The 120,617-nt window shown below is 31.9% G+C and overlaps 2 protein-coding genes and 5 long non-coding RNA genes across 12 annotated transcripts; 3 read left to right on the top strand and 4 right to left on the bottom strand.

The window, feature by feature from the left end:
- Positions 1 to 14,207: 14,207 nt before the first annotated feature.
- Positions 14,208 to 14,815, bottom strand: LOC115877963. Its single transcript, XR_004049450.1, has 2 exons — positions 14,579 to 14,815; positions 14,208 to 14,524 (listed from the first exon to the last, which is right to left on the bottom strand). It is a non-coding gene; the product is annotated as an uncharacterized LOC115877963 (long non-coding RNA).
- Positions 14,816 to 17,590: 2,775 nt separating this feature from the next.
- LOC115877944 (putative sodium-dependent multivitamin transporter) lies at positions 17,591 to 85,952 on the bottom strand. Of its 4 annotated transcripts, none has more exons than XM_030894301.1 (10): positions 85,772 to 85,952; positions 56,782 to 56,962; positions 47,342 to 47,563; positions 43,882 to 44,038; positions 39,291 to 39,474; positions 36,018 to 36,288; positions 34,173 to 34,319; positions 31,456 to 31,680; positions 29,593 to 29,744; positions 17,591 to 18,868 (listed from the first exon to the last, which is right to left on the bottom strand). In XM_030894301.1, the coding sequence occupies exons 2-10, from the start codon at positions 56,899 to 56,901 to the stop codon at positions 18,637 to 18,639; spliced, it is 1,710 nt and encodes a 569-aa protein (XP_030750161.1). In that variant the 5' UTR covers positions 56,902 to 56,962; positions 85,772 to 85,952; the 3' UTR covers positions 17,591 to 18,636. The 4 variants fall into 4 exon arrangements, with proteins under 4 accessions (XP_030750161.1, XP_030750156.1, XP_030750170.1 ...); XM_030894296.1 differs by lacking the exon at positions 85,772 to 85,952 and adding an exon at positions 69,826 to 69,924; XM_030894310.1 differs by lacking the exon at positions 85,772 to 85,952 and adding an exon at positions 63,333 to 63,454.
- A 4,545-nt stretch (positions 85,953 to 90,497) lies between these two features.
- Positions 90,498 to 100,743, bottom strand: LOC115877900. Its single transcript, XM_030894253.1, has 6 exons — positions 99,703 to 100,743; positions 99,069 to 99,603; positions 97,869 to 97,993; positions 96,978 to 97,102; positions 95,159 to 95,365; positions 90,498 to 95,040 (listed from the first exon to the last, which is right to left on the bottom strand). Exons 1-6 carry the CDS (start codon positions 100,078 to 100,080, stop codon positions 94,935 to 94,937), a joined length of 1,476 nt encoding a protein of 491 aa, XP_030750113.1. The 5' UTR covers positions 100,081 to 100,743; the 3' UTR covers positions 90,498 to 94,934.
- Positions 100,744 to 101,158: 415 nt separating this feature from the next.
- LOC115877927 lies at positions 101,159 to 102,647 on the top strand. Its single transcript, XR_004049446.1, has 2 exons — positions 101,159 to 101,399; positions 102,548 to 102,647. It is a non-coding gene; the product is annotated as an uncharacterized LOC115877927 (long non-coding RNA).
- Positions 102,648 to 102,661: 14 nt separating this feature from the next.
- Positions 102,662 to 105,991, top strand: LOC115877909. Of its 3 annotated transcripts, none has more exons than XR_004049442.1 (6): positions 102,662 to 102,748; positions 102,819 to 102,945; positions 103,008 to 103,107; positions 104,292 to 104,375; positions 105,188 to 105,391; positions 105,910 to 105,991. It is a non-coding gene; the product is annotated as an uncharacterized LOC115877909 (long non-coding RNA). The 3 variants fall into 3 exon arrangements; XR_004049429.1 differs by having other exon boundaries at positions 103,008 to 103,120; XR_004049439.1 differs by having other exon boundaries at positions 103,008 to 103,120; positions 105,188 to 105,403.
- A 32-nt stretch (positions 105,992 to 106,023) lies between these two features.
- Positions 106,024 to 106,878, top strand: LOC115877920. Its single transcript, XR_004049443.1, has 2 exons — positions 106,024 to 106,507; positions 106,587 to 106,878. It is a non-coding gene; the product is annotated as an uncharacterized LOC115877920 (long non-coding RNA).
- Positions 106,879 to 107,119: 241 nt separating this feature from the next.
- LOC115877892 lies at positions 107,120 to 108,593 on the bottom strand. Its single transcript, XR_004049424.1, has 5 exons — positions 108,161 to 108,593; positions 107,945 to 108,031; positions 107,754 to 107,862; positions 107,505 to 107,694; positions 107,120 to 107,314 (listed from the first exon to the last, which is right to left on the bottom strand). It is a non-coding gene; the product is annotated as an uncharacterized LOC115877892 (long non-coding RNA).
- Between the last annotated feature and the right edge of the window lie 12,024 nt (positions 108,594 to 120,617).

Genomic DNA, 120,617 nt, shown 5'->3' with positions numbered 1-120,617 from the left:
GGCAGTCTTACGACAGTCACCTATAATAATTAAATGGCAGTCATAGGCAGTCTTCTTCGTAGTCACTGGCAGTCGTTTAGCAGTAAAATGGTATTTTTGATATTTAAATGGTACCCTCGGTGTTTTGTTGCTTTATTCTTTGTTGCTTATTTATATAAATATTTTTTTAAATTTTAATTCTCTAAAATAAGTGTGTTAAGAGGTATTTTTGGTATTGAAATTTGAGCCGGATGACTATAATAAATTTTAATTTTCGATAAACTATGTAGTTCATCAAAACCAGGGTTGTTTTGTTTCAAAAAATTTGTTTAAAAACAAGTATTTTCAAACGTAGATATTCAAAACGCCATTATTGGAATTACATACCTATACATTTTCTTGGCAATCGTTCATTGGCAGTCTTTCGACAGTCACCTATAATAATTAAATGGCAGTCATAGGCAGTCTTCTTCGTAATCACTGGCAGTCGTTTAGCAGTAAAATGGTATTTTTGATATTTAAATGGCACCCTCGGTGTTTTGTTGCTTTATTCGATAGAAAATGACTCTCTGATTGACATTGTAAACATTTATAAAGGTTTATTTTAAACAATAAGACTGACAATATTATTTGCATAATGTTTCGTACTATCTTTTGTTTGTTTGTTTGTGTACCTTGTTTTTTTACTTTGTTTGTTAGTTTACCTTTCTCTTTTTTCTCTTTCTCTTTTGTTTATTTTGGCAGTACATATACATTTTTTACCTAAATGAGACACCCTGGATTTTAAACGTCTTTTAAATAATGATTTTTTAAAACTCTCTTTTAAACATGTTGTTAACCTGACGTTATTATTTAGTAAAAAAAAGTGCGAGTCACACCGAAGGTTCCGTTAGCCACATATTATAAATAGACTTTAAATGAAGACTACAGTAACATATGTCGCCAGATTGTCTTTACAGACGAAAAAACTTTCTTATTATTGACATTATGAGAAATATCCATTCTTTATTAAATAAATTATGTACATATAAGATTCTTGCCTTGGAACTGCTAATATAGAAACAGACATTTAATTCCACACTGTGTGACACTGTGTTCGTCTGCGCTGGGTTTGTAATTTTGTGGAATCAACCAAAACTCACCTGATGATGGGGCTCCGAAACTGGTAGTGAGAGCAGGTTGTTCCCCATTATGACGAGCACAGTGTGGAATTAAATTTCCATATTAGCAGTTCAAGGCAAGAATTTTATATAATAATAATAATAGCTCCCGTACATAGCGTTTAACGCTTCAACCGTCTATTATTATCTCAGGATTGTAAATCCCAAGAACTCATTTAAGGCTGAGTCGGCCTAGGTACCCAAACTATTTTTATTTATTAAAAATAGTCGGCAAATGAAATGCCGGCTATGGGATTCGAACCAACAACCTCTGAATTGGTAGACGAGAGCTGTATCTCTACGCCACCGGACACCTGCTACGGGCACCTACCTATACCTGCAAGAAATTTGTTTTTCCATTCTTTATTAAAATGTTTCCTCGTTCTAAAAGGATTAATCCCGGTTATGCTTTTCCAAATTTCCATACCGTTTTAGAGAAAATTAAAAAAAATAAATAAAAATATGTAATAAATATTAATTTTTTTATAAATCCTAAAAAATCAAAAGACGTTTCTATGGTAATATAATTTTAATTATTTCATTCTTTGATAGATAATTATTATTAAGTTTGATTAACGTCATATTTTTTACTGTTGCTAAAGTATCACATTTTTCGATAACCATTATATGAACCTTTCCAAAACAGCAAACAATATGATATTAATTAAAATTCTATCCATAACATTCTACCAAAGAACAAAATTGAAATTATATTACCACAGAAACGCATTTTGATTTTTAAGACGTCTAAATATGCCTCTTTTTGCGGAATAAACGGCCGTATCTTTTTTTTACGTTACCTTAGAAGTTTAATTTTCTCGCAGCTTCTGTAGACTAATGTAGATAGTATATGGTTTTAGGTAGGAGTATATTGTTTTAATTTCAACTCGATACCTTCACGCGTAAAAGACGTTCTTGACAGACAGAACAGAAAACAAAGTGATTCTATAAGTATTCCGTTTTTTCCTCTTGAGGTATGGAACCCTAAAAACAACTCTAATACAAGAAAAGTAATCCTCCCAATCTAATATCCCCTATTGAAAGAAAAGGATTTAACTCTGGTAACAAAATTATAATTTAGTTTATTAGAAAACATGGTCATACTTAATCACTTAAATTTATTATTCTGTTCATTGAAAAGACTTTTTTTATGTTTTTTAGTCACTAGAAGAAAATCTAGAAAAAAATTGTGTGGACATTTTTTCTTACTTTTGTCTGTCAGTCCGTCTGCCCGTCTGTGCGTTAATCCATCTGAGGACTCTATTCGGGTACCTATATCCACGTGCCGAGTTTGTTTTCAATCGACCCATAATTAAGAGAAAAATCCTGACGATTTTATCCATTTAGAGGCATCGGTTCGAAATATCGAGGGCGTCACATGTAGCCCGTCCCCAATTATGCCGAAACTGACTCACATTTTTCTTCAGTATCAAATTATTAGCCCCACCCTGATGAAGATGTAAACAAAACGTCGTATCCAACTTTGCAGGGTGGGACCGTGTGCCTCGTCGGGCACATAGCCTACCAACCAAATAAATATGGTCGCGATCAGACGACATCAACTTTTGACGTTTCTTACGTCAAAACGAACTGCCACAGTGACATGCTTCGTACACGGTCAATTTGGCATTGGTCAAATTTATCGACATACCAAATGTCATTTAAATCGGACGATCTTTTAATTTGGTTCATGAATGATGGGATTTTGTAGTGCACGAAACGTCGCCGCGTCGTCAAAATATCATGAAAATATTTTTGGTTAAAGGTTGATTCTCACTATACCTTCATATCAGCTCCCTTCCGTTTCGTTTACATAAAATATTATATCATGTGAATAGGACAATGCACACTATCCGTTCCGTTCCTCTTCCGTTCCATATCCTTTCCTTCCATACATTTTTTTGGCGGACGGACTGAAGCGTATCGCAAACAGCGTTGTCAAGTTCTTACATTTGTACCAGCTCTGTTAACATTTTGTGGATATTTATTTATTCTTTTACCCCTTAATTAAATTTATTATTCTTTTCAAAAGATACAAATTTTTAAAATAAAACTTTCGAACGATATAAATTATACAATAAAAAGTATGGAACTGATACGGAACGGAAGCTGACGTATAACGTCAATACAATAAAAAATACGGAACGGATATGGAATGGAAACGGAAGGTATAGTGAGAATCAACCTTTAACCGGATGTTATAAGTGATATACGGAGTGTCCCAATATTCAGTGGACATAGAACTACTATGTATTTTTGGAATCAAAAAAGTTAATAATATAATATAAATAATAAGTAATGTTTGGAGGTATGGTAACAATTTGGTCTTGAGTGTTATTGGTCCTTGTATTCTTTAGTCATTGGTAACTTCATTATTCCGCCATATTCATTTAGAATAAAACCACTCTCCGCCGCCATTTTAAAAATTAATACTAACTTTACCCTAGAATTTCAATAAATGATATTTTATGACCGCAAAACAATCTTTTTTGAAATAAATGAGTGGTGCATTAACTCAATATATTCCAGTTAAACTTGTTTAATTTAATTAATGATTAAATTCTTATGGGGAATTGCAACAAAAAAGTTAACTATCAATGTCAAAGTTCACTGAACATAGACTAGATAAATTAAAAAAAATATTAATTTGCGATTTTACACTTTTGGCCGAGATTTAAATGCGCAGAAAATTTTATATAAAAATTGTCATATTATTTCAAAAAGTACTGATTGTACTGAAAACTATGTAACTTATGATTGAAATTATTATGAAAAAATACGTACGAAGATATTTTTAAAGTGTGCAATACGAATATCCATATTTTCTAGGAAAAGCTACAATATAAAACTGGAAACATAATATTTTTATTTTAGTTAGGTATAAAATTATTAATTTTCCACTGTACAGGGTGGCGCCTTATATACGCCGAGGAAGCTCCAAGAAGAACGGTAGTTTATATCGGAATGAAATTTTGGGAGCATATGTAGGTTAACTAAAAGCATTTTATAAAAATATATAGAATTATGCAGGGTGTCCCCAAAAAAGTTACACATCAAAGTTGTGTTTTTTCTAAGGGAACACCCTATATATTAATTGATTTTTAGATTTTAGGAAAAAAATAAAGGTGACTTTTATTAAGAAGCCTATACCTAAAATCTAAGGATTTTGACATACATATTTCACATTTTGTGAAAATAAAAAGTAAATTTTAAATTTTGATAATATACCTAGCTACCTAAATTTTAGTTGACCTTGTATAGCCTGATATTTAATTACAGTAACCATTGTATGTTAAATCAAATTGAAATTTGACCCGAAAAGTTATACAGGGTGAGACAAAATTAATATGGAACATTAGTCACCGTTAAAAGCAAGTTACTCCTTTTTTTAAATAGAACACCCAGTATATTTTCCGGTATTCAATGGGGAATTTATATATCTTCAAAATATTATTAAGGTAGCCTACCCCTCAGACAAAGATTTTCCTAAATATTTTAATTTTTATGATTTTGCGTCAGTAGATCTTTATTATTTGATAAAATCTAGGTGGCTGTGTGTGATATACCTTTTGTTAATTTAACAAAAATTAAAGATTGTAGAGTAAAATACTCAACGGTAATAAAAAGATACACCTTTAAAACATATTTTAATTATTACAGAATTAAAACTAGATATAAACCTATAATTATGTGACATAAAAAGATACACCTTTAAAACATATTTTAATTATTACAGAATTAAAACTAGATATAAACCTATAATTATGTGACATAAAATTAGATTAGATGAAATCAAATGCTCAAAATGCTTCCTTTCCTGTTAACTGCAAAAAATTATTGTCTTTTCAAAAGAATCTTTTCATTTTAAAAGGCATATGTGGAGTTCTATCTCGAAAAGCAGCTACAATAATTTCTTTCATGTTGCTGACAATAGTTGGTCGAGTTTTGTAAACACTTTCTTTAACATATCCCCATAAAAAAACCCAGACTAGATAAAATCAGGAGCATTTAAGTATTCTATTAATTGGTGAATGCACAATGCATTCACCAACTAATAGAATCTTATCAATTCTCTCTGATGTAGGATCGTAGGAAAGTTTGCATTTTCGGCAAATTTCTGAGAATTTATTTTAACTGACACAAAATTATAACTAGTTGTTAAAGTTGGACTAATTAGATAGCTATCAGCTATGTTGAACTAACGTCAGACATATCACAGCCACCTAGATTTTATCAAATAATAGAGATCTACTCAGATCAAATCATGTAAATGAAAATATCTAGGAAAGTTTTTGTTTGAGGGGTAGGCAACCTTTATTGTATTTTGATGAGACATGAATTCTCCATTGAATACGGAATAATATATTGGGTGTTCTATTTAAAATAAAAGAGTAATATGCTTTCGAAGGTGACCAATGTCCAATATTAATTTTGTCTCACCCTGTATAACTTTTTGGATCAAGTTTTAATTTGATTTAAAGTACAATAGTTAACTTAACTACATATTAGACTATACCGGGTAAATTCCAATTTAGGTAGCTTTTATTGTAATTTAAAAATTGTTCTTTATTTCCAGAAAATTAAAATTCCCCATTTAAATATGTCAAAAACCTTACATTTTAGTCATATACTTTTCTTATAAAACTCACCTTTATTTTTCTCCCAGAATCCGAGAATCAATTAATATATAGGGTGTCCCATTACAAAAAACACAACTTTGATACGTAACTTTTTTTGGGGAAACCCAAATCTCTATATTTTTGAAAAGTGCTCTGAATTAACCTACATTTGCTCACAAAATTTCATTTCAGTACAAACTGTCATTCTCCTTGGAGCCTCTGCGGCATATGAGAGCAGGCGCTACCCTGTATGTTTACGAATTTATTTTTAGTTGATTGAATGGTTATATGCATATAAATAAAATAAATAAATGATAGATTGCATAATATTACATGCTATTTAGCATAGCGGTTGTCGGTTATTTAACCGCACTCATAATTGATTTATTTTTTAATGAAACTTTGTTTTGTTTATTTTGACATATCTTTAAAAATATAATATTTGTAGCCGACCATACCAACAGGTATGGTAGGCTATTAAGATCGGCAAAAAAAAGTTTTTTTAATTTCACTCAAAATGAGTTATTTGGGTCATAAATGACCTAAATACAAAATATTTTCATAGTGTCTGTCTGTCTGTCTGTCCGTCTGTCCGTCTGTAACACGATAAACCAACAATTCAAAAACCGCTAAACCGATTTTAACCAAATTTGGCATAAAAATACTGTGGCACCCGAGAATCTGGCCATTAGTTTTTGGTGGAGTTGGGGGGTTGATAAGGGGGTATGAGAGGGGGTTAATAATTTAAAAAAAAATCCAAAATTACAGTAGCTAGCGAAACGGGGTTTTCAATTTAAGATTAGGAATAATATTTGCAACAAAATTTGTAATAATATCAAAATCAGTCAAATCGCAGTTTTTGAGATATTCCGTGTTTCCGTAGTCCGTTTTTGAGAAAAACCCTTAATATCTTATGACCTCTTTAGATATGACCTAAATAGGTTACACATCTTTATTTCAGCGTCATTGGTTTACTACATGTAACGTATATTTTATAGTCATTTACCAGTAAAAATTTATTCCAATTATTTCTCTCCATATTTGACCGAGATCTACCACACGCTGTACAACTCACTATTTTACAGTGTGTTTCAGTAAATCGCAATATCGTCACTGTTAATTTGTAGAATGTAGAAATTTTAGGAGGGGAGTTAATCACCGCGACCTTACAGATCTCTATTGTGTGTTCCCCTTTCTTCAGTTATCGAGTTATAACTCATCATACAGTCTCAGGGCTTTAACGAAATCCAGTATCTGAGACGGCCCCATATAGGCCAGCTCTCCATCCTCGACATCAGCCGTACCAAACTTCACGGCACGAATGGTCGTCGTCTCGGCGCACTCAGTGATAAGGTGTTCTGGCGTTTCCATATTTTCCCCACAGAATCTGCTTTCGCCGTTGTTTCTCAGCTTCAGCCTACTAAGGTGTTCGTTGAGGAGACAGTGTCCTGTTAGAAACCCCGTGATAATCCGAAGATAGTTTTTACTTAAATCAATGAAAACCTTTGATTTTTCTCTGTCGTCAGTTCTGAGGAACTTTTTCGAGTGTCTTAGACCGTTGGAGGACACCAATTCCAAGTCTTCCAGATTCTTCAGTTCCGCTTTCAGTTGGTTCCCGTTTGGAAAACAGAACGGTTCTGGTCCAGTTAATGGAGTGTTCGCTCTTTTCTAGCTAGATTATTTGCTTTTTCATTGCCTTCTATCCCTTGGTGAGCAGGCACCCAGAGTAGGAGGACTTTATTTTCTTTGCCTAATTTGTTGAGCTTCTCTAGGCATCCTTTGATCAACTTTGAATTGATGGTTACTGAGGTGATCACGTTTAGTGCTGCTTGACTATCGGTTAGGATGGCAATTTTCTGTTTTCGATAGTTCCTATCTAAGATAAATTGTACGCATCTTTCGATAGCGCAAATTTCTGCCTGAAGGATACTGGGGTAGGTGCCCATTGATTCGGAGTATTTAGTTTTCGGCCCAAATACTCCTATTCCTGTCCCTGCTTTGGTTTTGGAAGCATCAGTATATCACGTTATGGTATGGTCTTTTACATGCTGAGTAAGCGTTTCTTCCTTCCAATCCTTTTTATTACTCAATACTACAGTGAGGTGTTTCTCAAAGTTGTAAATTCTTGGTATGTCATCCACTGGGAGTTGGAGAAGAGGAATTTTCTTTTTTAGGGTGTTACTAGCCCCTGACTTGAAAATTCTCCTAGTACTGTTTCCGTCAATGACCTTTGTCGCATTGGCATAACTAGCGACGACAATGTGCAGTGGTGTTAGCACCGTACATAAAGTAGAAGAGTTTTATGTACGGTGGTGTTAGGTCTAGAATTACCTTCATTGCTGCTGTTGGACATGTTCTCATGGCACTTGTGATGCTTGTGATGCAGATACATGCCAGTCTCTGTTAACTTTGCACAGGTTTTGCCTTGCTGTACGTTGCTCTAGTTTTGTATATGTTACGGTTAAAGTCCGATGTCCGGTTAATATCGACATTAACACGTTAATGTTTGAGTTAGGTTATGTTTTTGGTTGTTTTGTTGTGTGTTATTCTCGAGATTAACCGGGTAATGTCGACATTAACTGGACATCGGACTTTAACCGTAACATATACAATGCAACTGCTCCATAGGTCACTGTTAATTTAAGTTCTAACACAATTTTTTTTCTAGATTTCCTACCTCTAAACAAAACCGATTGCAGAATAAATAACAAATAACATAAAATATAAGCTCAATAAAGACAAACAAATCCACAACATTTCCACTGAAATTCTAATGTTTCAATTGAAACGTCAAACAGGACTGTCAAAATAGAGGCGATGGACACCTGGACACCTACCTTTATTCTCTTTATTCATAGATTTTTAAATGATTTACCTTTTTAGTTTATTTCAAAAAATAAGTTTTTGGCAGGAAAAAGTTTACAAAATCTGTCAAGTTTTTGAAAGTAAAATTCTATGTTTCTTATTATATTATAACTGGCCATGTCTACCGGTGACACCAAGGTGATACACATATTTAACCGAGTAGTTGTTACTAAAAGAACCAAGTTAGTGGCTACTTCCAGTTAAATAAAAATAAAGCATTTCTGCCACCATTGGAATTGGAATGGAAAAAAACTCCATTAATAGAAAAATTGTAACCTGCAAATATTTTGAGAACCCTATTGTGTATTCAGGCGTAAAAATTTTTATACAAAACTGTTTTATAACTGTTTATATAAAACTTATAAAAACCCTTATTTTTGATAACTAATAAACCAAAGAGGAGAAAAACGGATATTTCTCTTTAACGAGTATTTTTTTGAAGTTTTGTTCATGTAATATTTGTAAATTTTGTAGGTACTACTTAAAGGCCAAAATTAAAAAAATATCAAAATAAATAAAAGTAAAATACTTAATAAGCTAAAAAAATCCTAAATGCTACACAATTTTTTTGACAGGCAGTTTTTTCCTCCAAAAATTTTAATTCTTTTTTTTCTTAAAAACGGTTAGATATAGAGAGTTTGATATCAAAATTCATAAAATTTTACAGAGAATTTAAATATGTACTAAAGAATGGGAAGACTCATTTAAAATAAGAAAATAGCTGTAAACTTCCGGTATTTTCGGAAATGCCACCATATTGAAAATATTTTAGTCGATAGATCTCATTGTGAAATAATGATTTGCAAAAAATATTCTATCTAGATATTGCGTAGCTCTCTCTAGAAAGTTCTAATGCACGTTCAGCCTAGGACACCCTGTATATCACCCCTAAATATATTTGCATTTATCTCTTATTATTGCACTCATCCTGTATAATTCATAATTTATTTTTGTTTTTTTTTCGTACTCTATTTTATGATTTTATTTATTTTACCAAAAATAAAAGATTGTTTCTAAAAGGTGCACGATAGTCTCTGATCAACTAAAGGTGGGACACCGGGTGACACCTCATTGCATCACGGATTAGGTATACTATATGTATACAGATAAAAATCTTGTCCCTCATTCGTAGTACGAAAATTGTTTTTTATGACGAGGAGCAAACGAGTAAAATTTCTGGCGCAACAAACAGTCTGGCGCATCTCCACCAAAGGACAAGAGAGGGAGCGAGAACCTCTCACCTCTGCTCCGGCAAGGGAAGGAAAACGCTTGGATGGAAAGTAGAAAGTAGTCCAACACTGATAGCACAGAATATCTAGTTACGCTGAGTAGCTAGATATTCTGTGCTGATAGGCAAGCAGGGACGTATCACCAGCTTTGTCACTATTGCTGGACAAGTGAAATTGGCGGTGCTGCTAAAGGATTACCCAAACGTTGCACTGACCACCGACCATCAAACAGCTCTAAAAAAGGCAATACTGGACAAAGTAGTAGCGAGCGGATTGCAAGGCAACAGTCCAAAAAATGTGACTCAGCTGCATTTTGCAGGGATACACTTTCGGGTGGGCATGCTCCTCACAGATTGTATATCTCAAGAATCGGCGGATTGGTTGGTGGAAACGGCACCTAAGCTTAAAAATAGGCAAGGGCCCGGACTGGTTGCAGGGAAGAAAGAAAAAAAAAATCCAAAAGGGGCGATCATCACGGTCTTGCTGCCGAGGAGCAGGGGGAAGACACCACCTACGTGTTGAGCCTTTATCCAGGCTCAGAACTCCAATGTAAAGACATCGAGTTGGCGAATCATCAACTCAACGGAGGAGGGTTAGGTTCAGGTCCTCACAATAGGAATTGACCTCAAATCCAAGGAGGCCAATAGAGAACGAGCAATATATCCTCTATTACACATTCGGGACAACGCAACACCGGTATCAGGTCTAAGGAGAGACCAAATTAAAAGAGATGGAGAAAATGGAGACAGATCCTCCAACTTTCACCTCACGGGTACCTCAACTAGAGACAAGCTCCTGGACTGTGAAGGGCACGGAGGGTGAAACCCCAACCGTGGGAGGTGGGAGTATGTATATCCTGGGAGGAAGAAAATCTGTTGCCTGAGGAGGATGGGAAATACCCTGTCCCAGCTACAACAGGAAACTCCTCAAGTATGATGGGTTATAGACTATATGATGAGTTATAACTCAAGGAAGGGGGAACCAATAAATCTTTAAGGTAGCAGTGATTAATGCCACTCATTCTACAATCTACAAATTACCCACATAGATAAAGGAAATAAATTTAGATTGGAAAGCCCGTCAAAATTTAGGTTCGCGACCGGTCGCGACCGTTGTACGCGATCTGCCACTGCTATAGCCGTTGCTAAGAACAACCGCCAAACAATAACAGAAATAATTTTCTCTTGTCAAAGTAAGAATCTTCAAAAATTATAAAATCTTTTAAAATTTAAACCGCCCTTATCGAAAAAATACCGAAAAGTATTTAAAGCGTCTATTCTCAAGGTAATTATTGCTATCTTGTGAGTTTAATTTAAATTTTATTTACTCAAACCCGTGATAAATGTGAAAAAGTGGCATTAAAAACTTAAAAAGTGAGTGTTGTAAAAAGAGAGTGTTGTGAAAAGAGAGTGTTCTGAAAAAGAGAGTGTTGTAAAAACTGCAAAAACCATCATGGATCGTGGCATAACGTTGGTTTCCAATGTTTCATAGGTATTTCATACATGCCTTTATATAAAATAAAGTTTCTGCTATGCACCACACTGTATTTTATTTATAAAATTAAAAGAAAATAATAATAAATTTGAATAAACAATTCGACATACTTCCGGAAAAAGTTTCGGATCATAATTTCGGATCGGTTCGGATCCGAAATTATCAAGCTTTGGGTCGCGACCCTGGCAAAAATAGCACCAAATAGTATTTACATTGTCATTATGGGCACTTTCCAATCTAATGATTACCCAGTGAGAGTTCTGTCTGTCATTTTACTTCACAGGTAAATTGTATTTTCTGTCATTTTTTGGAGACTTTTCTTTCGAAATCTTTCCTGACTTTGAACAGACTTTAACAATTATAATAATAAGATTAGGATGATTTTAAACAACAATAAAAACACTTAATGAAAAAAATACAAATTTTTATATTTATTCAACAAGTTTAAATAAAATATTCACTCAAAAGAATGTTTGTTCAAAATTAGTCAGAAAATAAATATTTTTTTAGGCATTCTTAAGCATTAGTTTCTTTTTAATGATTCACATTCCCATAATATTCCATTATAATTCCCATATGTAATTTTAGCTTATATTTATCATTTAATTTCAATTCGGTGGAACTTGTTAAATGTAAACAGTAATTGGAAAACATGCAACGAAGGAAAACAAAAAAACACTAGCCGTCGCTGCTAAAAAATCTGGATAAAACTTAACAAATTGGTGATAACCGGATTACACCAAACCACCATTAAATTGCCTCATGGAATTGTTTTGCCACCAAAGCTGAACATGAACCTTAATTAAAATCAATTAAAGAAGCATCAACTAAACTATGAATACATTGTGTGTTCATATAGAGGTTGTCATGGGAAACCAATTTTTTAAAGAAACCGTTGTAAAAATAAGACAAAAACACATTTTGTACGTGCAACATACTTTATATTTTATATAAAGATTTTATAATTTCTGATTTATACATAAAATACATATATAAAAAGAATATGGCAACAAGTTGGGATATTTTCTCTTAATGATATACATTTAATATCTATCAGGTACTAATTTAATACATCTGTTTTTTCAAAATTATCAGTTAAAACTTTGTAATTATTTTTAGAAAGGTGTACTTCTTAAACGATCAATGAAGTAATTAATTTTGTATGTTTATTACGGATTTAAATAATTTAGGGACCTATTAGTTAAGATTAATATACAGGGTTGTTCACGCTATTCTGCACGGAGTATTGTAGCCAAATGATTAGATTTTTGAAAATTGTGGGTAATGAGATCGTTGAGAGGACTACTAAAGCTACAATTTAAAATTATTGGCAAAAGGTACAGAGTGTCTTAAATAAAAAAAAAATATGAAAGTTGTAGTAACAATGTTTAATGCTTCATCTTTATCTCTTCACGTTTTCGTAGACAATTCATTCTCTTATAATTTAGACTTCTTTATCAATATACACATGGAATATTGACATTTTAGAATTTTTTTAAATGTAACAAATTGTACAGATGCTAAAAAAGCTTATATTGCTGGCCCATTTGTTTTCAGAAAGAAAACTATTTAAATCTTTGTAAAAGAGTACACCAATTAAATATACCACCATTATTTCCGCGCAAATATTAATTAATTATATATTTATTTGTATTAGTTAATAAATAATTATTCTAAATAATTGTTTTTGTTTGATAATGTGAAATCCGTACTTGAATCAGAAATCAGAAAATATATTAATAAGTTATGAATGTGAACGTCTCTATTGTTATAAATAAGCATTCGGCAAAAAATTAAATAAAATTTAGAATGAGTTACTGCAACCACACTGTCTATTAGGTACACATACAAAACTCAGTTTTTTTAGTATTTGGAGCTATTATATTAATCAACGCAAATATTTCATGTAGTTCGAATACTGGGGGAGGAGATATTAATTGGTCCTCTTTTACAAATATTTAAATATATTTTTATTTTTTAAAGACAAAAGCGAACTATATCGGCAATATTAGTATCTGAACTCTTCCAAAAATTTGTCACACCTTTAAAAATAATCTAAAATGTCAAGATTCCATGTGCATATTGATAGATATCTAGTAATAAAGTTAAAAAAGCATTTTAAGTTCAAAATATGCATTTTCTACGAAAACCCAAAAAGATAGCTAAAAATATCTTAATAATATTTGACAGTTACATTGTGCGTCTCATTCACGTAAAATATACAGGGTGTTCCATTTAAATTAAACAATGTATTGCCGTTTAAATATATCTACTAATTTTTTAGAATATTTTTGGACTCATTGTATAAAGTAGTATTGGATTTGTTTTGATTGTAAATAATAAATTTGGATTTATTATTTACTAAATAGAAAAACTTCAGTGAAATATTTGGTTTTAAAAACTTAAATACGCCTAGAGAAATGAAAAATTAAAATTGTTACTGCATTTTCACAAAATCGTAATCACCTATTTCAAAGACGGTTCAGACAAAGATTAAAATGTGATAAATCTTAATCAAATCTACAAATCTATCTTTATATTAATCGTATAAACTAACACTGTATTAATATACCGGGTGTTCGATTTATAAAAATACAACTTTGATATTTCTTATTTATTTGGGACACCCTGCACCTTTTAAAAATAATTGTAAATTATAACTTTAGTAGTGCTCCAACGATACCATCATTCACAATTTCCAATTTCACCAAATATACCAAATTCTCCCTGTCAAATAATCAAAAATTTAAGCTCTCCACTATTTCAGAACTTAATCATAAGAATTTATATAATTTTTAAGTATAAAAGTCCCTAAATTATTCTACAAGGTACGATCCCATCGTTTTGTTATTCATGACTTGTATATAATGATTATTGTCACATTGCGCATATCTAACAATTTTTTCATTCATATAAAATATACACACACACACACAGTTATATTTTTATATTTTATCTACTCACACTCACAACACCGTTTAAATTACTGGGTATATAACTAAATATTTTATAATATACATTTCCTGAGATAATCTATTGCAAACTATAGTAAAATTATAACAATAAATAGCCCTAATTATTCAAATTTTGCTTGAAATTATGAAATCTTGCATATCTATTGCTTGAAATTTGTTGGAAAATCGTGCACAATTCTTCCCGGGTGAAATATAAAGTCCTACTTTACATGCTGCTATATTATATGTTATTCGAAACTTTGTGAGCTTAAACTTACTTACTGTGGTGCATTGCAAACAAAGTATTATCTCGTTATTCGAGCAATAACATACGTTTCTGATTATATTATGGCTTTCTGTTGTTAAATTCCGAGAAATTCCAAAGCATCTATGAAACTGTACACTAAAATTTACTAATTTATACAGGGTGTCCCAAAAATAAGTGCAAATATTTTAAGGGGTGGTAGATCTCGATAAAAGAAACATATATTCTCTTTATCGTTTTTATTTTAGTCATTTTTATTAGTTTATTATCGAGTTATTTTACTTTGAAAATTTCCAAAAAAAAAATATTTTTTGCTAAAATTTTGAGAACCACTGGATCTTTTCTGGATTTTCTTTCCTGTAAATTTAATCTAATACCTATGTTGCCATATTTTTAAGAAATTATGTTTTTCAACTAAAAACTAAAAAAATTTTCAAAAAATTTCGAATTTTCAATTTTTTTTTTCGTGAAAAAAACCTCATAGGCGTGTTTCTGGGGTTAAACTATACTACCAGTTAAAATATTTGCACTTATTTCTGGGACACCCTGTATAAATAGAATCGCTATAGATTCCTAATATAAGATATGTTTTCGATAAATGTATGCAATATCAAGTAATTATTCCTATTTTCCCAGTTTATTATATTTATAGAATTACTAAATTATGTTAAATACTACTAATGAGTTTACAAATCAAAATGTTATAATACAGGATGTTCCTTAATGACATGCTAACATTTAGAGAAGTGATTTTTGGACCTATTCTAAGCAAAAAAAATCATATGAATGTATGTCTTAAATATCTTAAATTTTGAGACATAAGGTGGTAAAATTTAAAAAAAAACGTCCCCCAAACGCCACAAAAGTATTATTTTTTGCGAGATGATTGACAATCTAAAGAAGTCAATTTAAGAAAAATTATTATCTATAATAATATGAGAATTATTATAAAAAAATATTTTTTAGAAAATTTTACCACCCGGTATCTCAAAAGTTAAGATGCTTAGGACATTTATATGATTTTTTTCTTAAAATATGGTCAAGAATTGCCCCGTTAAGTGTTATTATGTTATTAAGGAATACCCTGTATATTATGTCCAATTTCCCAACCGGTCTTGTTAGAACACTCTGTTCTACTGTTCACACTTGTTCTACTGTTCATATCTATTTTGTTAGATTTTATAGTTACTTTATTAAAATGAATTCACCTCAAAATGTAATAACGTACCATTGCGATCAAAAAAAAAGTAGTCAACAAAATATGATTTAATCCGCTGGTCTATAATAAAATAAAATAAAAACTTGAAAAATTGCCCATTTTTAAAAGGTAGGTAAATTTTTTATACTTATATTTCGCCACGTATACCCAAGGTTATTAAAAGGTAAGGTTGTCTCGTAACTCGATCCGCCATTATCGAAAACGTCATCTACTACGTCATAGGAATGATACCACTCATAGATAAGGGGATAAAAACTGCCCACTGTCCGACAGTACATTTCCGAATCGAATAGTTTTCAGTTGTTTGATGTGTGTTTTCTTTATTGTATTGTCCATTTATCTCTCTTTGTCGGTTGCATTTTACTTTTATTCCTTTTATCTATGATTTTATACGTTCTGTCTACGTCAGAAGAATGCTATTCCGCTTCGCTCCTATTGGTCCAAAAGTTACGAGACAACCTTACCTTTTAATAACCTTGACGTATACCTACCAATTATTACCAAATTCAAGGTAACGCCTAAAAAGTTAGGTGGCATAATTGTATTGTTCGACGATATCCACTTCTCGATATCCTTATAGACCAGGAGTTCTATCTGGGACTACTAATTCTTGTACTACTTTTTTTATCGCAATAGTACAAGTGTATACAGGGTGTCCCAATATTCCGTAGACTTAGAACTACTACGTATTTTTGCAATCAAAATAAGTTCATTGGACAAAATTTATCTCTATACAAAAGTGCTTCGTTTGTCCGCTAGAGGGCATCAAACCTTAAAAAAATAAACATATTTTTTAAGATATTTTAAGAACCGTTATTTCGTTAGAATGAGATTTAGGGTGTATATATTTTGCTAAGTGCTCTAACATTGCGTTTAGTTACAGGACACTATCTTGCACTTTTGCTAAGTGCTCTAACATTTGACTTTCACAAAAATCAAGAAAAAATACGGAAAGGGTGAAAACGACTCCCACTCCTACAAAAATTTTAGTATAAATATTTCCCAACTCTGCCGACGGTCGATTTTCTTTTCGTAAAATGGTCTTACTAATATATTTACTACATTTTTTTTCTCTTATAAAAAAACGCCACCGTGACTACTTTTTGAGGAAAAAAAATATTTTTCCAAAGCTGCTCCAAAAAAGATTTTTTATCACATCAAGCTATGTAGGCGCATAAAATCTATAATGCTCTAATAATCTAGTTGACAATAATATGGAATTTTATGTTAGTATCACAAATTATATTTGACAATACGCTTCATAAAAAGCTTAAAAAATAATAAATTTTAAATTAATTAACGTTCAGGGCTATTTTTGATTGATAGCCCTCTAACCACATGTTATCTGTGCTCTAACGGACAACCGAAGCAGTTTTGTATAAGGTAAATTATGTGCAATTAACTTATTTTAATCCAAAAATACGTAGTTGTTCTATGTCCACGGAAGACTGGAACTCCCTATATATTTTGTAGGCCTGCTTTGGAAAAATAAACTTTCCAAAAATTTTTTTCACAAAATCTATGCGATTTAACGTTTTTTTACAAGAGACAAAAAATGTAGTAAATACTAGAAGGACTATTTTACGGAAAGAAAATCTGTTGACGGTGGGGTTGGAAAATATTTATACTAAAATTTATGTAGAGGTAAGGGTAGTTTTTACCATTCTCATACATTTTCTTGATTTTTGTGAAAGCCAAATGTTAAAGCACTTAGCAAAACATAGACATCCAAAATCTCATTCAAATCGGAATAACAGTTCTTAAAATATCTAAAAAATGAGTTTATTTTTTTAAAGCTTGATACCCCCTAGCGGACAAACAAAGCACTTTTGTACAAAGGTAAATTGTGTCCAATGGACTTATTTTGGTTCGAAAAATACGTAGTAGTTCTATGTCTACGAAATATTGGGACACCCTCTATAATGACCAACGGACAGTGTCCTGTAACTACCTTTAGCTCAGAAATGTATATTATTCTACTTAAGAAATTCGAGGGAAAGTATAAACAGTTTCCGACCTCACTATATTTAGTTAACTCCGAAGTCATGAAATTTGCATGCGAATTTTTTGAGAAGCGACCACTAAAATTTGAGACCAAACCATTAAAGGAAAATACGGTGCAATAATACTGGAAAAACTGTATGTTGGAAATACGGCAAATCTGTTACGTTTGCACGTAAAGAACACAGTTGTCTCGCACACAGTTATGGGTACGACATGCGACAGTTCCATAAGTTACAGTTTCACCTGCTAGGTTACACACCGTATTCGCCAGACTTGGCGCCTAGTGACTTTTTTGCATTTTCACAGCTGAAAGTTAAGCTTGGGGGAAAAACAATTTGACAAACGAAGAGGTGGTAACTTTTAGAAACAACTGTTTTGCTAACAAAGAAGCTAACTAGTCCTACTACTGTTTAAAGAAAGATGAATGTTTAAAGAGTCAGATGAGGTAGGAGAAGTGTACAATACTTCAAGCAAAGGAAAAAAAAATTCCCAAAAAAACCTTTTGCATCATTGTGAGACAAAAACTATTTGCACTATCCTCGTATCCTTATTAAAAGTTGTTAATACAATCACAATCTACTCATGCTATAAATAAACTAGGTGTAAATTAAGCCAACAGATATAACCAAATACAAAAAGTCTAATTAGTTTTGTTTAACTCACAGTTACTTATAACTTATTTTAACTTGTTAATTCAAAAAAAAAATACTAAAAAACAAACCACGATTTTTTAATTCGATTTAACAAACATAAACATAATTTTTCTTTTCTCTTCTTTTTAACGCCAATTTCTATACCAATAAATATTTAGTTTTAAATTCATCAAAACTGTACCCACAATCTTTGTATTACGCTTTAACTTCGGCCTTTTCATGTAATTCTATAAATTGTTTCTTATTCTTTAATAAACTTCTTGACAGTATTGGTATAAACAAATTCGGATCATAGTCTTCATCTTCAACACGTTTTCCTGTGATTTTTCGTACGATATAACTGACGATATATCCAACAAATAGTGTAATAATCAGTCCTGCTACTCCATTGTACAAATAGGATACTCTATTTATCCATAAATACTCGCTAAAAAGAAAAAAATTATAATAATGATTAATGTTCGGCAGAATGTAAAAGAAACATGCAAATTATTTAAAAATATATACAGGGTGTTTCAAAAAACATGTGCCATCTCTCGTGGAGAGATTCCATTAGCGTAACTAGCAATTCATCCTGGAGGGCCCTGAGGTTGAGCCCAAGAGCCCAAATTTAAATTAAAAAAGTATCTAAATACTCATTAGTCCCAGTATTTGGATAAAGTATATAATTTGTCCAAAATTGGTAAAGTATTGGATAAAGTATTGGATAAAGTATATTTAATTGCTGCCAATCATGGACATACATTCATGCCGGGCTGACTAACTAGAATTTAAATTTCCCGCTGGGGATTCAGGTGGTAGCTCTGCTGTAAAAAATGTCAAGTTGCCACATTTATTTATTTCCTGACATTGCCAATCATTTTGACACTTTAGTTTTGTATTACGAGTTTTTGGTTTAAATGAATTGCTATACTAATGTAATAATACACTAATAAAATAATAATATTAAATGAATGATACTTTAACCTTAAATTTTTTTACTAGCAAACCTTGCAGTCGAACATTGTTCTTTTTATAACCTCTTTTAGTGCGAAGTGTATAAGATAGTTTAATAGCAGTTATAAAAAAACTCATCGCAACCTTATTAGAATATTTTGAACGGGAAAGTGATAGTAATGACCCTTTATGCCCCTTAAGTGCTGTTAAGGAGGTGAGTTTTGTTGATAATAAAGGTTTATACAGAGTGGCGCACCTCATTCGCCTCGGTTGATTATATGAAAACGGAAAGATGTAGAAACAAAATATTTTATGGATATATGTGGGGACGCAATGTGCACAATTTAAAATTATTTTGAAATATACAGAGTGTTTCAGAACAAAGATTCATACCAAAGTTATATTTTTTTTATGGAACACCCGATATTTTATTTCACTTTTGGATTTTTGGGCCCAAAAAAAGGTATTTATTATAAGGGTTAAATACGTTTAAAATCTTTGGTTATTGAGATATTTAAAGATATTTAAATATGCATGCTACAATAGAATTGGTTTTGACACCCTGTACATGTACTCTTTAGAATTAATTCTTGGGCTGAGTTTAAAGGTAAAGAAATAAACTTTATTAAAAAATTTATTGCTTCCTTAAATTTATACAGGGGTACCAAAAATTGCTGGTCTATTTTAAATATTTATTTTACATAAAACTTCGTTATTTCAAATACAACACCCTGTACAAACAAATCGAAGCAGATTCAAATGCTCTTTCAAACTGTATTAGGGTTTCCTATACTAGCTCAGATTTTGAATAAAAAGCGATTTTTCAATAAAATGGCAATCAAGATGGCTGGTATCGCCATGGCAATTTTCTAGTGACAGTTCGTAACTATTTTTCAAAATCGACATTAGTTTATGGACTTTATTATTTAGGTTTATAACAGTTTACTTAAATTTACCCATAATAGTTTTATAAGTAATAAATAATTCATTATTTTATAAAGAAAAATAAAGCAGTGCCTGCTGGCGGAACGAATGGATATGTTACTAATTATTTTATTTTGTGAGAAAAATTGCTTCTTCGCCTCAAGAGCTTATGCTTAAAGACATCCTTCCTTTGAAAAACTACTTGTCCTATTTCGCAGAGTTGGTAATGTAGTTTATAAAAAACCTATTAGCACAGAATATCTAGCTACGCAACAGAAGCCTCGTTACATGTATAAAATTGTAGGTAGCAAAAGGAGACAGGCTTTAAAAGTCTGTCTCCAAATCAGATATTTTGATGTGGTAGTTTCGCTACTACATAATAGAGGGCAATAAATTTAAAAGAAAACAGTTTTCTACAAACAAAATTTAAAAGAATTTTGTGCAGTGTTGCCATTGTGTAATTCATATCGTAATACTTCCTGATAAAGCCTACCTTCAAATTTGCTACATCATTTAAACATATTAAAATAGATCACAGCTGTTTTTTTCAGTTTGCCATGTTAGTTGGAATGAAATCTTATGAGCTAAATTACAATCACTTCCTGACGTTTGATTGTATAATTGAATCCTGAATTTTCATTGTAATTCGGCGACAATATAATAAGTATTGTTCTACTATTATGATACTACTTCCTGACGTTCGATTGTGTTCATACCAAGTTCATATTCTATAATTGGGAAAAAACGGCGTTAGCGATAGCTATGAAATGAATATCACTGTCATTTTATATTTAAATTTATATGGGAAATGTCATCGATCGTCCTTTTCCAGCCAACTGGACGCCGTTTTTTTTCAGAAGCATATCAAGTGATACCATAATATAGTACTATATTACGATACATGGCGTTCGATTGGACTTAAACTTGGTATACTATATCTTCAGTGACATTGTAATATCATGGTGCCATGGAGCATATAAAGTGGTACCTTCTATAGTACCATATTTGATAACATAGCAATATTAGGTACATGGCGGCAATAGGGCTTAAACTTGTTATACTACGTATTTTCGGTGACATTGTAATATGATGGTACTATGATGCATATCATCTGGTACCATAATATAGTACCATATTATGTACATGGCGTTCGATTGGGCTTAAATTTGGGATACTACGTATCTTCGGTGATATTGTAATATTATGGTACCATGGAGCATAATAAGAGGTACCATAATATAGTACCATATTACGATACCATTTCCTGGCGTTCGATTGGACTTAAACTTGTTATACTACGTATCTTCGGTTACATTGTAATATGATGGTACTATAATGCATATAAAGTAGTACCTTAATATAGTACCATATTTTAATACCATTTCCTGGCGTTCGATTGAGCTCATATTTGATATATACTTGCGTATTTTTGATGACATTGCATTATTATGGTACCATGAAGCATATCAACTGGTACCATAATATAGTACTATATTACGTACATGGCGTTCGATTGGGCTTAAACTTGGAATACTACGTATTTTCGGTGACATTGTAATATGATGGTACTATGATGCATATAAAGTGGTAACTTAATATAGTACCATATTACGATACCATTTCCTGGCGTTCGATTGGGCTCAAACTTGGTATACTACGTATCTTCGGTTACATTGTAATATGATTGAACTATGATGTATATAAAGTGGTACCTTAATATAGTACCATATTACGATACCATTTCATGGCGTTCGATTGTTCTTAAATTTGGTATACTACGGATCTTCGGTGACATTGCAATATTATGGTACCTTAAAGTATATCGAGTGGTACCATAATATAGTACACTATTTTTGATATCATTTCCTGGAGTTCGATTGGGCCCAAATTTGGTATACTTGCGTTTCTTTATAAAGATTTGTTTAATTAATAATTTTAATTTATTTTATGAATTTTAATTTATTGTTCGATGTCGTGACAGCAACTTTTATGCCGAACTAATATATTATTAATTGTACCTGTGTCACTTTTAAAAATCTACCGAGGTCTATAATATATAAATAACGTGGCAAACGGAAGAAATTTGTTATTATAGTATTTTTTTAGTCAGTTAACATTTTTTGTACTGCATTTTAATAAATTATTTCCATATTTCATTACTAACGTTCCAGCATTAATAAATATCACTATCAATCGCCCTGTATATTATTAATTCTAAAGGTAATTAAAGGTATTTTCTTAGTTAACATTATAAGGTATAGTGTATATTAAAAATGTATATGTTTTGTAATAATATACTTAAAACTATTTTAATAGCCAAAGGAATAATTAATATAAGTGTATCTGACAAGAAAAGAAGAATAGAAAGAAACACATACTGCATTATACACAATAAAAAGAATGGGATGCCAATTCAAGTCTTTTTGAATCTGGCAACTGTGCAAACTTAGCCGAGCTATAAGGCCGTCGAAGAGCCGTCGATCCAAAACCGAAAGTTCAAAATTTCTAATTATATTCTGATTATGCTATTGTCGCGCCATCTAGTATTCTATTTGTGCAATTTTAGATCTTTCATTTCGAGTATTTTTCTGTTGCGTAGCTAGATATTCTGTGCTATTAGGCAGAAACCTGTGGTTGGAAGTGAAGAAAATGAATTGGCGGTAATTGGCTCTTTTATAGAAAATCCATATATATCTACAAGTCATCATATAATAAATCTAATTAATATTTATTAAACTATTGTAGGGGTAAATTAAATAAAAGTCAACTGGTATAAATTTAAATAAAGTCCATAATCTAATTTCGATTTTGAAAATAGCTACTAACTGTCACTAGAAACTTGCCATGACGACACTAGCCCTCGTGGTTTTCATTTTATTGAAAACATGCTCTTTATTCAAAATCTGAGCTAGATAGGTATAAAAAACCCTAATATAGTTTGAAAGAGAATTTGAATCTGCTTCGATTTATTTTAAAAAATACAGGGTGTTGTATTTGAAATAACGAAGTTTTTATGTAAAATAAATATTTAAAATAGACCAGCAATTTTTGGTACTCTTGTATAAATTTAAGAAAGCAATAATGTTTTTAGTAAAGTTTATTTCCTTACCTTTAAACTCAGCACAAGAATTGATTCTGAAAATTAATGTACAGGGTGTTCATAATCAATTCTATTGTAGCATGCATATTTAGATATTCTTAAATATCTCAAGAACCAAAAATTTAGCATATTTAACCATTATAATAAATGCCTTTTTTTGGGCCCAAGAATCCAAAAATGCAATAAAATACTGGGTGTGTTCCATAAGAAAAAATATAACTTTGGTATGGACCTTAGTTCTGAAACACCCTGTATATTTCAAAATAATTTAAATTGTGCATATTGCCTCCTCACATATACCCATAAAATATTTTGTTTCTACATCTTTTCGTATTCGTATAATCCTTGTCTAATCAAGGGTATAATCAACCGAGGCGAATGAGGTGCGCCACCCTGTATATTTATAAAAGATGTCTTTACCTATGTGGCGGATATATCTCTATAAAAAAATCCTTTATGAGTATTTCGCCACTGCACTGCAAGAAAATCTACAAAATAAAATAGTTATTCTTTGTAAACACATAACCTAAACGGACACTGCTTGCCAGAAGTTATGTTTACAGTTATACAAATTTGTCTAACAAAGAAAAAAATGCTTAACGTTTCGGAAAGTTTATCTATTTCCGTCGTCGGAAGCAAAAAAAATTACAAAGAATAAAGAAAAAAAATATTTAAAATATTTAAATTGAACTACGTCTGCAAAAAACCGTTGACGGTCTGTTAAAATTCACTTATTAATAAACATTACTCCTAGAAAAATCACATACGAAAATTACATACGCCAGCATTGTTTACAAAAAATAACTATTTTATTTTGTAGATTTTCTTGCAGTGTAGTGGCGAAATACCCATAAAGGATTTTTTGGAGAGACCTATATATTTATATTTAATTTATTTTTGTTTCCTAAAATATTTTCTTTAAAAGAAAATATATAAAAGTAGGCAACGCTGTACCGATCAAGATTTATCACGTGACTAAAAGTTTAGTTGGTATCGCTTATACAAAACAATGAAAATCATAATTTATTGGAGGAAGTGTAATATAGTAATATGTTTTATATATTGCAATGAAATGATATTCTTTGATTGCATTTTTTTAGAGAGATTTCAAATCATTAAAGAAGTTTGTAAACTAAGATATTCCTTCCTTTATTTAATGTCTATTATTGTTGTTATTTACTATCTTAATACATTTCATATGACACTCCAACATATTCCTGAAGCTTTATAAATTCAAAAATTCACTTATTAAACATTACTCCTAGAACAATCATATACTAACTGGTCAGATATCTGAAAAATTGCATATTAATTGATCAAAATAATATGCACTTACATAGAAATCGTAATATATTATCACCGTCTAAGATATTGTTAGAAGTTTCTAATTTTTAACGGAATAACGTTATTCTTACCAGCTCAAAATGTGTTTAAACAGTTGGCTATATGCCATGTAAAAATTACAATTTTTTGAGTTCCTGTTTATTTCTATAGAGGGTTGTTGACCAGATAGGACATGGAGTATTGTAGCTAAACGATTAGATTTTTACAAATTGTAAGTTTTGGGTTCGTTGAAAGACTATTAGAGCTACAATTTAAAAATATTTTTACAAGATACAGAGTGTCCCAAATAAATAAAAAATATCAAAGTTGTATTTTTTTAAATGGAACACCCTGTATATTATTACATTTTTAGTTTCTACGATTAAAATTAAGGTAAATTTGATAAAGGTTTATTACACTTAAACCTTACCGTTTTTGAAATATTTTCAATTTTGTGAAATTGCAGTCAAAATTTTAAGGCTTTATTTCTCCAAGGGTATCAAAGTTTTTAATACTAAATATTTACTGAAGTTTATTTATTGATCAGTTATTGTGTTGCAATAATAAAAATTATACTACCTTATACAGAGTGTAAGTGTTAAATAATTACTAGCTTTAAACGGAAATAACTTGTTTAATTTAAATAGAACACCCTGTATATTTTATGAGAATCAGATGCACAATTTAATTGTCTATCAAATTACATTATATCATTTTTTACCTATCTCTTCAAGTTTCCGTAGAAAATGCATTTTCTTGTAATTTAAAACTCATTTATCAATATACCCATGGAATACTAACATTTTAGATTATTTTTAAAGATGTACCAAATTCTTAAAGAGCACAGATACTAATATTGTCGATATAGTTTTTTATTTCATTAAAAAATAAAAAAAAACTGTTTAAATATTTGTTAAAGAGGACTAATTAATATGATTCCAGTATTCAAACTACATTAATTGACTGTTTGCGTTGGTTAATATTAATTGCTCCAAATACTAAAAAACTGAATTTTGCATGTGTATATGTATAGAGAGTGTGGTAAAAAGTTACACCTTAAATATGATATTTCATTTTTTGACAAATGCTTACTTAAAGCAACAGAGACATTCGTTTTCATAATTTATTATTCTGATTATTATTATATTCTGATTCAAATCCACATTTATTTAGAATAATTTATTAACGAACATAATTAAGTATGTAATTAATTAGTATTTGGGCGGAAATAATGGTGGTATATTTAATTAATGGTATACTCTTTTATAAGGATTTAAATAGTTTTCTTTTTGCATACAAATGGGCTGGTAATATTATTATTTTGCTAAAAACGATAATATTACTAGGCTGTATATTTTGTACATTTGTTGCTTTAAAAACAATCTAAAATGTTAATATTCCATGGGTATATGATAAATGAGGTCTAAATTATTAGAAAATGCATTTTCTACGAAAACTTGAAGGGATAGGTAAAAAGTGGTATAATACAATTTGATAGACAATTAAATTGTGCATCTGATTTTCCTAAAATATACAGGGTGTTCTATTTAAATTAACCAAGTTATTGCCGTTTAGAGCTAGAAACAATTTAAAATAAATTTTTAGACACTCTGTATGAGTATTATTTTTATTATTGCCAAACCAAACACAATAACTGATCAATAAATATACTTCAGTAAATATTTAATATTAAAAACTTTGATACCCTTGGAGAAATGAAGCCTTAAAATTTTGACTGCAATTTCATAAAATTGAAAATATTTCAAAAACGGTAAGGTTTAAGTGTAATAAACCTTAATCAAATTTACCTTTATTTTAATCGTAGAAACTAAAAATGTAATAATGTACAGGGAGTTTCATTTAAAAAAATACAACTTTGATATTTTTTATTTATTTGGGACACCCTGTATCTTGTAAAAATATTTTTAATTGTAGCTCTAATAGTCCTTCAACGAATACAAAACTTACAATTTGTAAAAATCTAATCATTTAGCTACAATACTCCGTATCGTATGTCGTGAACAACCCTGTATATTCAATGAATGAATATTCAAACCGATATAACATTTTTTAAAGTTCCTTTATTAATATTGACTAAATGCAATCTAAATTACATATTGCATATTGCAACAACGCATAATGTTAACTTACTTTACTTAATAAAAAATTATTACACATATAATATTGTAAACGGTTTATTATGGTGCGTTTAGACTTGAGCACGCACAAGCTGAGCGTGCGCGCACGGCATTCGTTCGCGCTCTCGGCTCCGTTCAAATTAAAAACTTATTTTTCGACGAATGAAGTGATCCATTTGTACGCGCACAGCAGAGTTGTGTTGGCGAAAATAATGGACGACCTAGTCGAGGCTGCAGTCATTGTTATGCACAGCTTAATTATTAAAAAGAAGAAAAATTGAAAACATCGTCGCTGGTGGCAAACCCAAATTTTTTGAAATCGATATAATTTACTGCAACAACTTAGTATCTGAGGAGGGCTATGATCAGTTCAAAAACTTTACAAGAATGACAAGGCCCGACTTTGAATATTTACAAAATTTAATAACACCAAAAATTACGAACATAAGATACAAATTTTAGAATAACAATTTCATTAATATCGACATATGCAATATTAATTTTATTTACAAGGTTTTGCCATGCGTTATTTTTTTGATTTTTTAATAATACAAAGAATGTTTAACATCCCATAATGTAGGCAACTTTTCATATTTTTCAATTAATAATAACGAAGATTCATTGATCCACTCCATAATTTTAATAAAGAAAACGAAAAAAAATCACACACGCACGCACGAACGCAGACAATACAAATTGCCGGTGCAAATTGAGCGTTCGCGCATACATAAAATCTCTTTGAGCACGGACCAAAAACCGACACCAGACGGCTCACGTTCGCGGCTGCTCGCGCACAGACAGATTCAGAGTGAGCGTGCGCGCACAGCTGTTTACACTTGAGCATTCGCGGAGGATCAGTGCATGCGTGCTCAAGTCTAAACGGACCATTATGTTATTCGTAGTTTTTAAGTTGTTAATTTACTGCAATAATTGTAGACTAAATGAATGAATGAATGTGTTAAATGAGTAAAATAATTTAAGTGGGCGCGTTGCCTTTCATAAGTTCAATAAGATACAAAACGTTCTATATCAAATGATAAATACATATCCAAATTTGATTTATTCGTGACAATCAATAATAATTTTTTTCTTCTTTTTTTCTTTCTAATATATTTTTCTAAATAAACATTTTTTATTAGAAACACATTTAAAAAAATAGATACAACAATAGATTTAATTAAATCATATTTTCACATAAATTCAAATGGTAATTTTTATAGTCCAAGTAAGCATTTTAATACGCATTATCAGAGGAGGCAGTAAGCATTATAATCCCCCCTAAAATAAATTCCTGAATCCAAACCCAACCCAAATACTTTACTAAATTTTTATGTGTCTTTTCGGAATCCTTGAAAATTTTACCTCTTATACAGGGTGTCCCAGAAATAAGTACAAGTATTTTAAGGGGTGGTAGATTTCGATAAAAGAAACATATTTTCTCTTTATTACATATTACATATTTAAAAAAAAATGATTTTTTGCTAAAATTTTGAAAACCACTGGATCTTTTCTGGGTTTTCTTTCTTGTAAATTTAATCTACTACCTATGTTGCCATATTATCAAGAAATTATTTTATTTAAATAAAAACTAAAAAAATTCCAAAAAATTTTTGAAAAAATTCTGAAATTTCAATTTTTTTTCGAGAAAAAAAACCTCATAGGCGTGTTTCTGGGGTTGAACTATACTACCAGTTAAAATACTTGCACTTATTTCTGAGACACCCTATATAATAATCAGTGTGTCAACCCCATGTAGAATGTTAGGGAGAGGGGTTAATCACAGCGACCTTATAGATCTATTGTGTGTCCCCCTTTCTTGAGTTATAATGAGTTATAACTCAAGACAGTCTCAGGGCTCTGACAATAGCCAGTATCTGAGACGGTTGCACAGACGTTAGTTCTCAATCTTCGATGTTTATGGCACGAATGGTTGTCGTCTCGGCGCACTCAGTGATGAGGTGTTCTGGTGTTTGCCCATTTTTTCCACAGAATCTGCATTCACTGTTGCTTCTTACTTTAAATCAACTGAGGTATTACTTGTGGGACCAGTGTCCTGTTAAAAAACCCGTGACAATCATGAAAATTATTCTTACTTAAATCAAGGAAAATCTTTGATTTTTCTAGGTCGTAAGTTCAGATAATTTTCTTTCGATTGTCTTAGACCGTTGAAGGATTACCATTCCAGGTTCCGGATAAAGTCTTCCAGATGACTGACTTCCGCTTTAAGTTGATACTACTTGGGAAGCAGAACGGTTCTGGTCCAGTTAGTTAGATCGTTTGCTTTTTCATTGCCTTCTCTCCCTTTGTAGATCGGCACCCAAAGTAGAAAGATTTAATTATCTTTGCCTAATTTATTCAGCTTCTCTAGGCATTCTTTGCCGCAACCGCACATGCGGCATTTAGCGAACTCCGAGCGCTCGTCAACTACCGAGCGCTCGTGATGGGACTTCGCCTTTCCATCCACACATGCGGGCTCTGATAGCAACAACATAGAGACGAGCGCTCGTTCTCGTCGCCGATCGAGTCGCCGAACTCCGACTTCTCCATCCACATACATAGGAAATCGGCGAAGCCCTGATCGGAGATCGCCAAATGCCGCATGTGCGGTTCCGGCATTAGAACACGTTCTTAAGCGATTCACCCGTTGCTGAGAAGTATTTTCTCTTCTGCGCATTTTTACTTATTTTTATAAACATAAAATTTGCAAAGCTTTTCAAAAAGAATACTAACCTGTCATCTTTTTGAACACTTTCGGTTTGAGTAATATTTACAAACGTCTCACAACCATCGATTGAGGTAGGAAGTGCTGTGGGCGCTGGCTTTGGACCAAATGCCATCCATGCGGCGATGGCAATGCCAGATACCAATCCAGTTACAGAACCCTAAAATAAAATATAATTGAAATTGAAATATTAAAGCATTATTTATATTAGATCCGCCAATAAAAATATATTTTTTCTACAATCGTGCAAAAAGTAGCTATTTTTACACTACTAGTAATCTACTGTATTAAAAGTCATTTTTTTACACTAGTGGAAAAAACACTTTGATATTATTAATGACGAGTTAACTAAAGAGAAAAAATTTGTAATTTTTTTTTTAAATTTTTGTATTGCTGTATTACCCATGATAATGGACTTCGGCTCGAGCTGCAATACGCATGCGTCATGCAGGAAATATATCCTTTTTGCAATAGTTACACAAATAACTAATTTTTAACAAATTTCTAAGTACGCCGTCGCATACAACATTCAAATAATTCCACTTTTTGAAATATCTTAAATTTAAGTGTAAAACCACGTGGTATATTTATATTTTGGATCTAGTATGGATTCCTAGCCATAAGGTATAAGAGGTAATGGAGATGCTGATAAGATTGCTAAGACTGCGGCAAATGATGGAGATATTATACCACTTGCATTTTCTATCTCTGAACTTAAATTTCTACATAATATGTCCACAATAAAAAGTGGTATCCAGGCAGAGTGGAAAGTGACCGGAGATTCAAATAAGCTATATGAATGTAAACCTCAATTCTTTCAAGTTTCTGTAGCTCGGTCACTGTCCAGAAGTGAGGAAGTCATTTGGAATCGGCTCAGGTTGGGTCACTGCTATTTCACCCATTCTTTCCTTTTAAAAGGCGACCTCCCGCCTAACTGCTCTCATTGTCGCAACCAATTAACAGTGTACCACCTTCTAATAGAATGTCCCTCCTTCAATAACTTAAGACAATCATTTGGTCTGAATGGCGATCTGGCTTCCGTTCTTGATGCTAATAACGTTCCGTTCTTGATGCTTGATAACAAATAATTCTTTGTTCCAATTTATTAGGGCATCGAGTTTGGGTTCATTAATATAGTTTAATTTAACTTTAATTTGATCAATGCCGCTAAATGGCCCAGCAGCTGATGCGGCTTATATAAAATCTTTCTTCTTCTTCTTCTTCTTCTTCTTCTTCTTCTATATTCATATTTTCTTATATTTATAACGCTTTCCAAATATCCGAGGTTATCATTTCTCTAATCTTTCAAAAATGTTATAAATATAAAAAGTTATGAATATACCTACCAAGTAATTTTACCCTTAAATTTAGGATTTTTCAAAAGTGTTGAATGGTGTAGGCGCAAATACAGAATCTTTATTATTACAAATTTGCCGAATTTTTGATGATTTGATTTTTTTTAAATGTAAAAAACCAAAAATGTTAGTTTTCAAATTACAGACTATGTTGCGATGTTATAGCGAAAATCAAAATCTTGACATATTCAAAAAATTTTAAAATCCTTTGAAATAATCTGAATGATTTATTATTTTCCAGGAAAAGCAACATGTTAGAGATGCTCTACACTGTAGGCCATTGCAAGAAGTTCAGTGTTCTAAAAGTTGTACATTTTTATTTTTCACCTACGAAAATTATATAAAACTGACAAAAACATACTAGGAACATTTGCCAAAATATCTTAATTTAACAATAAGCAAATTAAATTGATTACGATTTTATTATAATAAAAAGCATCCATTTTATGCAAATTTTCCGCTATCATGATTCACTAGATTTAAAGTTATTGATAACAATTTATTAGTATATCTCACCGATTCATTGGCAGTAAGGGTAAACATTCCCAAAGAAAACAGTCCTAAAAGTGGACCTCCAACAAGTCCAAAAATAGTTAGTGCCGATTGAAGAAGTCCTCCAAGAAACTGAGCAAGGAACGCTACACCAACGCATATCAATCCGTAAATAAATGCAATCAATTTTGTTTGCCAGGAACTACTATCAGATGGAAGATCTTGTTTAAAGGCATATCGGTATAAGGGCTAAAATAAAAAAGAACTATTAAATTAGTGACAGATCAATGTCCAGAGATCTTTTCCTCGTTTATTAAAAGTTTTCGTTTCATTAAATAAATAAAAGGTTTATACAGAGTGACCTATTAGTCCGAGGAAGTCGAATATTATCGTTGTTGACAAAGATATGAAGAAAGTTTAATTTAAAAATGGGACAACATGTTTCGGGAATCAGTTACTTCCCATCATCAGGCCCAAAATGATAAAGTCACGCCAAAAAGCCACACAAACTCCGAAAAAATAAGATAATTAGATTGTAGATTTTCATTAGAAAAATGTACTCGTTGTAATTGCTATTAATTTAATCCACTTTTTAAAAAAAATCTTCTTTGTTGTATTTATCAATAAAAACTTATACATAGTTTATAATCTTTTATTGATAAATACAACGAAGAATGTTTTTTTTTTTAAGTGGATTAATAGCAATAATTACGAGTACATTTGTGTAATGAATATCAACAAACTATTTATCTTATTTTTTCGTAGTTGATGTGTGATGATTTTTTGCGTGACTTTTGTCTTTTTGGGTCTGCTGATAAGAAGTAACTGATTCCCGAAGCAAGTTGACCCATTATTTTTTTAAAAATTGAGATAAACATTTCAAAAGATTGTGAGGTTTTGAGTCCTCTACCCCTCGTTAGAGGTTTTGCAATTGAGATGTACTCACACTGGGTTGAAGAACGTTTAAGTAGGATTTATAAACTCACAGTTGGATTTGGCTTTGGCTTTGGCGCCGCCGCCCAATTCTTAAAACTTTATATTACCATAAGAGCATTTATAAACACGGTTGGCTTTGGCTTTGGCGCCCGGTTGCCGTCGGACTTGAATTATGTTTAACTTTTTACCGTTCGAAGCGGTTTACAAAAGAATAGTAAACGAGCGATCACGTGTTGCTTTGTTTACATCTAGTTTTGAAGTATGGGAATTCCAAATTTATGGTCACTCCCAATAACCCTAATAGGGTAATTTCATCAAGACCATTACTTTCCAAATCCATAATTAAAAATCTCGAACAAAAAACCAAAACTTTAAACACTTTCGTCTCTAAAAACGCACTATAGACTCTGCTACTCTCAAGTAAAAAGTAAACAAAAATGTAAGGTTAGATCTGCCCAAAACGGCCAAAGCCAACTGTCAACCGTCGAGTTTATAAATGCGATTTTGCGGCGCTACGAACGGTCGACGGCAAATCCAAAGCCAACTGTAGAGTTTATAAATCGACCTTTAGACAACGAAATTAGACTGCATCGGCTTAATGTGCCCCCCGGTACAGAAACATTTAAAATATTTTCCAATTTCTGGCACTTTCAGCTTAAACAAAGTGGCAGCCAATAGGTATGCTTACTTTATAAAGGCTTAGTCTTAAATAAGTGCAAATATTTTCGGGGCTGGCAAATCTCGATAAAAAAATAAATGTTCTTTATGGCGTTTTAAAATAAATCCAAAATAGCCGAATTTATTTATTATTTTATTTAATTTTCTTTTCTCTGTAATTTTCAGAACAACGGGATTTTTTCCGTTTTTTTTTTTGTTTATATTTAATATACTACGCGTGTTGTCATATAAAAGTTGATTCTCACTATACCTTGGATATCAGCTCCCTTCCGTTTACATAAAATATATATTATATCATGTAAATGAATAGGACAATGCACACTATCCGTTCCGTTTCCCTTCCGTTCCATAATATCCTCTCCTTCCATACATTTTTTTGGCGGACGGACTGAAGCGTATCGGAAACAGCGTTGTGTTACAAAGTTCTTACATTTGTACCAGCTCTGTTAAAATTTTGCTGCTAAATTCTTTCACCTCTAAATTAAATCTATTACCTTTTTCAAAAGAAACAAATTTTTAAAATAAAACTTTCGTAATGATATAAATTGTATAATAAAAAGTATGGAACTGATGCGGAACGGAAGCTTACGTATAGCGTCAATACAATAAAAAATACGGAACGGATATGGAATGGAAACGGAAGGTATAGTGAGAATCAACCTTTAGCAAGATATTATTCAGGACGAGTCTTAAATAAATGCAAATGCGTTTAGGGGTGGTATATTTCGTATTTGGTAGAAATACGTCTATAGTTTTTTTGTCGCCAAAAAAAAATTGAAAATTTGGTATTTTTCGAACTTTTTTGAATTTCTTTTCAATTTTATTTTTAGTTAAAAAATATAATAGCATAGATAGCAGACTAAATTTACAAAAAAGAAAACCGAAAAAAAACATTGGTTCTCAAAATATAAGTCAAAAATAAAGTAAAATAACTCGTGTTTTATTTGGACTTATTTGAGATAAAGAGAAAAATGTTTCTTTTATCGAGATCTGATCCAGCCCTGAAAAAAATGCACTTATTATATAAGAATCACCTTGTATATTTTAAGTAAACATTTTTAAAATTTAAAACAGTTATAAGTGAAAAATATAAATTATTTAAAATTTAAAAGTAAATTTAAAAATACCTTATAATAATCCTCTACAGTCACAGCAGCTAAGCTGTTTAGAGCAGCTGACACTGTTGACAATGCAGCACTGAAAATTCCAGCAACAAATAATCCGGATAACCCTGGTATAAATCCCATCGTATCAACTACGTAATAAGGCATCAGCTGCAAAACATTAAGTTAATTTCCTGAAAAAGTCTTGGATATTTCGTCACTGAAATAGAAAACTACAGAACTTATTTTCTGTAAAATTCGACTGCATAGAATCCAACCGGAAACAAACTTGGCAGTGATTTTTTACTCATAAAACAAATTTGCTGCACCTACAAAAAATGCTTAAAGTTTCTGGAAGTATGTGTATAGTCTACAGTTCCCAGTCGTCAGAAACAAAAAATATACGGGGTGGTCCGAATTGTATTCTGAAAACTTCGGGAGCGCATTATGCAATGTATTATGCCGAAAAAAAAATCGTATAAATGTATGTCTTGAAATGGTTCGTTTCGAAGATACAGGGTGTAGAAGTTTCGATTTTGTCCAAATAATTTCGGAACTAATGTTGATATTTGGATGAAAATTGGTGTCTGAAAGTTTTGTGACATGATAAAATTTTCGATGTCAATATAACTTCTACTTGTAGCAGGTGACACCTACATATTTTTCACTGAATCAATACATGTCATCACTGACAAAAATTGAACATGTTGACTATAGACACTTTTTTATTAGACTCAAATCATCAATTTAAAATATTTTTGTGCGAAAGATTTAACAGAAACGAGAAAAAAGTTTTATAATATTGTTTCCTAGAAAAAATTATGATTAATTTAACAAAATAAAAAGTTACCAGATTTATAATTTCAGTTAAATAACTATTTAGTCAAATCATTATTTTTCTCAATAATGACATGTATATACAGGGTGGCGCACCTCATTCGCCTCGGTTGATTATACAAAAACGGAAAGATGTAGAAACAAAATATTTTTTGGGTATATGTGGGGAGTCAGTGTGCACAATTTAAAATTATTTTGAAATATACGGGGTGTCTCAGAACTAAGATCCATATCAAAGTTATATTTTTTCTTATGGAACACCCGGTATTTCATTTCATTTTTGGATTCTTGGGCCCAAAAAAAGGCATTTATTATAAGGGTTAAATATGCTTAAAATCTTTGGTTTTTACGCACCCGGTATATGACGTTTTCCATTCTTTCGGTATATTTTCACTATTAACGCACTTTGTGAAAAGCTGCGAGCTAGCGAGCTGCTTATTTAATTTATCCGTGCCGTATTAAAGTAATTCTAGAGGAATCTTGCCTAGGCCTGACGTTTTTCTATTCTTCAGGGTTTGACAGATTTGTTTTATTTCTTTGGTATTGATCCTAAGTGGAGGAGCTGCGGTTCGTATTAGCAAAGTTTTCCGAATACAATTCGGGCCATCCTGTATAATATTTTCTTGCCGAATAATTATATTTAGACATTTTCAACAGTTTTAAACAAATGTTTTTTTTTGTTTCTGGGAAGAAGATTCTACCCCTAAAACATTAGTCATTTTTTTAGTCAGTTTTTTCTGATTAAAAAACACTGATAATAAGCGGGTTACCATTTAGCTTCTATACAGTTTCATTTCACAAAAAATAATAAACTGTATTACGTTAGATTTTTTCTTCTGTTGCAAAATACTCATTTTTAACATACTATGTTATCTATGCATATGATCGAAAAAAGGCGTCTATTGACTTAGAAATGACGATCGATGACCATCCCCATATAATTTTCAAGCTATCATTTTCAAGCTATTCCTGGCGCCATTTTATCTATCGTATAATTCTTTGGAATAACAGTATGCATAAAAATAGACTTACTTGATCGGCGTTGCTTATGATATTTGCTTTGACAGGATCACAGTCATAATATCTCGAATATATACAAAGACCAGCGAAAGACGTGCTGAGACTTAATAGAGATAAAATAGGCCAATTCAACCATAGCGCTTTTTGAGCGTCTTTTAAATTGCTAATTGTTAGGTACCTTTGAACCTGTGTTTGGTTCACACCATAGAGAGTGAGAAATGTTATTCCACCGCCGATGATCAAGGTGAACCACGAGTGCCGTACGGTTGGATCAGGATCAAAGCTGGAAGATAACACAAAATAAAACACTGGGTCACGATAACGCACCAAAATTCTTTACTGCTAACACTTGACGCGCATTTCGCTAACCATGTCAGCATAATCAGCAGATGATTAAAACTCCCGTTTAAATGCTAAAGGTCAGTTGTTTTGTGTATTGTGGTAAACTAATGTATTTTGCTGTTTTCTACAGTACCTATGTATACAGACCGGACCACCGTAGTAGTAACATAGGCAGAACCGGACGAATTAGCGTATACCCGTCCGCCGGATAAAAAGCAGGCGAAAAAATGCGATAAAATAAAAATAGGTAGATATGCGATAATAATGTTTCATAATTTGTATTTATTCGTGTTTTAATAGCCAAAACGAATACATAGATTCTCGCGACAGTTCTCGCGTAAAATTTATTTTTTAAGTAAAATAATGGATGTTTACGAAGTTCGTGAGAAAATTCAAATTGTAAAATGGTATTTCCAAAATAGGTTTTATCGGGATATACAAACAATTTTTCCACAAACTTTTGTAAACAGAGCAATTCTATCTTTACCTACTATATCAAGAGTTATTAATAATTTTGAAATACATGGGTGCGTGTCCCCACAAAAACACAAGAAGCCCGATGTGTTGATTAATGAAGAACAGGAGTTAAAGCAAGTGTTTAACCGTTTAATTAGTGGATATTTTGTGGCCCGCTAGATCACCAGATCTTTCTCCCAATGATTTCTTTTTGTGGAGTTATGTAAAACCCAAAGTGTATGGTCATAATAGGGCTAATAATCTGGATGAGCTTCAAGTAAAAATACGAGAGGCTTTCCAAACTATTAGCCCTAATATGTTAGCCAATGTCAGACAGGGATTTTACGACCGCCTAGGCTTCTGTCTAGCACAAGAAGGTGGTCTTTTTCAACACTTGTTACTATTTAGAGTAATATTTTAGTTTTTTTTGGGTTTAGAGAATTTATTTATTTTTAGTTTTGGCTTGTAAACACACCCAAATAATAAATATTTAAGTATATTTATTTTAAATGTTACCTTAAGTGAAGGTAAACACTTAAAATGAAAATAATAAATACTCGGCACTCCCCGCGTCGTATTCCTAGTCTGTCACGACCGACCCGTCCAAGCACAACTGTAACTGCGTACTGCCTGACTAGCCGACTAGCCGGCAGCACAGCCGGCAGTGAATCTCGAATACGCACGCAAATTGGGTAAACGTAAATTCGTCCGGCATCTTGCTATGTTACTAGTGTGCTAGTAGCCTGGTCTTCTCTGTATATTTAATATATATATATATATATATATATATATATATATATATATATATATATATATATATATATATATATATATATATATATATATATATATATATATATATATATATATATATATATATATATGTGTTATATATCAAATTAATTTTCGCCATATATATTGTGTGTTGGCTTCAAATTAATTTTCGCCAACTTTTAATTTTTAAGGCTATATTTGGTATGTTATTACATTGTTAACTGCTTTAATACATTCCATTCAAATTCCTAATAACGTACAAGTCTTAGCCTTTTATATGATTTCTTGAAATTACTGTACTCATTAGGATAAAAAAGTACCTCCGGTACGCATTTATACATTCCGTACATGTATACATATGTTATACATTCCTGTACACCTAGCAATCCCATTGGTCAGATTTGAATTTTAAACCAATTAAACTCCGAGTGCCATGCCATACGCGAGTATGGAATGTAAGACAGCGCCATTATGCACTTACGGAATGTACTTTAGACATTATTATTAAGGCTTTGTATAGAGCATTCCAACCAAAACTAAACCAACCCCACCAAATAGCTAACTAACCAACGCAATCAACCCCACCAAATAACCATCTTAACAAACGCAACTAATTCCACCAAATAATCAATCTAACCTCACCAAAAAGAGTGAAACCAACGCAATCCGTATTTTGATTGCTATTAAATATTTACAACTTTTTTAAAAAAATAAAAACAAAAAAAATAATAAAGTTATGGTCCGGCGCCACGTGAGATTTGAACCACGGACCTCTCGTTCACGAAGCAATAGCGTCAGTCACGGAGCCACAGCTACTCTTGCAAGGTTAGCTATAGCCAGGCGTTACTTTCTGCTGCAAGCATAATTACCAGGTACATTCCGTAAGTGCGCATGGCACTGTTTTACGTTCCATACTCGCGTATGGCACTCGTAGTTTAATTGATTTAAAATTCAAATCTGACCAATGGGATTGTGCTAAGTGCCATATACATGTACGGAATGTATAAATGCCGCCGGTACTATCCTCTACCCTAATAGAAAGTACTTTTTCAGAACTGTTGCGGATTTGTACCCTATCGCCAGTTGCTTTAGCAGTAAAATAAGTGTAAAAATTCCAAATTTAAAAAAGACGGTTTACCAATGTTGTTAAAAATTTACAAAATACAGGGAGAGTCTTAAATAAGTACTTAATAAGTGAACTAAAGGGGTGGCATATTTCGAGCCCAGAAACACATATGTACATATAACAGGGTTTCTTACGCCAAAAAAGTGTTGAAAATCGTGCTGAAATTTTTCTTTTAAATTTTGCTGTATATTTTTAAAAAAATATTAGAACTGCTTGTTCACAGAAAATTTTCCCTTGTTATAATTTATTAATCTCTGATATTACCATGATTACAGAACTAAAAGGGATGCAAATACAGAAAAAATCTGGTGGCACTCATTTTTTTTAAATAAATATTTTTTAATTTTCAAACTTGAATAACTCGGTTATTTTAAACTTTTAAAAAAACGGTAAAAAAATTGTTTCTTTTATCGAGATCTACCAGCCTTGAAATTATTTGCACTTATCTTACTTCTGTAAAACATGAGGAATTTCCTCACGACAGATGGCAAATGTTTTTTGAGGCACTGTGTATGAACGAGTATTATATCTTCAAATATAGAACGATAATAATAGATGCTACAATAGCATTTTTCACTTAATCTTACTTTAATAATTCTGTCCTTCTACCAGCTTCAGCAATTCTCCAAATCTCAGCAAAGCTGCCTTTATTAACAACAGCGCTTCCGATTACGCTAAATACCGCCGCAAACATGAGAAGTGACTGAAAGACGTCAGTCATCAATACCGCCTTCATTCCTCCAAGAGTTGAGTAAAATGTACATACAACACCTATAAAAAAACATGTTCAATACCAATGTCAGATATTTATGATTTTAAAAATTGTTTCTAAAAAATGTATGATTTTTTAATATTTTGCAAAAATGAATCATTTAGGCAAAACTAGTTAAAGAAATATGTTCGTTTTCTAAAATTAAGTTTTCCTCCACTATCTCAAATCTAGATCAGAGTCAGACTGTTCAATCCAAAAAGTAAGTTTTCCAGTAGAGCAGTTTTAGTGAATTAATTTTAGATATTTTTAAATTGTAAAAATCCCTTTACTTTAAACCGAGAAGTAATTGATATTTGAGAATTATTTTTAATTATATTATAATAAGGAACATAATGTAATTTTAGCCAATGGCGTCTTATTTTTGACTTTTGTGAGTTAAAATGGTTTTGCCTACCACAAAAATGATTTAGAGTGATTTGACATACATGTTAAATCCATAAGACTAAATAGTCTATTACGCCGTACTGTTCGGGTCGCTCTCAAGGGTCGGGTAAGCGGGTGTGTGGCCGAAGGAAATATACAGGGTGGTCCGAACTGTATTCCGGAAACTTCGGCAGCATATTCTGTACATAAAAATAAGTAAAAAAGTCCGTATAAATGTATGTCCTGAAATGCTTAATTTCGGAGATACAGGGTGTAGAAGTTTCATTTTTATTTCGATTTTTTCCAAATAATTTCTGGAGTAACATCAACATTTGGTTAAAAATTGCTGTCTGAGAGTTTTTTAACATGATAAATGCATTTGTGAACTTTTTTTACTTATTTTTATCTGCATAATATGCTGCCAAAGTTTCCGGAATACAGTTCGGACCACCCTGTATATTAAATTTCAGAAATCTGCCTAAAGTTTAGCCCGATCCTGTCGTGTTAAGCCTCACCCAAAATTCCAAACACACGTGCTATGATTAAGACTTGATTAAGGTTTGCAGAGCTTCAGCGTTTGCCATAAAATAGCGAACAATTTGTTACAAAACCATATAAATTATATATCACTGTAATCACAAAACTTCAATCTATTGCGATATTGTAACAAATTTTTAAATTACGTCTTTATTTTCGAGAAAATTTAGTCCAAGCATAAGAAATATTTTGTTAATGTTTGACAATCAAAATCTTAAAAATAAAGAAGTTGTCTAAAACTGTGCTACAATACGGATAGAGTATAATCTTTTTTCTTTAATTTCCTTCCTCATTTATGTAAAAATACCTAGCCAGTTTTACATAAAACGTTAAATCCCGAACGCTTATTTTGCTACTTTCCGGACTAGTGAAATGGACTCTTAACATATTTCTGAGATATATTATGTATAGTAAATCCAAAAAGAAAATTCCAGATGAAAATGTTTTTTTTTATTATTTTGTTATAAAAATTTATTTAAAAAAAATATATATTTTTGTAGATTTATAGCATAGAAAAATATAAATACCTTTCTCTTACTCATTTTCGTCTTTTCATTTTAAGAGTTTGTGTAAATGCTTATACTTTTTCTATTCTTTTGTGCAAACTTAAAGATTACATTTTAGTCGTCCTAGAGAACCACGGCATAGATGAAGACAACATGTATTATATTTAAATAAGTTTAACACAAAATGATTTTAACCACATTCAAGATATATGTTTATATACAGGGTGAGATTCCTAAGATGTTCTCTATAGGTATCTCGGAAACTACTGGAGATAGAGAGTCGGTTAAATGGGGAAAGAATTGCAGTTTCGGGGTAATAAATATGCGCCTTTCAGATTTTTGAAAAAGTTCATGGCTTACTAGATATTTCGAAAAAAACAAATTTTGGCTATTTTAAAAATTGTCCCTAATTCCATTATAAGCTATTTTAGACAAAAAATTTTCATTCAATTTTCAAAGTTGTAGATAATCACATCCTTAATGAGACTGTGTCCTCCGTTTTTTTCTAAAGCCAGTCATTTTTGACATATGACACAAACATATGTTTTTTTTTAAATAGAAACCATGGTTGGCCATGACTTCATAAAAAGCGCCATTTTTAAGCTTTTTAGCGATATAAGCTATAATATGTTTTTTTTTTCGAAAAATTACTGAGTTATTGCCAATTGCCATTGCAATTTTTAAACAATTTCACTTAGTTAGCCATGGAAACAAGTTCAATCGCCGTTGCTCTCAGAAATGTGAAGCTGTCACATCTAAACTTTGTCAATTAAAATAAACAAAAATTGTAAATATGAATTTTTTCAAGCGAAGAAAAGTATGTAGATACTCGCGCATCAATAGAATGGTTCCAATATGACTTTCATTATGACCCACCCGCCATAATGAAAGAAATGTTAAAAATTATTTATATCATATTATGCAAACTCAGGGATAGAAAGAGGTGGACCAATTGCATGGGCCTTCTCGATCACCTGACCTATCCATTTTAGATTTTTTTATGTGGTATGGTTATAAGGTTTACAAACTTATATGAACTTACTAATGAATTAAGAGAGGCACTCGAAGTGGGGGTACGAGAGAAGTTTAATTAAGTCGACCGGTCCTTCTGTGAGAATAGGTAGTAATTCAGTTTTAAAAAGATGCAACTCAAAACAATGGCGGACTTTTTGAATATTTTCTAAAATAACTTAAAGTGTATGTAGTGATTATTTTTTTAAGTTTTAATTTGTGTAATGTAAATTTTAAAGAATAATTGTTTAATAATATATTCTAACTTTTTATAAGTTATAAATCATAGAAGAATAAGAATATCATGTAATCTAAGTGCAATTAGTCAAGAAAAATAAAAATTGGCTATAACTAAATTTAACTTTTCTAACATGTCTTGAAAACCGTTCCCTAAAAAACGTAACATTCCCCGGTCAACATATCCTCGAAAATGTATGGCTAAGAAAAGTGCCAATAATAACACGCTTTTCTTCATTTGAAAAATTCATATTTACAATTTTTGTTTATTTTATTTACAAAGTTTGGATGTGACAGCTTCACATTTCTGAGAGCAAAGACGATTAAACTTGTTTCCATGGCTAACTAAGTGAAATTGTTTAAAAATTATAAGAATTGGCTATAACTCAGTAATTTTTGGAAGAAAACATATTATAGCTTATATCGCTGAAAAATGGCGCTTTTTATGAAGTCATGGCCAACTATGGTTTCCATTTAAAAAAACATATATTTGTGTCATATGTCAAAAATGACAGGCTTTAGAAAAAAACGGAGGACACAGTCTCATTAAGGATGTGATTATCTACAACTTTTATATGAAAACTTTTTGTCTAAAATAGCTTATAATGGAATTAGGGACAATTTTTAAAATAGCCAAAATTTGTTTTTTTTCGAAATATCTAGTAAGCCATGAACTTTTTAAAAAATCTAAAAGGCGCATATTTATGACCCCATAAAACTGCAATTCTTTCCCCATTTGACCGACTCTCTATCTTCAGTAGTTTCCAAGATACCCATAGAAAACATCGTAGGAAACTCACCCTGTATGTAGAGATTTAACATATCAAACTGAACGTAAATAATTAACTTTGTTTGCCTTGGAGGGAAAGGTTGGAGTTAATGTAGTATAAAATGCGCTATTTCCTTTAAATTTAAATATAATCAAAAACATAAAATACGAAACAATGAAACTTAATATTTTTAGTCAAAATATTGCTAATTTGGACTTAACATAGTCTGGCTCTGAGACTCAGAAACGAAAATCCCTTAATGCACAGCTAACTTATCCAAATTTCTATTTTTCAATCTTTAGTATTAAGGAAATAAAATTCATGATTTGTTTTGATTTTGGTACTTTTTGCAAAACCTGATTACCCTGTACTAACCTATCCTACAATAAATATAAATAAGATAAATATAATCTTTAATTAGAGCTGGTAACAATTTTGTAATTAACAATTTAAATGTAGTAAGTAATATTGATTATTTAATATATAAAATGATATTCTATTTTATATTATCTGCTGTAATAATTATAATGACTTTTTTTGATAAAATTGCACGATATAACTATTCTAATTAAAAAACTTTATTTTTAAAGGTACTGTTTAGATTTACTTAGTAATCGAGATTGTAGATTATTCTTCTATAATTATGGTGCTGTGCAATTGCCAAGTCATTAAAAGAATTGTTACAGAAATAAAGATGACTAATATTGATACTAACAATTTAGAACAAAATTGTTGAATAGGTGCTTAAAGAGAGAATAAATAAAGTACACTTACTTGGTTTTACATGAGATCTCACAAATTTTTATAGTGGTAGAATTGTGTTGCGAGACTTGGCATTTTTTTACATTATATGTTTTTTGATGGGATTTTTATTAAAACAAGAAACAAATACTATAAAATACTATTTTATAATAGTACACTATACTAATAATCTCATACAATTTTGACAGTTGCTAACCAATTTGACGATGGAAAAACTTACCTATAGATAAAATTGCCACCTCTTTACTAATTCCCGTTAAAGCTTCCAGAGCTAAAGCAGGAGCATAAACAACAATTCCCATATAAAGTGTCATTTGTAACGTGTAGGATAATGACGCAGCTAATCTTGAAATTTTTCCAAATCTAAGTTCCAGATACTAAAAATTTGTGTTATAAGTATACAGAGACTATACTTTTTTTGAAAGATTTTCGAAACAAAAATAATTGTCTTTGCAAGAATTACATAAAACAAAACAAATCCATCAAAAACAATTCCTAATATATTTCCATTTTACTGACGTGTAATCGTAAAAAGATACGAATTAAATTTTTGGGATTATTAAAGCGGAGAAAAAAAAATGTATCATAGAAATATGTAAAAATCTGACTTAAGCCTTTTATCGAAAGACTTAAATCTTATTAAACCTTTTAGACCAGAGCCTATACACTATACAGGCCGAGGTTCAACAAATTAGAGACAAGCTGCAATTTTGCATGGACCTTCATTTTGTAGATCTTTAAACATTCTAAAACCCCAGCGATGAACCGTTGAGCCCGTCACCCCAAAACCACCCCTACAAGGGGAAAAAATGGCCCTTTTTTTACTTTTTCTTCAATAACTCTAAAACTACGAATTTTAGGAAAAAAGTGACGAGTGAAAAATTGAAGAGAGAAGAAAATTTCCTAAAATAAAGGTAAAGAATCAAAATTTTTAGAATTTCAGTGGCACAGGTGCGAATTTTTTAATTTAGGAGGATTGTTTTAATAACCCACCATTCTGTTAACTTCAAATGAAAGCATTTTTGAGGTAAATCTCGAGACCGAAAAATGTATTAGGATACAAGTTCCTATAAAAACGATCTTTTTAATAAAGGTAAGTTACCAGTGGCGGAGATAATTTTTTTAAATGTGCGTTTTTTACATTTTAAAAACATTGAATAAGAAAAATTGCAGTTTTACCAATAATTTCCCATGAAATAGGTATATTGAAAAATGTACACGTTTAATAACAAAATAAGAAAAACCTTAGCTCAAAAATAGGATAACTTATCTTAAGGATAGTCCTCATTCACTTCCACATTTGTTGGGTTGATACGTGTAATGCCATTGAATTGGCTACATGCCATAGTGCAGGTTTGTCACAACCAGATATAGCGTGGACAAGAAGAAGTAAGTAAGAATCACATTCTTCAGATCCCCCAATTTTTGTTGTAAGGCCGATATGTCGATTATTTTATTTGGTTTTGACACCTTTTCCGGACGAATCATAGACAGTCTCTTGTGGCGATAAAGAATCAGTAGGTAACACTATAATGTCCGTATCTTCGCCTTCAATCTTCGCCTTCAAATCTGCCTTCGCGAACTACTGCTACGGTCCCTTCTGGTAAATTGTCACTTATTGCGACCGCTGTAGTTACATAAGAGTATCAACATCACCATCAGCGAATTTAACATTGATTTTATTTTCAAAGTTGCTTTTGTTGGTGTTGTTTGACAAAAAATCTGCCTTTGGTAACTTCACTGCAGATAAATTCGAGAAAGATACAATAATTGGTACCATTTTTTTACCTGCAGATCTGCAATTCTGCTCCACAATGTTGGTCTGTATCTCTTCATAGCCATCAAAAACAACAGTGACATTTTTACCATAGTGATATGTTATATAATTATAGTATTGAGAAAACAGATCTGAAAATATCGCAGGGTACAGGCTTGCTTAAATAACAATTTACCACCGCTTATAAAAACCGCAAGATTGGGGTTGGAATCTGAAAAATCGAGAGATGAATCCAATACATTCAGACCAGCCCATTGATCTACATGGGTTTTAGAAAAAAAAATTGCAATTGCTCTTCGGGAGGCTGTAAAAAAGCACGGCACTATGGCATGTGGTCAATGCAATGGCATTACATGTATGAACCCAACAAATATGGAAGTGAATGAGGACTATCATTAAGATAAGTTATCCTATTTTTGAGCTAAAGTTTTTATTATTTTGTTATTAAAGGTGTAAATTTTTCAATATACCTATTTCATGGGAAATTGTTGGTAAAACTGCAATTTTTCTTATTCAATATGTTTTTAAAAAGTAAAAAACGCACATTTAAAAAAATTATCTCCGCCACTGGTAACTTACCTTTATTAAAAAGATCGTTTTTATAGGAACTTGTATCCTAATAAATTCTTTGGTCTCGAGATTTATCTCAAAAATACTTTCATTTGAAGTTAAACACAGAATAGTGGGTTATTATAACAATCCTCCTAAATTAAAAAATTTGCACCTGCGCCACTGAAATTCTAAAAATTTTGGTTCTTTACCTATGTGGTAGGAAATTTTCTTCTCTTCAATTTTTTACTCGTCACTTTTTTCCTAAAATTCGTCGTTTTAGAGTTATTGAAGAAAAAGTAAAAAAAGGGCCATTTTTACCCCTTGTAGGGGTGGTTTTGGGGTGACGGGCTCAACATCGCTGGGATTTCAGAATGCTTAAAGATCTGTTTTGGATGTTTAAAGAACTGATTTAAATAAAAAAAAGACGTTTTCTGTGAGCTTGCAGCTCTGTACCGGATGCGCCTCAAAATTGGCTCATCCCTGTAACTTTTTTTAGATAAAAAACGAGATTTGGCATGTTAGTACATGACATAAATTAGGATTGATTGACGCATTCAATTCTTTTCGGCCACTTCCTGTTTCATCGGAAAGTACTACAACTTTAGATTTTTAAATGGCACCCTCGGTATTTTTTTACTTTATTAGATAGAAAATGCCACTCTGAATAGAATGACATATCATATGTCAACTTTTGACATTTTTGCTTTAAAAAAAATCGTATTTTAAATTGCAATCTAGAGTGCCACGGCTGTGCTAAAAACACTAATTTTTAATCAAGGATCCTTGGAAAAATAGTTTTGATCGTCTAAAGTTTTTCGTGTCTTGTCCTGACCGTTTAAAATATGCCCAAATCGTATTTTTAATCATATCTCAATTTCTTCAAATGGAACGAGGGTGGCTCATTAGTATATTTTGAAAACGCAATTTTTTACGAATAATTCAATTTTTACAAATAACCACACACTTGGTATTTCGAGTCAAGTTGACGTTATGAACCCTCATGTTACAATTTTAAAATGCACCATATGAAAATTTAAAAATTGACATATGAAATCTCATTCTATTCAGAGTGTCATTTTCTATCGAATAAAATAGATATATATTGAAAGTGCCCTTTAAAAACCAAAAGTTGTAGTCATTTTCGGTGAAACAGAAAGTAGCCAAAAACAATTGAATACGTCAATCAATCCTAATTTATGTCATATACTGACATATCAAATTTCGTTTTTTATCTGAAAAAAATAAAAAAGTTATAAGGGTGAGCCACTTTTGAGACGCATCCAGTATAACATTTACAGAAACAAAATAAATCATTTACTACTGATTTACCGGCACAATAATACATACATACCTCATAAGCACTGGTCGCTTGCAGTTTAAAAAATATTGGTAAAAATAAATATGCAGCTACAGGTGTAAAAAAACCATATGTAAGGTTAATGACAATAAACTGAAATCCATAAGTATAATTCTCACTGGACACGCCCAGCAATGTGATAGCCGACATAAAAGAAGCCATCAGGGAAAAGGCTACTGGAGTTATAGACATGTTCTTATCCGCTAATAGATATTCCTGAAAACACCAAGTATATAAGTTCCAAAAATAATTGGATATTAGACGAGAGTAATCTTTAACCCTTTTTTAATGGTGCGTCCAGACCTGACGAGCCGAGCGCGAGATGAGAACAAGACAAGAGCGAGACATTTTCTATCCATTTTATGACGCAAGCCTGCCACGAGATACGCCCCGAGTAGGACCATAGTGAAAGGAAGCCAAACACATATTAAATTGTAATTGAATATAACAAACGATGGCCAAATAATAACGCATACAGTAATAAATGTTTGTATCTTTAACATGGTATTTGGTTCGTCGTATTTTATTAATGGTCGTTTTTTTTTCCCTTTTGGCTGTTTTCCCCTTTATCCCTTCATTTGTTTTAAGACACGACGTTTTTTACATGATACGTTTTTAACGTTTTTTTAGAACAAAACATTAAATAAAAAAATTATTGGGAAGGTTAGGAAGCACATTTTAACATTACTGTAGAGTATACACGGTACTTCAAAAAAGTGTTGCAGATATAACATAATATTTTCTAATAGGTATAGGTATTTTTTATTTTATTATTAGATTCTACCACAGATAACACATTATGTGTTATCTGTGATTCTACGTACAACTTTTTTTGCATATGATATTATATATCTAAAATTAATAGATTTTGTAATAATTCAATTTGTTTAAAGAAATGTTATATTTCGGTACGGAAAAAATTACCAGTGACGCAAAATTTTCAATTCTATCAGAAAAAATGATAATACATACGGTGTACCATTTAAAAACTTGAGATTATATAATTATAAATAGTCGAAATTCATAAATCAGAGCTAATATCTCGCAGTCGAGTGAGCCTACCAAAAACACGTGCAGACTTAGCTGAGAACTTTCTTTGATCTCGGCCCTCAAAAAACCAACAGGGGACGGATAGCAACGAGGCTCCGTGGGTTGTTTCGTGAGGCTCTCGCGAGACCCGTCCACACTTGGAATGTCTCGTGCTCGTCTCGCTCTCGTCTCGTCAGGTCTGGACGCACCATAACGTGGTGGTCTGACATACCGCCTCTGAAACACATTCACTGCAGTTTTTTTAGTTTGGTTTGGTTTGGATACATTCTGCCCTTCTGTAGGATTATAAAGGAGGCATAAGGCAATAAAGAAAGAGGGATATATCCTCTCTATTATACATTCGGGTCAACACCGGTATGATAAAATATCTAAAAAAATGTGTCTATTTTTTAAAGTTTGATGCCTTCTAACGAACAAACGAAGCACTTTTGTATAGAGATAAATTGTGTCCAATGAACTTATTTTGATCCCAAATATGCGTATCCCCAATGTACCACAAATTTTTAGTAAACACTAGGGTAGCATTGAAAAAAACGTGTCTTTTAATGAGTTTGAATAAGTCATCCTTCGTTTTTACTCATGTCATGCTATCTGATTTTTACTATCATAACAAAATATTTCACTGATTGAAAGTGTTGAAATTTGCTATTAAGCCCGGCACTAGCAAGATTACTTAAATAAAACCGACTCAAGTAATTTAATATAATACAAAAATTCAACAGTAAATAATACCCTTGTATATATAAAGGATAATACATAATATATTATATTATTAATAAACGATTTAATAACTATTACTGCTGATATCTTTTAATTCGCAAATTGCAAATTTTATGATTCGACCTACTAAAAGATACTGGATAAATTACTAGATATATCTAGAACTCTCTTGTTCAACAATTCTTCTCAATTTGGAAGTAGATAATTTTTACGCAATCTGAAGCTGTTGGTGGTATAGTATATATAAAATGGACTCACTTAAGAGGGTAAAACAGTAGTGGTAGGCACCATACCAAATTAATAAATAGAAGTGTTTTAAGCTCCACGTTCAAAAAATTAATCAATAAGTGAAGAACTTCTTCATATAATAATATTAGTAAAAATAATTTAAAAAAGTGAAATGTGAAGTGTTAAATTTCCAAGAGATTTATATAGGATTTTTGTGCGTATCTATGTGTGCTGTGTGTGACGTTGGCAAAGACTGTGATTTCAAGAAAATATTTTTAGTTAAAACTGACAACAATTGGATTAGTTTACCGCAAAATACCAAAAATAAATACCTATACACCTCTAGACGGGGACGTTAAAATTTTCATGTATTTTAAATTTTTATACCGGGTGCGTCTCAAAAGTGGCTCACCACTATAACTTGTTTATTTTTTTTAGATAAAAAAAAACGATCGGTCACTTTCCTGTTTCACCGGAAATGACTACAACTTTTGGTTTTTAAAGGGCACCCTCGGTATTTTTTTTACTTCATTCGCTAGAAAATGACACTCTGAATAGAATGGTATATCATATGTCAACTTTTGACATTCTCGCTTAAAAAAAATTGTACTTTTAAATTTTAATCTAGAGTGCTATGGTTGTGTTAGGAACACTAATTTTTGAATCAAGAAGCGTTGGAAAAATAGATGTCATCGTCTAATGTTTTTAGTGTCTTGTCCTGGCCGGTTAAAAGATGCCCAAATCATATTTTAATCATATCTCAACTTTTTCAAATGAAACAAAGGTAGTTCATTAGTATATTTGGGAAAACACGCTTGCACACACTTGGTATTTCGAGTCAAATTTTCGTTATGAACCAAATTGTCGTTACAATTTCAAATAAACCAAAATACCAAAAGTTGACATATATATTATGTCAATCTAATCAAAGTATCATTTACTATTGAATAAAGTAAAAAAATATCGAGGGTGCCATTTAAAAATCAAAAGTTGTATTCATTTCCGGTGAAACAGGAAGTGACCGAAAATAATTGAATACGTCAATTAATCCTAATTTATCATAAACTAACGTACCAAAGCTCGTTTTTTTATCTGAAAAAATAAAAAAGATATAGGGGTTGAGTCACTTTTGAGACGCACCCGGTATATTGTGTTCTAGTACACCAATTTTGCTGATTTTTTAAGCAATTTGTAGGTAAATTATTTGACTTTTTAGTACCTCTTTTTAAATTAAAAATAAAAGTTGCCTGTCTGTCATTATACGAGGGAAAACCAATTATTGATATTTTGGTGAAAGTTTGAAACACTCTATGGAGTGCGTTAACACAGCAAAGAATTTAAAAATTATTTTATCATCTAGGTGTTCATCTTTCTTATCGATAGTTTGTTTTTTTAGTTCATCTCAATAGTTTTTTTTTAGATATTTGCTTTTCAAGAGGACACTAGCATTTTTTAGTAGATATTTTTACATTCAAACCATACCTTTGTTTTTGGTCTGAGAATTTAAAAATCATTTTTGAAATCCTCTTTGAAAAATCATATTATTATTGTCTGTTGGGCAGTTACTCTCTAGCAGAGAAGTTAATCTCTACCATGATCAATTAAAGTCGATACTTCAGAACTTAAAACCATCTCTAAATCTCTACTAAAGTAAACGTCAATAAACAATAATATGAGTTTTCAGTGACACTGATATTACACAAATAATAAACACTTTTTAGAAGGGTGTTGGGTGTTGACGAAGAAAAGCAAAGGCATGCTTTCAATGCTAAAATTGCTGTAAATCGTTACTGTCTTATTGAAAAGGTAATATCTCCAATAAAAATAAAGCTATTGATATGAATCAAAAAAACAGACTATCGAGAAAAGACGTACCGTACGTAGATGATAAAATGATTTTTAAATTACTTCTTTTGCTAATATATTCCAGAGGATGTTTCAAACTTTCACTAAAATATCAACATTTTGTTTTCCTTCGTATTATTGACAGATGGGAACTTTATATTAAACTTGAAAATACATCAAAATTTTAAGAGGCCCGTTTTTCGTGCCGGTAAGTGTATTTTAATTCTGAGTTGAATTTTAGTCAGAACAGTTTATATAAATTGAGGATAATTTCTCATGGTTTATGGTTAGTAGGTTTGGTAATATGGTTAGGAGGACGTGGCGTGGGTACAGAATGTTTAATTTCTTTTTGTATTGTGGTAAATTCATCTAAATTTTTGTAGTTAGAAACTCAGTGTCTCTGTTGTTAGAAATCGTTATGCGCATACATTAAGAGGGTTGTACTACCTACAACATATTTTTATTTTATTTTCTGAATATCGATGATTAAAATGTCCGTGATTTCAACATCTATATCATTTTAAAACTGCATTTTATTTTGATTAGATTATTTAATTGAGAATACAACATAAATTACAAATTCTTAATTTAGAATAAATTAATTTAAAATTAAAGATTAGTTCTTTGGCAATTTTTATTTCTGGCTATAGTTTTTATTTTTCTAGTCAATTCGCGTAGACAGAGTAACTAAAAATATTTTTTAAATCAAAAAACAGTTATTTTTTACGACAAATATCTTGAGAAATTTACTTCCTTTGTTGCGAAACTATTATTTCTTTTGTAAGTTTGCATATATGCCAATTTTTAGCTATCTAGATGAAACAATATTTTTGTTATTTTTAACCAATAGCAGCCGAGTTTAATGATAGAAGTAAAAATATTTGATAGGAGCCCGTTTCTCATTCAAATACTTATCTAGTACTCACATAGTTCAATGTTTTGAAAAAATTAATAGTTTTTTATGAACAGTAAATTTTTGTTGTATAAAATATTAATTTGAAATATTGAGGTGACATCATTAGGTACTAGAGTTTTTTTCTCTTTGATTATCCAATTTAATTTCAATTTTTTTTTTAAATATTTGGCCGATGCATAGTATTATGTTATTTAAACAATTTTTTATAATACTTCAATTTAATTTGATCAGATAGGGGCAATATCTAACCAAACCATTCTATAAGTATACTATGAAAAATACATTTTTAATTTAGTATTATGCCAATAAGTTCCCAGCCTGTATAAATATGAATTTTATGATGCTATCTGAAAAATTTATTCATACTTTGCATCACTTTTTGGCTAATTTTACAACTCTATTTTTAATTAAACTGAACATATGACCTTTAGGTAAATGTTTAAACAAACAGACAAACTAACATTAGTTATTTTTGCTTCTACCACTAGAATCGGTTGCTATTGGTTAAAAATCACAAAATTTTATTTTTCATCTTGATGGCTGAAAATTGGTACACTCTAGGTTGGTTTCTCAAGTTCGGTAATAGTGCCTCGGGCACCTGTAGCTCCTAGAATAAGAAACTGTGGAAATTTTGTTTAAATGCAAACCTAAGTACCTACCCAAGTATGTACGAGGATGTATTTCAGGAAAATATTTTAACTTCTATTAGGTGGCTCAAAAAAGTGTGAGTGGATCGGGATGACTTTTTTTAAATCAATTCCATATGTCTCATCGATTCCAAGTGGGTTTTAGCTCAAAGGTGGCAGACCTCCCAGAAGGCAACAGACTCTAATTCGAGAGTACAAGAAAATTATGACGCATACTGACCTTCCTATACACGAGGATATAACTGCGGCATCGTCGAGTAGACTTAAATCTAGACTTCCTACTGTCAAGACCGCCAAAAAGCTGTGTGATGACGACTTTAGTATCAGCGAGACATGGAAACATTCGTGATGTCAAGTAGTTACCCCAGAAGTGAGTTCTCGCCTAAACCCTGATAACAAACCTGCTGGTTTCGATCTACCACGTCGTGTCTGGAAAACCGCTAATAGGACACGTTCAAACCACGGAATATGTAGAGACTCGCTCCATAAATGGAAAAAGATCGCTGATCCATTGGGCAGCTGCGGCAGGGGGAACCAGACCATCCGCCACATAGTGCAGGATTGCGAGATGACGGCTTATCGCACTGGCACACTAAATGACTTCCTTGATCTTCCTCAGACAGCAGTCGGCTGGATTGGTTCTATGAGTGTAAATATTTGATATACATACTTTTTTACACTCTGTTCGTCCTTACATTGTTGTATTTGTACTTTTCTGATGTTTTGTTTTATATTTATAGATATTGTATTATTTTTACTCCATGTGTACGAGCCATACGATAAATAAATAAATTTTTAAATAAAACACCCTGTCTATTATTGCATTTTTGACTTCCTTTCAGATCACTTTACATAATCCAAAGATATGAGTAAATATATTTTGGTAGTTTCAGAGATAGTTATAAATAAATAAAAAATATATAATATATTTTCCAGCCTTTATTAAAAAAAATATTAAAAATACAAGAACTGTCCTGCAGTCAAAACTAAATTAGGTATTTACTTTAGGTGGTCTGTACTTCTCTCTCTTCAGTCCTTTACCCTACGTGAGAGGATGGTGACATCGTGTGTCGGCCCAAGTTGTTCGACACTGCGCCATATGTGAGGCTTCGGGGAGGTCGTAGCCCACTAGAGTTTTGACTTGGTCTACCCACCTCTTAATTGACCTTCCACGTGATCGTCTTCCTTCTACCTTTCTCTCCACCATCAGTCTCTCAATTGAGATGCCACTCCTGACAATATGGCCAAAATATCGGAGAATTGACTGATTTAATTTGGTAACCAGACGTGTCTCAATTTTTAGTTCTTCGATAATGGAGATATTTGTTCGATGAACCGTTAATGATATTCGCAGCAACCGTCGATATACCCACATCTCCAAGGCGTTTATTCTTTGCTTATCACTTTCCTTTAGTGTCCATGTTTCAGAGCCATACTATAGGGAAAATGAGAGAGTTCGCAATGCGCAATTTAGTTTTTCGGGTGATTGCTGAACTTATCCATATCTTAGTCAGCTTTGTTGTTGCATTGCTCGCCATTGCCAATCTGCGCCTGATTTCAGCCTCGCATCCTCCAGAGTTTGCTATCATGGAACCTAAATAGTTGAACTGGCTAACAACCTCGTATCCAGCCACGGTTCGGGCATCAGGTTGGTTGTTGCAGAGGCGGTCAACAATCATTGTCTTGGTTTTCCGTTTGTTTAGTTCCAAGCCATCTTCACTAATAGAGCACAGTGCGGCCATAACTTCCTGCAGCTCTACTTTGCTGGCGGCTATAATCACGGTATCGCCATCCACGTATCTCAGGTTATTTATCCTCCTGCCCCTCACAGATATTCTACCGTTCCATTCTTCTATTATTCGACGCATGATATATTCACTGTAGATATTAAACAGGATTGGCGAGAGTATACATCCCTGTCTTTACACACCTGCGTTACTCTTGAAACAACTCGATAATGTGTTATTAGCTTTGATTTTAGCATTGTTTTTCCCATAGAGCTGTTTGACCAAATAAATGAAGTGAGGTTTTTTTCTAATAAAATAGTCCCATTTCTAGTAAAATAGTCCAGAGTTTATTCCATTTTACCTTATCAAATGCCTTGGATTAGTCCACGAAGCACATGTACATCTCAATGTTGTATTCTCTGGCTTTTTCTATGATCTGCCGAAGATTTAAGATCTGTTCTCTAGTGTCTTTTCCGGGGATAAAACCTGTTTGTTCATCTGATATCTGCGGGAGGAGAAAGGATTTAAGACGCTCGTTGATAATGGTTAAGGATATTTTACTAGCATGGGGAATCAGGGCAATAATTGTTCTGTAATTACTACAGTCTAGTGGTGATCCTTTCTTAAAGATAGGTACGATTGCCGGTATCCCAAATTTGTTTGCATAGTAAATGTAAAAGGTCTATTCCGACTTCTCACATTGCCTGAAGTACCGCAGCGGTAATACTGTCAACTCCCGGAGCCTTGTTGTTCCTAAGTCCAGTTATAGCTCTTTGGACTTCTGATCTTAGTATGGCGGGTTCTGTGATTACATTTCCAAGGTCAACACTATTGTCGGAAGTGCTGGCGTTTTCGCCAGACAGCTCTAAGCAGTATTTCTTCCAGACTTGTAGTGTTTCCAAATTTATCTTGAATATATCTCATCGCATACGTCTTTTATTTGTTTGTTCTTGTCGTGCCGACATGCAGGTTTTATTTTTCGATTTAATTAGCGTAACTGTTGGTCTTCTCCGTACTTAGTAGGGGTCTGTTAGTAGGTCTGTGTGTTAGTAGGTCTGTACTTAGTTTGCTATAAATATCGTAATCTTAAATCATACAGGGTGTTCAAAATTCTACGGAAAGCTTTCTAAAATATAAAATAATTTTACTTGATTTTTTAAATGGAACACCCTGTACATGATTTGTCTAATAGATGGATAATTAAAAAATGATCATTTTTTGTATTTAGACTATTTCAATATTTTTAACCGTTTCGCAGATATTCGCGGCTTTATATTTCATATGGCATTCTCCACAGTAAATTTTTATCAAAGCCACTCAATGAACTTTCTCTCGTATTTTACCGTTGAAAGAGGCATATGAAATAGCGCTGCTATTATCTGCGAAACCGTTAAATATTTTGATTTATACTCAAAATACAAAAAATGTTCATTTTTTAATTCTCCATCTAATAGAAAAAAAAAATAATCTACAGGGTGTTCCATTTAAAATAACGAAGAAAAATTATTTTATATTTTAGAAAGTTTGCCATAGAATTTTGAACACCCTGTATGATCTAAGATTACGATATTTATAGCAAACTAAATATAGACAATTTAAAGTAAATACCTAATATAGTTTTTACTTCAGGACATTCTTTGTATTTTTAATAATTTTTTTAAGCAAGGCTGAAAAATATATATTTTTTTATTTATTTATTAATATCTCTGAAACTACAGAAATATATTTACTCATATCTTAGGATTGTGTAAAGTGATCCAGGAAACAAAAATGCAATAATATACAGTGTGTTCGATTTAAAAAAAAATCATCCCGATCCACTCACACTTTTTGAGCCGCCCTGTAGAAGGTAAAATATTTTCCTGAAATACATCCTGGTACATACTTTAAGTTTGCACTTTAACAAAATTCCCAAGATTTTTATTCTAGCAGCTACAGATGCCCGACGCACTATTGCCGGACCCTATAAAGAATAAATAACTTTTTCAAATAAAGTTTTTCGAAATTCGGCCAGAAACTCCATTTTTAACCATTTCTTATTTGAAATGTCAAATTTGACATATACCGGGGGGAAAAAATTGGTTATCTCTTAAGACAATAAAAAAACAAAAATTTCCATGCGGACTTTATCTGTGACAGTGTACGGCTTTTTATAATTTTGATGCTAAATTATTATTAAGTTTTAAGGGAATCTTCCAGACAATAAAATATTTGAAAAAATGTTGAAACAAAAAAGTCATTTTTATAAGTTAACTTTGTAAATAGGCCTTAAGAATAAAATTTTCTTTAAAAAAATCTTACCTGTACAGTTTTCTGTTTTCCTCCAGTAAACCTGTAGTAAATACCGATCATAGATGAAATCAATAAAACTACTGCAACCACCACATAATCCCACACACCAAAAAGGGGTGACACAGCCATATTTAGTGTACGCTTCGTTATCTTAATCGGTTATTTCAATTATCTAGAATCTAATTCATCCCTAAAAAGAACGTAATATATCAATTAAAAATAACTTGTCTTGTCATTACATATTGTCGCAAACTACTAAGCCTTATCAACGAAGTTGTATTTTCATCTAAACATTATTCATTTAGAAAAAATAGGTTTATTTTAATAGGTGTTATAATTGCGTTATAAAATCTCTGATAAATTTTGTAATTAGAAGCATTAAGTAATGCTTAGGTAAATAGAGTTATTTAAGTAAGCCAATCGACATGTGGTACGAAATTCCTTAGACTTTTAATTTATCTAATACTTTAATATATCCATTATTATATCCCAACTATATATTAACACATAAAACAGAGATACTCTGTTTAAAAATTTCGAATCAATATCAGACAATACCGTTGCATCGCCGACATTACCTTAGATAATCCAACATAAATTTTAAATATTATAAACCAAACAAAAATATATGATTTTACTCTACAGTTTATTAAAATAAAGCAAGTAGTCTCAATGAAGTACCTTATGATAAGTTGTCTTAGAAATGACGATTTCCAAGACAATTGACATTTCCAATGACGACATTCGCCATATAATTTTACTTATAAAATGACAAGAAAGTTTCATTTTCTGGCCAATTTTGACACCATTTTTTTTCGATCTTCTGATACTTTTTTTGTTATGCCCTTGAGTAATATATAAACTAGTCCGGATCTACAGTTGAAACTTTTGATGTTAAAGCAGCAAAATAAAACACTAGTTCATTACAATACTGATGATTAAAAATCACAATATTAATTATCTGCTGATAATGCTAACATGGTCAGCGAAACGCGCATCCGGTGCAAAAGTAAAGTGTTTTGATGTATAGTGGCGAATTAGAGTTTTAATTTTCCGGCATATCTCTATTTTTAAAGTATTTTAAGACAGTAATTTATCATGTTGTAAACGGCATCTACCTAGGTATTTTTTGCGAAACGAAAATATTAGTATTTCTACAATTGATAAAGTATAGGTAGTAATATCATATAAGTGTCTATTAACACTTTGAGGTAATATTTTATATAATTAGGTATCTTCAAAAAAGTCCAATATCCAATAGGTATTTCGCCACTTGTACTGTAAGAAAAACTACAAAATAAACAGTCCCTCCTACAACAGGAAAATTCTCATAATGTATGATGAGTTATAGACTGTACGATGATGAATTATAACTTAAGAAAGTAAGACACAATAGATCTTTTAGTTCGCCGTGATTACCCCACCTACTCATTCTACATTCTACATGATAACATTAATCACTTTTGAAATTTATTTCATGAAGTACGGTTAATATTGATTGCAGACTGGTGTAATATCGGACAGTTATTTATTAAATAGTGGAAATAACCAAGAGGGATCGTAAAAGAATAGAGTGGATACTACAAAAGATCTAGGTAATAGATGTCATCCACAGAGTCAAATCCTTCAAATGGACCCTGGCAATAAGAACGGACAACACATAGACCACAAAAGAATTACAGAATGGTACTCACGAGGAGTTAAGGAGTTAAAAAAGATTAGAGTGGATACTACAAAAGACCTAGGTAATAGATGTCATGCACAGTGTCATATCCCTTAAATGGACACCTAACTAGAAGAACGTATAACAGATGAACCACAGAAGAATTACAGCATAGTACCTAAGAGGAATTAAGAAAGAATAGAGTGGATACTACAAAAGACCTAGGTAATAGATGTCATCTACATAGTCAAATCTCTCAAATGGACACCTGGCAAGAAGAACGGACAACAAATGGACCACAAAAGAATTACAGCATGAGGGTAGAATGAGTAGGCATGGTACCCACGAAAAAGTAAGAAAGATTAGAGTGGATACTACATGGTATCCACAAAGAATTTAGAAATAATAGAGTGTTATTTAAATCTTCAAAAAGTGCAAGATTAAAACATATATTTTTAATTGATAAATGGGCTACTATGTACTAACTAGAATTATTAAAAAAAGTGTCTTTGAGGGCTTGCTCGCCCGCCGACAAAAAACAATTATTCAGCATTCAGCACCTTTTATAACGCTGCCGCCCGTCCGGGAAATGCCGATAAAAAATGTACCGAAAAAAAAAGAGAATATTAGACCAAATTATTTGTGATTTGGAAAAAAAGAGGACAGGCTTATGAAACTGCAATAAAGCTATTCCTATTTCTTTTTTTCATTAAAATATCTAGAGGATGAAAACATATTAAATGCTGCCAACGACTTAGCTTTAGTTTATCAATCTGACCAAGATCAACAATATTTTGGTAAGGAATGTGTCCTGTTAAAAAAAAAATATAATTTTTCTTGACAAAGAATGTTCCGTGTCAAATGCGAAATATTTGATGCATTGATTGCATTTCAATAATATGGTTTCAACGTTTCCAAACGTCGGAATTATTTTAAGAATTTTCTTGACCCTTATGGTGACAAATACACACGATAACTCAAAAACGGCTAAACCGATTTTAACCAAATTTGGCACAAAAATTCTGTGGCACCCGAGAATCTGGCCATTAGTTTTTGGTGGGTGTGGGGGTGGGGGGTTGATAAGGGGGTATGGGGGGGGGTTAAAAATTTTAAAAAATCGTAACTCCAAAATTACAGTAGCTAGCGAAACGCGGTTTTCAATTTAAGATTAGGAATAATATTTGCAACAAAATTTGTAATAACATCAAAATCAGCCAAAGTTGCAGTTTTTGAGATAACAAAAAATTGGAAAAATTCCTTTACCTTGAAACTAAAAGAAAACTGCCTACCAACTTTTTATTAACATATTTTAGTATGGGCGGCTATAAGTGCCTCCCGGCGCCAATTTTTTTTTTGTATGCTATTGGTGTGTATAGTAATAATGCAAAATTATAACGATTAGGGCGTGGCATCTCAAAAAATTGTTTACGTCACTATTTTAAGTCACTAAACGAGACGTTGTTTAAAATTAGCACCCGGCGGTAGCTAAGGTAAAACCGGCACTGGCTTCCTATGGTGATGGTACCCGTCGGATGTTGAGACGACTTTGATCTGTTATCACGTGCATCTAACAAACATCTTAGAGTCCATGGGACTCCGCGACGCCGTTAGTGTAATGATATCAATTTAGTGACTATGTCTAAAAAATTAAAGGTGGCTAAAGCCACAGATCCTAACTTTGAGGGAACTATGTTAAGATGGTTTGATGAAAGTGAGGAAGAGTTTTCTGACCAAGATGGAGAATCTGAGAGCCATGTTACAACAGAAAATGTTATCACAAGTGTTCACGACATGGCGAGTGACATGTCTGCCAATGAATCTGATGATTAAGATGGGATGGAGGTTACTGAAACTTTAGAGGACAGTGACACAACTGATACAACTAAAAAATATTTAAAAATATTTATGTTCAATCAAATATTCAAGAAAAGTGTATGTTCAATGCATAGAAAATACCGAAGATTCCTAAATAAAAGCTATACTGTATTTGTTTTTAAACCCTTGTCAATTTTTTGCAATTTTACATTAGGGGTGGTTGCATTCTCTTTTTTTGTAGTTCTCACCTTGGTGATCGCGTTTTTTAATGAGTAATGGTTTTTGTTTTTATTTTCCTTTTTGTAAAATACGATGATGCTCATAATGCTCATAATGATACGTAAAATGCTCATTTTGTACAAACTGTATTACTTTTGGTTTGTTTGCTTTTTTTACTCTATTTTGTAAATAATATGGCTGTAAAAATAAAAATATATTTCCTTGTAAGTGTTTAACGATGTATATAACGAAAAAAAAATTATGTTGTGATAACACTAATACAGCGCACCTGTATATTTTGGAGTCCCAGGGACTCCTCAACGCATGGAGTGCTAAAGTTTCGGACCACGCCTGTTAAGGGTTAAGAAAGAATAGAGTGGATACTACAAAATACCTAGGTAATAGATGTCATCCACAGAGTCAAATCCCTCAAATGAACACCTGGCAAGAAGAACAGACAAAACAGATGGACCACAAAAGATAATTACAGTATGGTACCCACGACGAATTAAGAGACCTAGAAGAAAGCCGAACCTGAAATGGGACCATATGATATTAAGAAATCAGTAGGGATAACTTGGGCCCGCATGCATATTTGTAAACGACGTCCATGATGGCGATTCGGTTCTAGGCCGAACGATACCGCGTAAACAGCATAAGATATCCCAAACGTGTATGATAAATAGCATCCGTGATTCCAACTTTTTAACTACCTTAACACCTCTTATAAACAGCAGACGATATCGCGAAATTTGATAACGGGTTGCAGTTTAACAGGTTGCTCGTAATCATCATTCAGGATCGCAAATCTTGTTCCTCAACGCAAATTAAACGAGCCAAAAATCAAAAAAGGGGTATTTTCAGGCGGCCAATTCTTGTAATAATAGCTGCTTAACTTTGATCCTACGAAAAAATACACGTCGTTGATTCATGCTGTTGATTCATAAAAATTTTGATTATTATAGAGGATTATAATAGAGGATTAACAGAACACAGATTCCCAGATGACAATATTTTATGTTCATCCAAGTTACATAAGTATGCAAATTACTTAAAACAAAATAGAGATATAATATATTTTCCATAGAACTCAATATAAATTTCTTACAAAAATGTGTCCTTAACAATAAAATTAATAATATATATATATATATATATATATATATATATATATATATATATATATATATATATATATAATAATTATTATAATATATAATAATTATTATTATTATTATTAAAAAATATTCAAGAAGGACAAGAAGGAACTAAGTCACAATCTTCTTGTACTAAAAAAAGTCAAATATATCCTGCATAGAAACTACACAAAGTGCAGTTTTTGTTTTAAATGTTTGGAGTAAAAGCTGATCATTCTCTAAACATTGGGTAAAATGTCCTGGAAATTTAAAACAATTCTGTAACAATATTTATTTCAGCATTCATTTTTTGGTTTCAATTTATAATCTGTTTTTTTAAAGTTAATTTCTTTTGAGTAATTACTCTTGTTAATTTCTGTAACTTACATTAATTTCTTCCTTTTTAACGAAACGTGTTCTAATAATTTCTTTATCTATTAACTTATGTATTCATTTGCCGAGATCTACCGCACGTTACACAACCAACTATTTTAGAGTCTTTTTCGATAAATCGCGATAGTGTCACTGTTAATTTAAGTTCTGCCACAATTTCCATCTAGATTTACTACCTTTATACAACTATCAGTAGTAGAATAAATAATAAATAACATAAAATAAGCTCCGTAAAGACTGACAAATCCACAAAATTTCAAATCAAATTCAAATGTGTCAAATGAATCGTCAAACAGAACTGTCAAGGATCCCCACCCTAGAGAGCTTTTATGGTGGCTTTTCCGCCCACCATGCATGAATACATGGATAGCATTATGCATTATGCTCCTTTCTTAGTCTTCTTATTCGAAGGTTTTAACTGTTTTGTAGAGAAATAACTTTTCGTCGCTACCTGTATAAAACTACTGAGTAAAAAAATATACATTCACGACTTTTTTTACATAAAAAAGGTCTCTTGGTAAAAATCGCTACGAGTGACGGTTCTCGAGATATTTGGAATCGAAATTATCAATACCTGTCATCATAGACATAAATTAAACATGGGTTGACTAAATAGTTATTAGACTGAAATCATAGATTTAAAATCTTTTTGTGTCAAAAGTTCAAAAGAAACTGTTTAATCGTCATTTTTACGCAGAAAAACTTATGATTAGTTTAAAAAATAAAAATTATTATTTCAGTCAAATAACTATACTCAATGTGTGCTTATTTTTTGTCAATAATGACATGTATTGACTATTTCCATTCTAAATATCTTGAGAACAGTTGCTCGTAGCGATTTTTACAAAGAGACATTTTTAACATAAAAAGGCATCGAAATGGATATTTTTTTAGTCGGTGGTTTTATACAGGTACGGTCGAAAAGTTATTACTCTTCAAAACAGTTAAAACACGTGTAGGTGGCGCCCCCTACAAATAGGAGTAATTTTAACATCAAAATCAAATTTCTTGTGTCATAAAACTCCCAGATACAAATTTTCATCCCAATATTGCATCCCAAATACGTTACTTCAGAAATTATTTGGAAAAAATCGAAATAAAAATGAAATTTTACACCCACTATCTCCGAAACTAATCATTTTAGGACATACATTTATACGAACTTTTTTACTTATTTTGATCTGTAGAATATGTACAATATGTATAATATGTACAATATGTAGAATATGTACAATACTTATCTTACGGTGCAGAAATGTCAGGAATGTTACTTTATTGAAAATTAACGTTTAAATTTAAGCCTTCCCAATTCTAATGTCCCTGTATATACGTACAGTATACAGTTGATGTTAATTTAAAACGCATTGCATTATTCGTGCAAATCAACAAACTTCACTAATGAACAGTCCCATCGTTGGTAAAAGACATTATTATAACACGATATAATTATGTTTTTATTGGACGTCTGGATATGTTAGTTCTAACTGAATTAAAGCTGTTTAATCAAGATATTAGATATCTCGTTATCTGAGAGATCATACGATTTTATAATGCCTTGATGGATATCTAAAAATATTTAACAACATTTTTCCTTTTTACTTATTATATCAGTTAAATTTCAAAAAATCTAATTTCGACTCATGATTACACAGATTAATGTAATAGGTAATGATAAATAAAGATTTTTATAAAATGCTGTGTTATAGCTTGGCAACAATTATTTTTTTTTTTTTTGAAAAATTCAGACTGCATTGTTATACTGGGAGTTTATCAAAAGTAGGTGAGAATAAATAACCCCTATAGTCTTTAGTTAATACTCGGTGCCTATAATTTTTTTATTTTTCATATAAAAAAAGATTTGGTATGTTAGTATATGACATAAATTGGATTGATTCATCAATTGTTCTCGGTCACTTTCTATTTCACCGGAAATGACTACTAATTTTTGATTTTTAAATGGCGCCTTCGGTATTTTTTACTTTATTCAATAGAAAATGGCACTCTGAAAGAATATGCATATGTCAACTTTTAACATTTACGTTTAATAAAAATCGTATTTAAACAATTTCAATCTAGAGTGCCATTCTGTATTAAAGACACTAATTTTTAATCAGGAGTCTTGTAAAAATGCCCAAATCGTATTTTAATCATATCTCAATTTTTTCAAATGGAACGAGAGTGGGTGGTTCATTAGCATATTGATATGGAATAAACTTTTCGTATGAATAATTTGCATTTGCAACCATACACTTGGTATTTCAAGTCAAATTAGCCTTATACAAGGTGAGTTTCCTACGATGTTCTCTATGTGTATCTCGGAAACTACTGGAGATAGAGAGTCGGTTAAATGGGGGGAAAATTGCTGTTTTGTGGGGTCATAAATATGCGCGTTTCAGATTTTTGAAAAAGTTCATGACTTACTAGAGTACACAAACTCATTAGGGATGTGATTATCTACAACTTTTATCTGAAAACTTTTTGTCTAAAATAGATTATAATGGAATTAGGGACAATTTTTAAAATAGCCAAATTTTTTTTTTAAATATCTAGTAAGCCATGAACTTTTTCAAAAATCTGAAAGGCGCATCCCATATAGCACGTCCAAATGAAATTACGTTTCTACAAGGGAGACACATGAGAAACAACATATGTTAAAGTGAACCTAAGTGTTCATCTAGTTCTAACATATACATATGAGATACACGCAGGTTTATATTGATAGAATTGTGTGATACAGTGTTTACTAGTTGTATACCGTATGCACTCAAGATTCTAAGGAGTTTTTGTAACGTAACAAATAATTATTAAAATGATGAAATCTGACGTCGGTATATGAGACATACAATGAATAAGTCATATTATGTATGTGTGATACTTCGTATCATAGTTGTGCCTATAGTACAAAAAAATGTGACGTATACAACATAATATAAATATCTATATAGACACTTTGTAATAGTGTACTGTTGTGTCTACATTCTAACATGAAATGAAGGTGTGCGCATGCGCGGATAGCCTCAGCGTAGACACACCGACCAAGTGTATCTTATGTGTCCCTCTCCTTTCTCCTTTCTAGGAGTGGTATGTGTTAGCAGCCATTATTGTTTTATCATTCGGAAGCTCTATATAAATATTCTGTTTGTGTGTAGTTTAAAAGAGATTTTAAGGTAAGTACAAGTTTTTAATTACCTTGTTATACCTTCCCTAAGAGTATTATTAATATTATAGCAGCGACTCTTCCCTTACTCGATACCCAATTTACGAAATTTTGACTCAATGAATGAAACTCCTAATATTCTCGTATAATGATAAAGAGGTTAGCTGAGTTAGCTCTGCAATATAATTTTTCTCAATTTGGAAATAATAAAATCTAAATGGACCAGAGAAAGAAAAGATTTAAACACTTCAAAGAACTTCTTACACTGATATTCAGTAAGTTATTGATGGATCGATATACAGATATGTTTAATATTCAATAATCAGTTTCATATAAAATTTAAGGGTGAGATTGTTAATCTGGAAATAAAATACAACAAAGTCCAACAGAGTGCCTCGATGAATGAGCGTGCTAATAAACCAACTGCTTGGAGGGAAAAGAGGAGAAAAAATGACTAAACGAGGTCCACCAAATCATTGGCGATATACCAGTGCTTTTACTATTTTAGTATGTTGTTATTCTAGGTCTAGGTACTTATATTTTTAATACATTTTGATGCAAATTCTGTTGTTTTAAAGTGTTTTCTTACTTCTGGTTTCTGCAGTGTAAATAATTATTATTATTGTGTTATTTGCGCTATTGCGTTCCATGATATAAAGAAATATAAGAATTTTATTTTTTAACCACTTAATCCATTTTATGAAAGAAAAATGGTACATTTAATACAAAACAAAAATGGAACAATTTTAAGGTTACTTCTCTTGAACTTACGATCGAGATACTTTTGGAAAATACAAAGTTTTGCATTCCTAATTTTCGTTCTAAAAAGATATAATTGGTATCATTAAATAAATACTTCTTAAAAAGAACCAAAAGTTAGGCATCAAAACTTGTATTATTTCCTAAATTCATTCATAAGAAGTAGTTTTATCTACCACAAGATGTACAGGGTCCGGCAATAGTACGTCGGGCATCTGTAGCTCCGAGAATAAAAAACTTGAGAATTTTGTTTAAGAGCAAACCTAAAGTATGTATCAGAATGTATTTCAGGAAAATATTTTAACTTCTATAGGGTGGCTCAAAAAAAGTGTGAGTGGACCTGGATGATTTTTAATTGGTATGGTAATAACACCCTGTATATTATTGCATTTTTGGATTCCTTTCAGATCACTTTACATAACCCTAAGATATGAATAAATATATTTCGATAGTTTTAGAGATATTAAAAATAAATCAAAAATATATATTTTCACCTCTTCTTAAAAATTATTAAAATTAAAAATACAGGAACTGTTCTGAAATCAAAACTATATTAGGTATTTACTTTAGATGGTCTGTTCTTACTTTGCTATAAATATGGTAATCGTAAATCATACAGGATGTTCAATATTCTACGGCAAACTTTCTAAAATATAAATATTTTTTCTTTGTTTTTTTTAAATGGGACACACTGTATATTATTTTTTTATTAGATGGAGAGTTAAAAACTGAACATTTTTTGTATTTAGAGTATTTCAAAATTTTTAACGGTTTCGCAGATACACGCAGTATTAGTTCATATTGCGTTTTCAATGGTAAAATACGAGAAAAAATCATTAGGTGGCTTTGATAAAAATTTACTGTGGAAAATGCCATATGAAATATAAAACCGCAAATATCTGCGAAAGCGTTAAAATTTTTGAAATACTATAAATACAAAAAATGTTTATTTTTTAATTTTCCATCAATTGAAAAAATAATATACAGGGTGTTCCATTTAAAAAAACAAAGAAAAATTATTTTATATTTTAGAAAGTTTGGCGTAGAATTTTGAACATCCTGTATGATTTACGATTTTCATATTTATAGCAAAATAAGTACAGACCATCTAAAGTAAATATATAATATAAGAAAAGTTCTTGTATTTTTAATAATTTTTTTAAGAAGGGCTGAAAAATATATATTTTTTATTTATTTTTTAATATCTCTGAAACTATCGAAATATATTTATTCATATCTTAGGGTTATGTAAAATGATCTGAAAGGAATCCAAAAATGCAATAATATACAGGGTATTCCATTTAAAAAAAATCATCCAGGTCCACTCACACTTTTTTAAGCCACCCTATAGAAGTTAAAATATTTTCCTGAAATACATCCTGGTACATACTTTAGGTTTGCACTTATACCAAATTCTTAAGTTTTTTATTCTTGGAGCTACAGATGCCCGACGCACTATTGCCGGACCCTGTATATACGAAGCAAAATACATATGTATACACGCGGTAGTCACAACTGCAATGTGTAAACATAATTTAAAGGTAATACACCAGCACTGTGTATCCTACGGCACACTGTGTATCTCTTACTTTGTGTATACGTAAATGATATACTGTGGCTACATTGTGAGGCGGACGTTTAACCTTTGTACATACGTGTTAAACTACAATGTGTAAACGTAGCATATTTTCATCGGGTGAATTGTGTCACCCTGTGTCTACATCTAATAATGTAAACACATCGTAAATGTGATTTGATGTGCTGTATGGGATATTTATGACCCCACAAAACTGCAAGTCTTTCCCTATTTAACCGACTCTCTATCTCCAGTACTTTCCGAGATACCCAGTGAGAACATCCTATGAAACTCACCCAGTATGAACCGCATATGTTACAATTTCAAATAAACCATATACGCAAATATCAAAAGTTGGTAATGTTGACATATGATATGTCATTCTATTCAGACTATTCAGTGTCATTTTCTACAAAATAAAGCAAAAAAAAATACGGGTGTAATTTAAAAATCAAAAGCTTTAATCATTTCCGGTGAAACAGGAAGTGACCGAAAACAATTGAATACCTCAATCAACCCTGATTTATGTCAAATACCAAATATCGTTTTTTATCTGAAAAAATTAAAAAATTATAGGGGTGAGCCACTTTTGAAAAACACCCGGTATACAACTCGGTATACAATCTTTAAAAATTATAGTATAATAATTTGTATTTTTATTCAAAATCCAATAAATTCAAAAATCTATGCAAAGCGCACAAAAATAATGCGAGACCGCGAAGTGATTTCAATATTCCATAATTTTCATTTCTTTTTATATAACACATAATTTGGCGGTTTTGTTTTACGTTGTCTCATTAATTATGTAACGGGAATTATTTGGTATTATTGTTGTTATTATTTTATTTACTATTGTTAAATACGATGAATGCGCTGGGCAAGTGCGAGGGAACTATTAAGGTTGATACCCCGCAAAAAATGTGGTATTCTATTAAAAGATAGGTAGGTTTTTACTGCCGTATGAATATTCGCAGTTTGATGGCCGATCAAATAGCCACGAGGGTGTTAGTGAATAATATAATAAATATATTAGTAAGCTGTATCCCGGTATTAGGTGAGATTTTCTGTTTGCTAATCGCAAATTACCTGTTACCATAATTAAGGGATTTTTTGTATTTAGATCGAGCCTGAAGCACTAGACTGAATAAAGCTGAGTCTGATCGTCTACACATTATTTTCCATCTCTAATTAAACCCCCACAATCCTTCCCTTTACATCTTGGCGCCCAACGGGGACAGAGATGGGTATAGAACGATCACCAAAAACAAAAGAAGCAGGGTACCAGTTACGCAATCGAACGGTGTTGACAACATCCAGCACTGGAGCAATCCCCAAAGTTAGAAGCGTTGAAAAAAACAACTCAACTAGCCCAGAAAGAACGCTGGAGATGGACACCGACAACAACAGAAGGGGATCTATTGCAAGTCTGTATGATACATCAGCGAGACAAGGTAGGAGAGAATTTTTTCACCTATTCCAACTCCTACGTGTACAACTTTCGAAAATATTATCACCAAAAGCCCATGAGGCTTACAACTTGCCAGTGAGGCCTGTAACTTTTTACCGAACCATCAAAGAGCATCTACAAGTGATTTGGTTCGGGAACAAGAAAAATCTTCATTTTCAAATGAACCGACAAAAATAAAATGAACAATTTTTTCTTTAAGTAAAAATAATAATTACAGAAGAGTTAATTAGTTTATTTTCAAATGTATTACAGCGGGTAGAAAATAGAATTATAAGTAATATTACTCAGATAAATCAAAATAATGTAAACTTACCTAATACCGAGACAGTGTCTTTTAATAGTAGAAACTTAGGTGTTTCGGATATATACAATAAAATTCCTATTTTTGACAATCAAATAATTCAACCAATGGAATTTTTAGAACAGCTTGAATATTTTTACAATACCTCTAATATATCTTTCGAAAGTTTTAAATATGGAATTAGGAATAACTTTAAAAACGAACCAGCATTGTGGCAACAAGCTTATTTACATACATTTAACAATTTTGAGGACTTTAAACAAGCTTTTTAAAAGAGCATTTTGGTCTGAAACAAGACAATTAGAAATAAGGTTGTCGCTACAATCAGCACTGTATTGCGAGGGATCATTTGTAAATTATTTTATGAGACTAGGTATCTCAATCAAAACACCTAGCACCTCCCTATTCGGACAGTTTATTAATTAAAACTATTGCTGGGGGTTTACCACCAAACATTTCGGCAGTTTTGGTAGGTGTAAATACTCTAAACGAAGCAATGGATCGTCTTAGACAGGCTGATTATTATTTCCGAAAAGATAGCGACAAAACAAAAATAAATACATTGCCAAATACGGAAAATCCACGGTGGCGGGCGAATTCGTCAAATAGTTCGCAAATTGCAAGTCATCGTTCGTACCACGCCGGCGTCGGCCGAAACGGTACTGGAACAGGCGGCGTCGCGCGGCGGCATTAAGCGCAGTCAACGCGTCTCGACTGTAAACATTGACCGGAGCGTCGATAGCGTCGAAGGCGTCGCGGTAAATACGAGGGGCGATCGAGGAGAATTTACGGAGATCTCGGGAAACGAAGCGGACACTCACAATTGTTAAGCCCGGTTGGGAGTGAAAATAAAAACAGGGCTGCAGAGTGCTTAAATAACACTAGGGAAGACTTACTGGAGGAATGTGAATTTGTACACGATAAATTTAATGGCAAAACGGCGATAGTTGAAATTAATTTATACGGATTATTTTTACCAGCTTTGATTGATACCGGTAGTATGATTTGTGCTATTAGTGATGAAGTTTGGGGTCAGCTGGGTAGTTTCCATAATATTATTCCAACGTTTTCTTGTACCGGTGTAAAAGTAAGCGGTGCTTTTCCATCTAAAGCAAAGAAAATAAAATATCAAATACAGCTAACGTTTATCATAGCTAAAGAGCAGTTTAATTTTGAATTTTTAGTCATACCGAATTTAGTGTATCCTGTCATTTTAGGCAGTGATTGGCTAAAATTGGTTAAAGCCCAAATAAACATGGATAACAACTTGTTCTTATTTAAAACAAATCGAAGGTGGATAGAAGTGCCGCAGATTTTTCCAAAACATGAGTTAAAGTCAATGAATCCGTAGAAATATGTGCTATAGGGTCAAAAAGTTACTAACAATAACAAGTGAGAAAATACCGGATAGTTTAATAGAAATTGTGCTGAATGTAAATTTATCAAATAACGATCGGAATAGGTTTCGAGATCTGCTTTGTAAACATAAAGATATTTTTTCGGAGCGCCCTGGTAGAACAATGGAATATCAACATCAAATTCGATTAAATGATAAAAAAGAATTTTGTCTAAAACAATATCCCATCGCGTTAGCTCATAGAAAAACTATTCAGGACCAGTTAAACACTATGGAAGAGTGGAGAATTATTAAGAAAATGGCAACGCCTTATGTATCGCCGTTAATGGCGACTTTGAAAAAAGATAATTCAGTTCGGTTGTTTTTAGATTCTCGTCATTTGAATAGCGTCATGGAAAAAGAGCATGACACACCGCGACCCGTGGAGGATACTTTAAAATCGCTACGAAATATTGTTATCATGTCATTATTAGATTTTACTTGTGGCTACTATCAAATACCATTGACAGAGGAGTCGATGAAATATACGGGTTTCAGATTTGATGGTACAACTTACTGTTTTTGTGTTTTACCGTTCGGGTTATCGTCGAGTGTTAGTGCGTTTACGAGGTGTCTTTCAAAAGTTTTTAATTCAGAATTTGATAGTTTTTTGACTAGGTTTGTCGATGATCTTTTAGTAGTTTCATTTAGCATAGAGGAACATTTAATACATTTAGATAAAATATTCACACGACTAAGTCTGGCCGGACTTACTTTAAAACTTAAGAAATGTTCGTTTTTCAGACAAGAAATGACATTTTTGGGTTACATATTAACGTCAGAAGGTTATCGGCCAGATCCACGACGAATACAAGCGTTAAATGATTGTAAGGTGCCTACAAATAAAAAAGAGATACAAAGTTTTTTAGGTCTGGCAAATTTTGATAGAGCTTTTTGCGAACAATTTTCGAGTATGGCCGCTCCACTATCAGCGTTGCTAAAAAACAAGGTAAAATGGAAATGGAGCAAAGTTCAACAAAGAGCTTTCGAGAATATTAAAAGTAAAATCAGTGGAGCAACACTTTTGTATCATCCTCGTGAAGACGTACCGTTTTGTTTGTGTATTGATGCTTGTGATACGGGATTGGGTGCGCAATTATTTCAGATAGTGGATGGTAAACACCACGCTATTGCTTGGGCATCGCGGTTATTGCTTGACCGAGAAACCAGGTATCATATAAATGAGAAGGAGGCATTGTGTTTAGTTTGGGCAACGACTAGATTTAAAAGTTATTTGCTCAGTCGAAAATTTGTTGTTTATACGGATAATGCTACGATTACCTATTTAAGAACCTGTCGGTTATTGTCGCCTAGGATTGCTCGATACGCGTTGGTTCTTCAAGAGTTTGAGTTTGATCTGGTGCACATTCCCGGTCGACAAAACATAGTTGCAGATGCATTGTCTCGGTTATCCGCCATTAGACCACCTACGCCAGAAGATAAGCATTTTAGGATACTGGCTGTAAACAGATTTTCCACGGAATTCCATGATATTTTAAGGAATATTGAACGTTTTCAGAAGGAGGATAAGAAACTTTGCGATATAATGGAAAAATTGCCGCAAAATCAGGAGCTACAAAAGAAATTTGTTGAAAGAAACGGAATTTTGTATATACGCCAACAGAACGAGGAATTTTATATTTTATGTGTGCCTAAAGAGTTGGTTGAGAAGTTTGCCATGGAGTATCACCATGCGCTGGGACATTTTGGCGCGTATAAAATTTGGCGCGCTTTGCGTAATGACGTGTGGTGGACAAATATGTATAAAGTGGTTAAGCGAGTAATAAAGTCGTGCGAATTATGTCAGAAGACTAAAGCGAGCAAACTACCAATTCCGAGTTTACAGTCCGTGTTTTCGACGGAAAAAAATGATCTGATTGCCGTGGATTTTTTCGGGCCACTACCGCCCAGTAGGGGAGGCGTGAGATATATTTTGGTGGTGCTGGACATATTTACTAAATACGTAACCTTTTAAGCCATGAAACGCGCCACCACGACAGTAGCTTTGAATCGAATAACAAAAATTTATTTGGAAAAAATGGGAAATGTAAAAAGGATTCTCAGCGATCAAGGAACTCAATTTTTGTCTGCCCGATGGAAAAGTACCTTAGAAAGCTTGGGTATCGAGGTAGTCTATACGTCAGTGCGAGCATCCGCAAGCAAATCCGTCGGAACGGGTTATGCGTGAGCTGGGGGTCGTTTATGCCGTGCGTTCTGTCAAGATCAGCATACTAGATGGGCGTACGAGCTTCCAAAATTTGCTGATTTTATGAATACTGTGGTTCATGATTCAACGGGTTACGCTCCTAAGGAGTTGCAGTTTGGAACAGAGAGGGAAAGGTTATTGCCTGATTCTTTACAGGGCCCACCTTCCGGACCCGCTGCTACCTATGAACAGAAGTTGATTTTGGCCCGGGAAACTTTCTTGACAAAGGCTGCTCGCCGAAGAGCACAACAGACCAATTTCCGAGATGTTAAGTTTAAGACAAGAAGATTTAGTTTTGCTTAGGGCCAATAATGTTTCATCAGCTATTAAAGCTGAAACTAAAAAGTTTTTGTTTTTGTTTGAAGGGCCGTATAGGATTAAAAAATCGGTTAGTACGGATACTTATATCTTAGTGAATGATAAAACGGGTAAGGAACGGGGTATGTTCCATGCATCGCATTTAAAATTATACAATCAACCAGTGTTGAATAAGCCCGATCTAAAGGTTTAGACTTTAGACCGTCCTTGTTTAGGAGGGGTGCTGGTGTAACGGGAATTATTTGGTATTATTGTTGTTATTATTTTATTTACTATTGTTAAATACGGTGAATGCGCTGGGCAAGTGCGAGAGGGAACCATTAAGGTTGATACCCGCAAAAATGTGGTATTCTATTAAAGATAGGTAGGTTTTACTGCCGTATGAATATTCGCAGTTTGATGGCCGATTAAATAGCCACGAGGGTGTTAGTGAATAATATAATAAATATATTAGTATGCTGTATCCCGGTATTAGGTGAGATTTTCTGTTTGCTAATCGCAAATTACCTGTTACCATAATTAAGGGATTTTTTGTATTTAGATCGAGCCTGAAGCACTAGACTGAATAAAGCTGAGTCTGATCGTCTACACATTATTTTCCATCTCTAATTAAACCCCCACAATCCTTCCCTTTACAATTAATAATAATTATAATTCGATGGAAAAAATATAATAATATATAAATAATTATAATTAATATAATTATTTAGTAGCCAAAAATTAGATAAGATACTGGAACAACAAATTGTATAGTTATCCATCAGGTTGCCGAAAGATGGGTTTACCACAAGATTGGTGACAAAAGATTGGTATTGATCATATATATGATTATTAAAAACGGCGTCAGAGTGATCTTATGATTCATATGTATAATACATGTATATTAATTGGACTGTCTCACTGTGGTCAATTTTGTTAAATTACCCGGAAAAAATATTAGTGAAAATTACTTAACTTTGATTAATAACTATATCCGATTTTATATGTTAGGTATCATAAAATTACATTAATAATATAATTAATAACAACAGGTCGTATTCAGGGTATATAATAATTAAAAACTTGGAAAAATTTCGTTATTTTTTATTTTAAATAGATTTTGGTCGCGATCATTTGCATATGTTAGATATTTAAAAATTATCATATTCTAAGAATAATAATATGGATCTTACAGATTTTCCTAACAGTTGCTTTTAAAAAGTCAACAACCTCCAAGCGTTTAATCTGGGCAATACGTCCTAAAAAATGGCCTGGACTTAACAGACGGACTAGGACGGTAAATTTGTAGGTTTGGTAAAGTTGTCTAATGGTTTAACTATCAACTTAACTTTATTTAAAACTGAAACCTCATAAGACTTGTTTCTGCTAGTTCATTAAAAAAATGTATATTCTAATAATTTAAAAAAAAATCTAATCATATCAAAATTATTTACTCATATTTAATACTCAACAGAAGAACATTAATGTCAAAAAACTTACCACCAACAATTGCTCTTTCCATTTTGAATAGTATTAATGACATATAACTTTTTGCACGGAATACCCAAATTAAAAACTTTATTCATGTGCAAATAACAAGATTATTTAGTTTAGTTTGTCAACTATACTACATTTTCAATCAAAATAACAGTAAATTCGCAACGACCTTTGACATATTTGTTAATGAAATGTTCTTAGCAACTATTTCAAAGCCTACTTATGGAGTTTTTGACGCCGCTTAGCCTCATCAGATTTTTTAATATTTTCCTGTTAATTTTTAAAATTGACCGTAGTGTGTCTGAATGAAAAGTCTGTTTCTCTCATAATATAACCCGACACCTGGGGCCTGAGGAGGAGAGAAAAAACAGATCGGTCGACGTGTACAATTGTCGCGCTAAATTCAAAATAAATTCCTCCTTTTAGATAAATAGTTAGATAAATAGTAAATAAGTTGTAAATAGCTCTTTAAGTAGTTTTATCGTTATTGTGTTGTTACTTGGTGTAAAATAAATTGTGTTTAAATAATAATATTAGCCTAAGACTAATAAATATTAGAATATTAATAATAATATTAGACTTTCTATCCACACGGAACCGACGAAAAACGTAACATTAATAAAGGATTACTCATAATAAAAACGTCTTTCAAAATGAAATAAAAAATAAATATGAATAAATCCTGCATTTGACAAGTTACAAAATCCAGTCTTACAAAAGAAAAATAATTTTTACAAAACATTTAAAAGAAATCTTTTTTTCTATTATACACGGAACGCAAATATATTATGAACTTACTCCAAAATACCTTACACTAAAGAATCGCTGCCTAATTATGCAAATTACAACTTTAAAAATTAAAAGATAAGTGTCACAAAACTAATAAAGTAAACAACCTAATACAAAATCATCGTAGGATTTTTGATACCTTACTTTTTCGATTTATTAGTTCCTAAAAAAAATGACCTCTGTGAGGCGCCATGCGATGCAACGCGCAGCAACATTCATACCTTTTCAGCAATATGAACCTTCTCATTTGAAGTCTACAGTGTAGACTGTTCTGTCCAATTGTAGTCTACACAACAGAGTCTACGTCTGAAACTTTTTTTAATATAAACACGCACTAAAGCAAAAAAGCGCATTTTTAACATGTTTTGAATATGAAATCTGTAGTAGATAGGGCAATACCCACAGTAAGGTTGAGTATATCACCCCATTGTTGGCGTAAGGATAATCTAAAATTACTATAGTACCTACCTACATGGACCCATTAAACTCCTTCAAGAAGTTAGTCTGTGTACTTAATTTCATTGAAAAGAACTAAGAAAGATGTTTTATAGGTATGTCACAACGGAATGTTAGTGCTTCAAAACACACACATTTTGAAAATACTGTCAAGGTGTATGTGGCGCTAAACTGTATTGCTGGTTGCCTACGTAACCGCAACGTGCATTGAAAAACTGGCGCATTCGCCAGAAAGTAAAAGAATATTACAGAATTCCTTAGAACGTTCCAGAAACACTCGCCAGAGGGTATATAAAGGTCTGCGCTTGGTAGTTGGAGCAGTTTGAAGTTTGATAATACCGCGTTTTAAATTGTGAATCGGACAATTTGTTGAAGGAATTTTATAAATAGTTAGTTATTGTGTGTAAAGTAAAAGAAAAATAAATTAGTTAAGTATTTTATCGTGAGTTTAAATTAATCTTTTAATACCCACGGAATCCGTAACAATTGGTGTCGGAAGTGCGATTTAAGTGGACTTTGAAGATTTTACACCGGATTGGAGAATTTTATGGTTGGTACGAGACAACAAGCGAAAAAAATGGAGGAAGTAAGCAAACTATTGGGCGATTTTATGGAGAATATGAGAAGAGGGAAGGCTGAAGAACAAGAAAAACTCCGTAAAGAACGAGAAGAAGAGCGAGCCCGATTAGAAAGAGAGAAAGAAGAAGAACAAGACCACCTACAGAAAATACTTATTCAAAATCAAGAAAAAATCTTAGAAGGTTTAGAAGTGCGTCAAAAGAAAGAAAAACAAGAAGAATAGGACCGGCTTGAGAAAATTTTCGAAGATTTGAAAATTCAACGACAACAAGACAGACAAGAAGAACAGGACCAGCTCGAGAAAATAATAGGAAATTTGGAAATTCGTTTGGAGGAGCGACGTCATAGAGAAAGACAAGAAGAACAGGACGTGTTCAGAAAAATTCTAGAAAATCAAGAAATTAGACAAGAACGGTTGGAGAAAATTGTTGAAGATTTAGAAGTACGTCGCCAGAAGGACAAAATTGAAGATCAAGACCGCATGCAGAAAAGTCTCGAAAATTCGGAAAGAAGACAGCAGAACCACCTTCAAGAAGCCGTAGAAGATCTGGAAGAGCGCATTCAGCGGAAAATGGAAAAATTAGATATGGACCTACAGAAGACCAAGGCACAAGTAAGGACACCTGGCGTTCAGGGAACTGCGAATCTTAAGGCACCGACTTACGATGGACAAACGACCTGGACGATGTACCACCGCCAGTTTGAAGCAGCGACTGCTGTCAACGGATGGACTGACCAGGAGAAAGCAGCGGCCCTTATCATCGCGCTGCGTGGCCCTGCCTTGGAACTGCTGCAAACTATTCCTGCGGCCCAACAGCAGGAATACGAAACTTTGGTAGCTGCACTGGACAGAAGATATGGCGACCAACATCGACGTCAACTTTACCAGGCGCAGATCAAGACACGCCTGCAGAGGTCCGGAGAGAGTCTGCAGGAATTTGAGCAGACTTACGTCGGCTGGTACACCTAGTGTATCCTGAAGCACCGGAAGGATTTAGGGAGGAACTCGCTGCTCGGTGCTTTATCAGCGGACTGAAGAACCACGAGCTACAGAGGGCGCTGCAAATATCGCGATTTTCGACCAGCAGCTAAATTACTCGTTAGGGCGCTGGAAATAGAAGCTGCATTTAGCGCCATTCCTCATTCGTTGAGGAACAGCCAAAGAATTCTCACATACGTTTTGTAAACGGATGTTTAATAAACTATGTGAGTTACTAGTGAACAAGAGAGTCACAACACCCAGACAGAGAACCAGAGAAGATTCCAGGATATTAGGTGCTATAGATGTGGCAAGAATGGCCATACCCAACGGGATTGCTGCATGCAAATGCCATTCCGCTCATCATCAAGAGAACATCGGCACATCGGAAGATCCCAGGACATAAGTGGCTATAGATGTGGCCGGAATGGCCACATCAAACGGGAATGCCGCGTCCAAATGCGATTCCGTTTACCATCCAGAGAACATAGGCACCAGGAAATCAATACTAATGAGTGAGTATTGGCTGGAAAAAACAGAGCCTCTAGGATGTTTTCCATTAGGAGTCTAGGAAAAACCGCTGACAGTTTGGTGATCAACGGGAAGGTCAATGGTAGAAGAATTCGAATGACTGTGGACACAGGCGCTATGGTATCGTTGGTGCGGACTAACTCAGTGCGAGGATTGAAGATGATGCCTCTTAGAAGAAGAGTGTATTTACGTACAGTTACGGGGGAAATGGCCGTTGTACGGGGAGAGGCTTTCATGGAACTGGAGTTAGGGAATTTGAAGTTTCGGCATAGGGTTTTAGTGGCAGACATTGAAGATGATTTTATCATGGGTATGGATGTGATCAGTCAATATGGTTTTTCGTTCGATCACCAAAGAAACATCGTGAAAACCGGAAATGAGGAATTTGCTGTATCTAAAGAGAAGAGCAGACCAGGAAATATGGAAGCAATATCAGCGGAAATTGTGATGATACCTGGTGATACCAAGAAGACTGTGTTCGGGAAAATGGAAAAAATCTCTGGATGCCGTGTAGGACGGGTACAAATTATCTACAACGAGCCAGATCGACGACGAGCTACCTTGGACAAGAAAATGAAACATCGCGAAAGCATTATCAGAGTAAGGAACTTTAAACTGAAAACTGACGAACAATGAACGACGACACAATTGAGGAAAGATCAAATGAAAGATCCAGACATCGGAGCAATACTACGGCTCAAGGGGGGCAACCGCGAGAGACCATCGTGGCAGGATATTGCGTACAGAGAGCTGATTTTCAAAGCTCTCTGTATGCCATAAATTAGGCTTGATTGACGTGTTCAATTGTTTTTGGTTCTGCTTCACGGGAAATGACTACAACTTTTAATTTTTAAATGGCACTCTCGGTATATTTTTACTTTATTCGATAAAAAAATGACACTCTGAACAGAATTACATATATCATAAATATGTCAACTTTTGACATTTCCACTTAAAACAAAATCGCATTTTAAATTTCAATCTAGAGTGCCATGCCTGTGTTAAAAACAGTAATTATTGTTAATAAAGGAGCCATGCAAAAATAGATTTCATCGTCTAATAATGTTTTTCGGGTCTTCTCCTGACACGTTAGAGGTCCAAATTGTATTTTTAGTCATATTTCATTTTTTTTCAAATGAAACAAGAATGGCTCATTAGCATATTTGGAAAATGTATTTTTTACAAATAATTACTAAACACTTGGTATTTCGAGTCAAATTATCGTTATAAACCGCATGTTACAATTTCAAATAAATCATATGCGAAAATGTCAAAAGTTGACATATGATATGTCATTCTGTTATCATTATGACACATCTAACATTGTCATTTGGATGTCATTATGGCTTTCATAATAGCACGCAAATTTTAACATAAGAAACAAGCAAAAAAAGGTACCTAAATAGGTTTATTTATTGTAAACATTAATTATAATATCAGTACAATTGGTTAAATCAATTCCAGACGATGACAGGTGAGTTGAATTTTTAGAAAGTATCTCAACACTTCTCTCTGCTCTAACACATCACTGCTCTAACACAGTGGCATCTCTGCCAAATACTTGGCGCTCTAATACAGTGGCATCTCTGCCACTGTGTTAGAGCGCCAACCACCATGTCTTTTAACAGTTAATAAATCCACTCCTGAATCTGTAAGCAACGACGCAGACGATCTACGGAAACAATGTCCAGTGTATTGTTGTGGATTTGGAAGACCTAGGAACAATGCTATTTTATGCGGCATTTTCCCTAAAGTATTAATGCCAAGGGGTTGCTTAATACGTTTTCCATTTCTGTACCCCACAAAAAATCGAGTATGCTCTGTGTTGCTTGGCCGCATAGCTATATATCTTTGAACCATTTCCACCATATTTATTCCTTCAACATTCCCTTCCTTATAAAAAAATCTCGTGATATCTTTGTTTTCGTAAATGGAATAATGACATGAATGCATTGTCCTTTATCTTTAACATTTTGCAGCTGCAGATTTGTCAACTCGATACGACGAGCGCCGGCACGTTCCCACAAGTCCCACTATCAATGAACCATTTGTCAGGAAATAAGTTCATCGACTTCCAACAAAAAACTAGTTATGCCTTCTTTTCTTAAAATTCTCGATTTTTTTGACCGAAATCCTACCGATTTTCTTTTTAGAAATGCAATTAAATGGACGTACTTACTAATATCTGTATTTTTCTTCACTAATATAACTGAACGTAGCATGGAATGATATACCCAAAATGATGAAGCCTTCCTATGTTTTGAAAGATGTTCAAAATATGCCGGGAGAACCTTTTCGTTACTACTATTCTTGATTCCTTTCCTTTTACACCAATCTTCAAGTTTTACATAGGCTTGCTAGTACGTTTGTCTTGATTTTTCGGGAAGTAGGGAATCGACAACGTTTTGCGCAATGCCTTCAATATCCGAAGGGACACTTTCAGAATCAGAATCACCCATATTAATATTATTTTTTGCTTTTTGCTAAAACTGAACGTTTAACACAAAATTGAACATCAATAATTGAGTTGTCAAAGTCAAAATGGAAACAATCAACAAGCACGGTTACCACGGCGTCGACTAATGTGGGCACCTGATAATTTTGAATTTTAATTTTTATGAGGATATCTCTGATATTGTAAGTTAAATCAAATCTCTTTGGATCGTCCCTCGTGTCGCGTCGTAGATTAAATTTTGAATGATACACGTTCGATACGAATTTTTTTTTGTGTAACTAAGCCACGAGGCGTAAGCCGATTGGCTTATCACAACGTTACTCGCATTTCATTATGATGTTCGTATCGAACTTGTATCATTAATAACTATTAAGAGACCTAAAATTAAAAAAATAAATATCTACAAATAAAAATAGAATATAGAATAGAATAAAAATATTTCCCGACAGTCAAACAAGTAAGTCGGATTAAGAGTACTACCAAGAATCAGCAAAAAACTCCTCCACGACATTAATATACCCTCGCAACCAGCAAAGATTAGACAGCCTTTTTAAATGCTCTATGAGGATATATTTTTCTTATATTCAGTGGGGGCAGGTGATAAATAGTATATTATTCAACAAGCATATAATGGTAGAGCTGTTATTCACGCGGATGAAGTTCATGTTATATAAATAAAAAAAATTATCCAAGTGAATAATAGCCATTATATGCGAGTAGAATAATATACTTTATCCAGGACTATCAAAAAAATTTAGATAATATTAATATAAGTTTTTATTTTTAAAAAATAACTTTTGAACCCAAGTAGCATTTTCACGACTTGCGACCACATGTTTAGTAAACACAACGTTGGATTAGTTACAAAAAATAGTTAGCTCCCTACCTTGGGTATTAAAATAAATTTAAACGTTTTTATAACGTTGTGCCCACGTTGGACTAGTACTACAGCAAAGTAGAAGCTTCTGCGACGTCGAATAAACGTTGTCTTGTAACCTTTTTTGCTTAAGTGATCTTTAGGTGATTCGGACAACGTAGTTACAACGTTGAACAATATAGAGTTTACCGACGTCAGTTTCAGGACCTATTCCAACGTTATGCAAACGTCGTCTGTTTTACTAATTCCAACGTTGTTTAGATTTCCTTATTCTTACGTTGGTAGGACGTCGAGTCACTACCTTTTGCAACTGTATTGAACCATAACCTTAAATCTTAAATTTTCACTTCATTGTTCTGTTCAGTCAGACAGTTCAGTGCTGTTTTGTTTTTATAAAAAAACTTAATTAAAATGGGACATAAGAAAGGTACATATAAAACTAAATTTAAATATACATCGACATATATTACCGATGTTTATCCACTCCCTCGTTTATTTAGATTATAGAGGGCGGCACAAGCTAGATTCTAGGATGACTAAATTAGGCAATCTTGCGACTAGTATACTACCTGTTAAGGCCGAACTGCGACTTTATTAGTCCAGTAAGCGACTACTCGAACTACTCCATCTTAATCTCCAAAACAACAAAGTGAAAGCCGCCATGTTAAATAATAAAATGTTTCGTTCCTAAAATAGCAATTCCTGCTTTTTGAATACATTAACTTGAAATATTTGACCCTAAAAAACACGCGGAAACAATTTTTTCGACTGCGAATAAATTATTCTCATTTTACTAAAAAAAAAATTCAAGAAGATTTTTAAAATTTCTTTAATTTTAAGGCCCATTAGTATTTTTCAAAGTAGAAACAATACATTTATCAATAAAGTTGTTTGCGTTTAACTTTTTTGCCTTGGGTAACGAGTTACAGAGTCGGTTAAATTGTTTCAATAATTATGATCTTCAAACATCCTCCACACTTAAATACTTTTGTTTTGTTTTCCTTCACTGCCATCTGACATATGTCTAACTAAATCATAAAAATAATATTTTTACTATAATTATCCCAATTTAGGATAAAACGCGACTTAGACGCCATATTAGTTTTGTATTTCTGTGAATTAGGATTTTAAACAACGTTGCAGTTTGTACTAAATTAGGCTTCGAGCCAACGTCGGTATCCAACGTCGTTTCGACCCAAAAATTATTCTCCAAACTAGTGCAGACTAGGGTTGGCACGAGGTTGTGCCGACGTTGCGCCCCGACGTTTGGTCGCGTGACACAACGTTGTCCCGACGTCCAAATGCTGCTTGGGAAACCCGCCATAGATGAATGCAAAAAATAACATGAAAACTTTTAAATCGAATTTTAGAGTAGAAAATGGGGGAATTTTAACATTGTTTCTTCGTAATGGTGTTTAATAATTTTATTTACATGTCCAGATATAATATGAGATACTTGTTAAAAAGGAAAAAATATTTTAAAAATCTTATGACAAGAAAAACAACTTTTGGAACACCCCCATAGATGAATGCAAAAAGTGATATTAAAAACGAATGAATATTATTAATATTTCATAAACTCATGTATAATAATCAAATTATAAACGAGTCGTGGATAAAATATATTCTTGCCACTGAAAACAAAAGATTCGTGGACCCAACTCGATGGTGGTATGGGAAGCATAATCACATAGTTAATCACATAGTTTAAAATTATTGGTTTTATCCGCAAATTAATATTATCTTATAAGGGCAGGGTTTCGGCCCCTCCCCCCACACACAAAAGTTAGTGTCTAAGTGTCTAGTTGCGCAACTGAATATAAAGCAATAATTTATTAATTGAATTAAAGCATCCCATACAGCACATCAAATCACATTTACGATGTGTTTACATTATTAGATGTAGACACAGGGTGACACAATTCCCCCGATGTAAATATGCTACGTTTACACATTGTAGTTCGACACGTATGCATAAAGGTTAAACGTCCGCCTCACAATGTAGCCACAGTATGGCATTTACGTATAAACAAAGTAAGGGATACACAGTGTGCCGTAGGATACACAGTACTTGTGTATTACGTCTAAACTATGTTTACACATTGCAGTTGTGACTACCGCGTGTATACGTATGTATTTTGCTTCGTATATACATTTTATGCTAGATAAAACTACTTCTTATGAACGAATTTAAGAAATAATACAAGTTTTGATGCCTAACTTTTCGTTCTTTTAAGAAATATTTATTCAATGATACCAATTATATCTTTCTAGAACGAAAATTAGGAAGGCAAAACTTTGTATTTTCCAAAAGTATCTCGATCGTAAGTTCAAGAGAAGTAGCCTTAAAATTGTTCCATTTTTGTTTTGTTTTAAATGTACCATTTTTCTTCCATAAAATGGATTAAGTGGTTAAAAAATAAAATTCTTATATTTCTTTATATCATGGAAGGCAATAGCGCAAATAACACAATAATATAATAATTATTTACACTGCAGAAACCAGAAGTAAGAAAACACTGTAAAAGAACAGAATTTGTATCAAAATGTATTAAAAATATAAGTACCTAGTATAACAACATACTAAAATGGTAAACACTGGTATATCGCCACGATTTGGTGGACCTCGTTTAGTCATTTTTCAGGTTTTTCTCCTCTTTTTCCCTACAAGCAGTTGGTTTATTAGCATACTCATTCATCGAGCACTCTGTTGGACTTTGTTGTATTTTATTTCCAGATTAACAATCTCACCCTTAAATTTTATATGAAACTGATTATTGAATATTAAACATATCCGTATATTGATCCATCAATAACTTACCGAATATCAGTGTAAGAAGTTCTTTGAAGTGTTTAAATCTTTCTTTCTCTGGTCAATTTAGATTTTTATTATTTCCAAATTAAAAAAAATATATTGCAGAGCTAACTCAGCTAACCTCTTTATCATTATACGAGAATATTTGGAGTTTTCATTCATTGGAGTCAAAATTTGGTAAATTGGGTATCGAGTAAGGGAAGAGTCACTGCTATAATATTAATAATACTCTTAGGAAGGTGTAACAAAGTAATTAAAAAGTTGTACTTACCTTAAAATCTCTTTTAAACTACACACAAACAGAACATTTATATAGAGCCGAATGATAAAACAATAATGGCTGCTAAACACATACCACTCCTAGAAAGGAGAAAGGAGAGAGGACACATAAGATACACTTGGTCGGTGTGTCTACGCTGAGGCTATCCGCGCATGCGCACACATTCATTTCATGCTAGATGTAGACACAACAGTACACTATTACAAAGTGTCTATATAGATATTTATATTATGTGTATATGTCAAATTTTTACAAGGTGTGTACTATAGGCACAACTATGATACGAAGTATCACACATACATATGACTTATACATTGTATGTCTCATATACCGACGTCAGATTTCATCATTTTATTAATTATTTGTTACGTTACAAAAAACTCTTTAGAATCGTGAGTGCATACGTTATACAACTAATAAACACTGTATCACACAATTTTATCAATATAAACCTGCTTGTATCTCATATGTATATGTTAGAACTAGATGAACACTTAGGTTCACTTTAACATATGTTGTTTCTCATGTGTCTCCCTTGTAGAAACGTAATTTCATTTGGACGTGCTGTATGGGATATAATTATTTATCAATTTGTGTAACAGTACTTATAATACCTGCTGATGAGTGAACTCGGGTGCGCATATGTGAGAGCGGTAATACAAGCAATTGCCCCCAATGAAGAATGTTATAAATAAGATAAAATAAGGTATATGAAATAAACTGTTACAAAAGAAATTAATGCCATTCAAAATAGCAAATTCAAACGCACACAAAAGTTCAATTCACAATCACGACCATCTTTCAGCGCAAATTTAATTGATATCTAGTCCTTTTAGCCTCCATAATCAAGTACTTAAATATTGCCACTATCCCTCTCATAGTACTCCATCTCTAGATGCGCCACTGCATTAATGTTTCACAATCAGTCTATTTTAGTTTTAGTAAAAGCTAAAGTTTTAGCAAAGAGTCTTATCTACTCTTTGGTTTTAATGCAATTTAAAATATTTTACTTTACACGATCATTTACAATAAAGAATAAAATGAAATTCACCAATATGTAAGCACATTCTTTTACAAAAATATTATGAATTTGTATTAATTTGGTCTTCATCCTTAATTCATTAAATAGTTTTAAGCTGTTGGCATCTATCGTCGTTTGGAAGAACTAGATCGATTTTACTACTCGTTCTCTTTACAGAGAATGTACCAACTTCTCCTAATGATTAAAAGATGACATGGAAGGCAAGAAAATCGATATGTTTTGTAAAATTACCACATGAGGACAGATCTAAGTATATCCTTTCAAAATACCTCCTGAATAGTTAGTTTTCTTTAATATAAAAAGGTTTACTTACGTTAAGTTCAAATTCTAATTAATATATTTATAACCTGGATATGCAAAATTATTTACAGTAAAATTCCTTTCGTAAAACTGCTAAACCTAAACAACACTGAGTTTGTTGAGCACGCGCCACAATTTGAACGTAGGTTTGAAATCGATTTATACTCTAGTCAAGATTTCGTCGCAAAAAAATTAACGACAAATTTAAAAACAGTTCGTACCAAAATATATTTTAAACATGAGATTTAGCATTGAACTATTAAATTGTTGTATTAGCGTTAGGAGTAAATCCAAAAGTAAATCCAATTTTATTGTTTGTCTTCAATTTTATTGATAACTAAATATTTAATAGTGCTATACAGGGTGCTACAAATTCGAGGTACGAACATTGGTAATCGGTAACCGTAATAGATACGAACATGGTTAAATTGGGGTAAAGTTGTGTATTGGGGTGTTCACCAAGATGCCATCAAAAAAGATTTAAAAATTTCAAGGATTGCTGAGTTTTTTGGAAAAAACGGATTTTTTTGACAATCAATTTTATTTTTTCCTGTCGTTACTTTTTAGGAACTCAAAAAATTAATTGCACATTCTCAGAGCCACTTTATTAGGGCAATCTGATAGTATTTTTAGATTTTCAAATTAGCTGACAATTTGTAAGATACAGAGGCCAACTTAATTTTTTTAAATACGAATCTGCATTTTTTATTTTAGGTTTTGAAAGAACTGTAGTCGATATCGCGAAATTTGTTGATTGGTTGCTCGTAATTAGCATTCGAGATAGCAAAATCCGCAAGTGCAAGATGTCTACCAAAGAATATAGTACTAAATAATATTTTGCAAAAAAAATAATTTCCTCCTAAACCACGAGTATATAAGTTAATAGATAAAGAAATTATTAGAACACGTTTCGTTAAAAAGGAAGAAATTGAGGTAAGTTACAGAAATTAACAAGAGTAACTACTCAAAACAAATTAACTTAAAAAAAAAGATTATAAATCGAATTCGGTCGTTCGAGAAAAATCGAGTTCCACTGGAATTGAGTAGTACATACGAGAACAATCGAAACCTTCTCTATGCACCTAACGATCTATGGACCGTTCTAGAAATCTTTAGCTGTGGGTATAAAAGCCGGCGGCTGGGGCCTATAGAGGGCAGTTATAAATAGACGAGTACAGTTGACACGCTAAAATTCAAAATAAATTCTTAGTTTGTAAATAGTCTTAAGTCTTTTAACGTTATTGTTTTTGTTAATTAGTGTTAAATAAATAGTGTTTAAATAAATTGTGACTTTCTATCCACACGGAATCGACGAAAAACATAACAATATGCTTCATCCAGGCATTTTACTTGAAAGATTGTTCAAACTGTATCATTTATAATAAATAAGTTTTCATGTTTTTATAGTTATTATCAACAGAACAGTTTATTTGTATTTTATTAGTGCGAAATAAATGTTTTACAAAAGCTTTGTTCGGGTTCTTGTTATTACCGATTCTGAACCGTCCTAGAACTGTGATGCGTATGCGCAGAAGGAAATATGAAGATATTATTTTATTTGCGCATGCGCTGCAGAGTTCTAGGACGGTTCAGAATCGGTAATAACAAGAACCCGAAAAAAGCTAAAATATTTTTTCTCTTAGGTATAGTCATCTAAACAAGGAGTGCGGTAATGAAAATGCGTGAGTTAAGAAGCTCTTAACTCACTCAAAATGCGTGAGTTAAGAGCTTCTTAACTCACTGAAGGTAGATAAAATCTATTGACACACACTGCTCATCCACGTCTGTTCGAGGCCGGATGAGATCGGATATCTCGTAACAGTAGACTAGAACGCTTGCACACACACCGGAAAAACCGGAGCCGGTGTCGGTGCTGGAATCAATTGCAGTATAAATAAATTAGCTCCTTCGCATATACTCCGATCCGGTAAATTAGATGGTCCGACAACTATTATATAAAATTAAATATATTTTTTGGAACGAGTAAAAAAATGAAAAAAACGGCGCCGGCACCGACTTGAACACATACACTTTTTGTGTGTTCAAGCGCTCTCTAGATACTCGCCAAGAAGTAGGTAGGCCATCGACAATGATATGACCGACGACTGCGGTTCAGATTCCGCCTAAGTAAAGTTAGCAGCAAAAATTAGACGTTAATTTAAAATACTTTTACTTTTCTACTGTTATTACTGAATTTACTTTTTCTTTAAATTTGCTCGATGTAGAAAAAACGTAGAAAGGAGAGAGGACACATAAGATACACTTGGTCGGTGTGTCTATGCTGAGGCTATCCGCGCATGCGCACACATTCATTTCATGCTAGATGTAGACACAACAGTACACTATTACAAAGTGTCTATATAGATATTTATATTATGTGTATATGTCAAATTTTTACAAGGTGTGTACTATAGGCACAACTATGATACGAAGTATCACACATACATATGACTTATACATTGTATGTCTCATATACCGACGTCAGATTTCATCATTTTAATAATTATTTGTTACGTTACAAAAAACTCTTTAGAATCGTGAGTGCATACGTTATACAACTAATAAACACTGTATCACACAATTCTATCAATATAAACCTGCGTGTATCTCATATGTATATGTTAGAACTAGATGAACACTTAGGTTCACTTTAACATATTTTGTTTCTCATGTGTCTCCCTTGTAGAAATGTAATTTCATTTGGACGTGCTGTATGGGATATAATTACACATTTATATCTAGTTTTAATTCTGTAATAACTAAAATATGTTATAAACGTGTATTTTTTATTACCGTTGAATATTTTACAGAAATTCTTTAATTTTTCATGAATTATCAAAAAGCATGCCACAGCCCCCACCTAGATTTTATCAAATAATAAAGATCTACTCTGACGCAAATAAATCTTAAAAATTAAAATGTCTAGAAAAACCTTTGTCTAAGTGGTAGGCAGCTTTAATAGTATTTTGAAGATATATGAATTGAATATCGAAATAAAATACTGGCTGCTCCGTTTAAAACAAAGGAGTAACTTGCTTTTCAAAGTAACCAATATTCAATATTTTGTCTGTATAGCTTTTCGCGTCAAATTTTAATTTGTTTTAACATACAACGGTTATTTTAACTAAATATCAGACTATACAGGATAAATTACAATTTAGGTACCTGTTATATTGAAATTCAAAATTTATTCTTCATTTTCACGAATTGCGAAATCTTTCAAAATCCATTTTTTTCACACATTTTAGGCATATGCTTCTTTAATGAAACTAATCCGAAAATAATATGTATGTTCCATTACAACAAATCCAACTTTGATGCGCAACTTTTTTTTGGGGACCCTTTGTATATAGAACTCTCTATATTTTTAAAAAATGGCTCTAAGCTAAAAAATATCATGCTACCAAAACACATACATATGCTACCAAAATTTAATTTGGACATAAACTACCGTTCTCCTTGGAGCCCCCGTCGTATGAGAAGCTCCACCCTGTAGGTAGTTTCTAAATTGACTGTTACGCACTAAAATAAGATCTATATTAAAATTAGTAAGGGGATAAAAACAATGGCGAAACAATGAACAATACTGTCGTGTAGACACTTTTTGAACACCCTGTATACAACAAAATCAAATAAACACTCAGATGAAACGTTAAAAAATCAAAAGTAAATAAAAACTAAAAGACTTAATAAAAAGCATTTTATTTTTACAAAAAAAAATACTCTTCTAAATCTATATGTGAAACCTGACTCTTCAAGAATAGCAAATACAGTTCAACATAACCAAATTTGAAACCTAATGTTAGTAACATTGAGTATGCTTAATAACAAAGCAGAGAAAAAGGTCCTTACTATATAATTCTCCTGTTACAGAACTATTATAAAAATCACAGAAAAATAACATTTTATTTAATAAGTTTGGGGGTCTTCGCCATAATGGAAGACACTACCTCTAAACTAAAATTAATAACTACAGTTGTTCTAATACAGATTATAATCCAGAAAATTTACAGTTAAAATATATATGTATTATCCATTATTCTACAGATATTCAGAAATCAGCAACATCTCTACGAATTAAAAATATAGAAGGGTACTACCAGCAACTAAGTAGACGTGTTACTTATTTAATCCCGTCATTTAGGTACCTATTTACAAGAGCTTAAAGCCAAGCTCAACCAATCAAATATGATAAAAATATACAAATGTTTTAGAACTTTATCGATTTATCCGATTTAGAGATTATAAGAACCAAGTTCCTTTCCTTAATGCTGAAAATAGAAAATTTAATCTTAATACACATACATTCAGTGACAATCAAACACAAAACCTAAGTAAATAAATAATCATAGGCGATTTCTGTTATATGTTCTTAAAATATTAATAACATTTTGAGCAACATGAAATGCAATCAAGATAAAAACATAAATGTTAATGTAAATATACATATTAATATAATATAAATATTATACCGTATGATCGAATAAAAACGGCGTCAGCGATGGCTATGAAATAAAGATCGCTGTCATTTTATATGTAAATTTATATAGGAAATGCCATCGATCGTCATTTCCAAGCCAACTGGACGCCGTTTTTATTCGATCATACGGTATTTTTCAAGGATTTGCGAAATATTAAAATTTTAAATAACGGTCGCTTTTAAGATACTGGTATTTATATGCAAAGATACCTATTACATATTAAATATATTAAAATAAACATTTCAAATTGTTTATAGCTTTTCATGTCATATCATGGATATTCTTACCGATTAAATTGATCTTTTCAGTAATTTCTGTTTTCTTTTTTAAGAACATATTTTTGCATAATTTTCCCAAAGATCAGTGCATTAATTTATTTTCCATTTTTTTAGTCAATAATAACTTATAAATAAAATTACCAAATGTTCCTGATATAATAGCTCCTTCTTGTAATAACATGATAAGCCACTCAACCAGAAATCACTTTTATTAACTAGAAACTAGTGTTTTTCTTGCCTTTTTTCCAACAAATTTGTTAGATAAATACTTAGCCAGTTAAACTAAACTCTCTAAAACGTCTTCAAATTTATATTTATTAATATTTAAAAGTCTAATAATTCAGAATTATAGATTTGTGGCATATATCATGTTATTACAATAAGAACTTAACTACTATGAAACTTCGGTAGAATATTCTGCAGATAAAAAAAGTAAAAAAGTTCGTATAAATTTATGTCCTAAAATACTTCCTTTCGGAGATACAGAGTGTAGAAGTTTCATTTTTATATCGATTTTTTCAAATAATTATGTATATTTAAGTTGAATTGTATATTTTTTTACTCAGTAGTTTGATACAGATCCGGACGGAAAGTCAGTTAGCTCTTCAAATCAGTTAAAAAACATATAGGTGGCGCCCCCTACAAGTATGAGTCATATTGACATCGAAATCAAATTTATCATGCCAACCACCCACAAACTAATTTTCATCCAAATATCAACGTTAGTTGAGAAATTTTTTGGAAAAAAAAACGACATAAAAATGAAACTTCTACAGCCTGAATCTCCAAAACGAAGCATTTTGGGGCATACATTTATATGAACTTTTTTATTTTTAGCAGGAAAATAATATGCTGCCGGAGTGTCCCGAATACAACTTGGACCACCCTGTATACAAGAGAATATATGATAGGGTCAATTTTTAATGTCTTGTTTAATAATCATTAAACGAAATCCTTATTTTCCAGTATTCTAAAAAACACTGATCAATATTTTACTGACAATATATTTTTTCAAAATCAAAAAAACCTTTAATAAATGAAAATAAATATAAAATAATAATACCCGAAGAATAATAACATACATATAAAAAATATCAATTTGATTGGTTCAACCTGTAATTATTATAAATGGTCAGAAAAACTTCTAAAGGCTAGTTGTAAATAAGATACAATAAATTACAGCCACAAACTTCATTCTGTCAATCTGTCCAGTATTTCATACAAATATTGTTTACCAGATTACAGCAGCCGATACGTTAAAAAATAAATATTTCCTGTATTGGCACTGTCAAATAAAAAAACTAAATATAAATCATAAACCAGATACATTGTTTTCAAGACATGTAACAAATTGCGTCTTCAAAACAAACCTTGAAATAAACATGAGCGATTTATATACTTACAGTTAATTACAAATCTGGACTAACCTCTAAATCATAATTAATATAAACATTTAAGCTATTTTATACATAACTTTTCAATTTTAAGTGATGAAACATTTTTATCATAGAGAGAGAATTCACAGAATATACAAAATAATTATTTACCTAAAAAGTACACCTTCTGGATAAAAACTTTTATCACTTAACAATATTTAATTTTGGTTAATATAGACCTTTGGTCAGGTACCAAGTTTAAATTCTGAGAAGTTTATACAGGGTGTCCAACAGAGTTTGCAATATATGTTTTTTTTATTATTGGGACATTGAAAAAAAGTTTATATATGTCACAGGCGTATCGAATAATTGGGCATTTTCCAAAAAGACTAGGCATATTATAGATCGTCGGCGTTTTAAACAAAAGAAGGAAATTTTACAAAAAAAACCTATCTGTTTCCAGTCCCTATGCAAAATGACTAAACAGAATTAATCAAATTACACAATGATAATATTTGATGCCTGTTTCAGCAAAAAGACCGCTTGTTATCAGTCATTCTTCAAAATGCCTAATGAAGACTAGTCAGATTACACAAAATATTTTACACGGGATTGATATAACTAACCTAAATTTATCCAGGGATATTTCTTGAACTTCTCTTACCAAATTAGAAAATAATAGCACAAAATAGTGATGATTTTGTTAATGCGAGTATGGTTAAGGATGATTATTATAAAGTAAATTTATTTTATTCTAACACAGCAAAGTTCCACAAAGAAGCAGCTCTGGACACATAGTCGAATTATAGAGTATAACAATATATTTAATTGACATAAAATATTGTTGTTCTGTAGTAATATATGTGATATTTTTTTATTAAAGCACAAATTATTCAATATGCTTATGCTCATAGCTGACTAAACTTGATTACATTTTTTAATTTGTCCGGCCTCGATTTGGCATTATGTAAAATGACTAAAAACAAGCAGTCTTTTCGCAGAAGTGTACATAAAATATCTTCATTGTTTAATATGCCTAATTTTGATTAGGATATGCCTAATTCTGATTCGGCTTTTTGCAAAGCGGCTGAAAATAAATAGGCTTTTTGTAAAAATTCCTTCTTTTGTTTAAAATGCCGGAGTTTTATAATATGCCTAGTCTTTTTGCAGAAAGCCGGACATATAAATGAAGTTCAACGCGTCGAATACCATAAATACACATTTTGACATGTCATACAACTGTCTTGGCAAATAACAAAACATCAAATATAGCTGAATATAGTCAAAAAGAAGTTATTTAGGAATTAATTTTACATCTTATGTTTCAAATTTGATAAATATACATATTTTTTAGATATTTTTCAAAAAATCAGATTTTTAGCTAAAATTGCATAAAACGAAGTAAATCCAAAAGGAATAATTCCTAAAACAATAATTTTTCATCAGTGTCCTCTAAATAATTATTGTAAAAGACAAAAAAGCCATTTTTAAAATACCAAGCCTGTAGTACTAAATAGCTTAAGAGAAAAATTTTGACCTAACGTTTTTTTTATATAGAACAGATTATAGGAACATTTACAAAGTGTAGGTTATTTTAAATGTGTTAGTTTGAATTTTTGTCTCCTGTGGACAATTGCAACAAATTCGGTGGTCTGAAATTTGATATTTTTTAGTATAAATATTACAGAACAGTAAAATCAAATTACTGCGTTAGTCTTTCATCTGAGAAATATACATTCTTTTATTTTTATCGAAAAATATATATTTCTTAAAAATCCCTAATTTTGGACAATTCTTTTCTTCGAGACAATTTGGGATATTTTGTTATCTAACCTCACTTTTTACATATTCTCATCTAACTTCACTTATAACATGTTATTTTTGTTTTTGTATTTTTTTACTCAAGTAAATCTGCATATTTTTTTTTCAATAACTCAATGTTCAAAAAATTACCACGTGTTGCAAACTTTTTGGCACAGCTGTATGAATCATCTATCTAAAATACATTTGCATAAGAAAAAAAAATATAATATATATTTACATCTAGCTTAAAAATAATATTGATATAAAATATACCGCCGTGTTAACAAAAAAAAACCTTACCTGACGCGTTAAAAAAATAAGTTCTTGTTTGTTAATAGATATATTATGTAAATAGGACATTTTTATACAATGAATCGAATTTATCCTCGATGTAAAATAGCTTTGTCTTTTTTAATCAAACACTTGAATCTCAATTGTAGTTAACGCATTTGTCGTTAACATGCCAGTATAGTATTGAGACCTTAGAACTTAAAATAATACGTAAATTTATAACACAATACTTCTGATGTAATATCATTATTCAAAAGCATATTATAAAAATATAGTACAGAGGAGTATCATTTTCACTCTTTTGAACGAATTAAGATACTCGATAAAAATGAAATAAAAAATTGTAAAAGTTCATAGTGATTAAGATGTCTCTTTCGGTGATGGAGTCATAGAAATTAAAAAAGCAGCTTATTATACAGAGCGTTCCAAATTCTGGATAAACTTTTTTGGTACACTGTAAAATTAAAAATACAAACATTTTGAGATATGCACATTAGTTTATAAAAAAGCTCACGTCTAACATCACACAGGGGTTTTAAGCTATATGGTAAAAATATTATTTTCTAAAGGTAGAAACGAAGTACTTTTGTAGAAGTATTTTACAGAAAATTCTGCTATAACTGATAAAACTTGTAGAAAAATAACTGTTGCAATTTTTAATGATAAGATTTATTCGATACAATTTTTGTATTTTGAAATTTAAAACTATTTAATATTCTATTTCAAATGGCCTCACAATATATCTCAAAATTAATTTTTAATAGAGCAAACGCAACTATTAATCATATCAAAAAATGTTTTTATTTTTAGACATTTGTGTGTGTGAGACAGTTCATCTAATCATCATAGAAGGGCTACTAAAAGTTTACATCTAACTGCATTAGGTGACTATTCCATCTAAAACAGCTTTAAACTTTGAAACCTAGAACTCCTCAAAAATATGTCTCCTATCTTCTAATTTTTGAACGCTTCCGCCTTCCGATTGTTGAACGTTTTGCGTTATTCCTTCTTGAAAGGACTGATGGATCTTGTAGCCAAGGTAATTGAAAATTGCTGAAACAAATGTTTTTGTTTAAATATTGAAAAATTAATTATTATTTCAAGTTAAAAAGTTTAAAAATATATATTGTAGAATTCCCTAAACACTTCAATTAAATAAAACAACATTTACTTGTAATTAACTTTTGGTACAGGATGTCCAAAAGCTGACACTGGTAACTCGTCATTTACTTCCAAATATTTAATATCCTCTAAATTGGGCCATAGACTAGTTGGAGAATCACTATCGTTTTCTCCTTTCGAGCCTGATCCTACCCTTTCCTGTCTTTGTTTTAATTTCTCAATAACACGCTGTTCCCTAATACGCTGAACATCCCACCTAAGGCAAAATTATTATTAATATTAAGAATATACAAGGTGAAACTTCGGCAGCATATTCTGCCGATAAAAATAAGTCAAAAAGTTCGTATAAACGTATGTCCTAAAATGCTTCGTTTCGGAGGTACATAGTGTAGAAGTTTTATTTTTATTTTTTCCAAATAATTTCTGAACTAACCTAGACATTGATGTCTGAGTGTTTTTTGATATGAGAAATTTGGTTTAGATGTCAATATGACTCCTGCTTGTAGGGGGCGCCACCTACACATTTTTTAACTGTTGAATACTAATAACTCTTCGTCTGCATCTGTATTTTACTACTGAGCAAAAATATACATTTTTGAACTGTTTTACGTAAAAAAGACTATTCATAAAAATTGCTACGAGTAATGGTTCTCAAGATATTTAGAATCGAAATCACGTTGATATTGATAAAAATTAAACATCTCTCCAAAAAAATCCTATATGAGTATTTCGCCACTGCAAGAAAATCTACAATATCACATATATATGTGGTATATATAGATTTTAACAACACCAAAATTATAATGAAAGAAGCGATAGCCTCTAAAAGGTAAATAGAAGAAGCATATATACAATCTAATAAAAATAAATGTATCGCTCATGCATCTGTAAATGTTAGTAGTGTATGGCAATCGCTTCTTTGATTTTGAAGAACATAACATAAATAAATGCAATTAAAACAAATGCAACTTTGCAATTTAAAACAAATTAAAAATAATCATATAGAAAGTTTGAGGCTTTTTGGTTTTACCTTATAAGTAATTGTCATCAGGTATTAATTTTGGAGTTTAACTTGATATAATGTCATTTTAACAGCAAGTTTTTGTAGACGTACCTGTTTTAATAAAACCAAAGTGTTCTCAAATAGTTGCATTTAAATATTTTAAATAGTTTTTTTTTCTTTATTCTTTGTATTTGTCTTGCTTCCGATGATGGAAAGATATGAACTTTCCGAAACGTTAAGCATTTTTTTGTTCCTTGGGCAAATTTGTTTATTTGTAAACCTAACTGCTGACAAGTCGTTTCCATTGGAATAACGCAACAGTGTTTACAAAAAATAACTAATTGATTTTGTAGATTTTCTTGCAGTGACGAAATACCCATATAGGCTTTTTTTTGGAGAGATAAATCCGCCACATAGGTATAGACATTTTTTAAAAATTAAACATGTTGACTAGTTAGTTATTACACTGAAATAATAAATTTGGAAATGTTTTTCTGTCTAAAGTTCCACAGAAACTGTTTTATCATACTTTTTTGTGGAAAAATCTGACTAATTTAAAAAAATAAATGTTCCCAAAATCATAATTTCAGTCAAATAACTGTCTAGTCAACATGTTGATTTTATGTCAATGATGACATGTATTGATAATTTCCATTCCAAATATCTTGAGAATGGTTGCTAGTAGCGATTGTCTATTCAAAAAATGTCTATTCATTTAGCAGTTAAATACAGGTACGGACAAAAAGTTAAAACCCTTCAAAAAAGTTAAAAAACATATACATATGTGGCACCCCTACAAGTGGGAGTCATATTGCCATCGACATCAGAATACATAATTTCTTTAATTATAAGACATATTAGTTACCTTTTTCTGCGGCGTTCGTCAATCTCTAATCGCATATGCCTTTTATTATAAACTTCGTCATCTAAATTCTCAGTGCCTTCCATAGTATAACAACTTGTGTAATGTTTAACACGCCATCTAGGTACCTATGGCAATTTATACAAAGTTAATTTTGAAAAGTTACTAGAAAATTAATATGAAGATTAGACAAAAAAATGAGTTTATGAAAATAAAACATTAGTTGAGGGTTGGAACTTTTGGTGATACAACAACAAAATAAAACTCTAATTCACCACAATGCACCAGAACACTTTACTTTCAAACAACAGACGCGCGTTTCTCTAACATGTTTAGCAAAAAAGCGAGTTCAGTGTTTAAAGGTATTCTGATGAATTAGTGAATTAGTGTAAAAATAAAACGAATTTTACAGATATACATACACCTATTGGTATCTACTGCAGTAGTCAGGACATATATTAAAAATTAAAAAGAAATATTTGGGGTATAGTTTTTCCGAAGTAAATTGGAATAGGATGGAACCTAATTTTGTAACTGTTTCTGTCTTAATGAAGAGTCATAATATATTTCCAACTGTCTTTAGAAATAATACATTCTTATTATCTTAAAAAAGTAAAATGTATACATAAAAATTATTATTACATCAGTGTAAGTAAGTACCTACCTATAGTTTTTATAAACTTAAGATAGGTAATTATTTTGTAGAATGTAGAATATTTAGGGGGGGAGTTAATTACCGAGACCTTACAGATCTGTTGTGTGTTCCCCTTTCTTGAGTTATATTGAGATATAACTCATCATACAGTCTCAGGGCTTTGTAATATTTGTAATTATTATTATCAGTTATAATGAATCAAAAATAATTTAAAAAAATACTGTACAAGAAAAACATACCTCAAGAGCTGGGCTACTCATCAGATCTTCTATTTCTGGTTCAATGCTTAAATTTAGGTCTTCCTCATTGGTACAAATAATATATGGTTCCTTGGAAGTTAATATTTGTGAATCTTTTGTTAAACCTATAATAAAATCTTGTTGGATTATATAGGTATATATTTTTAATCTAAGAAATTAATACAGGGTGATTCTATTAATCAAGGGTTATTTATTTTTTAGTAATTTACTCAGAGAATAATCAGTTATTAATTATATTGCGCCACTGATTAACTTATAATGCATTATTATGGTTTTAATATAATTTGCCATTAATCATTAATTATTGTAAATATATAAAAACTAGAAAAAAATCAAATAAAATTAAAACTCCAATTAAAATAATTAATTGATGCTGAAATTCCCTCTAAAAGTTGTTTAAATAAATAGTCAATGTCGTCGTATCTTAAATTTGAAACATGCTGTATAAAAATTTCTTACATCCTAAAGAGCTTAATATCAAATAAAAATCGACGTGACGGAGCATAGAAATGAAAAGAAACTATCTTGATCTACTAAATTTATTCTTCAGAGTGGTGAGAGAATCATCCTGTATAATGAAGTAAAAAATAAAATGCCCTGTATAAACTGTTGATGTACTACAATTTACAGTTCTTGTTTAAAAGTCCATCTTTTTGAACATCTGCAGCGTTGCCAGATGAAATTTTGCAAATTCCCTAGATCACTGCTTCCTAACTAAACTAAAGATAAGAATTGCAATATTGTCAATAATAGCAATAGTTAGAACAATAGTTTGCGTTCAATAGTTACAAGTTTTGTTTGTTAAAAAATATTGTCTTCAGAGTTTTATTCTGACGACATAAAAAATTTTTGTCAAATTTTAAACGGAATTATTACTAATTTTTTAAAAAGATATTTTCTAAAATTTATTAATCCCTTAGAATTTCCGTACATAATATTCTTTTTCTTCTCTTCATAACCTTGATTTTTCATAAATCTAGAGAAAATTTACTAGACCTGGCAACTGTGATCATATGTTTTTATAACTCGAAAGCGCGTGCGCGAAAACTATTATCGATATTGGCGGGAATATAAAACTATAAAATCTGTTAATATTGCATGCACAATTTACAAAATATTGTATTTATTAAAGAATTTTTCTACGAAACCAATACTAATTTATAGTTGAGAATTACTTACGCCTCCTTTTTTTCTTCATACGTTTAAAAGTCTTCTTCTCTCCCATAAGCACAGGCTCAGTGTTTGATAAAACAGATGAACTACTAACTCTTTTTCTTCGAATACTCATCTTAATATTCTTCATAGAATCGGATTCACCAAAATTATTAACCGTAAAGTTATATTCGGACAAATAATCTTTATTACACTCAGCAGTATTACTTAGTTCGTTAGCAATATAATCCTCACTTTTGAATTCATTTTCTTCTAAAGTAAAATTGTCCTCATCTATTGTTGTATCCACTTGAGATTCAACATCACTAACACGATTCGATTCATAATTTGTCACTTCTAATGAACACGTTACCACATTATCACTTTGTTGAGGATTCACTAGTTCAACATTTTCTTTAGTGTCATCATCATATTGTCCACATAAATCTTGGGTCATATCTTCTGGAAAAGACTCCCTTATTGTATTTTCAGTTCCTGTATCGAAATGTCTATCAGGATCATAAGGAATACCTTTCTCAATGCAATTAAGCCGATCTTTGAGCTAAAAGAATAACAAACCCAATTATTTGAAGCCAATACGTTTCATAATACTTATAAAAACCATGTTTAGATTTAACAAAATTAATGCTAGAAAACTTACCATCTCATTCTCTTTTTGTAAGAGATATATTTGATGTTCCCTTTCAAGAATTTCGTCGTTTTGTTGTTGTATTAGGTCATTGTGCAAGATCAACCATTCTTTTAATGACTTAACCTCACTTTCGGCTGTTTGACAGTTTGTATCTGAAGAACTTACTTCACCATTTTCTGGGCAATTAAAACAGTTTGTGCCATTTAAAACATGGATATTACTTTGAGCTCCAATATTATTGAAAGTCGAATTATCTGTAGGGGAATGATTCAAATACGAGTCTAAACAATCGGGTAACTTTGTATTACTTTCATGTTGAAAATTGTCGGTCATTTTCGGCAACGCTCGACCTATGTTTTGGTCATTGTTTATGCTGAGCAAACGCATAGTTCTCCAAAAATATCGTATTTTTTGAATAAGTAAGCATAACAGAAAAGATTAAACTTGACATTCTGTCTAGGTTTATAAATATCATATTTCTAAAACGCATACTTATACTGTACAACCTGCACAACTTCACAACTGTTTTAACAAATAATTTGAAAGTCCCAATCTAATTAAAACGTAGCGCACCCCTAAACTTTGTTGAGTCATAATTATGAAGTTAATTTATAATTCAATTCGACATTTGTTAATAACCGTTCATAACATATTATGAACAAGGAATTCACAAATCTTTCTATTCGATACAGGTGCCCCTGACTTCACAGGAGCTACTTTATAAATACATATTAAAGTTTATAAATCACAAAACAGAAACACACTTTCGGCTTGTTTATTCCTTTTAGGGATGTCTCTGGGGATATGCCTATTATACACTTCACAAGTTAACACTCACTAGTTCCTTTTTACAGTTATTTACTTCTCGCGTACTTAATACCCGTACGTATTACAAAATAAAGTTCAAAAACTTTATAAAATTCTGTAGATTTCTGGTACTAAATCTGAAAATGGATATTTAATTATTATCGATAAACAAAATATCGAAAAATTATAAGATTGCCACCACGCTTCTGCCTGTCACTACCTTTTTCTTGCTTCCCAGCTGTTTGTTTTTATTGTTGTGGCGTCGTTGCCACCGTTGCCATCGTTGCCAAATGTTTCATGAAAGCTTGCAGTAAGTTCCAAAGACATCTAAATAAAAGGAGACGAAACAATTTACATTTTACCGCGATCACGAACCGTGTTGCACAAAAATCGATGATGCCAATTTTAAGCGACCGGTGGTAGATTTCGGCTGATTACGGTTTGAGTTCTAAATGCTATTGTCATTACAAGGTCATTAGGCTAAATATTTGTGTAGATATATAATTTTAATTATAATACATTAATTATACTAGGATTATACCTTTGAAATTATTATTAGTTTTCTAATTAAATTATATTAAAATTACGATTAAAATATATTAGGGAAATTACTAAGACAATCCGGCATCGCTACGGATTAATTTTTACTACAATTGTCGGAATCTGTAGAAATTACGCTGACATTTGACGTATTCATTCAACTTTTGTCCAACGGAGCATTGTTGCGAGTTTTCTGCGACCGTTGGAAGTGTTTGTGGATTTCGGACAACTTTCGAATAATTATTAGTGTTTATTGCAAAGAAAACTATTTAAAGTAGTTTTTTAACTATCTACAATGGTTCACCAGTGCATAGTTTGTTAAAGGTGGACTATTCTAACTCCTGATTGATATTTGGACGGTAAGTGTTATTACATTTTTTTACCTTTAGCAATGCCTTTACAGTAGCGTATCTAAGTACTTTTAGTTATAAGTAGATTATTACAAAAATACGTATATTTTCTTATTTGCTGTCGTTTTTGATTGTGAAATTAGACTTATCCTCAGTTAGACCTCAGGCAAAACCTTGGCAAAACCGATCTACGTTTTAAGTCAATTATTTTAAGTATTTGTCCATTTCGCTGTTACAGTTGGTGGTAAAAAATGCTCAGAGGTAATACTGGCTGTTCTCAACTTAACATTTAAAAACCTTTTTTATATTATATCTAAGTACCAACTAACATTCGAAACCGCTATAAATATCTTAAATATTGTGTATGTTATGGCTAATATCTGCTGAAATAAAAAAACAGCTGTTGCTGTTATAGGTAGTTAATACCTGAAATTTGAACACGATTTGAACATCAAAATTATTCAGTTATATTCTATATTAACTATGTACCTATATGTATGCTAAATTAGTATGACAAAGTTAGCTAATGTTCAATTAAAGACATTTAATTTTTATAATTACTTCAGACTTTGGCTAGATAATTTCCACATTTCTCCCCCAATGTTGAAAGAAAACTGTTTTTGCAATCTAAATATTAATATTATTGAACTCTAGTTAACATTAGCAGGTTTTAGATATTAACCGTAACACATGATTGATCTATTATTTATTTATTATAAAAAATTCTATAAGTAATTATATAATAGGAAAGGTTTAGATATAGGTATTCAAAATTCAAATTAAAAAAGTTAATAAAATAAATAAAATTATAATGATGCTTCAGTACTTAAAAAATATGCACTGTTTTGAATAATAATGATAAGCCTTACTTATGATAATTCTTTACTCTTTCATTTATGATATTTTTTTTTTTAGTTTTGGAACCCTTTACACTTTTACCCACACTTACCTATACACCCATACACACGCACACAATTCACAGACGAGTACATAGCTGGTGTTTTAAATAGAGGAAAATAAACCTTGGAAAATTTTTCCTTTAGGTTAATTTTTCCTTTTTTTTACCGCATATTTTTATTATTTTACATATATTATTAAATAGATTTATAATACTTAATATGTATGTGTTGCATATGTAACCAATAGTACTTTTGTAGCGTTCCTATAATTACTGAGCTTAGACAATGATCGATTTCACTCTTGAATTTGAAAAATCAAACTAATGTGTGTCCAAATTTGTTCTGATGATTTTGATAAGAGCAATATTATGATGCCGAATTAACTGATCGAAGGCAAATAAGACCAAATTCTGAGCCTCAAATAGATAGTACCATTTTTGCTGGGGCTTTATCATACAGGTAAAAAGCAGTCAAATACATTTTAACAGTTAATAAATAAGTATTATACTAATATTAGTATTTACTCTAGGTTTTCTTCTAGTTTGTACCGCCACCCAAGAAATGTTTTAGGTAAATGAACCTCCAGACCAGCTGAGGGACTAGAGAAGGTCCCTACCTAGTCCCGCGATTGGCAGTTTGGCTGGCCCCTCAAATTTGTAAGAACATTGATACATTTTATACATGTACTTTAATATTGATAATTAATTAAAATTTACAGGATTTTGCCTAAAGTCATACAAGATAAACTAGCCCTTCTCAAGAAGCCCTTCCCTCAAAACAACAGAAACGGCATTGGAAAAAGAAGTTGGAATTAACCAGTATGTGCTCTTTGTAAGTGTATTCTGGATGTTTGACTGACAAGGCTTAAAATCTCTTGTATTTTTAACAGAATGGGAATATAGCTGTATGCATAACAAAGTAATATATATAATAATATAATAATATAATAATAATATAAAATGCTAATACTGAAGTAACGACTTGCTCTAGAAAGTTGCTTTTTTTACTAAAAGATAGCTAATTGGCTCTTCTAAAAACTGTCATCGCCGGATTTTTTGTTTTTCATTTAATTAAAAAAAAATAAAAAGTATTTTTTTTTCCTGATGTCGTGGCGGATGCGCCAGGCTTCAACTAGTATGTAATATATTTTAAATGAAATACTCTCATTATAACTATTATTGTCAAGTAGTGTACTGTGCCTTATTGAATACAGGTGTACACCCTCTTGCGAAGTATTTACTTTTTAACATACAGGGTGTCACAATAGTAAGTTTAATTTTGACATATCCAGGTATTTCTTTAAAGAAATAGAGACGCGAAATTTCGTAGACACAATTTTTGCGGTAAAAAATCTAAATACATTCTTAATCATACTTTTGACGTAACTATAGTAGACGGGATACTTTGACACATTGAGCTTTTCAAAATAACATTTCTTCTGCTTCTGTTTGCCGTCTTAATTATTTAAAATTGACATCTCTCTTTCTTGCAGAAAAGGGGACACTTTGTTTATGTCATTAGCAGTAATAGATTTCAAAGGAAACTGTTATAATATCTAATAGAACAATATAACGTAATATAACATTACTAATATCACTTTGTATCTTATTAATTAAGCACTTTATGGGTTTACCTCCCTATCTTAATTTTTATAAAATACGAGACTTGTTGCTTCTCATTGTCAAGCTTTATCGGTCGAATATCCAGAAACCCTGTATAATTAACATAGCTATCTTTTATTTTATATGTTTTGTCAAGGATATGTTATTTGGAATTATCTTCCACAGTATAAGATCATAAACTACATAATTTTTTGCCATAGTGTTGGTTTTGTTTACATATATTTTCTATGAATGAGCTTTTATTTTGCACTAGGAAACATTCTCGCTTAATGATAAATTTAATACTATAGAAGGAAATTATTAGTATTTAGGAAAAAATTAAAAACGAAAATAGGTTTTATTGAAAAATTAATTATTAATGTTTTTTTGTTTGTTTACAGCATAGTAAGACAATCCTCATCTTCTGATCTCTCAATAGTTGGATATTTATTATCTCAAGAAAGTCGTCAAAGTATCAGAAAAAGGTAAAAATTACCTCTACATTATATACAAGGTGGTGCCTCTCCTACGACGCGGAGGCTCCAAAGAGAACGGTGGTTTTTATCGTTAATGTAATTTTGGGAGCATATGTAGGATAATGGAAAGCATTTTATAGAAATATCAAGAGTTCTGCGCGGTGTCCCCAAAGTTATGCATCAAAGTTTTTTTTTTGTAATGGAACACCTATATATTAATTGATTTTCGGATTCTAGGAAAGAAATAAAAGTGAGTTTCGTTAAAGAAGCATATGTCTAAAATGTAAGGCTTGTCATATTTCACATTTGGTGAAAATAATGAATAAACTTTAAATTTCAATAACAGCTACCTAGATGGAAATTTACTCATTGTATATTTAACCAAATTAAAATTTGACCTTAAGCATTCTATTAATTGATGAATGCACACTGCAATTAAAAGATCGGAATAGTATTCTGGGTGTTCAAATAAAAGGGAACTTGCTGTGTTCATTTCAAATAAAAGGGAATAAAATTACATTTTAGTCCAATAATGAAATTCACCTTTATTTTTCTCATAGAATCCGAAAATCAAATAATATATAAGGTGTCCCATTCCAAAAAACAAAACTTTGTTGTGTAACTTTTTTGGCGACACCCTGTAGAACTCCATATTTTAAAAAAACACATATTTTATCACATTTATATGTTTAAATGCTCTAAATTAACCTACATATACTCCCAAAATTTAATTTCAATACAAACTCTTTCTCCTTGGTAGCATTTAAGAGGCGCCACCCTGTATCTTAAGTAAAATTGTGCATAAGTTATTTTAATTTCAGAAAGAAGTATGTTAATGAGGCATTATAATGATATTATGTAGAAATTTAAGTCTTGTAAAAATTTGGAAACAAAGAAAATGAAAAATACATACTTTACAAATAGGTCTTAGAAGATTGAAAAATAAAATAATATCAATGCATCAGTTAATTGATTACTTAAAAGAAAAATCTTTGATAAGTGAATCAACTGAATTGACCATTCAGGTATGAATATAGGTATGCAGGGTGACATTTCAAAAACATAATGGTTATAAGTCAAAGGTTATATGTGAGGATCCAAAAAAATATAAAAATCAAGTAAAAATCGTTAAAAGCAATTTCTAATAATTGAAGCTGTATCTCTTACTGTTTCTGAGATCCCAGTGCTTGTAATTATTATCTTGGACACACTATTTTATGTATATATTTGAGTGGCGGGCGGAGGGGAACTATAATAATGTAAAGTTATCAGCCATTTAATAATTTAGTCCTACAGCCATTATGTCAAAATCTGTCCCCAAGATTCATTATCAAGTTTTAAATTTAGTTCTGGTCTAATTTTGTGAATGATACACTAATCCATATGACAGTGGCATAAATACGATTAATGGAAGGTTCTAATTTCCATGACAAGGCCAGGTCTAAATTTTAAAACCCTTTAGTGAATTTGGACGTGTCTAAAAAAGACTAATAATAATATTATAGAGATATAACATTAATAGAGATAATATATGTTTTTTTAGGCTTCCTTAGCTGAACCAGTACAAAGTATTTTTGAAAGAATGTTAAAAGGACCTGCCACACAAAAATCCAATCTTCTGCTACTATCCTTTGCTTTAACATTGTCATTTTATTCATGAAAACATAGAATTTATAAGGGATACATAAACTGGCCCAGAGTTTTCTTAGGAGGCCTCTAAATTCCATTTAGTTTTCAACAATATTTTTGATATTTTTAACTCTCAGAATGGATTTACAAAATATTCATATAAAAAAATTATCAAAAATATAAGAACAACATACTTTTTAATAATTTTGAAATAATTAAATTGTATATTATTGGACTTACTTTAAAAGAAAGGTCAACCATAGTCACAAAGAAAAACGGGATTTTTGGGCTTTCTAATTTGTATGGAAAGCTTACAACGTATGTATAAATACTATGTAAAAGAAAATCAATTATTGAAATATATTTTGACTAACTGGTGGAGGTCCACGTATACAAAAAGCAAAAACGGAAGATAATAATATATTCAATTAATGTAAAAATGAGAAGAGCATTGTGGGATTAAAAAACATGATGGTGATAGATTGTCTAAAACTAATAGGAGTACTGGTATTGTAAGTACTAACCTTTCATTGTGTTTTTGAATTTTTTATTACTTTGAAGAGAATTCAATATATTTAGATATTTTTTCAGTCTCAAAACAAAACTGATGGTTACAAAGAAACAGAAGAAAAGGGATGATACTAATTTACTAGACAAAAGGCTGTTCTTTTGTAATATGGAGATGGGCAAAATTCAAAGTAGTAGTATTCAAAACAGAGAAGAACATAAGCTAAAGAAAAAAAGGGTTGTTAGACATTGAAATAAAAAAAGAACAGTAAAGTTCTCAAAGAGAACTTATTTAATAATTTTAATTAGTGTTTATATTGTCATGTAAAAAATGTAATATATGTTATTTCTGAATAAAAGACATTTAATAATGATATTTTATAGAAATTAATACTCAAGAGATTTAATAACAACATAAAAACATGTTTAGAATAAGTTAAAAAAAAATATTGCCCTAATCTTTCAAACTAATTTATTATTTCTCTTCTTATTAATTTGGTCCATATTTATTTCATCTAACGGCGGCAGCTCTTGTTCAGGCATCATTCTGGCTGTATTGTGTAGCGCATTGAAACAAAAAATCTAAAAATTTAAGTACATACATTAAATTTTTAAATTTTATTCTATAATTAAACAGATAATATTTTTCTTAACTCACTGTTGTGCAACAATATCTGACATTGTGTTTTGTAATTTTGGTCTTATACCATAAAACACATATTGGAAAGTGGCGTTTCCATATAACGATAATTCTGAAACATTTCTTCAGCTCTATTTCTGCATATATCCCCTCAATGCATATGCAATCTCACCTTATAACAGATAATAAAATAATTTAATAGAGTATATGAACCCTTTGAATATTATCACATTTAATTTTAAAAAATTTCTTTCAATTCATCTTATTCGTAATATATTTCTAAATTGAATACCTACTCAAATATTTAAGGAATATATTTTATATAAATGATCTAACAGTAAGTAAATATACGGACCACTAACCAAGCAGGATTTAATTTGAAAAGTCACCAGTCTCCATGCGGGTCCTTAATGTCCAAAAATGGTGGCTTTATGCACAGACCCATGCCAACAAGCAATCAAGTCTATAGTTTTAAGACTAGCATTTCCAGTAATTTAAATGTTGGGGAAAATAATGCTTTTCTATTTCTAATTACCTCTCCATCAATACCCCCTGTAAAGTATAAGAAACCTTGTACTGATAAATATTGAAGAAAATATATAGGTACTTACCAGGTGAATGTTTTCTTACATTGTGTTTCATCAACTATCCCTATAATCCCAGGAAACCTAAATATACTATAAAACTTGTTGTTGATTTAAGGCAGTTATGCTGTTGTTTCTGGAAATAGTAAAGAACAATGGTTCAAAGTATAAATATAATTAATTTATCTTACATTAGATTTACTAGCATTCCAACTTACCTCTCATTTTGATATTCTAGATTTTGTTCAATTAAACAAGGATTAAACCGAGGATATATATTACAGTGTCGTTTAAAAGTCTCTGTCCTAAAACTTAAGGAGGTTCATTTCTTGGCAATATGATTTTTCCTTACATCCACTCTTGAGGAAATCCATTTTCAATGAATATACCTACTGATCGACGTCTAGGATATCAAAAGTAATCATCGAACTTACGTAGAGGTATCATAATACATTTTTTAGCTTTCTCAAAGGAATAACAATAATTCTTCCTCGTAAAACAATATTTTTGTGTCTAAGATAGGTTAAGTGACCACTAGCCTGGAAATTTGACCGCTTAATTTAAATATAAATTCAAGTTAGATTAAAGCATAGTGCAAGAAAATAAGCTAAACATAGTGTTAAGTTTTGCTTAAAAAACTTGGTGCAAACGCCCCTACATTGTATATTATCGATATTACTACGTATATTACAAATTAAAATTTAAATTAAAATACACAAAATAACTATTTTAAAATTTTTGATAAAAAAACACCACACCACCGTCACGCCACTGATGGAGTGAAATGACAGAAAGACAGCCGAAACTCAACCGTGTTGTCATATTTATGTACCCATCTCTTTTTAACTCTCATAAAAGTGCCAAACCATGTATGATTCTAAAAAATTGAGTTTTATGAATGGAGTGTTCTGTCTACCTATATTTAGATGTCTTTGGTAAGTTCCGCAATTATTCCGCGTTCCGCTAACCATTATTCAATAATTCATCCACATTTATTATATCGTCCACAAAATAATGATATTATAAATACTATTATAGGATATATTAATACGCTAATAAACCTTATATAGTAAGCAAATTTAAACAGCTTTTAAATAAAGGTGAGTATGAGTATATTTTTTGTATCCTTAACGAAAAAATCGAAGGAAAGAAGTGGATTGTGCGCAAGAGGCTTTCGTGGTTGAGGAACTTGTGGCAATCATGTGTGGCAATGGACAGGATTGAGTCAGAGGATTGAATGCGGATGAATTACGCTATGTAAGGCAAGATCGAGAGCGATACAGAGATATTTGTTAACATGACAGTCGTCAACTTTCACTCATAAAATAATTAACTAGAAAGAAGTGTCAACTCTGTGTTAAATCGTGGAAACACGATACGCCACCGAAAGCCTTCGTTGTCGTCTGGAGAACTAATTTTCCAATTGACAGGTTGACATGATGGCTTCGTATTTATTTCCGTTTCCGGTTATTCAATGGCGGGCCCTCTTTCAGTTTAAATGTATTTTGTACTCTTTCTTATCATAAATAAAACAAAATAAAATTTTATTCAAACATATTTATTTGAAATATGAGACAACGGGACTAAATAAATATAAAAAATAAAGAATTGAATGATTTCTACAGCAATTACTTAATTATATGCAATTTTAACGTAAATTAGTAAGGTATAAGCATGACTTACAGTAATTTGTAAATAAATACGCGTATTCACAGCCATCAAGGATAGAAAACGGGGGCAGACATGAAAACGGGAGCCTTATACAAAAATCTGAAAACAGAAAAACAATTTTTTTTATACTAAAATTAACAATGTATATAAATATACTGTTTAAAAAAAGCGTCCATTATTCCCAAAGAGACCTGGTTTGTAAATCAAAAAGAAGCAAAAAGAGACTTTTAGTCGGATCACAATCAGATTGTATCAGTCAGATTTACTGCATTATTGACAATAAATCGCACATACTGGAGATGAGATAACTAATGTTGGCTATAGTTCAAAATGATCTTACCTTGCTGTAAATTGTTTCCATTTTCAAAAAAATCGCCGATCATAAACATAACAAAATTTTCTTGCATCTAAAAAATACAGAAATAGTGTTTATTTACTACCTATTTTTAATATACATGGGACATACCTAGTACTGCAGAAACGTCTTTTTCTCCAGGATTGTTCATGTAATAATATATTTTATATGCTTTACTACCTTTATATTTATAAATTTCTGCCGAAATATCAAACTGAATTTACAAAACAAAACTAACCGGAGAGAATTAAAATGGCGTCGAAATTTGTTCCAGAACAAATCTGAAGTTGTCTCTGAAATCTGTCAATTCTAAACTGTGAAGTTAGACAATAGTTAGACAGAAACATTGTTGTCCTTGTCTAGGCGGCCATACTTGTCGTCAGGAGATGACAGGATTGACACTAATGACTGTTTCCTATTTTCCTATTTCACTGTCACCCCCCTGCTTTCACTAGGAACATGACACTTGAAGAAGAGGAGATATTTTTTTGTGATTAGTGAGGTAATATTTTTTTTTTTTGAAAAATCATTTATTTAAAACATCAATTTTTATAAAATTTAACAGTCTACTTATAATATGTACTTATATGTATAAAGATGATTCAAAGTAAATGTGAGCTCCTAAACAATGCATTTTAAGCATTGGTAACAGAGTTTCAACGATAATAATTATGTTATATACTAATAATAATGTCAAAGTGGCAATATTAATATTATTTAAAACTAAAACTAAAACTAACAGCCTGCACTAATAATTAACAAAGCATAATTTGAGTCCTTTAATAAATTGATTGTAATTAAGTTCACATTTTATGTCTATTGGTAGAGGTTGTTAAATGTTTGAGCTGCTTCAGCAATAGGGTTTCTTAATGCTATATTGGTTCTGGCGCTATTAAGCCTTATATTATTATCTACATATCTTAGTTGGTAGGAATGAATGTTGTTTGTATGAATTCATACGTTGTAAGAATTGTACGTAGAACATATCGGTCATTTTTTAACAGGTAATTTATAGAGCGCTTTTCTTAGAGTATTGCCTTATTATATATTATCCAAGAACGTTGACTGTTCTTGGGTATTCTCTATTCGTCAGGCGTTACTGAAGTCTTAATACCGTATGATCGAATAAAAACGGCGTCAGCGATGGCTATGGAATGAAGATCGCTGTCATTTTATATGTAAAATTATATGGGAAATGTCATCTGTATTATATTGCTAGCTTATAACAATAATAAACAAGTCTAATTAAACACATTTATTAAACATCGGGTTCATCAAATATAAAAGTAGCTTTTTACTGGCTAGGCGCCATTCTAAAATCTAACAATCAACTGCCCAAGTAGCATTTTCACGACTTGCGACCACATGTTTACTAAACACAACGTTGGATTAGTTACAAAAAATAGTTAGCTCCCTACCTTGGGTATTAAAATAAATTTAAACGTTTTTATAACGTTGTGCCGACGTTGGACTAGTACTACAGCAAAGTAGAAGCTTCTGCGACGTCGAATAAACGTTGTCTTGTAACCTTTTTTGCTTAAGTGATCTTTAGGTGATTCTGACAACGTAGTTACAACGATGGACAATATTGAGTTTTCCGACGTCAGTTTCAGGACCTATTCTAACGTTATGCAAACGTCGTCTGTTTTACGAATTCCAACGTTGTTTAGATTTCCTTATTCTTACGTTGGTAGGACGACTTGGTCACTTTCTCCTGTTTGCAACTGTATACGAACCATAACCTTAAATCTTTAATTTTCACTTCATTGTTCTGTTCAGTCAGACAGTTCAGTGCTGTTTTATTTTATTTAAAAACTTAATTAAAATGGGACATATTTATCTCTTTACCCATACAAAACTAAATTTAAATATACATCGACATATATTACCGATAGTTTATCCACTCCCTCGTTTATTTACGATTATAGAGGGACGGCACAAGCTCCCCACCACTCTAGGATGACTAAATTAGCGCAAATTGGCGACTAGTATACTACCTCTTAAGGCCGAACTGCGATTTTATTAGTCCAGTATGCGACTACTCGAACTACTCCATCTTAATCTCCAAAACAACAAAGTGAAAGCCGCCATGTTGTTAAATAAGAAAATGTTTCGTTCCTAAAATAGCAATTCCTGCTTTTTGAATACATTAACTTGAAATATTTGACCCTAAACAACACGCGGAAACACATTTTTCGACTGCAAATAAATTATTCTCATTTTACTAAAAAAAAATTGAAGAAATTTTTTAAAACTTCTTTAATTTTAAGGCCCATTAGTATTTTTCAAAGTAGAAACAATACATTTATCAATAAAGTTGTTTGCGTTTAACTTTTTTGCCTTGGGTAACGAGTTACAGAGTCGGTTAAAGTGTTTCAATAATTATGATCTTCAAACATCCTCCACACTTAAATACTTTTGTTTTGTTTTTCTTCACTGCCATCTGACATATGTCTCTAACTAAATCATAAAAATAATATTTTTACTATAATTATCGCAATTTAGGATAAAACGCGACTTAGACGCCATATTAATTTTATATTTCTATGAATTAGGATTTTAAACAACGTTGCAGTTTGTACTAAATTAGGCTTCTAGCCAACGTCGGTATCCAACGTCGTTTCGACCCAAAAATTATTCTCCAAACTAGTACAGACGTTTGGTCACGTGACACAACGTTGTCCTGACGTCCAAATGCTGCTTGGGTGTCATTCTGACATAGACATAGACATATGTCAATACGGGTTGTACATAACATGAAATAATACTTTATCCTACATCATCGATCGTAATTTCATAGCCATCGCTGACGCCGTTTTTATTCGATCATACGGTATCTTTTGTTAACAAGTTGCATCTTTGACTTTTAGCATTATGAATGGAGTAAAAAATATCACGTAGGCTGCGATCAGAATAGACGCCATATTTCCAGTTGCCAGATTTTGCGCGTTATCGTTTGTATTGGTTTGTAGTGTATGTGCTACGGGTAAGAAGCGATTCTAACTATAACGTACCGTCACCGCCACGTCGAGCCGCCGCGTCGACTGGTCAAAAAACATGAAGTAAATGGGAAACAGACGTTGCCAACACTACCACGTTGGTAGTGTTCATTGTTGGCAATTTAAGAATATTTACCGCCGATTGAAAGAATTTTTACCGTGATGCCGGCGGCTCGACCTGATGGTATGTTATAGTGAGAATCGCGCATAATGTATACCGTCAAGTAGGCGTCGGCGTGGCGTGGCGTGGCGTGGCGTGGCGTGGCGTGGCGTGGCGTAGCGAAATCAGTCGCGGAAATGGCCACGGAACGATGGGTGGCCAACTAATCTCTAGAATGGTGAAAAAACTCACCAGGGCAGAGACCGGCGAAAAAGTTCATACTAGGACATTCGCCAACATTCACGGCGTCTACTAACTGTAGACGCACTCGGATCTACTAACAGGGCATTGTAAGCTGAATAGGAATCTAAAGCTAATGGAATTGATTCGTAGCGATGCGATGAGTAGGTTCTTGGGTTCTGTCAATTTAAAGAAGAAACGAGAGAACACATTTTATGTTAGTGTGACAGCCTGGTAAATGTGCGGTTCTCGGTAATAGGCAAGAATAGGCTATTGCCAGAGTGCTACGTGGAGGGTTCAGTCTCCAAGATTATAGACTTTATGAAAATGATAGGACTGGAGAATGTAATCTAAGAATTAGAAGAGGAACACAATAGATCTGAGAAGGTCACAGTGGATTAGGCCGATAGCTACCTCTAGCATTTTAATTTAATCTAATCTAAAGTTACCGATCGACTATACCGGGTACGTCTCAAAAGTGACTCGCACGTCCCCTCACCCCTATATCTTTTTTTATTTTTTCAGATAAAAAAACGAGATTTTGAGTAACGTATTCAATTGTTTTCGGTCACTTCCTGTTTCACCGGAAATGACTACAACTTTTGATTTTTAAATCAAAACTTTTGATTTTTAAATCCCTCGGTATTTTTTTACTTTATTCGATAGAAAATGGGCGCATTCAGTAAACACACCGGTATCAACCGGTAAAGACCTATCGATAACTTTTTATTGAACGATCGAGACAACAAAAATGTGACAGAACCAGTAAATAAACCGGAAACAAAATACGATAGGCTCTCAAGTCTCAAGTGATCGGTGACCACAACCGGTGAGTTACCATTGGTATTTCACTTTAATTTTCTGCATCTGTGGAGTAACCGGTGTGTTTACTGAATGCGCCCAATGACACTCGGAATAGAATGACATATGATAAATTTCAATCTAGAGTGCTATGGCTGTGTTAAAAACACTAATTTTTAATTAAGGAGCCTTGGAAAAATAGATTTGGTCGTCCAATGTTTTTAGCGTTTTGTCCTGGCCGGTTAAAAGATGCCCAAATCGTATTTTTAATAATATCTAAATTTTTTCAAATGGAACGATGGTGACTCATCAGCATATTTGGAAAGGCATTTTTTACGAATAATTTTATCATTTTAAAAATAAATCAAATTTTGAAACTTTGAATAACTAACTGGTTATTTTGGACTTGTTTGGAAAACAGTAAAGAGAAAATATGTTTCTTTTACAGGCATTTTAGGCACGAGAAAAATGTCTGCCAACAATTTTCCACGTTTCTTAATAATAAATAAAAGCTATTTTCGCAATTATAACTCGTATACCTTATAATATTTTTAGTGTCAAAATTTTACCCTTTCGATTGGCCACCCCCCGCTTTAAGCCCCGTGATCGTGCTGGCATACATGACCACAAAAGAATACTTCACAAGAAAAATTAGCCATGAAACGATGATAAGGGTTTTTTATGTAGAGTCAATATGTTGTTATTTGCTGATCCTATCAATGGGCCACCAAAAAAGTATCGATGACTAAACGATGACTATCAATGAAAGTATCGAATGTTTAAACAGCATTATGATTTTTTGATCCAAATTTCTTTTTCTATGTGACCCATCTAATAAATCTTATTTGACTGGCCTATAGGTAGATATGACACAGCGACACAACCATAGAGTTAAAAATTGACACAACTTAATGAACAAGGTTCGTGAACAATCCTGTATCCTGTACAGGGTGCCGGGTGGCGTCTCTCATACGCCGCGGAAGCTCCAAGGAGAACGGTAGTTTATATCGAAATGCAATTTTGGCAGCATAATATGTAGTTTAACTGAAAGCATTTTATAAAAATATATAGAATTATACGGGGTGTCCCCAGAAAAAGTTACAGATCAAAGTTGTGTTTTTTCTGACGGAACACCCTATATATTAATTGATTTTCGGATTCTAGGAATAAAATAAAGGTGAGTTTTATTAAAGAATCATATACCTAAAATCTAAGGATTTTGACATATTTCACATTTTGTGAAAATGAAAAGTAAATTTTAAATTTCGATAACAGCTACCTAAATTTTAGTTGACCTTGTATAGCCTAATATTTAATTACAGTAACCATTGTATGTTAAACCAAATTGAAATTTGACCCGAAAAGTTTATATACAGGGTGAGACAAATTTAATATGGAAGATTAGTTACCTTTAAAAGCATGTTACTCCTTTATTTTATATGGAACACCCAGTATATTATCCGGTGTTCAATGGGGAATTTATATATCCTCAAAAGGGATATTACCATTAAGGTTGCCTACCCCTCAGACAAAGATTATCCTAGATATTTTAATTTTTATGATTTTGCGTCAGTAGATCTTTGTTATTTGAAAAAATATATGTGGCTGTGATATCCTTGGTAGACTGTGAGGGTGTTGATTAACACCCTAACCAAACCTAACCGAACCAGAAGTGCGTGCAAAAGGATTAGGACCTGCATACGGTGGCAAGCAAAATGCAACACTAATACCATAATACTATCAGATGCTAACGCTAAGACGGTTCTTGCCCTCCCAGTCGTTCGAATCGGGTGGGTGCCTTGCAAGGTAGAGGAAAGAAGGCGAGAGCAAAAATGCTCAAAATGCTGGTTGCTCGGAATGCTCGGACACGATAAATTGCAGTGCACAGGCCCAGATAGGACGAAGTTATGTATGAAATGCTGCAAAGAAGGCCATCAAGCAAAAAAGTGTCGCAATACGGCACGATGCTTCCAGTGTGAGAGACGGTCATCAGGCTGGCAGCAAAGAATATCCCGAAAAAAACAAAGCAATTCAGGACAATGGTGACGACATTTTTGCAAATTAATTTAAACAGAAGCCGGCCAGCCCACGACATGGCACTCGCGACAGCAAGAAAGATTAAAGCGGATTTTTTAATGGTGAACGAACCAAACCGTAATGCTATCAGAAATAAAAGTGACTGGATATATGACAACACGCTAGACGTAACTATAAAAGTGCTGAACCCTGAAATAATTATTAAGGAACAAGGAAGTGGCATAGGATATGCATATGTAGTCACAGCAGAATACAGCGTATAGGTATAGCATATACACATCAGGTAATGATGACATCAAGAACATGGAAACGCTATTAGACGAAATTGGTGGACGCATAAAGCGCAATAAGGAAAAAACTGTCATTGGGGTGATTTTAACGCTAAGTCCCCCAATGGGGAATGACCCAATCCGACCGGAGAGGTACACTTGTAACAGAATGGGCAGCCACAAGCTAACCAAGGAGATAGTTCTACGTTCCAAAGGCGGGATTATACGTCTGTATTGGACCTGACACTATAACCACATCCGACATAAAAAAAATTCACAGTCCTTTACAAAGATGCAACCGGGGGGGGGCATTGAAAATGATGAATAAAAACGTAAAAATATGATTAGTGTTAATATGAGTGTATTGAATACATATGTTTAAATAACGAACTTAACAAAAAACAACAGATTTAAAGATTCACTGAAAAAGTAGTAGTGTTAACATTAAATAAAACATTATCAATAATAATTATGCGATCGCACCTATCCGTAAAACAAGCAAGCAAAAAAACCTCGAAAAAACAAAATAACATACAAAACATCAGGTTAACATGATGACAGATGATGATCAATGACAGATAAAGAATTCTTACGGAAAGTTACACTTTACGATATAATTCTTTAACTGTTAAAGGCAAACCCCATTTAAACACAAAACTTTTTAATACCTACTACTGTATCTAAAGACTTTTTTTAAATTACTAAATTCTTAGCCACGCTTCTGTTTTTCTTGGCTGTTGTGCGTCACGTCACAGATTAACAGGCTCACGTTTGCACCACAAGGCGATGCTGCAGACCACTAGGTAGACCGGTCGTAGAAATTTATGTTATACAACTTGTAGTCAATCTACACAAATATTATCAAAAACTTATTTTCTTTTAAAATATGTTCAGATTTTGTAAAAAGTATAAGTCAAAATGGCAAAACTTAAATTTGATATGAGTTTCTTATTTATAAAAATTTGCAAAGTAAAATATGTTGGAAAAATAATGAATCCATACATATATAAAAGCTCAAAGGGTTTTTTTGTTGCATCCATCCCGCCGAAACCGCTTTACCAATCTTGATGATTCTTTTTTTAAATGAAAGGTATATATGTGTAGATTTGTTATGAAGTATTTTTATAGTACTTAATGGCTATTTCTTTGTGTAAAACGACTAAATACTAAAACATAGCTGAAAAACACCTACACACAATACCTCCAGAAATAAATTATTTGTCATTGTCAGTGGTGTGTCAAGATACATAAATATTAGAACAAAGGTTCGTTTAAACGACATTAGTGAATTAGCTACACAAAGCGATTTTAGGACTTAGTTTTTAACTAATATAGTGGCGAATTACAAAAATTCCTTTTCAATGAAAATTAATGAATTAAATAAAATAATTTAATAAATTACTAGCTTCTTCTCGCGACTACGTTCGCGTTACACCTCGAATCGTTCATTGATTTAAATGATTTTTTACTTCTTTATAGAGAGCTATAGTAAACGCCACGAATGTTTGGGAGTGATTCATCGGTCGCTACCATGTGAACTAATCTGTTCAAGGTCACATAAAACTTAATTCCAGTGCCGTAGTGTTTCAAGTCATATAATAATCAATATATAATCTGTTGTAATTTGTTGTTTTAACTGTCAAAGTCTTGTCAAAACATATATTTGGTTATAAATATAAAATGGAATGCCCCATTGGTCGTACTGCAAGCACACCAATGTACTGACGCACAAAAACGAATCAATCAAAGAAACGCGATATAGTATCGTCTTTGTCAATCACGCTAACATTTTAGAATAAGTAGCAGAAGCGCAGGCAGATGATTAGACCGGGCCTTTAAAAACCTACGTCTGCGGTAAAAATTTACGTTTTTAATGTAAAAATGATAGCGCGCGTGTCGATTCTAACTTCATCAAGCGATGAATCACTCCCAAACATTCGTGGCGTTTACTCTAGTGAGCATAGATGTTTTTTATTTTTCATCTTTTTTTTTATTTATTAAGAGCACTAATACTCCCTTTATAGGTTATTTTTTATTCTTTGAAGGATAATTGAGGAAGATATATTTCGTTATGATGTCACTAAATAAACCCTTGTATAAAATGTTATACTGTCTGGTTTATAATGTTATAGTATTGCATTTTCGTACAGCAAACTTTCATTCCCTATTCTACTCCCTAAGGGTATAAATTTCATAAATTCGCTTTACCTTTGTGTCAATTTTTATGTGTATAATCCAGAGGTCACCAAGTTTTATATAAATTTTTACTAACTTTACCCATTTGGTTGATGAATTTCAAAAATTTCTTCTAATTCTTTTTGTAGGATTTCATTCTTCTAGACCAAATAGTAAGGAATTTTCATACAACAAACTGTTCCGAGATAATTTTACTCTCTAAGAGGATGAATTTCCTAAAATCGCTTTGTGTAGCTAATTCACTAATGTCGTTTAAACGAACCTTTGTTCTAATATTTATGTATCTTGACACACCACTGACAATGACAAATAATTTATTTCTGGAGGTATTGTGTGTAGGTGTTTTTCAGCTATGTTTTAGTATTTAGTCGTTTTACACAAAGAAATAGCCATTAAGTACTATAAAAATACTTCATAACAAATCTACACATATATACCTTTCATTTAAAAAAAGAATCATCAAGATTGGTAAAGCGGTTTCGGCGGGATGGATGCAACAAAAAAACCCTTTGAGCTTTTATATATGTATGGATTCATTATTTTTCCAACATATTTTACTTTGCAAATTTTTATAAATATTCAGACTCGCCAATATCGTACTCCACCGTATCCAGCCTGTTTAGCCAAACGTAGGCCGATTCCTCTTCGGCGGCGTCGTGACCCTGGCCGAAGGAAGAGTCTTGAAGACGCTTATCCGCGCATAGGAATAAGTTGACTGCGTAGCGTATTGCGTATTAATCGATTCTGAAACTTTCTATCTCGTGTATAACATGTTACGCAAGTTTATTATTTTAATCTCGATTTTAATAGATAAATGTGTGAAATGCCACCTGAATATCTTCCGCCATGACATGTTTTTACTTTTTTGTTATGGTAAAGTGATTTGTAGAAACTTTATTCGTCACGTATATTTTCCTCCATTTGGTGATTTTTTAATTTTAAGCGAAAATTAAGTATAACATTTTAGGAAAAAGAAACACTGTAATATTTAAAAGAATAAGGAGAAATTAGTCTTATTTTGAAAGGAAAATATAGAAAAAACTCTTTCTATAGAAAAAATCTTTATACTAACCAGAATCCGGTGACATATACGCGGTCTCACCGGAAACATTACTTATTACTTCGCATAACTTGAAGAATATCTACTTTTAATAATGAACACTTCAGAAATACACTAGTAAAACATTTATTATTTGAGATTAAAACTCGAATTAAATTATAGATATTAGTTACCTATGTTGTTATAGCTTTTATAGGCCTGTTTAACGACTTAATAAGTTACCTAGCGAAAAAATCTGTGCGCGTACCTACCACTATTGTTACAGGTTAATTCGTTAAAGAAATATGTTACACAAGTTAAAAACGCTAAAATTTTAATGGTATTACTTGTGCATTATTGGCCTTATAATGTAATTTGTTGGAATTATATCTTCTTTAAATATAATTAGACTTTTTAACGACTTTTAAGTTACCTAGGAAAAAATCTGTGCACGTACCTACCAGTATTGTTACAGGTTAATGCGCGAAACAAATGTTTTACATATTATTAGTAGTATTAGTGGTATTATATTGGAATCAGCTTGGCATTAGTTGGGCATTATATGAGAAATTTTGGTATTTAATTTGAATTTTTGGCATTAGTATACAGACATTTGTCAGCGGTTTACTCCTTGTAGATAATCAAAAAGTTTTTTGATAAAATTTGCTTTTTATGTCAGATCATTTCTATGAAAAATACATTAGATTTTTATTAAAGACGCTGGGTAATTAAAACATTGACTAATAAAGCTTGTCCACTTTAAATAAGGGGTCACGAAATATCCTCCTTGGAGTGTTTGGGTTAAGGGGTGTATAATAAATTAATCGTTGTTTTATAATAAAAACCATAAAACATTTATTTGTGAGTAAAATAATGCAATGGTTGGATATCTCTCCTTTATAATTAGGTGACTAAGAATACACTAAAATAATTAGAAAAAAAATCTTGTACTTATTTAGTAATTACGTCAATATTAATTAATTGACTTTCTAGTCTATTTTATTTTATGTATAAATATATTATTAAATTTTAAGCATTAAGTAATAAAACACTTTGTGCACTCTTATATCGTAAGAGGTTACGAAATATACTCCTGGTTACACCCCATACAGAAAACAGTGTAAGGGGTGTAAAAAAATTGTATAATCACTGTTTTTTATAATAAAAAGTATAAAACATTTCTT

Source organism: Sitophilus oryzae, unplaced genomic scaffold, assembly GCF_002938485.1.
Source record: "Sitophilus oryzae breed Bouriz unplaced genomic scaffold, Soryzae_2.0 scaffold_1062_pilon_pilon, whole genome shotgun sequence".
Classification (NCBI taxonomy): domain Eukaryota; kingdom Metazoa; phylum Arthropoda; class Insecta; order Coleoptera; family Curculionidae; genus Sitophilus; species Sitophilus oryzae.
This window is presented reverse-complemented; position numbering and strand designations above follow the sequence as displayed.

What these genes read in the sequence shown, in the direction of transcription:
- LOC115877944 (XM_030894301.1), bottom strand. Translation starts at nt 56,901, where the DNA reads ATGGCTGTGTCACCCCTTTTTGGTGTGTGGGATTATGTGGTGGTTGCA. An exon ending in GAAAACAGAAAACTGTACAG is followed by an intron (nt 47,564 to 56,781) that starts GTAAGATTTTTT and finishes TGGTGTTTTCAG; the next exon opens with GAATATCTATTAGCGGATAA. An exon ending in AGAAGGACAGAATTATTAAA is followed by an intron (nt 36,289 to 39,290) that starts GTAAGATTAAGT and finishes GTTATCTTCCAG; the next exon opens with CTTTGATCCTGATCCAACCG.
- LOC115877900 (XM_030894253.1), bottom strand. Translation starts at nt 100,080, where the DNA reads ATGCGTTTGCTCAGCATAAACAATGACCAAAACATAGGTCGAGCGTTG. An exon ending in TGAGTAGCCCAGCTCTTGAG is followed by an intron (nt 97,103 to 97,868) that starts GTATGTTTTTCT and finishes AAATTGCCATAG; the next exon opens with GTACCTAGATGGCGTGTTAA. An exon ending in GTACCAAAAGTTAATTACAA is followed by an intron (nt 95,041 to 95,158) that starts GTAAATGTTGTT and finishes CATTTGTTTCAG; the next exon opens with CAATTTTCAATTACCTTGGC.